The sequence below is a fragment of the Cryptomeria japonica genome, chromosome 9 (genome assembly GCF_030272615.1).
Source record: "Cryptomeria japonica chromosome 9, Sugi_1.0, whole genome shotgun sequence".
Taxonomy (NCBI): domain Eukaryota; kingdom Viridiplantae; phylum Streptophyta; class Pinopsida; order Cupressales; family Cupressaceae; genus Cryptomeria; species Cryptomeria japonica.
The window spans coordinates 395,056,718-395,200,896 of NC_081413.1; the positions used below are offsets into that span (position 1 = coordinate 395,056,718).

General features: G+C 37.9%; 1 protein-coding gene across 6 annotated transcripts; it reads left to right on the top strand.

Annotated features, from left to right (window-relative positions):
• The first annotated feature begins 40,202 nt into the window (after positions 1-40,202).
• On the top strand, positions 40,203-103,291 carry LOC131072991 (malate dehydrogenase, chloroplastic). Of its 6 annotated transcripts, none has more exons than XM_058009327.2 (3): positions 40,203-40,390; positions 52,118-53,392; positions 99,354-99,599. In XM_058009327.2, exons 2-3 carry the CDS (start codon positions 52,186-52,188, stop codon positions 99,518-99,520), a joined length of 1,374 nt encoding a protein of 457 aa, XP_057865310.2. In that variant the 5' UTR covers positions 40,203-40,390; positions 52,118-52,185; the 3' UTR covers positions 99,521-99,599. The 6 variants fall into 6 exon arrangements, with proteins under 6 accessions (XP_057865310.2, XP_057865321.2, XP_059066957.1 ...); XM_058009338.2 differs by having other exon boundaries at positions 99,364-99,590; XM_059210974.1 differs by lacking the exon at positions 99,354-99,599 and adding an exon at positions 86,744-87,147.
• The last annotated feature ends 40,888 nt before the right edge of the window (positions 103,292-144,179 follow it).

Sequence of the window (144,179 nt, forward strand, 5' to 3'; positions counted from 1 at the left end):
ATAGATCGATAACAAGCCATGATGGGAATGGGTACGTTTATTATGAACAAATAGATTGTGAGTGTGTGCAAAGTGAGTGTGTGCAAAGTGAAGGATGAAAGTGAATCCTGAAGGAGGGAGGAGCAATGTCTCTATGCATGGCACCGATAGCCTGGTTTTCACCATGGTACTTGCCTAGGGCGCACCAAAGTGGTTTTCACCATTGGACGAAATTATTTCTCTTTACTTTTTTCGATTTTTTCAATGTTTTTTGTGTCACAAGGCGCCTGTTTGCCAGGTTTACACCAAGTAATGATTTTTTTATTTTATGATTTTTTTTTTTGTATTTTTGAATTGGGATACTCTAAAGAGCTATGTGTAAAACCTGCGAAGGTGCATGTTGTTGATAGGATCCTCCAAAGGTTCGCCATCTAGAGTTGAAAGTTGATATGCACCAAATCCATATGTTGTTGTGATGATGTAAGGACCAAGCCAATTTGGTTTGAACTTGCCCTTCTTCTCTTTGTCTTGCTGATTTTTTGGATTTTCTTTGAGAACTAAGTCACCCACCTCAAATATACGAGGCTTTACCTTATGATTGTAGCTGCATTGTTCCTTGATTGAATGATGTGTAGCTCGAGTGACTGTCTTCCTTGATAAAGGAATTGAGATAGAATTACTAGTGTTTGGACTACATTTTCCCATATGCGTGTCACCTAAAGAAGTTTGGGCATCCCTGATAACAAAGTCCCTTGAGGAAGCTCCATTAAAGGTCCATGATGTATCGCCAAAAGGGGATTGATGTGTGGAACAAGTGGATGAGTTATGAAGGCTTGTGACTGTGAAAAGAAGTGAAAGTATCATAGCATGATGGAGACTTAGGATCAACAAGTATCTCTTTGGCTTGAAATTGTAGAACTTTTGCCCCCAGTTATTTTGGTATTAGGGGAGATCAACTCTTGTTCTTTTTTCTTCATATTATTTTTATCCTTGACTTTGATTTTTGCAGAGTCCAATAGCTTTTGATTTTGATTTGGACTAAAGGACTTTTCTTTAATTTTGACTTTTAGATTTTTCTTTTCAAAGCTTGATTTTTTATCCCCAATGAGTAAGGGCTTTTGTAATTCTTGTTGATCCAAGTCTAGGAGAGGAGTGGAAATGGAATGAGTGGATGATATGGTAAAGCTATGTGAGTTATCAAGAGGGCTAGCGATATGCTCAATGGATTCTTTGTTAGAACCACTCTTAGGACTATTGATATCAAGATTTGCATTTAGACTTAGTAGCCACAACACTAGGCGGTTCATACCCAATTCCTTGGCATTGAAAATTGTTTATATATTGTTCCTTTCGACTCAATCTCTTAGGAGATAGTGGGAGTTGATCAACATGAAAGATATACTCACCACATCCCATGTCTTTAATCTTGAATTTTTCTTTGATCTCTGATTGTTTTGATGTAGAAGCTTTCGACGATTCTAGATCAACATATGCTAATGAAGGAATAGCTTCTCGATTACTTGGAATGATGGTCTTAGTTTTTGATCTCAAGTTATTGCAATATATGAATGGATTAGGATCACCATTAACTGTTATTTCAATTCCATTATGGGGAAACTTAATGCATTGGTGATATGTAGATGGGACTGCCCTCATTTCATGAATCCAAGGACGTCCTAGCAATATGTTGTATGTGAGCTCCAGGTCTAGGACTTGACAAACCACATCCTTTGTAACTGGCCCAACTCTAAGAGGTAAGGTGACTGTGCCTTTGGATGAACGCTCTTCATCATCATATGCCTTGATGGTAATTTTGTTTGTAGCATTCACAGCTTTATCAAAATATCCCAATTGTTTAATAGTGCTCAATGTACAAATGTTTAGACCTGCTTCTCCATCTATCAGGACTCGTTTTATGCGATGCTTGTGTATGAAGGCTTCAATGTGTAATGGTGCATTATGTGGTTGACTTACGGAGGCGTCATCAGCTTTTGTGAATGTAAGAGAGTGTGGAATGGAAAGGTATCCCACCATGGCTTGAAACTGGTCCGCGTTCAGATCAGTAGGGACGGCAGTGTCTCTCAAGATTTTGTCAAGAATAGCTTTATGTGTGAGGGATATGCATAAAAGCTCAAGGATGGAAATAAGTGTGGGTGTTTTCCCTAACTATTCTACAAGGTCATACTCAGGTTTGGTTGACGAGGAAGCAATGTTTTTAGCCGGAGCACCTTGCAAAGTCAATTTTCCTCGACGAGTTGTAACATTGCATTCAGAGATAGGTTCGGAAGAAGATCCAATGCCTTTTAGGACAATCTTAGGTCTTTGGGTAGGATTCTCAAACGTTTTGTCCTTGATGATAATGGTAGAGACATGATTGTCCATCGAAATGTGATTGATAGTTGAATCATAGTTATAAGATGCTCTGGTATAGTTGGTTTGATCATCTGTGGCTTTAGCTTTTCCCTTGTCATGCTTTGGGAATTGGAATGCTCTTGTCAAATGGATAAGGACATATGTCTCTCATTGTGTATGTTGGCTTCGGTGTATTTATGTCTTCCATTTTCTTTTGTAAGTCCCTGATTTGTTGTTCCAAATTGCTCTTAGGTGGAGATTGACTTCTTAGACCATACCCCATGCTTGAGGCACCAATTGGAGGAGAAGCATGTTGCATATATGGATGATATCGATCATACACATGTTCATATGGAGGAGGTCTATAATGATGTTGCGTATATGGACCACTTGGTATAGAGTCATCGTGAGGAATGGAATATCTGCTTTGTCCATGTATACCATACTTTATAGGAATGTCATGAGTTTGTTCTAGTGTGTTGTCCCCAAATTTGACGTGGGGTTTCCTTGTGTCCAAATTTTGAGCATGCCTTTGAATATCCAATTGCCTTGGTGGTTGATCCTTAGCATTGGTATGTGATTGAGCATATTTTTCTGCATAAGACTTCCATAATGGTCTACGAAGGTGATTATCATATGCTTGACCATGTGTGTATGGGACCTCTGGTTTTTTAAATAAAGATTATGGTGATTCAGGCACCCTATGTGGTCCTCTATCGCCTCCACTATTTGGCCTCCTTTGATCCATGTTTGAATGAGTTTGTTACAAAGGTTGATTTTCTATTATTTGAGACATGTCAAAATCATGACGTATCTTGGCTCCACTTTGTGCCATCATTTGTAAGAAGTATTGTCTATCCCTCCTCATTATTTCCTCAACCAATCGATTGAAACAGGGATCCATAATGGATTCTTCCACATCTGCTGAATGTACAAAGAAGTTGTCCATATTGTCATTGTGTGTATCATTGTTGTTTGTAGTGTCCATGTTCTCAACATTTGGAATGTTTCTATAGGCATCCATGTCAGGTAATGTAGTATGATCAGAATTGAAAAAGATATCATTGTCATACTCATAGGAGCTCATGTTTGCAGACTCTTGAGCCTCTTTAGTTTCTCTCCTAGATTTTTGGGAACAAGTTTCAACCATGAACTAGGTATTGACCAAGATGTGTGAGACTAGATGAAAATGGAAAGAGTATGGAAGACTAAGAGTTTGGATGGAATGTAAATGAATCTGAGGTGTACTTGCAATGTCCAAAGTGTAAGACCAAGCATGTATGTAGTAGAGTAGGTGTGGCTTCCAAAGAGAGGATAGTTTCTCTTGATGAGGTAAGTTGACCTTGACTCTAAGTAAGACCAAATGAGACCCAAAGGTGATAGACCTTGATGAGGGACCACTTAGTAAAATGTTGTTGTATGTAGTGTGTTGACAAAGCAAGATGAAGACAAGCAAGTGACCTTTTGACTCAAGTTTAGACAAATGTGAATGTAATGTAAGGTGTAAAGCAATGATGGACTTTGTGAGACCCAAAGATAGGTTGAATGCTAGGTGAAAACCTGAAGAGATAACCTAGGAAGCTCAAGAATTCCGAAACTGACTGTGTTTGTTTGCTGGACTGTAAAAAATTTTCAATACTGAACACAGACGTGCCTGTATACTACACAAACACGATTTCCTGACACAGACATGGTTCTGCTTAACCCAAACGCGATTCTGAGACTTTGTAAATGTAATGCTAATTCTGGGAACACAAACACATTTTTGCCCTTCATAGACGTGGTTATACAACACAGACACGGTTATATCAGACACAGACGCGTTTCTACAAAATTTGTGCAATTTTTTTTAGTCTGTGAAGATATTTTGTGACCAAATCTGAATGTTTGACTGTTTTTCGTGACAAGAGGACACAGTGTTGATGAGGACTCAATGTTTGTAAGTGTCTAGACAAAATGACTCAAAGAAAACTATGTTGTTTGATGTAAAAATGTTTTGCATACACTTGAAGACACAAAAGACACAATGTTTTGTTGTTTGGTCTTGAATGTTTTGAATGTTTAAAATAAGTCAAGCACAATTCTTATGGCTGGCCAAGACAATAGTTGTTGATCCCACATGGGGTTTTACCCCCGAGGCTACGCTATTCAGAGCGGATACTTAGATGCTTGACCTCACTGGCTCCACCCTCGGCACTCACTTCTCGGGTTAGCCAAGCATCAGCCCCCACGAAAACTCTTCGTGGTGAACTTTGTATCTCTACTAAGAACCATATGTGTGTGGGCCTCTACCAGAGGTCCGACCTCCTGCCCCAACAACTAGAAGGATTTTGGCTTCTAAACAAAAAGGTGCTAGTAAGGGCATCTACTCGTGTGGCCATACATGCGGCACTTTCAGCTCTGTAAATACAGAAGGCTCCTAGCCGGTAGGGGTTACGCCCTACAAATGATCAAATAAATTTGATCAAACGGGTTTATGGGGAGACATAGTGTCGGTATGAACTAATCAGCACACGTTATTCATAGTTTTCACCATGAATACAGTTATTTATAGTGGTTTGGAAGAAGATGGCTTTTCTTTTGCTACCACTTGGGTCATTCTCTCCTCACTAGTAGTCCTAATGACCACACGGGGAGACAGGCCCTCTAAAGATGAAACAAAAAGAGCCTATTGCTCAAGACACAAAAGACAATGATTCAATTTTAGTGCACCAATTGAAGTGTTTGCTAGTCTATGAAAACAAGGCACACCATAAAAAAAAATCCAAAAAACCCTTGCCAAGGTCCTGCAACAAAGATTTGTTAGTAGTTTGGATTGTTTGAAATAATCACCCCTTCCTGCAAGCACACAAGTTAGGTAAATTTTAGATCCAAAAGACTTTGTGAAAATAGGGGCCTTCAACAAAATGATTTTTGCTTTCAAGGCAAGCTGCACCAATTTCATTAGCTAGATCTGCAAATGTTAGCTCAAAATAAACCAGATCTAAAAATAAAACCGAATGACTAAAAACTTGAATCAATAAAAATTGGAAATACAAATAAGTATACACAAACGCGGTTACCCCAAACACAGACGCGGCTCTCTGACGCAGACGCGCTTCTGTGAAACATAGACCCGGTTTCAGAACGCAGACGTGGCTCCTGGACATAGACTCGCCTAAAAACACCATAGACACGACTAAAGAACACAAACGCTATTTTCGGAATCTGCAAAAATAAAATACTATCGAGGATGTAGACGCGATCCAAGATATCGCAAACATGGCAGAAAATCATAAACGCGATCTGAAAGTACGTAGACGCGAAAATACCAAAATGTCGTCGAAAATGTCAGATCTGCAACTTCAAAATACAATATCTGCAACAAGGATGTTAAATACAAAAGGGACAAGAGTCCCATCGGGCGTGCCAAAATGTTTACGGTGAAAATGGATACAACAATAACAATGTTGAAAGACTAAATGGATTCAACCACAAAAACCCTAGCCTAACAACAATAAAGATCCACCATAACATATGAAGATTACCTAAGACAATGCAAATCAAATGAAATCACAAAGATTATACCATCACATGTCCAATAGGGTTTGGATCTCCATTCTTCCTATCTCCATTGATCTTGCTTGATATATTTGCTCTCAGATTTTGTGTGCACAAGAGCTCAACAAAGAACAAAATGTGGTTGCAAATAGGATCTCATATGCCAAGTAGTAGTTAGCTTGAATCATTAGCTGGGTAGTTAGGGTTTTAATAATGAAGGAAGCATCTCCTTATATAGAAGACACAATATGAAATGAAGGGATAAGATTGAGAGGTGTAAAAGGAGGTCGACTATGATTAGAGGGTAGGTAGAGGAAATAATAAAATAATGAAAGGGGGTAGGCAATGTATGAATTAAGAGATGAATGACATGTGTCATGGGTAGAAAAGGCTAATGAATTAATTAAATAAATAAAGATTTATTTAATTAATAGAAGAAGTGGGATCAATTAAATAAATAAGATATTTATTTAATTTAGGAAAAGGATAATTTAAATAAATAAATGTATTTATTTAAATGAGAAATAAGGCTAGAAGAGGATAAATGAATTAATTAAATAAATAAAGATTTATTTAATTAATAGAAGAATTAGGCTTAGATAATTAAATAAATAAAATATTTATTTAATTAGACATGACAATTTTAGGTGTCTACAGTAACCATAATAATAAACAACAAGGGGGAAATAGGATCCCCTTGCCTCAATCTTCTGGAGTAAGAAATAATTTGGAGGGGGAGCCATTGACAATACTAGAACATTTAGGAGTAGAGATCAGTTGCTCAACAATTTGATCTACTTTACTACCAAAACCAAAAGCCTTAAGAAACTTGAGAAGAAAGACCCAATTCACTCTATCATAGGCCTTCATGAGATCCAAATTCAAAAGAAACCCAACTCTTTTATTCATCGAGAGAGAATATATATTTTCATGGAGTGTCAAAATAGAGTTGAGAATTTGGCATCTAGATAAAAAATTATTTTGTTGCTCAGAGATGATAAAAGCAAGAAACTTCTTAAGCTCGAGCACCAGTACTTCAGAAAAAATCTTATAAATAGAATTGCAAAGGTTGATGGGCTATAAGTCACAAAAAGACCGCACTCTAACTTTCTTTGGGAACAAGACAATGAAAGTAGTATTGAGCTCCTTAAGTAAACTTTTTCTCCCAAAATATTTCTTAGAAGCATCCAAAATGTCCTTTGCCAATATGTCCCCAAAATATAAGAAGAAAAACATTGAGAAGCCATCAGACCTAGGTGCTTTGTTCCTCTCAAAGGAGAAGACAAGCAAGGGCTCTATTCATCTCATTGAAAATCAAATTGGGAATAAAATTGAGAAACTGCTCCTGACCATCAAGGTCTACATCCTAAATAGCATTAAGAAACTTCCTCCATAGACAAAACACAAGAAAGGACTCTATTCATCTCATAAAAAATCAAATTGGGAATAACATTAAGAAACTACTCCTGACCATCAAGGTCTACATCCTGATCAACAACCATAAGAGAAACAAAGAAGTCTAAAGCAACCCACATGATGTCTTCCTCCTTATCTAGGATACTCCCATTATAAGAGAGACTTAATATGATTGAAATCTTGATGTTTCAAGGTGGACAAATGAAAGAATTTAGTATTACAATCACCATTATAGAGCCAAAGATCTTTGGATCTCCACTTCCAAAATTCTTCTTCCTTAGAGATGATATCATGGAGCTGGGAGAGAAGAGAAAATTATTGATCCCGAAGAAGAGGATTAGCCATATTTAGATGGATCATCTTTTGAATCCTATCAAGATCATCTTTGATTTGTGTCTTACTTTGGAATAAATGTCCAAAAGTAGACTTGTTCCACCTTTGAATATTTGTTTTAATAGAAGCATTCTATTTAGAAACATAGAACATCGTCAAGCCATCCACATTGATATTCCACCAATCCCAAATTCTAGGATTGATATGTAATGCAACCGCATCTTCTCAAATCTAAAAGGAAACGATTTCCTATGCCCCCCAACTTCCACAAAAAGGGCAATAGGAAAGTGATCCAATCCAAATCTGGTGAGAGGAAATAGGAAACAAGAATAAGAGAGCAACCAATCTGATGAAATAAGGACCCGATCAAGCTTAACCTAAATAAGGGCCTCACTAGCATGTCTATTGGACCAAGTAAAAAGACACCCCCTACAGATGTAGATCAATCAACCCCTAAAAGTTTAGAAAATTAAGAAAGTTCAGACGACTACCATTAGAGGTATGGGGTCCACCCTTTTTCTTCTCCTCCTTTAAAAAAGTATTAAAAGCTCCCATAACTAATTGTCTGTCACTATGGAAGTGAGCTTAAAAGATGAAAGAGACCACCAAAGTATTTTTCTAGTTGATTTATTATTTGGGTCATAAATTTTTGATATGATCCAAGTAGTATCATCTTGATATTGGGAAAATGAATAGCAAGATGATTTGAATTAGCATGTAATTTCAGACCTTTGATAATTCTAGGGTTCCAAAAGGTAGCAATACCTCCAGAGCCCTGTCGACATTACAACTATGAAGACCACAATCCTTCAACATGTGGAGCTTAATCTTATTCAATTTATCACTTTACATCTTGGTCTCTTGAATAAGAAAGATATCAGGCTTGTGATGTCTAACTAGGCTAGCTAAGAGATCATGTTTGTGAGGGTTATTTAACCCTCTCATATTCCAAGATATAATATTCATTATAATTTTTGAGGAGTTTTCTGTTCAAGTTCATCTCAAATAGGGTTTTTTGGGTTCCTTATGCTATGTCCATTTTGCTTGTCTTTTCTATGCTTTGTTGGGACATAGGTCTACCTTGTCCTCTGGAGTGCAAGCTATAGTTCCGTTTTTGCCTATTTCTAGTCATCATACCTTGAATAGAAATATGTAACAAAGGCTTTCTCCTACTCATCAATTTGACCACTATAAAAGGGGTTCCTCTAAAACAATCAAAGAACTCAAGACCAAGCTTTCCTAGAAATTAGAAGTTAGGTTACACCAACCTCAAGGAGAACTTTAGTCCATTGATCCTTGTCACACTTTGAGGCCTCAACATCCTTATTGGATCCATTCTTCTGACCACCTACCTTACAAGACTCGTGAGGTCCCAAAATTGTATCGGTACCAATGTTGGGAACAAATTGTGCATCTCCACCATTAGTGGTGGATACCAGAGCTTGATCACCACAAATAACATCTTGAGCTATCCCATTAATTCCCAAAATGGTCTCGGAAGCCTTAAATCCTTCTTCACTAGGGACATCCTTAACAACTACATCCACACCCAACTTAGAGACATATTGGTTATAGTCCTCCTTTTGATGGGCATCCAAATGGAGGCCCCCCAAATTGTAGCCTTCCAAATGTAAGACCCCGCCTTTGAAGGTTTTTTATGCTAGATTTTCTAGGGAGGTTTTGTAAATATTGCTAATCCAAGACTAGGCCCAATGACCAACTTTCTTATAGTGAAAGTAGGCAAAGAGAACGGAGGTGACTCTTAGTAGCTGACAGTGCATTAAAAGTAAGAATCTCTCCAAAGAAAGTTGCAATACCCCTGAAAATATCCTCATCCCAAGATTCCAAGGGCAAACTCAAGAGTGAGACCTAGATAGGGTTTGTGTTAAAGAACCAATTGCTAGGGTTAAAACTTGACTGCCACTTCTTCAAAGCTAGATAAGCTCTACTTAAGACCTAGGGCCCCCTAGTCAATGCAGAAATGAGGTCCCCATTATAGGTGAAAGAGAAGGAGAAAAAATGCTTAGCCATAGCAACCACACCAACTTGTATTTTAGAACGTTATTTTTGGGATGCCATAGCTCGAACTAGATCAATGTTTGGACGTGGGCCAATCAATTTCCCAACTAAGGACATTTCCATATTGGAAATGCTTTTATCAATAAGGGTGTTTGACACAGTAATGTAATACTCTCCAACAAAAGGATTAGTGAAGTGACTAACCGACGTAGAAGAGCTTTTTCCTTTAAGGCAACCATTAAAAAGTTCATACCATAAGGAGTTATGAGCCACCACATTATTACTTTTCTGGCCACTACCCAATACAATAGACATGGAAGGGGGGACCTCACAAGACTTACCTGGCAAGATGCCTTTAGAGGTATGAATATTACCTACTATAATTGTCCTAGAACCCTTAGAAATTGTAGAACCTCTAGCCAACCCATCATTCTTCAGACCATTAGCCAACCTTGTCACATTAGTAGTCCCACCAAGTACCTCACTCCACCAAAACCCCCAACTTTCTTGCCTTTGGGTCATTAAAAATTTTAAAACCTTTTGGGAAGCAAATATCATCCACACTCAACCTAATATTCTTGGGAGCTACAAGACCATAAGCACTAGATAAAGGAATTGAAACACCTATCAACCCTGTCCCATCCACAAACCCACCATCTACCTTGCAACTTTACTCTAGAAGATATCCCGCCTTCTGCACATTTAATTTGTTGAAAATATTCAGGACTAACCAAGTTACTGAGAGGGGAGGGGTGAATCAGTAACACTTAAACCTTTTAACTCATTTCTGCACTAGTATATATTAAACCATTCATTCATTTAATCTACTGTATGCATGAAAGTATAATCATTCATAACACTTAACACAAAGATTTGGTGACCCAGAAACCTTCCAAATAGAAAGTAAAACTGGGGTGGGGATGGTACCCACAAAACTTTGGTACTGCAGTAAAAGTTGGCCGGTTAAGGCTTACAATGATCACTTCTGATGATCTGCCCTGTTAGAAGCAAATTTGGACTGCTAGGTCCACCTTGTTAGAGGATTTACAAACATACAATGAAGTACGCACTCGGTTAAGAGATTTACAAAAGACTGTTAAGTCTACCCGGTAAAAGGATTTACAAACTGATTCAACTGTTAGGATGAAACAGTAGATCTTGACTTACAACTTTATTGCTGATAAGATCCTTTGAGTATTGATCTCCTTCTGAGATAGATATGTCGATTCTGCTCCTTTACTGACTCTACGAAAGTGTTCTGGTCTGCTGCCTTAATGCAGTTTCTGCTCTGCTCTTTCTAATTTAGCATATTCATACATCTTACATACATTTTTACCTTCCGGATTACAGATGGTATAATACATCACATATATATACCGTCCATAATTACATTTACATTTCATAAAGTCGGCCTCATACAAATTAATAACATAAACTCATTCTTAAGTTGGCCTTACATAGGTGAACAAAATATTACTGAGTCGGTAGATACTCGGTTCCTCAAGCTGGCTCGGTGATCTTCTGATACACGGTGTCCACTACAGTACTCGGCATCGTCATGCTCTTGGTAAGAGTAGAAGCTCGGTCCATACTAGTCCCGAAATGTAGCTTGGAACTCGGTAGCTGCGGTGACTCGGTAGATATAGTGTCACTCGGTAACCACTGGTAACTCGGTAAGAACTGACTTCTCGGTTACTGCTGTTTGTCTCATATGCTCGGTAATAGTCTTACTGCTCGGTATGAACTGTTTAATCGGTAAGCTTTGCCGAATGCTCGGTATAGGCTGTGGACTGAATGATGAGCTCGGTAAGCATTCAAAATCGAATAAGTGTTTTCGCTAAATGACAAATATATCATTATTCCAACAATCTCCCCCTTTGGCATTAGTGACAAAAACACTTATGAGACAAAAATGAATCTATCATGTTGACTTGATTCTTCAAAATTGATACCAATTGTAGATTGCTGTATATACCTGTATATGTCATTGTACATAACTCCCCCATAGAATATACACATGATTCTATACTTATCTCTATACCAATTGTTATTTACATTCTCCCCTTGTCTCTAATAATATGTTCCATATTCTCCCCCTTTTTGACAATAATGCCAAAGAATAGATAACTCAAATAGAGATATTAAAGCGTGAGATAAACTCTGAGTGTACCTGTTTGATATGAGCCAAGGTATTATCCCAATTTCCTTGCAAAATTGTGCAAATAGACAATGCAACTTGAACTTTGGCTGATAGTTCAATTACATGCTCTGCAACTGAAAAACTGTTATCATGGATCAATGTTTTAGAATGTGTAATGTGTTTCTGCATTGTATCCATGTTAGGGAGGATCATATTCTGAATATCTAACAATGTAGACCAGATCCTTGCATCTTCCCTAAGCAATTCTGATTACTTATCTGATAGGAGTCTGATTTTTGAATGGTGAGTTGAGCTTGAGCTGGGGTCAAGCTGCAACTGTTGTGCACTTGCTTTCAGATCATCATCAACTTTCTTCAGTTGATCTCTGATTCCTTTTGTGAACTCGGTGACATCACATAACTTTGCAAAGAATGAAGTTACATTATTAAAAGAATTTTTTAACTTGGCCAAACTAGTGGTCAATTCAACTTGTTTTATTGCTATCTGCTGAGCAATGTGCTCAAGCACCTTGTTATCAAATTTCTTCTCGGTTCATTCTATCAGTTTCTCTTCTCCTGATGAGTCCTCATTGAATCTATTCATAGCCTCTTCGAGTTGTAGCAAAATGTGTTGAGAGGGATCAACTTTTATGCCTAAGGCATCTGTAAGAATGGTCTTTGCACCATTTATGATGTTGAATTCCCTGTCTCTCTCACTTCTTAATTGTTTTTGTTTTGCTTTCTGTTCTAACATCTGGCTGATCAATCTCATTTCATCAATTGATGCAGTATTGAGGTCTATTTGTGGTATGACAATCTCTTTATCCAGATCTATATCTTCCTCTATAGCCTTGCCGGTAAGCAGAAGTTTTAAAGGTGTCTTTTGTATTACTTCTGTGCTTACTACCTTATCTTTTGATGTAGTTATAATGGTTGATAAGGTTGGACTAGCTGTTATAACTGGAATAGGAAGACTCATGGATGTACCGACTGTTTCCAAAATTGATGTACATGCAGGAGTGCTGATAGGTGCAAAAGAATGTGTCAAAACTGGAGAGGTTGCAAAACTTACTATACATGCTGCAGGAGAAGTTGTGATCTCGGTGACTGAAGAAATCACTTGTTGCTCGGTAGAAGCAACACTCTGCATCCCGATAGATAATGACATGCTCTGCAGCTCGGTGGATGAGGTAACTATTGGAGTCTGGAGCTGAGAGGTGATTGGCAAGGATTGAGCAATAGATGTAGCTACTGTGCTCACAATCCTACTGGCTGAAGGTGATGATGCAACGCCTTTCTGCGGTGAGTGAGGAAGAGATGCAATGACTTTTGCTGCTACCTGTTCAGGATCATCTTCTTCATCACCTACTATCACCGTGTCACCTTCTTCTTCTTCACTTATGATTACCGTGTCTCCTTCTTCCTCAGCTGCTTCTTCTTCTTCCTTCTCCTCTTCATCCTCTTCATCCTCTTCTTTTTCACCCTCAGTTGTTACCGTGGGGTCAGATGGCATTGGCAGATTATATATCCTTTTCCACACAATTGTGGCATTATTTACTATTGCTTCTATCTGCTTGGAGAGAACTAAGAAGGTATGAAACCTAAGTGTCATTTGGTGTTCATTCTTCTTTAATGCCTCTTTAACTTCTTTGTATGTCAGGTTTGGTAACAACTGTTTTAAGGTTTGTGCATAAATGTCTTTGACAGTTTGCACTACTGAAGTCCATCTTGGTCTAATCCTGTCTAGAAGCTCATTTGGAATTTGAGGATTGATATCATCTGGGGTATATTTCCATTTACCCATTTTGTTCAGTAAAATCTCCTCGATCTGCATCTTTTCTGCATCTGATCTGTTTTCATACCTCAGTGCCTTGAAGTTAGACATGCCAAATCCTTGTTCCAACTGCTTCAATTTTTCTTCGAAGGAAGGAGGGGGTCTCCAGAATAGAATTTCACTTTCTTTTTGCCCTTTTCTGGTTTTCCTTGTGAACACTGCAGTTTTAGGTTTGGGCTTTGTGATTACTACTTTGCCTTTCTTCTTTGATGTTTCTGTTTCCTCCTCTGATTCCTCTTCTGTTTCTTCTGTTTTAGCTGCCTTTCTCTTGGTACTGGAGGTGGCCTTTAGAAGCTTGTTTTCAAGCTCAATTCTGGCTTTAGCCTCATCATAAGTGCCAAATGCAGGGGTGTTGGGAATGGCTAGTTCATTTATCAGGGCTTCTATTATATCCCTTGCTTCATCTATGTTAATTTCATAGGGTAATGGTTTTACCCATGCCACTCGGGGTATGGCTGCCTGGATGTAAACTTTATCATAGTCTACCATGAAGCATATATCATCCTTGTAATCTTTTACCAGCTTAGGAGGAATCCTGAACCTGTTGTTCATTTTGTCCTTAAATTCTTCAAAATAATTATCCATTACTGTCTCAAAATTCTGACCTATTTCTGCTATAAACTCATTTATCTGATACAAAATTGGAGTATCCTTCCTCCATACTACCGTGCCTTTAGAAGGGAAAAAGTTTTGTACATAGAAAAATATACAAATCAACAAAGAACCAAATTTGCATGGATTATTCTTTGATGTCCTTATACTGTCCATGTTCTTGTTGAATTGTGTTAGTAAAACCTCTGCTAGGTCAAAATCCATGTTCTTCTTTACTACCTTGTAGGCAAGGTCTACCGCCTCACATGCCACACTATTTAGCCTGCTGGAACTATACAACTTATATGCAATGATAATAATACCAAATTTAAGTTCAACATTAGATACATTGTTAATTTTCATTCCTCTGCCATCCCACTCGGCTTGAGTTAACTCCTGCAGTTCGTCCCGACCTAGGGTTTTGGTGGATTTTGCTCTGTCTGACATCGGTAATCCTATGATTCTATGAATCATCTTCTTTGTTATTAAGATAGGTTGATCTAACCAAAGTTGCCCATCATGTACACGGCTCAATACATACCTAATCCATTTTACTTGAAAGTTTCTTGGTAGGTGTGGGATATGGGTCAAGCCTTTGATTTCCAAATGTCTATGCACGGGTTTCAGAGTTTTGTCAACACATAGCTGATCTAGGGCATTGTCCATTTCCAAAGTCCCTAACTCCTGAATAGTGCATTTGAAATGAATACGAATGTCATTGATGAGAAGTACCTTGGAAGGAATTCTGGACTGTGCTCCACTTGGGTCGAGTGATTCTGCGATCGCTGGAACGAGTTTGAAGTTCGGCGCTGTCCATTTAACTCCTTTCACTAACATATTGGAAGTCTTCTTCACCTTGCTCCTGCTGGTTGTGCTAGTAGAAGTCATTGCTGAATAACCTGAGTTCCTTTTAGATTCTTCGCTGCAAATTCGTCTTAAATCTCCTTAAGCACTTTGAAAACCTAAGCTCTTCGAATGTTGAATAACGCGGTGAAGAATGAAGTCGATTTTGCCCTTTTTATTAAAATTCTGTCATTAATGCTTGATAAGTGGGTAGGTGAGATGACTTAATGACTTTAGCGATTGCTCGGTAAGACTGACCTAACTCGGTGTTCATATTTCTGACCTAACTTGGTAAGGTCTGTAGTTTTACCATGCTCGGTAACATTCAACTCGGTAAGTGACTTTTCTGTATGTATCGGAAATACTGATTTCATCGATTATGCTTTTGTATTTTGGAACTGCTTATGGTAAGGTTTTGAAGATGCAGTTCCTTATCTTCTTTAATGGATCTAATTTGTAATGGTGGGGTCACCCAATTCTTGAGTGACAGGACCATTGCTTGAATTATCCTGCTCGGTAGGTTTAGGAACCCACTGTTGTCTCATCTGTTTCCGAATGTTGTCAGTTTTAGCTTTCTTTTCATCTTCAATCTTCTTTGTGTTCATGCAGTTCTTGGCTATATGTCCGAGTTCAGTGCATGTATAACATCTTATGGTTGTATCTTTCTTCCTTAGATGATGCCTTGTACAATTCAACCCAATGTGTCCATATTCTCCACAATAATGACATCTGCACCAGGTATTGTAATCCCAACCAAATATTGCCTTGACAATTTGTTCTGCTAGAGTGAATATCTTTGTTCTACATTCTGATGCTTTGTGACCTTGTTTCTTGCATTTGTGACATTTGCCTTCAAATTTTGGTTTCTCCTTGCATTCACTAGCCTTGTGACCATGCTGATTACAGTTGTAGCATTTGCCTTTGAATCTTGTCTTTCCATTGCTCCAACATTTGTTTGATGTGTGACCTGTCTTACCACAGTAATTGCATGTAGGTCTTTGATTTCTTTGGCTACCTTGCTCGGAAGATTCACCTTCTTCATTGTAACCAAGACCAGCTTTACCCTTTTGTTTGTGAAGATTTTGCTCATTTAATTGATCCAAGTCTGTTTGAGTTTTCATCATCCTTTCATTTGCTTGCTTTTGAATATCTAGCTCATTTTTCAAACTTTCATTCTGTTCTTTGAGAATTCTGATCTCTTCATTTGCATTGGAGAGTTGCTCGGTGAGATCTTCATGCTGTACAATTTCATTGCTTCTTCCTTCTATTTCATTTTGCATTTTATTCCTTTGTTCCAGGATTTCACAAAATCTTGCAGACTGAATTTCCTGTTCTCTTCTTAGCATCCTTACTTCTTTTTGCAGTAATCCATTCTTTTCTAGGAGTTCTTTGATTGCATTGTTTGCTTCATCTACTTCTTTTGAACTACTTGTAGGAAAGAGATCTTCAATTTTTGTTTCAACATACTCATGATCATTTATTTCTTTTGCTAGTTCCTTCCTTCTTTTTAGGGATTGGGAAAGATGTTCTCTTGCTTCTTTGAGTTGAGCAATGGCCATTTCCAGATCTAGCTTTTCATTCTCAATAGCTTTGTCAAGTCTGAATATCTCCATTGTCTTGACCTTTTCTCAAGCTATCAAACTTTTACTCTGAGAACCACAATGCTCTGATACCAATTGTTGAAAATATTCAGGACTAACCAAGTTACTGAGAGGGGAGGGGTGAATCAGTAACACTTAAACCTTTTAACTCATTTCTGCACTAGTATATATTAAACCATTCATTCATTTAATCTACTGTATGCATGAAAGTATAATCATTCATAACACTTAACACAAAGATTTGGTGACCCAGAAACCTTCCAAATAGAAAGTAAAACTGGGGTGGGGATGGTACCCACAAAACTTTGGTACTGCAGTAAAAGTTGGCCGGTTAAGGCTTACAATGATCACTTCTGATGATCTGCCCTGTTAGAAGCGAATTTGGACTGCTAGGTCCACCTTGTTAGAGGATTTACAAACATACAATGAAGTACGCACTCGGTTAAGAGATTTACAAAAGACTGTTAAGTCTACCCGGTAAAAGGATTTACAAACTGATTCAACTATTAGGATGAAACAGTAGATCTTGACTTACAACTTTATTGCTGATAAGATCCTTTGAGTATTGATCTCCTTCTGAGATAGATATGTCGATTCTGCTCCTTTACTGACTCTGCGAAAGTGTTCTGGTCTACTGCCTTAATGCAGTTTCTGCTCTGCTCTTTCTAATTTAGCATATTCATACATCTTACATACATTTTTACCTTCCGGATTACAGATGGTATAATACATCACATATATATACCGTCCATAATTACATTTACATTTCATAAAGTCGGCCTCATACAAATTAATAACATAAACTCATTCTTAAGTCGGCCTTACATAGGTGAACAAAATATTACTGAGTCGGTAGATACTCGGTTCCTCAAGCTGGCTCGGTGATCTTCTAATACATGGCATCCACTACAGTACTCGGCATCGTCATGCTCTCAGTAAGAGTAGAAGCTCGGTCCATACTAGTCCCGAAGTGTAGCTTGGAACTCGGTAGCTGCGGTGACTCGGTAGATATAGTGTCACTCGGTAACCACTGGTAACTCGGTAAGAACTGACTTCTCGGTTACTGTTGTTTGTCTCATATGCTCGGTAATAGTCTTACTGCTCGGTATGAACTGTTTAATCGGTAAGCTTTGCCGAATGCTCGGTATAGGCTGTGGACTGAATGATGAGCTCGGTAAGCATTCAAAATCGAATAAGTGTTTTCGCTAAATGACAAATATATCATTATTCCAACACAATTTTTCTTCACCACCTTAAGACAACTCCATTCATTAAGTCATATAGCTTTCTTAATGTTATTTTTTATGAGAATTGACATATTTTGACATCGTTGTGATCATTTTACTTTGGATATATATTTAGAATAAGCAAGTACATATTTTTCACTAAAGGAAACATTATAATCAAGTATCTTTTTGACATTACACAATAAGTTTTCATGAATGATATGTTAACATGAGAAGATAATTTAGATTTACTTGATGTTGAAGTAAGGAGTTATTACACAAGATCTAATATCTTACCTAGAAATGTAGTATATGTCAAAATGATAGACATTATTAATATGTTTTGAGAATCTTAATCAATAGGGAATTTGAGTTAGGAAAATAATTTTGAGATATCTCATTCCCATGATGATAAAATGTCTACTATTCATATGCTTATGGTAAGATCTTGACCCAATCCCTTTTGCTTCATGAATATATAATAGTTCATGGTGTATTGTGTGACAAATGTATTCTTGATCACAAGTATAAATGTATAGTGCATTCTCGTGTCATAATTTTCAATTGCATTTATGTCAAAAATGTAGGATTGTGTGCACGGTTGACTTATGTATGAGATTGACAAATGGATATTGCATGGATTGATGCTTTGTTTGTTTATGTATGCAAATTGCACTCTCGTGTTTTATTTGAGACACAATCATGTTATGTATACCTCTTTGTAGTAATTGTGGTGGAACTAAGATCTCGAAATGATTCTTCATAGTTAAGCAAGGATTGTTGTTTCTGTCTACATATGTATGTTATATGCATCTTGTGTGCCCATGATATCATCACATCGGTGTTAGAATGTGGACATATCATGTCACATGAATTCCATTACTCTTGTCAATATCGCATTGCTAGTCTTCCTCATACTGGGTTGGGTATTCTTCATGTCAGGAAGAATTATAGAAAAGTGTAACTACTTCATGGTAGGGTGGAAACACAATTCAACAATGTTTTCACCCGTAGCGTGCTCAAGGGAGATAGATGTCTAGAGTTCCTATCATGGTGGTATTAACGATATGTTCTTCATGTATTCATTGTATTTGATAATGTGGTATATTGTAAGGTATATGTTTCCTTATGTTTATCCTTTTTGTTGGCTTGTGTACTCTAACTTTAAGTTGAATTCCATGTCTTTGATCTTCTATATATGTGAAACACGTGGCATTGATTTATGCTTGATTATGTGTATTTTGTGAATTATGATAATTTGATATTATGATAGACCCTACAATAGTTCAATCCTATTTGATGACAATTTCAACATTCTTGTCATCTCTATATCAATGCCTTCCAAGGTTGTTCTCCAAGTATGTTCATTGTTGTTTGGATTTATTTCAGTTGATTTGACATATTTTGGTTCAAACATGTGGAAATTTGAGCACCCTTCCATGGCACACAGCTTGAGACCTTTCCTACCATTTTCTTTCATGGATTTGCTTCTATCTTTCCCATTGGATTTGTTTCTTCCTAAGGGGAGGAACACACTTTGTTTCTCTTGGCTCATCATCAACATTCATATTCAAACATTCACCTTTGGCATTGAGATTCTTTCTTATGGGGGGATATATTGTCTCTTTATTTTTCTTCTATGGGGGGATATTGATTTTACTTATGTGACTGATTGAATACTTGGGGAGACATATTGAGTACTTCATTCTTAGTCACATGTACTCTTTTATATTTATTTATTTTCTCTTTTGGAGAGGAGTTTTTTCCCATGAGGTTTCCTCCTTTTCTTCAATTGTGAAAAATTACATTGGTTTGTACATGGGTACCTAATCAGGGCTTGTCGTCGAGACCCATTCATTCTTGCATTCATGCTATCATCATCATCGTTTTAGCTTCTCTAAGTCAATGTTAAGGGGCGTGTTAGATAAATTTGGATAATCACCTAATTAATTATCTAATTAGGTTCTGAACTAAGGGAAAGGTCTTGATTGCAAGGTTAAATTGAATCAAACCACAAAAGACATAAAACATTCAAATAACAAAATATGAAAAGCAAATCTTTATACCTTGCCAAGAGAGTTCTCTTGTTCCTCCGATTTGGACTCTTGTTGAAGCCAAGAACGCGCCTCTTCCTAGCTTGATCTGATTGGTCCGATAAGAATGATGTAGTTGGCTATCCAATATTGTGCACGATGGATAGAGGATGGATGGATGAGGAAGGATGGATTGATGATCAAGGTATGAAATGGCTAAGTATGGATGAGTGCAAATTTTGGTATAATAAGGGTATGAGGATGATTTCTTGGTCACAAAATAGCAGCATGGATTTACTAAACTTGGAGATGAGATATAAGGGGATGGAGTCCTCAATTTATAGGAGGAGAAGAGGAGAAATGGAGGGCTAGGATCGACCCAAGATGAAGGGTCGGGATCTCTTGTGAGCCCACACAAGGCCCAAGAGGAGGTGAGAAGACAAGTGTGGAGACCAAGAGATATGCCTTAAAGGGATTTCTTCTCTCCACACTCCTCAAGGCTCATTGGGAAGACTTTCCAATGTGCCTAGGGAAGAGAAAGGAATAAAATATTCCTTGAGGGATGGAGATGAAGAATTAAAAATTCTTCAAAAAGGATGATCATGGGGATTGGAGGAATAAGGAGGAATTAAAAATTCCTTGGAGGATGGGATGCCTAGAGGAATGTGAGATTTTTAAAATCTCACATTCACCTAGGAAAAGAGCATTTAAGGAAGGTGGTTGGATGGAAGGGAAAAGGAGTTGACTTTGTGGCTAACCATGATGATTAGCCACTAGCAACTCATTAGGAGAGGGATTAGAAGAATGATTAGGTGGGATTAGGGTAGATAAGATTTGTAGGAGGATTTGACTAGGAGAGAGAATGAGTGGAGGGAATTAAAAATTAGAAGAATAATGCTAAGTGAGTTTAGGGAGCTTCTAGAAGAATTCATTAGGTTAATGATGGATTAGGAAAAAGGTGATTTGTAGGAATCGCCTATATTAATTAATTAATTGAAATTAATTAATTAAAAGAAGGAAATTTGACGAGACTTAATATTAGGGATTTTTAGAAGAATAAAGGTGGATCAACAGACTATTGTGACAATATTAATTATATTTAATTAATATTGTGGAATATGAATTGGCACAATTAATAAATTAATTATGCAAAGAACTTAAAATAATTAAAATAATTATTTTTAAGTGCCTACATTTTGCCCCTCTTTTATGCAACGACAAATTTGGCAGTGGGTAAAAGATAGAAGAAAAAAAGGAAATAGATGTCTCAGTGTAACGCGTGGGTGGTGTATGCCCCCTCAAGAATTTTTTTGAAAACATTTTTTTTTTTTTGTAAAAAAAATGACGAAAATTTCTCGAAATGAAGGAGGAAGAATTTGGGTGGAAGAGATGAACAAAAAAGAAAGAGAGTATATGAAGAAAAATAGAAGAGGAAATAGAAGGAGGGAGACCACGAAGGGAATGGGCCCATAAGAGGATCCATATAAGCCACAAAGGGCCCAATGAGGAGTCATTGTTACACATAAGCCTTGGAGCCAATCAGAGCCTAGAAGGAGAGAAGGAGAGATGGATCGCATTCCCACACGTGAGCATCATGCTGAGAGGATCCGACGGTACGAGAGACCCATAAGCTATGGACCACCGATACGTAGGACAATCCTCCTTTGTAAAATTTTAGGTTTAGGGTAGAATCAAGGCTTAGTTTAGGGCCAAATTTTAGCGACACAGACGCACTGATCGTCGTTTCGATGCACTCGCCTATAGGGTAGCGCTAGCAAGAGAGGAAGGCAAAAAGAAAGGGTTTTGGGGGAGTCACTAGTGTTTAGTGCATGCACTCGCGCAACTATGCAGACGCTCAAGCTACTATGTGGGTGCTCACGCTACTGCGCGGGTGCTCGTGATGGAGGAGTTTTAGGGTTAGGGTTAGGAAAAGGTCTTCCAGCGCGAGTGATCGCGCTAGGGTAGGTTAAGGTATGGTCAGATGGGGGAAAAGGTCATCTAGCGCTAGTGGTCACGCTATTCTACCCAAGGTCTCTAAGGGGGTCTGCTAGTGTGTGCGCCTGCAGAGTGGTGCGAGCACCATGGTTTTGGCGTGAGCGCTGAGTGAATCAGCGTGTGTGCTAGGGAAAGGAAGAATTAGAAATAGAGTTTAGAATTTTCGGGGTAGACGAAGGTATGGGTGTACCTGAGGGTGGAATGACGCATTGGATTGTTGGATGCAGGCTGAGTTGGGGTCGTTGGCATCGAGGGAGCATTGGCCCGCTACCATGAGATTATATTGACGGTTGCAGTCGGATAAGTTGGAGATCTTAGCTGCAGTAGGGCTGCATTTTGTGGGCAGGTGGCTGAGGATTCAAGCTCATACCATGATGATGACAACTTAAGTTGAGAGGTGGGATAGTAGATATAACACCTTCTGTCTACTTACTGGCGAGGTGATGGTGACTCTTTTAGATGTATGGAGGATCTTGAAGATCCCCATTCGCGGCGTCATCCCAGAGTACCATTTAGATGCAACATATTTTTACCTACAAGAGGTTTGCGAGTATGAGGCCCTTCCGATGCTGGATAGGAGCAGGATGCATTTGGGTAGGGCGATGGGTATTTGGCATATTCCTCGTGTGGTACTTGTGATTTGGAGATTTTTGAGCGGTCAGATTATACCGGATCTCAGAGGGCATGGGTTTCCTGTTGGATGGAGCAGGTGCCTTTATTTTATGGTACATGATGGCACGCAATATGCTTGGGGAGCCACAATGTTGGCTCAGTTATATCACGATATGCATTTAGTGGTGTATAGGGAGTATGCTATCTTATCTGCGGGAGGGACACTTCTCCATATCTGGGCTTGGGAGCATATTGCGGTTACTCGACCACTAGGTGTACAGGACAGGCGGGGTCGTCGGCCATATATAGACAGGTAGAGGGGCCTGCTACATTATACCCGGATAGGATCTATATGGTTTCGGTGTTGCATCTTTGATGAGCTTATGCAGTTTACATGGCGTCCATTTTTGGGTTGTGAGACATGGAGGGGGGATTGGCAGCTACACTGGGCTGGAGTGGAGATGTGGATAATCGACAAGTCAGTATATATCATGGAGTATTATGCACCATATAGAGTAGCGAGAGAGCTCGACCTATTTCAGGACATAGTGGGAGACATACCATTATATCCTCGGATTACACGAGAGGTGAGATCTTGGGGCCTGACAGTGGGTCCTTTGGAGGGCAGGACCAATTTTCAGATAGTGTCATACTTGGTCTGGGATGAGTTGCTAGGGGCAGGAGACGATCCAGGGATGATAGGAGGATACAGGAGTTGGTGGGACGGACACTTTCCAGTGTGTCTTACCATTCTTGGGGTTTTGGAGGAGGATGAGCTACAGTGGGCAGTAGACCAGATAGTCGACGGAGAGGTTGATGGACCGGGTGAGAGAATTGTGGTTGTAGCAGGGCGGGGTGTTGGTGGACAACAAAGGAGGGTTAGGGTGTTATGGAGGAGGGATCCCGAGGTGGGAGAGGGGGAGGTAGGAGCAGTACCAGCAAGAGAGGCCATAGAGGGAGAGGTTGGTGGGGGAGAGGATGCTATACCCATGGATATTCCTGAGGCACAGGTGGAGGGCAGGGCAGAAGTATCACAGACTGATCTTGACAGAGTGCAGCGTGAGAGAGATGCAACCTGGGTGAGGTTTCACTCCCTTGAGGATGAGATATAGATAGAGAGAGTTGGGAGGGAGAGCTTGGAGGCAGAGATGGAGCGGTTGCGATGGGAGATAGCATATTTGAAAGAGAGCCTCCATACAACGAGGACAAAAGTAGATGCTTTGAGAGAGGAGAGGGAGGAGTATAAGAGGATGATAGAGGAGGCACAAATAGGGATGACCATTAAGGCCTTACATGATTCTCTCCATCGGTAGGATGATGAGTTAGAGGAGTTATGGGGCTGAGCACAGAGGGGAGAGGCATATGTGACACGATTGTAGAGGAGAGGGATGCGGCCTATCAGATGTTGGTTCCTGCAAGGCTTGGGCATATGTACTCTGACATGATGCAGTAGAGGGATAGGGCAGAGAGGGTAGTTCAGGAGGCAAACTACTATAGGGGGATATACCACAGAGCAGTACTTGCGGCGCATTGATCAGCCTTGTACAGTGAGAGTGTATGATCCCACAGGACACAAAGCCAGCAAATCGGTGGATCGGTGGGTTTTAGGCCACCTAGAGGAGGGGGAGCAAGAGGATTAGGTGGAGGAGGTGCGAAGGAGGGGGCTGAAGAAATAGGAGGGAGAGCTAGCTCCATTTTGTCTTGTGTATCATATTTTGACCCTTCGGGGTGATCATTGTATTATGACATACATATTCATCTTTTTGAGCTTATATACATATATATGATTTGCAGCGATGGATGATGTGTGTACTTTATTATGATGGACTCTATTTATTATTTTGTGATGTGATGCATGGATGATGTTGTGCTGACCTATTTGTGATGCAGTGTGGATGCTTATATATGTATGCTTATGATATGTTGCTGACATGTTTATGGATGCAGGATGAGTGGTCATGCTTTCAATGTTTATATATGTCATATATGTAGATGTATGATGGATATGCAATGTTATAGTAGATGTAGATGTAAATGATTTATGATGAATGATTAATTAGCGTAGATGTAATCTATATGAGGAATGAATGTAATCTTATACAAATATTGCAATGTAAATCATCAATGCTATGCAAGTGATGTGATTTGTAATGTAATATAATCTAAGTGAATGAATTAATGTCATCTACTATGAATGGATAATGAAATATAAATGCAATCTATGTGGTAAATGTTTGTGAAAAATGAGAATCTGAATGAGTAGTGTAATGAAATGAATAGGTAATGTAACCTAGATGGATAGACAATGAAATGTATATGAATAATGCCACCTAAGTGGATAAAATGAATGAATAATGAAAAGAGGGAATATGCTAATAGTAATAAAATAATCTTAAATAGAAAATAGAAGAATATGGAATAGTAGCGGGGGGATTGAGGACTCCATGGGGTTATTAGATTAGGACTTTATGGAATGATGGTGAGAGTTGTGCACAAAAATGTGGAGAGCCAACCTAGTTTGATATTGCCCTAGGTAACCTGCACCATTGATTATAGGAATCAGGATGCTATGAGAAACCCAAGGCGTGGATTGGCTCACAGTCAAATGTGAATTCCTTACACAGCTATGCAAGTGTTGAGGAACACTAATACAAAGTTGTGGGTACGTGCAAGGAAACCCTCAAACACACTGATACCTCTTATACACGAGAAGGTAAGTGTTGATAAACACTAGTACCAGGTCGTCGGTTCATACAAGAGAGATCCAAAACACACCATGCTATGAAAATATGCCCCAGTATGCACTTATTTTAAACATACCTGGATATGGAAAATCTGGGCAGTCATAGATAGATGCAGTCGTAGGGCAAAATATGCAAGTCTAAATGAAAAATCCAAGAAATCAAACAAGTCACTCATTCATGACCAACTGACACCTCTTGCCAAGAGTAGGATTAGGATGGATGATTAAACTGTCAGGTGAGAGAAGGATTCATCCCTAGGGAAAAGGATAGAGTGGGTGGATTTTTGGATTAGGCAAGTGATCAGATGACCTTGAAGATTAACTTGTGGACTTGGGACTGACCTCAAGACTTGATGGAGCTCACACAAAGGCACAAACACTCAATTTGATGGGACACTCTTTATTCAAGATTTAGTTGAAGATTCATCATCATACACGTGATTTATTCCAAGGTGGGAGGGGTGGGGTGATGTCACGATGGGTGAATTGGATAGTGAGGGGGATGGAGTACCGACCTGATAGACAATGGATCTAGATTATTTACATTGGCGCCTACATGTAGGTTTTTACCAAGGTACTTGCCCATAGCACCACAAAGTGGTTTTCACTAGTAGACGAATTTATTTATTTATTTATTTTGGGTGTCACAAGGCGCTTGTTTACCAGGTTTTCACCATAGTGACGATATTTTTTTAGGATCTTTTTCTCATTTTTATGTGTTTTTCATGATTTTTTTTATTTTTTGACAATTGATGACTTTCTGAGGACTAGGCATAGAATCTTTTTAGGTGCATGATGTTCATTGGATCATCCAAAGGATCTCCTTTAGGAGTAGCCTACTGATAGGGCCCTGATCCATATTTTGATGTGATTACATATGGTCCAAGCCAATTAGGCTCAAACTTGCCTTTCTTTTCTATTCCTTGAAGGTTTTTTTGATTCTCCATGAGGACAAGATCACCAATTTCAAATTCTCAGGTTCTGACCTTCTTGTGGTAACTCATGCGTAGGTGATTTTGATATACCCGGAGATAGTTCAAGGCCTTGAGGTGCCTTTCATCCAACAGTTCTAGTTTTTATAGTCTGTCAATTTTGTATTCTTCGTCTGGTAGGATATTCTGCAATGACACCCTTAGAGAGGGGATCTCGATCTCAAGCGGGAGAACAACTTCAAAGCCAAAGACAAGGGAATAGGGGGTGGCACCTATGGGTGTGGGGATAGAAGTGCGGTAGGCCCACAAAGCAGGGTGGAGTTGGAGGTGTCAATCACAACCAACTTCATTGATTGTCTTTTTGAGGATTTTGATTAGGGTTTTGTTAGAAGCCTCAGCTCGAATGTTACCTTGTGGGTAATATGGGGTGGAGAAGCGATGTTGGATGTCGAATTTCTGGCAAAGTTCTTTAACATCCTGGTTTTTGAATTGTCTATCATTATCTGTAATGATAACTTTTTGGATCCCATATCGACAGATCAAGTAGTTCAAGATGAATTTGGATATCTGCTTACCAGTGGTGAAGGTAAGAGGGATGACCTCTTCCCACTTGGTGAAATACTCGGTAGCGGTGATAATGAATTTATGCATGTTAGAGGATGTAGGGTGGATTTTCCCAATGAGATCGAGCCCCCACTATGAGAAGGGCTAGAGTGTAATGAACGACTGCAATTCTTGTGATGGTGCATGGATCTTGTCACCATGTTGCTAGCAAGGGATTCATTTCTTCACATAGTTATATGCATCTACTTCCATTTTAGGCTAGTAATATCCTGTTCTCAGGAGCTTTTTAGCCAAGGTGAGCCCACTTGAGTGTGCCCCACAGATGCCTTTGTGTACTTCACGTAGTGCCCATTAAGCCTCTTGTTTATCAAAACACCTTAGGAGGGAACCATCGAAATGCCTCTTGAATAAGGTGTCTCCAAGGATAATGTAACGAGCACATCGACAAATGAAGGTCTGTTGTTGGGTTTTGGTAAGGTGTTGGGGAATGGTATTGTCTCTTAGGAAAGAAAAGGTCTCTTGATACCAGGGGGATTTGGGACCAATGAGTACACACACCATTTCAAATTCTAGTAGATCATATGTCGATATGAATAATTTCTTGACCAAGAACTCACACTTCTGACTATGTGCTGGCATTTGAAGGAGGGAGCCAATGGTGGCCATTGCATTTATAGATCTGTTGTTTGTTCGTGGGACTTGATCAAACTTGATTGTTGTGAAATGTTGCTTAAGATCTTCAACCATGCTACGATAGGGGAGAAGTTTGTCATCCTTTGTTTGGTATTTGTCATTGACTTGTTTTATGACAAGTTGGGAATCACCATAGACTTGTAATTCCCTTATCTTCCATTGGATAGCCAAGCGTAGTCCGGTAATGAGTGCCTCATATTTTGCGATGTTGTTGGTACATGCAAAAGCTATCTTGTATGACTTTGGGATGCAATCTCCCTGAGGTGTGATCAATAATATTTCTGCCTTCGATCCATTTTGGGTGCAAGAGCCATCAAAGCACAACTACCATGTGGAGGATGTGGTGACAGTCATTATGAATTCATATGGCAATTCTGTAAGGATCAGATGGTCACCTGGAAGTAGAGCGTTAGCCAGTTGGTCTACGATAACCTGTCCCTTGATTGCTTTTCTATCTACATATTCAATGTCGAACTCGCTTAACAACATGACCCATTTAGCAGTTTTTGCCAGTGAGGGCAACTTTTGACAAGAGATATTTAAGAGGGTCAATCTTAGCAAGTAGTTTTGTTTTGTTGTTTAGCATGTAATGTTGGAGTTTCTGTGTACAAAATACCAATGCCAAGCATTCTCTTTCAATGGGGGTATAATTGAGTTCATACCTCACTGGTGTTCGACTGATGTAGTATATGGTATGTTCTTTCCTCTGATCATCGGTTTGTGCCAATAATGCCCCCAATGCCACTATAGTAGCACATATGTACACAATAAGAGGCTTTCTAGGAGTAGGAGGCATAAGAACTGGAGGTGACGCCATATATTCTTTGAGTTTTTCAAAGGCCTTTTGACACAAGTAGTCCCATTTGAATTTGTGTCTTTGAGCAACAGGTGTGCAAATGGATGGCATTTATCTGCAAGCTACGAAATAAAATACCAAATAGATTGGAGTTTCCCTTGGAGGCTGTGCAATTGTCTGAGGGTCTTTGGGGGAGGCATTTCCATGATGGCTTTCACCTTTGTAGGATCGACCTCGATGCCTCTGTGAGAAACAATGAAACCTAGTAGTTTTCCCGATGTGACACCAAAAACACACTTCTTAGGATTGAGGCGTTGTTTGTATTTTTCCAATCTTTCAAAGATTTGCCTTAAGATAGGGATGTGCTCATGTCTTGTCTTTGATTTTCCTAGAAGATCTTCCACATAATCCTCCATAATTTTGTGCAAGAGGTCATGAAAAATTATTGTCACGGCACGCTGGTATGTGGCTCTGACATTTTTGAGGCCAAAAGGCATGACCCAGTAACAGAAAGTCCCCCATGGTGTTGTGAACATAGTTTTGTGTTGATCTTCTTCTACAATCTTGATTTGATTATATCTAGAAAATCCATCCATAAGTGATAGCATCTCATGTCCCGTTGTAAGGTCCACAATCATATCTATGTTGGGGAGTGGGAAATCATCTTTAGGGCAGGCCTTGTTTAGATCTCGGAAATTAGTACAGATGCAGATGCCCCCAACAGGTTTGTCGATAGGTACAATGTTGGATACTCATTCAGCGTAGTCTATTGGTTTGATGAATTCCACATCCAACATCTTTTGGAGTTCTACTTTGACCAGGAGTGCAATATGTGGATGCATTTTGCACAACTTCTATTTTACAGGTTTTGCATCTGGGTGGACAACAAGATTATGAACCACCAAGTTAGGATCTAGACCTGGCATGTCAGCATAGGACCATGCGAAGTTGATTTTTGTCTCTGTGAGGAAATTGATGAAGTCTTGCTTCTCTTGATCCGTGAGGGACTTGGCAATGAGCATGTTTTTTGGAATGTCTTCGGTGCCCATATTGATACTGTCTATTTTCCTCTATTAACAAATTTGACATGTCCTGTGGAAGATGACCAATGGTAGGGAGGTCAAGTCCCTCATCCTCAAGTGCATTTTCTAGGTTTTCACTTTTGAATATGCCCTTTGTTTTTACTTTTTTCTCATCCAAAGGTGCTTTGGAGAGGTTTTCACCTAGGGAATCATGTTTTTTCTTTTTATTATCCTTTTTATGGCTAAGGGCATTGACCTGACTACCAAAGTATCTCTTTTCATGTAGTTGAATCTCGTGTACTCTGTTACAATCTTCCAAATTTTGCATAGTCAGGAGAGTAATAAGAGCGTTATCATCGATGCAGATATCTAAAGTGGGTTTTTCTCATTGGCCCCATTCTATGAGTTTGGGATGGACAAGATGTAGCTCATGTGAAATGGGAGGGATTATGGGAGTGATGGTGTTGACGTGAGTGTCAAAGAAGATATTTTTTTTGTATTCATAAGGCATTTCATGGAGCTCCTCTTCATCAGAGTTTTTGATATCCAAAGAAGGATTTGAAGGGGCACCAGTGATAGTGATCTCAGGCATTGGAGTGTGCCCCAAGCCTCTATTGTACTTGTAGGAGATAGGATTTATGGGTGCTTTTCTTCTTTCTCCTCTGGTCCCAAGCTGTGTCCTTTATAACCCATTTTTTTGACTATAGCCGATGCTTTTTGATACATTTTTTTAGGTATTTTTGCTAGGTCTTCATCTTCTTCCCGGTACAACCATGAAGAGACATCTGTGTCGAGGCTCTCCTCATCAAGTGGGACCCATTGCTGAAAGGTGGTATCTTTGCATTCTGTAACCAGTTTTTGATCTTTTTTGAGTTCTTTTGGTTTGCCAAATGACTTGGGAGATAAGGGGAGGTTGCCTATTAATAAGACATCCTCCAATTTGTATTCTCCACAACCATTATCTAGGACCTTGATTTGTGGGTCTGCTTGGGATGAGGTGGAGGCAACATTTGATGTGTCAAATGGAGGAGTTGGTGAGGGTCTATTTAGTGGGAAATGATATGGATGCTTCCCTTCTAAGAGCTTGCAATATTGAAAAGGTTGTGGATCACCTTTGATAGTGATCTCTCTTCCATTGAAGGAGAATTTGATGCATTGATGATAAGTGGAGGGTACAGCCTACAAGGAGTGAATCCATGGGTGACCGAGAAGGATATTGTAGGGGAGATCAAGATCTAGGACTTGCCAAGGGGTTTCAATTGTGATAGGGCCCACTTGAAGAGGTAAGGTGATCATGCCTTTAGAAACTCTTTCTGCATCATCATATGCTTTTATTGTGATTCTTCCTGATTTACTACCAGGTCCTCAGAAAGTCCCAATTGTTTTATTAACTTGTATGTACACAAATTGAGTCTAGATCCATCATCTATCAGGATGCGTTTGACCTTGTGTTTCTGGATAAGGGCTTTGATGTGCAAAGGTTTATTATGGTCTTCATTTGCAGGAGCATCATTGGAAGTGAACACAAGGTTTTGTTGGGCGGCAAGGTTTCCAATGAGAGCTTGAAATTGGGTAGCATTAATATTATCGGGAACATGAGACTCAAGGAGGGCTTGTTCCAAAATTTCTTTATGGACAGGGGAAGTCTTGAGAAGTTTTAGGATGGAGATCTGTGCGGGGGTCTTCCCAAGTTGGTCAAGGAGGTCATATCGGCAGGTGGAAGACATGGGGGGAGGGTTTGGTGGAGGAGGGGATCCTTGAAAACTGACTCTGCCTCGGCAGGGTGGTTACATTGTAGTCATTCTAAGAGTGGGAAGCGGAAGACGTAGCACCTTGAATGACTATCCTAGCAAGGTTAGGTCTGCTTTGGGAAGGGGGAGAGTTAGCTCCTTGGATAGTTATGATGTTGACATGGTTGTCTGCAGGCTCAATGCGACCTACTAAAGAGTCAAAGCTTGTTATATGATTAGTGTAGTCATAGTTCACAGTGTTAGATGATGAGCCTTTTCCTTTATCATGTTTTGGGAAGGGTTCCTGGTACATTTTGAGTTTGTCATTGCTATTACCAAGTTTTGAATTTTCTACCTCAATCTCACCCCTATCAATGAGATCTTGTATGTAGATTTTAAGCTTCATGCACTTTTGTGTATCATGCCCCTTGCTACGATGATACTCACAATATTCATTCGCATTATACCACCTAGGTTTGGGTTGATTGGGATCGAATGGACGAGTAATCGGGAGACCACTACGCCCGCTTGAACAAGATTTTGAAACACCACTTCAATGGGCTCAACAAGAGGAGTGAAATCTCTTGGAGTCCTGTTATTGGATCAGGGTGGTCGCCCCTGGATTGAGACATTGTTATGAGGCTTTTGAGATTGATTTTGATTATTTTGATTGTTGAATTGGTGATTGGCGGTAGTGGACTTTGGAGGAGCGGCCACAGTCTGGACCCGTTTTGCATCAGTCACACCATCATTGACTACGTTCTTGTTTTTGGACCAGAATTTTGGTTTATCATTATGATAAGAGGAAGAATTTTGACTTGATTTCTGGTAATGTTTCAAGGTTCCTTCCTCTAACAAGACACGTTCGAGGGCTAGGCCCTTATCAGTCAATTTTTGGAAAGATTTAATACATTGAGATGTTAGAGGCCTTGATAGTTTGGGCACCAGATTCTTTTGAAATAATTCAATTTGGTGTTGTTCTAGCATGTCCCATTGGAATTTCTTGATGAGATGATGCCATCTTTGAAAGAAGTTAGCAAATATCTCTCTAGACCTTTGCTTCGTGTTACAAAGGTCCATCATGGAAACATCATTAGCCATGTTGTAGGCATAGTGAGCCACAAACTTCTCTGCTAAGTCCGGGAAGAAGGTAATGGAGCCTCGAGGTAAGGACAAGAACCATGCAAGAGCATCTCCCGTGAGACACTTAGGGAAGAGTCTTCGAAGGTATATGTTGCTATAGGAGACTTCTTGACAGAGGATGTGAAATTCACGAACATGGTCTCGGGGGTCCCCTTTTCCCTCATACTTCGTGAACTTAGGGATCTCAAACCCTAGTGGGTATGGTGCAACTAATATAGACGAGTCATAAGGACAAGGGCAAAATTCCTCAAACAAGTAAGGTTTCCTTTTGTTAGTCCCTTCCTTCACGTCTTTGATGATGTTTTTCATGTTCTGAATTTCTTTAACGAGGTCTTATTGTGGATTTTGGACATGATGAATTGTGTTTGCCCCTAGAATCATATGAGTCATGGAAGGTCCACCACCACTAATGTATTGATACGATGAAGAAGCGGGGATGTGAGATATGATGACTGATGTCACAGGGACCTGAGTGACAGTCGGTTGCGACCCGCAAATTATTGTGACAAGAGGAAGTGAGGCTCGAATGAAGTTAGCGACATTGTTGATAGGAATGGAGGATTGTGGAATATAAACGTATGGTCGGGTAGAAGAAGATGGTATAGAGGCATGTTGGAGAATATACGAGATTGGATTTGATAATGACATACATGCTAAGAAGATGGAATGGAGACCACAGGGACAGATGGCGCAGGCACTATTGATTGGGGTTGAATGATTGGTGGGGGCGCAATTGATTGAGTTTGAATAATAGATGCGACAATATGAGTAGGAGTGAGGTCTCCTTATGGTTGTTGACCAAGAGTGGATCTATCAAAATCAGGTGGGAGTTGAGCTCCATTTTCAAGGAGAGTCTTTAGAAGAGCACTAGGATTATGTTGGATAAATTTCTCTAACATTTCTTGATTATAAGAGTCTTCTAAGAAAGTTCACACTTCCAGAGAGAGTTCATCTTGGTCAACCATATTAGGATCTTGAGGTTGATTTTGAATGCTAGGTTGCACACTTTGTGTAGGATCTTGTGTAGGGTCTTCATATAGGACACTAATGTCCGACATACCATACTGTTGTTCGACCATCTTTTTCTTTTGAGATCAAGTTGTGACCATACAAGAATAACCTTAGAAAAGATTGATTGGAGAAGGAATAAATTTTGATGAAAGGACTTAACAAGGCTCTTGGATTTTAGGATTTGAATTTGATGAAAATGGATTTTGTTGGTTGATAGTGTCCTTGGATCAGGACACAAATTTGATTAGGATTGCACCTTAGTCCTTGGATGAGGATTTTAGGTAGGAAATGTTAATGAAACCGCAAGCGAGGTAATGACCAAGTTGGGTAAAATTTAGACCTTGGAATGATGATCAAAAGCCTTTCTTCCACTAAGGGTTGACTAATGACCCTGAGTAAAATAAAGACGTGAGATAAGAGTCTTGATTGACTCAAAGGATAAGGCAAAGGTACTTGGAGAAGATTCTTCTTCAAGCACAAAACCAAGTGATTGATTGATTAAGGATGAGGTCTAAATGAAACTTCACAAGGCATACAACCTTAACATGGGGTTAAATTGGATTAAAGGATGATTTGATTAGGATTTGAGAATTGATTTGATAATTGAAGGTGATTGATTTTGTGATCAATTGATGTGCTAAGTCTTTAGGAAAAGATTGAGGATGATTGATTAAAGAGGGATGATAATGATGATTAGAAGAATTTTGATGACTAGGGTATCCTTGGCATGAACATGACTCAATAGATGATTGGTTTGGATGGAAAGTTGTACGAAGGGATACGACCACCCTGATTTTGGTGATAGTTGGTGTTAAAAGATAAACCTGAACCTTGATGGAGGGCATAGACTCTTAATTCATCACTAGCATCAAACTCATTGCTATGACCATGGACGTAATCGTGGTAATGATGCAAGAAGGTCTTATGTTTAAGCAAGAGTTTGCGGTTTGTGTACCAAAACTTCCGACGTCTAATGAGTTGTGCTTGTGTGAGCTTCTTCTTCTTGATAGTTCAGTGGATTGACTTCTTTGGATGCTTATACAACTTGGGTTTATGAAACATGAGACAGATGAAGTTTTGACGCAATTGGGATTTTGTGTGGAAGATGACTAGGATGTGACTTGGGTATGACTATGATTGGAATTGTGACTAGGACTTTGACTTGGATGATTGTTTGTTGTTAGACAAGTGTTTTTGCAAAGTGTTTGAGGATAATGATGTGTTTAATATACTCTTGGCAAGTAAGTATTAAGCAAAGCAAACACAATAATCAAATGAATTTTAACTCAAAGACAATCATGCTCATGTACAACATTCTTAAGGCTAGCAAGGACAATAGTCATTGGATCCCAATTGGTTTCCCAGCTATGCTTACCCAAAGTGGATACTTATATGCTTGACTCCACTAGCTCCCCTCCATGAAACTCACTTCTCTAGGGCATCCAAGCATCAATTCCCATGAAAAATCCTCATGGCAAACTTTGTGTCTCTGCTAAGGGCCATAAAAATATGGGCGACTTCAGAGGTCCGACCTCCTGCACCAATGACTAGAAGGTTTTTGGCCACCATGCACAAGGTGTTTAATAGGGCTTCCCATTAGGAGCTACCCTTAGCGGTTGCACAAGCGCAATTGAGGCCTATAGCCCAACGAAGCACCAAGAACTTAGTAGTCACGCAAGTGTGATTGAGATCTCTAGGATCCTACTAAGCACCCAATGCGAGAGTGAACTCTCATATAGCTCCAACCATTGATTCTTTCGATCTTAATGGCCTATTTATTATAGTGAGTTGGGAACCCCAGGTCCAGGTGTACTCACTTGGGTCGTTCTCCTCTCACTGGCTCTAAGAGCAACTCGGGAGGACAGGCCCACTAAGGGTAAACATGCAATAAAACCTAGAAAAGACCAAAGGGGTCTAGATTTCTGATTGCCTAGATAGGCAAGAGCACACTCTTCTACCCTTTGACTCTTCAAGACAAGGAAAACACAATATTATTTTACCCCCTAATTAGATCTAAGCGCCTAATAAAAGAAACACAATGTTTGTTTGAAACTCCTAGGCAACCTGCAAAACCACTTGATTAGTAGTTTTATATTTTCAGGTCTTGGACAATCGAAAAAGCTACAAAACTCACAAAAATGCAATTAGTAGACACGGGCCCATAGAAACAGTGCACACGCTGATCTCTAGTCAACCACGTTGAAGGACCTGTGCAGATGCTGAAACGCCTGCATACGCGCTAAAGTGGGCCGAAAGCAAAAAAATAAATAAATGCATAACATAAAACAAAAGAGAATTGTTGATTTATACTTGGCTGTTGCTCTGTTATGATTAAGTCGTGCTGAAGCGCTTGTGCTCGTGCTAAAACATAAAAACTTCGAAACAAGTTAGCGATTAGACAAAAAAGTTTGAATTTTTAATTTTTAAAGCTGGGCGGGATTTTGAGAAATGGCCGCACCAATACCGATGCGCCCATGCTGAAGCGCGAGCGTATGTGCTGAATGAGGTCAATACAGTTAACATGATTCTAAAATTCAAAAATTTAAATTTAGGTGGGGACCCAGTAGAGCGCCCGCGCTATTTGCAGGTCGCTCGTGCTGAATTGGGTCTATTGAAAAGAAAATGCTAGTTAAGAAAGACTAACTAATTTTTTTTTTCTTTTTCTGGATTTTTAAATTTTTTTAGTGTTTTTAGATGTTGATAATAAGATAAAAGATAGAATAAGAAACAAACAACATTTTTAGATTAAGTAGAAAACTTCTTAGAGCAGACGCGCTATTCCCGAAGCATTCGCGCTAATTTGCAGACCTGCAGGGGAGCGACAAAATAGATTTGAAAACACAACGCTCATGCTGAAAGTCTTGTCGCTCGCGGTGAACTCGAGTCGGTCGCGTAGATGTTTAGACGCTTGCGCTGTTCTGGTACCTGTGATAAAAAACTTACAAAAAACTCAAAAAATATTAAATTTTTAGGGACATGGGTCCCACCGGGCGTGCCAAAATGAACCAAGGGAAAGGTATTGATTGCAAGGTTAGATTGTATCAAAGCACAAAAGACAAAACATTCAAATAACAAAATATGAAAATCAAATCTTTATACCTTGCCAAGAGAGTTCTATTGTTCCTCCAATTTGAACTCTTGTTGAAGCCAAGAACGCGCCTCTTCCTAGCTTAATCTAATTGGTCCAATAGGAATGATGTGGTTTTCTCTCCAATATTGTGCACAATGGATAGAGAATGGATGGATGAGGAAGGATGGATTGATGATCAAGGTATGAAATGGCTAAGTCTGGATGAGTGCAAATTTTGGTATAATAAGGGTATGAGGATGATTTCTTGGGCACAAAATAGCAGCATGGATTTACCAAACTTGGAGATGAGATATAAGAGGATGGAGTCCTCAATTTATAGGAGGAGAAGAGGAGAAATGAAGGGCTAGGATTGACCTAAGATGAAGGGTCTGGATTTCTTGTGAGCCCACACAAGGCCCAAGAGGAGGTGAGAAGACAAGTGTGGAGACCAAGAGATATGCCTTAAAGGCATTTCTTGTCTCCACACTCCTCAAGGCTCGTTGGGAAGACTTCCCAATGTTCCTAGGGAAGAGAAATGAATAAAATATTCCTTGAGGGATGGGGATGAAGAATTAAAAATTCTTCAAAAAGGATGATCATGGGGATTGGAGGAATAAGGAGGAATTAAAAATTCCTTGGAGGATGGGATGCCTAGAGGAATGTGAGATTTTGAAAATCTCACATTCACCTAGGAAAAGAGCATTCAAGGAAGATGGTTGGATGGAAGGGACAAGGAGTTGACTTAGTGGCTAATCATGATGATTAGCCTCTAGCAACTCATTAGGAGAGGGATTAGAAGAATGATTAGGTGGGATTAGGGTAGATAAGATTTGTAGGAGGATTTGTCTAGGAGAGAGAATGAGTGGAGGGAATTAAAAATTAGAAGAATAATGCTAAGTGAGTTTAGGGAGCTTCTAGAAGAATTAATTAGGTTAATGATGGATTAGGAAAAAGGTGATTTGTAGGAATCACCTAGATTAATTAATTAATTAAAAAAAGGAAATTTGAGGAGACTTAATATTAGGGATTTTTAGAAGAATAAAGGTGGATCAACATACTATTGTGACAATATTAATTATATTTAATTAATATTGAGGAAGAATATGTGATGAATAATGATAAACAACAAATACCCTGACTGGTACTGAGAGGGGGGGGGGTGTGAATCAACACATACAAAAACTTCTCCACAACTTATCAAGTTAAAACAATGCTAACGGTTGTCTTCATCACTGAACTTAACCATGGCAATGCCATTAAACATAGTAAGACTTAAGACAACTTAAACCGGTAAAACTGAATACTTCAAATATCATTCAACACTTGATAACTACTTCACCCATATACATATGCATGTGTTGTATCAGTAATACCATAACCATTAACTTTGCATGCATAATCACTTAAACAAGAATACTGAATCATCACATGAAAAATGCACAACTCATAACACACAGTTTTTTCACGTGGAAACCCAAATGGGAAAAACCACGGTGGGGATGAATACCCACAAGCTTGTTTTGAACTATTTTGAAGCTCACTCTGTTAGGAGCCTAGTCCGGTTAAAGACTTTACAATAAGGTTCTGCTAGGAACCGATCCTATTAAAGATCACCCGGTTAAGGGATGGCCATATACCCTGTTAAAGGTTGAAACCCTGTTAAAGGTTACCTCGCTAGAGGATTTAAAGAACTTAATGAACTTGAGTCACTTGGTTAGAGGATTTACAACAAGCCTATTAAAGCTACCCGGTCAAGGGTTTTTCCTTCTATTGAAATGATTAGAAGTCAACAAGTAAAGCTTTGATTTGATAACAACACTACTTGCTAAGGCAGATCCTTTTCAGCTCCTCTCCTCTGCAATCACACTCTGCAGGTTTCACACTCTGGTTTGGCAATAATCTCAAGACGCAGACACAAAAACAACATTTGCCAACAACAACAATATCAAAACTCATCGACCTTATAGACAAGAATTAGGTCGGTAACATAAACCCTAAATCCTAAGTATTTTAGGTTTATAATTACAAGCGGTCCAATCCTGACTGTCCAAACACTTTGCATAGAATAAAACAATCTTAAACAGATCACAAGTCACTCTGCATTGTCCGATCTTCACCGCATCTGGAGAACGGTAACCCATCACGCGCTCTTCATACACCGCTTAGAAAATCGCACATTCCCTAGGTAGGCATTCAATGCATTCGATCTCCACACGCAAAATCCTCAAGGAAATCCTTCACGTCCACACAACTGACGTGGCATCCCGATCCTTATTCTTAACATTCACAAAACACCATCGGTTGCACTGCACAGATCATACCGGAAACCCTAAAACTGAACAGAGACTACCAATCGGTAGTAATACTTAGTGAGCCCCGACACCGGTCCACTCCATCCCGGTTGACCAAAACCGCTTCCAATCTTCATACCGGTGCATACCAGTGTACCTGCTTGAGCACATATTGACATCAATGACAACATACTTTGTCACCGCTTCATCATATGCCAACAATATGAATTGGCACAATTAATGAATTAATTATGCAAAGAACTTAAAATAATTAAAATAATTATTTTTAAGTGCCTACATTTTGCCCCTCTTTTATGCAGTGGCAAATTTGGCGATGGGTAAAAGATAGAAGAAAAAAAAGAAATAGATGCCCCAGCGTAACGCGTGGGTGGTGTATGCCCCCTCAAGATTTTTTTCGAAAATATATATATATTTTTTTTGTAAAAAAAATGATGAAAAAATTCTTGAAATGAAGGAGGAAGAATTTGGGTGGAAGAGATGAACGAAAAAGAAAGAGAGAGTATATGAAGAAAAATAGAAGAGGAAATAGAAGGAGGGAGACCACAAAGGGAATGGGCCCACAAGTTGGTCCATATAAGCCACAAAGGGCCCAATGAGGAGTCATTGTTACACATAAGCCTTGGAGCCAATCAGAGCCTAGAAGGAGAGATGGATCACATTTCCACATGTGAGCATTCTGCCGAGAGGATTCGACGGTACAAGAGACCCACAGGCTATGGACCACCGATACGTAGGACTATCCTCCTTTGTGAATTTTTAGGTTTAGGGTAGAATCGAGGCTTAGTTTAGGGCAAAATTTTGGCGAGGTAGACGCGCTGATCACTGTTTTGGCGTGCTCGCCTATAGGGTAGCGCAAGCGCTAGTGAGTAGCACGAGAGGAAGGCGAAAAGCAAGGGTTTTTTGGGGAGTCACTGGTGTTTAGCGTGTGCACTCGCGCAACTACGCGGGCGCTCAAGCTACTGCGTGGGCGCTCACACTACTGCGCGGGCGCTCGTGATGGAGGAGTTTTAGGGTTAGGGTTAGGAAAAGGAAAAGGTCTTCCAGCGCGAGCGATCACGCTAGGGTAGGTTAAGGTATGGTCGGACGGGGGAAAAGGTCGTCTAGCATTATAAACTTTGTGTCTAACATTAATCATAATATTTCAAACATCAAAATGAAATTTAAATAATTTTATTTTAATTCATTAAATTAATACAACAGTTTTAATATTTTTTTTTAATGTCAATTGTCACTTCTCTAACTATAAGTTTATTGTTGTTTTAATTATTTTTCCTAAGTGATAATTATGTTGAAAGTATTTATCATCATCATCATCATCATTATCATATGGATGGTTTAATATCAAACCCGAATTTGTTTACCTTTTAGATACATGAGCACAAAATAGACTTGACCTCTTCAACTAAGAACCACAAATTGAAAGGTATCCATTCTCATATCATAAAACATTTATTTTCATCACAAAACTTTTTCTTTTTATATTTTTTATATCCTTCGCCCCACTCTAATGAGATGTTTGTATTATACTATAGTAAAAATAAAAAAAATCGAATGACAAGTTGAAGATTGCTAACTAAGTAATATAAATTGTGTTAAAAACAATTATTTTCATTAAAAAAAACTTTTTTTTTTCAATTAATATTCTTCACCCTACTTTAGTGAGAAGTCACTAGTACACTACACAGCAGAAAATGAGAGGCACACTGTAGCCAGTTTGCAACATGAGGATTGCCAACAGGCATTGTAACATCGAACTGGGTTCTGCCACGTAAGACTGTGTTGGATCTATATATTTTATCGGATTTACTATTCAGATAAATTTCAGAAGCCATCGTCGTTCACATTTTCTTCAAAACAAGAGGTGAGATAATGGGGTATTTTTTGTAACTTGAATGGTTTATCGCTCCACCTCTGGTTTGGATGATATTTTTGTGTTACAAGATTCTCGATAGGGGAGCAAGAGTGCACCGCTACAAATTTTCTTTATTAGTCTAAAACTCTTTTCTTTCTACCCCTTCTCTCGAAACTGGCTCATTCTTTTGCTGACATTATACTTTTCTTTATGCCAATTGAAGGGTTTTTAGGGTTTTGCTGATTTATAGATTTTGTAGAAAGTATTGCATTATTCTTGACATGATAGAAATGTTCTATATATTTGCAGATTAATGTTCCCACAGGAAGAATAAACAAATCTGGATTTTTAATAGGAAATCCTATAATTTTTTTTCATTTATAAATGTATTAACATTATATCAGCGATTTCCCCAAATCGTAACTCAAGTTTCTGCTGCATTAGTCGTAGAACTTTCCGTAAACACATTGCTATATGTTTTAACACCTACTATTTAGAGTGATGGCATGGATTTTTCTACTTTTAATTGTTATCCTTCAACTATTTGTAGAGCTCAGTAGCTCTCTTTGATTAAGCCTGTGTGCAGCATTTGCGCTGTTATCTCCTTTAAGGTCTATGATGCTATCTTTGCTCTAAATAGTACTCACCAGTATTACAGGCCTCTTAACGGTTTGGTGATTATTAACAGGACATTCATATTTCATGTTCATTGAATACTTAAGACTAATTCTCAGGACTTAGCACAGGATACTATTCTAGTGGACACTAAACCAGGAGACTGTAAGGCTCAAAAGCTCCATCCAAAGGGTATTTATTCTTATAAATTTGCCTGGGGTTTGCAATTAACTTTGTTTGTTTTTTAGTCTCGACCTGCACAACTATGGCCACTAGCAGGACGCATAACGCAGATTGTGTTTAAAATACTTACATTATTCATTACACTCTTTATGTATCTATACATAGAGACGTACCTCTGTATTTTTTTTTATTTAAATATCTTTGGATCCCTAAATAATATAGAGCAAATATAGGGAGTGCTCTCCAATTTCAAAATCTGGTAGTAGAGCAAGGTTGTAGCATTCATCGCAGAAACTATTGCTAAATCTAAAAGGTCTATATGTCTCTGTATTTTTTCTATTTAAATGATCTTTGGAACCCTAAATAATATAGAGCAAGTATAGTGAGTGCTCTCCAATTTCAAAATTTGGTAATAGAGCAAGGTTGTAGCATTGATTGCAGAAACTGTTGTTAAATCTAAAAGGTCTATGTGCCTCTCTATTTTTTCTATTTAAACGATCTTTGGATCACTGAATAATATAGACAAAATATAGGGAGTGCTCTCCAATTTCAAATTTTGGTAATAGAGCAAGGTTGTAGCATTGCTTGCAGAAACTGTTGCTAAATCTAAAAGGTTTTGAAAATTTTTATTGCACATTTTGTATTTAAGCCAGAAGTATTAATATAAACTTGTAATTGAAAGCAATTAATTCATGATGCTGAATAAAATAGAGGTTACGAGTTCAAAGATAAAGTTTTGGTGTTAATAAATATTAAAACAAGGAGTCACAAGGAAAAAGTACAAGGTCCACAAATTAAATACATTGATGAATACACGATAAAATTTTGCCTGCTTTTTGAAACTGAAGGCTTCACCATACTTATGCCAATATTATTATCAAGGCAAGGCCTTAATATGATATAGAGCTGAGTATAATTTTTGGTGGACTAGCACTTCTGTTATAAGAAGTTTTTCAAAAGTGCAAATAATACATTGGGTTCTATTTCCATAAAGTTGACTAATATTGATAACTTTGGAGAATATTATCATTAGATGAAAATCATTTATCTCTTGTCAAACCTGACCTCCAATGCCGATGAACTAGTACAACAAGACATCCCAAAGATGCTTTTTTATAATACAAATTTTACAAGAAACCATACCAAATACTATCCTTGACAAACTTGCCTATTATTGGTATAATGAACTTTTTTGTGCTAGAAATCTAAAATATATTATTGAATTGGTTGAAAAGAAGGCATCTAAGGGCGAATGTATGTTGTGCCTTCTCAAAGCGGGAACAATTATAGAAAATGCGTGGAATGCATCCACGCCAAAGGAAGCTTGTCTATCGTATATGGTCTTCCACCCATCACTACAGTGAAGTATTTTTGTGAAGCTTGTGTTGTGGGGAAATGACATAGAGAAAAGCTTGATTCTGGAAAAAGCATAGAGAGCCTTGAAGAAGTTGGAGTTAGTTCATTTGGATCATTGTGGACCGATGAAGACAATTTCCATAGGGAAATCTCAGAATTTCATGACATTCATTGGCAACTTCATTTGAAAGGCATTGATTTACTTTCTGAAGAATATGTTTGAGGCATTTGATGTTTTCAAGGATTTTGTAGAGCAAGTTGAGAATGAATGTGATAAAAGGATTAAAATGCTAAGATTAGATAATGGGGAGGACTATAGCGCAACAAATTTGTCAATTTTTGCAAACAATAGGGAATTAAGAAGCAACATTAAGCTCCACATACTCCACAACAAAAATGGAGTAGTGAAAGAATGAATATGATACTCAAAGAGAAAACTAAGTCAATGCTGAAGGCTTGTAACTTGGAGATAATTTATGGGGAGAACTAGTTCTTACAATGGCTGGCTTGATCGATTAGAGCTAACTAAAGGATTGGAAAACATCTCTCTAGAAGAAGCATGGTTAGGTAGGGAAGCATTGGTTGGGTATTTGACAATCTTTGGGAGCATTACCTATAGACATGTTTTGAAAGAGAAGAGAAAAAAGTTTGACAATAAGAGTAAAAAATGCATTCTTGTTAGATATGATGAGTGTAGCAAATTTTACCAATTATATGATCCCAAAGTGAACAAAATTCACATCACTAGAGATGTCATTTTTAAGTAAGAGTGTTGCCTTCCAAGTGTTCACAATGTTGATTTGCTAGAAGAGAAAGATGAAAATGATACATAATCATATTCACCCAAGAAGGTTGAGCTAGAATTAGAAAGCACTATTGGATAAATAGAAGAAAGAGAAAGTGTTGATGAGCCAAATTCAAGCTCATTATCCACTTTACAATCCAATATTGTTCTAAGGAGATTAGAAAGATTACGGAGAATGCCCCCATTAGAGGCATTGATGACAATTGCTATAAGTACTAATGAATCAAGCACTTTTGAGGAAGTTGTAAAAGAATAATAATTGCAATGTGCTTTGAAGTAGTAAATGGATTCAATTTGTTAGAACTAGACATAGGAGTTGGTACTTTTACCTATTGGTAAAGAAGCCATTGATTGTGAATGGGTGTTGAAAACCAAGTTCAAATTTGATGGGCCAATTGACAAATACAAAACAAGATTGGTAGCTAAAGGCTACAAACAAATTGAAGTTGTTCATTATGAGGAAAATTTTGATCTATTCGCAAAGATGATCACAATTAGAATGTTGGTAGCGCTTGTTTTCCAACACAAATGAACAATCCACCAAATGGATGTGAAAAGTGGATTCCAGAATGGAGGTTTGTCAAGGTAGGTATGTGCAATGTTCCACGGCCGTTGGGGACAGGGAAACGAGGGACAAAGGGAAAAAGTTTTGGGGATGGGTTTCGGGGACGGGAGACTTGGGCCTAGAGGGGGGAAACGCGTTTCCGTGGAACACTAGGTATATGCGACACAATTTCCTAGTTTTGTTGAAAAAGGAAAGAAACATATGTTATGTCACAGGAAAAAAGTACTATATGTTTTGAAATAGCCTCCTCAAGTTTAGTATTCAACTATTGATAAGTACTTTGTTTAGAGGGGATTTCAAAAATCTAATTCTGATCCAAAATTGTACATTAAGATTTTTTATCACAAGTTGCTCTTCATTGTGTTGTACATTGATAGTTTTCTCATCACTAGGAGTTGTTGGTATGTGGTGACTGGTCATGCTATTGGGCTTAAATTTTGGTGACTTTGATAGCTGTGACTGGTCAAGTTTCAAATTGTTGTTGTAGATGGGACTCAAGTAACATTCTAAGGGTCAAAACAAGAAAAAGAATTTGGGGGGTTTATTCCCCTGATGGGGGCTTGGGGGCAATGCCCACAGTGGGGTTCTTGGGGTAGTGCCCTCCAAGAAAAAATTACCCATTATGTAATAAAGGAGTCGGTATGTAAACCGACTATGTAAACTGCCAAAAATGGCTTGATAAATGAGTGTTTGTGGAATGTGAAAGACAAAGTGTTTTTAGATAGTGTGAGTGCATTGATATAGTGCACAACATTGGGTGAACCACGCTAAATTTGTGCTGTTGAATTGTTTTTTTTTTCCTTTTTTAATCTGCATTATTGTTGATATTGGTTGATTGCTCTAGTTTGCTTGAATCCGAAGAGGAATGATTAATGACCAATAAATAAAGTAGAAGAAGATATGAAGACCGATTTCGAGAAGTCCAATCTTGGATTATGTGATTACTTTCTTGGAGTTGAAGTGTGGCAAACACCTGGAAAATATATTCCTCTTTCAAATGAAGCACTCGAAAGAAATTCTCATAGTTCATAATGCAAGACTGCAAAGCTTGACCAACATCAATGGAGATAGGAACTAAGTTGAATGGAGGCCTAGATAGTAAAGCAATCAATGAAACACTATAGAGGAGTTTGGTAGGAAATTTTATTTTCTTGACAACAACTCATCTAGACCTATCTTTTGTAGTTGGAACCTTGCCTGGATTAATGACTCATTTAAAGTAGTCATTGTTTAGTTGCAAAGTGAGTTTTGAGATACCTTCAAAGAGCACAAAACTTCAGATTAGAGTATTTGAAGAATGAAGACTTCAAACTTGTTCATTTTTCCTATTTCGATTGGGTAAGTTACAAAGATTCTAGGAAATCAACTTTTGGTTATTGCTTTTGATCTATAAACTTCTAAATTTAGAATCTATAGAATAAAAAAATTGTGTTATTATACATAATTAGAAAATTAAATGATAGTTGTTAGAGAGGAATAGGAGAATTAAAACTCATTAATCTTGGAAATCTTTTAAAGAGAGAAAAACCAGATTGTGGTAGTGGTAATCCCGTACTATCTATATTATGTAGTACATTGGCATATGCAATAATAATTGGTAGTCTTTGTGTTTTTTTAAAACTTTTAAGCATTGTCAAACACTTGTCCATAAAAATTCATGTCTTTATATTAGAATTTTCATGATTTATTTGGATCATACCTCCCTTATTAAAGGATTGCTTGGTCCCACAAAAAGTTACATGCAAGATGGGAAAATTTCCTCCCCCTTTGTAAAATCTCTATGTGTATTTACTCCAATAGCTACCCTCTTGCAATGCTCAAAGCATGTTACATTGGATGCTATGGGTCAAATATAATTTAAAATTTCTTCCTATTTGCTACACCGAAGTGGTGCAAATGAATTGAATTGCCATGCAAGAAATCATGCTATGACACTTGGCTGTAATGTTGTACATGCTCCCACACAATTTTCTTGCTTTCTTGAGGTGGTATTCACATTTGTAAACATTACCAAATTTATAGAAATGTTTGGAGTACTAATCAAATAGCCATATAAGTAATAAAAACTCACCTTTCTATCCCTTTTGGAAATCCAATAGTGTCCTTTTTGCAAATCCAATAGTATCCTTTTTGCAACTCCACAAACCCAAGGGTTCACAATTTACTTTTATACCAAATTGATCTGACATAAATATAGAGATTTTAGAATCAAGAATTGAATTGTTCTACTTGATTAGAAAACTAAATGGTAGTTGTTAGAGAGGAAGAGGAGAATAAAAACATTATTTTTATCTTGGAAACCTTTAAAGAGAGAAAAACTAGACTTTGGTAGTGGCAATTGCCTACTACCTATATTGTGTAGGAATTTGGCATATACAATGAGCTATGCAATAATAAAATGGATAAAAACTACACCTTGTTCCATTTGATCAAGACCTTGCTTATGGATATAATTTGTCCCTTGCTCCATTAGCTACATATCTTTCTTGTTTACGTAAGCTTCTATGATCCCGTTCCTTTTACCTCTCGTCTCTCATGGAAATACAACATATGATTGTTCTCTTTAATTATGGAAGAAGATACAACATAACATACATTTGCCCTCATATGCCTTTTTAAAACCAATTCAATAATATTTTTTAGATTCCTATGCAGAGCAAAGTTCACTTGGACCCAGTCAACAAAGGAGCCAAAATGATGATTGTTTGGTACAAATTCCAAGTTCTTGTATCTATATTGTCACTGGATGCTTCTATAAATGTGGTCCTATCCAAGACACTTGCAATTATGGTGCAGTTCCTATGTTTTTCGTAACACTGCAATATTGTTGAACACTTGTCCATGAAAACCCATGTTTTTAAAGTCTTAGTTCCACCATTGTTTCATGGAGTTGTATGAAGCAACACAATTTGCATCTAAAGCAAAGTACAAGGTAGTTGTTGCAAGCAACATGTGAAGTAATATGGCGCAGACAACTCCTTGGGAATCTTTGACACCCACAACCTAATGCCATGATTATGTATTGTGATAATCGAAGTGTGTTAAAGATGTCAAAGAATTCACCATTCTATGCTTGCCCAAAGCATATTGAAATATATTGTAATAACTACCCTTGTTGCTACTAATTCTTTTCATCATATTAATTGTAGTTTAATTATCAAAGTGTAACGCATCACATATCTTGGTAATCTATCTTCTTAATGGAACATGAATACCATATGATCAACCATTTAATATGCTCTAGTTCTTGAGTCTTGACCTTTCAATTGATGTTGGTCCACTTTAAATTGTGGCACCAACGAGTATATTTTTAATTTATTTCAATTTAGAAGTGCTAACATTGAATTTTACCAAATATAGCAATGGTAGAACGAGTATATTTTTAATTTATTTCAATTTAGAAGTGCTAACCTTGAATTTTACCAAATATAGCAATGGCAGTAACTCTCTACCACTACTTGCAATCATGCATCATATAGGACAAGCTCCGTATAACCCTAGCCCTAGGTTTATTCTTTGGGGGTTTGCTTGAAATTATCTTGCCTATGGCTTTCAGTGATTTAAAGATTCCACAGTTTGTGCCATAAACTTCCATCCCTTTCATTCAGAATGTATTCACACAAAATGAAGTAAGGTCAACAGGTCAAGTAAACAAATAATTGTTCTTTCATCTCAAGGACATAGTCTAAAAGAGACTATAACCCATGCCCAAAGACAAAGTGTTCAATAACAAGCAGCAATTCCAATTTCTTGGAAGGACTGTCAATGGTTATAGTTGGTAATATACCAGCTTAAATGGCTTATCAATGAAGAATTACCAACCTAAATCAAGAAATAGCGGAAGTATTAAAAAATAAGGTATGATGACACTAAAATTGTCATCATTGAGTATTCATAGGGTAAATGCAACAGAATATCGATCAACCCACAATTCCATAAAAGTACCTACCACTCCCCATTATCTGTTCAAAATGTGTGAGCTTGATGAGATAATCTCATCACAGCTGTAAGTATTAGCTTTTGATACCTTTAGACACTTCCATAACACATATATTACCTACTAAATCCTCACTATGTTATCATATAACTATGTCATATGATTTGTATTCAATTTGCATGATATAATCCTATTGTAACATGCCGCAGTCAGTAACTGACTACTAGCATCAACCTTAAAAGACATTTTCTGATGGTATTGAACAACCAGCCACACTCAAAGTCCAGTGTACTCTCTGCTACTAATGGGAACACCTCCTCTATGTTGGGTATAATGCAGGATTTGGACATTACTTTACCACACTCTCTTGAGCTAATCATATTTTCAAGACATCAAAACATCTCAGCCGACGATAATAGGAACAATAATCCAAAAACCACTTCATTCCATTACCCATCATAATAATTTATTAACTAAATACAAAGAGCCCAAGTTGTACATGAGTGTCGGGTTACCTAGTACATAAGCTTTCCTCAGAAGTTAATCATCACCTTCTAATAGTTGTATGCCAAGGTAATTAGCAGACCCTACCATGGTCTTGGAGCATCACTGTCAAACCCCGAGCAAGCTGTTTAGGTTCTTAAAGCTAGTTCTATCAGTTGATACAGATAGAACTCATGTGCCAAGCTCAAGCAATATGTGTTGAATATTCAGTTCATCGATCTCCTCATAATTCCTTACCATAGATATGAATTCAACATCTCTAAAAAAGACCTTTCTTACCCTTTAGCATTGTGCTATTGGGCTCAACAGCTAAGAAGGATCTATCCATTTACCCTTATCTCCATTGTTACAACTTTTCAACCAAGTTCCCACAACTTAAGAATATATTTCCTTAGATATTCCATGTTATCTTGAATACTCTGAAATTCGTAGGGGATACAAGGATTATCATGCCATACTGCATTGTGATAACACAAATTGTTATCATCATACCATATAACACCATATTCAATATTGAGCTAAACAGTTTGTGAACAATCTTTGCTAACAACTTTTCAAAGTTATTTATTAGGGTTAAGACAACTAGATCAAATGACTAAAAGTTGAACCCCCAAAGATTCCAGTCAGGCAATAATTCTAAAGTTTGGTGATCATTCATTTACATTTGGGATCAAATCTTTGCTTTCTAGAGTGGTATGATAATTAAAGCACAACAGGCTAGCTTCTTCTAAGGTTCAGCTTTAGAGGCAGCCCGAGCTAAAGTATAAAAATTTCAAAAACCAGAACTTGGAAGACATCTTATTGGAAAACAAATAGTCATTTACCATTCTTTCATTCAGCGAAGAGGAAAAGCAAATCAAACAAGAAAACCAAAACTCCATTTAAAGTTTGTATAATTCCACCACCACTAACCATGGTCCTCGAGTGCTAGCTGAAAACTGCTCAAGGCAATATTAATGAATTGAGGGTTGTCACAATGATAAGGAGGATGGAAACAATTGGAGAAGAAGATATATTTTGTGGGTATCAGTTAGAAACATCACCTCCAAATTCCCTGAACTCAATTTAAGCTAATCTAATAAGATGCATACGCATACGCATAAGCATAAAGATTCAGATTAATTGTTTTCAGCTACAGGAGTGAACTTCTTAGAATTAAATGCTATTTTAGGAATGTAATGGTGAAGGAGGTGTGGACTTAGCCACAGGAATGATGTTGAAGATATTTCTGATGTAGGGCCTAATATCTGCCTTGCTCCAAGAATGATGTTGAAGATATTTCTGATGTAGGCCCTCAAATCTGCCTTGCTCCAAGAATGATGTTGAAGATATTACTGATGTGGGCCCTAAAATCTGCCTTGTACCAAGAATGATGTTGAAGACATTTCTGATGTTGGTGCCAAAATCTGCCTTGCTCCAAGAATGATGTTGAAGATATTTCTGACGCAGGTGCTAATATTTATTCATTTCCCAAGCTCCTCCCTGTTGCCTCTCATTTATTCCCTTTTATGAATTGTTTTCTCCTGACTTATTCTGGTCCTCACCTAACACTCCCCCAAAGCACAACAACAAATATATCAGAGGGGAGTTTCATAGCTGGAAATTTTCTGAGAAGCAAGGAAAACAATGAATAGAAATTATCCAACGTGTTCCACATTAACTCTAAATTGTAGTAGTCAACAATCCTGCACAAGCAAAACGCGCATAGGCTTCTTTTTCTTTGGGCATGGAGAATAGACCTGCTATGCATTCCAAACACAAGAGCTGCCTCCCCAAAATATTGCTCTCTATTTCTTCTTGCTAGTCCAATAAGGTTTCTGTGCTCCCTTCTTGATTGCCTGTCTCCCCTGCTTATCCATTTCCTTTTTTTATTTAGAATGACAACCAAACCTTACCGAAATTCTTTCAAATTATTTAAATTCTCATTAAAAGACTTTGCTGCCCCCATGTTTCCTGTACTTCCACTTTCAAACATGAAGGATGAAGATTCATTTTGGACAGCTTGGGGCGCAAGCACACGGTCCCATGGAATGTTTCTGACAAGAAGTTCCAGCTACTCTAGTTCATTCCTGTCTCTTTTTATTTTATTTTAGTTTAGTTTTTCTAAAAGCTAATGCAATTAGGGTAGGTTAGACTACTTTTTTCCTTTTTCTTATATTAGTTTGTTCCCAAACTGAACTGCAGAACATGCATCATCTTGTACCTTACCATCGGTGGATCAATAAATGTACCTGCCAACAACTATATAATTGGATGCCATCTGGGATGTGGCATACATCATCACTTCATTTGTGACCATGTCCTCAACAATGAAATTGAGCTAGTCTATACACCAACCATTGAGCAGCTTCCAGATGTCTTCAGCAAGCCTTCTAGCACAAATGAGTCTGTATGCTTTTTAAGAAGGCATTGGTGTCAAATGTTTTTCATTTTTAAATGGATAGCTAATAAACCTATTTGTTATAGGTGGTCCCATCATCTAGTTGTTTTGTGTGATGAAATAAAGTTTATGAGTGAGTGTTGAAAATATAAACTTTACTCATCACAATCCTTATGTGTCTACACATGCATTTCTATGTCTTTTTCCTATTTAAAGGATCTTTGTATCCCTAAATAAAATAGAACAAAAATAGACAGTGCTATATGATTTTAAGTTTAACAGCTTGACCTTGGCTCATCATCTTTGTCCATCATAAGAGTAGATTATGGTAGGTGGTATCTAACTAGACATTAATACTAATATCAATTAAAGACTCACAGTGTCCATAATGCCTAGAAGAAACCTATGTTTCACTAAGCCCTTTAGGAGAAGGAATGGCTAGGGGAGACTGGAGAAGAGGGAGAAAGTGATGGTCAAATGCAGGAAAGTAGAAAGGAGATACATATAATTACCCCTAGAATCCTGGAACTGATATTGTAATGGAAAAACAGCATGGGAACAGCGATGAGAGGCTGAGGGAGTGAAGAGTTCCTTTAAAATAAGAGGAAAGAGTTTCTTGAAAACACTATTGTATTGATGCCAATTTAAATTTCAGTGCTATCTTACAATGGCAAATATATTATGTACCAAATTTTACTGTCATTTGTTTGTGTGAGATCTTTTGAAATGTAGTTTTGGTTTACCCTGAGATGATATCTTGGCTCTTCTTAGAGTGGCAGACATGTGCTTCCAAATTTTGTTGAAATAGGATTTAATTTATCACAATTGGTGGATAATATTGCATCTGGCTTATTAGTTATCTTAATGCTGTGTACATTAGTGAATTATGCTTCAGGCCCATATTCTTGTTCTAATTCAATAATTGACATGTGCATGTGGCCATGATGTTTTTGGATGAGCTCATCTGCTATTTTTGTTTATGGAGGTTATATAAGTTGGATTTATACAGCTAGATATTCCTTTTTCCTAGTGTTTGTGAAGGCATGGTCATAGAGATGAGGTAACCAAGGTGTCTAGTTATCAAACAAAAGCATTTTTTGGAGTGGTGTTTTGATTCTCTCCCGGGTTTATTTATATCTAGATATGTGTCATTACATCTTCATCTCTGGTATGCCAGTGTTGAATATGACATCAATCTGTTTTAACAAATCAGTTTTGTCTCTAGATTGTGATCCATTCTGTACAAAATAATCCACGGTGGTTAATTGTGTGGACCTTACTGTCTTTGTTCTTTTGACTGATGTCTCACTGGCTACTCATCCTGGTCCAGTTAAAATGTTTTTATTAATTACATATCTATGGGTTAAAAAGATCTTTTTGGATCCTTGCAGGTTTCACACTCAAGAAACTTAGTAATTTTGTTGAGCTTAGTGTTCAGTTGTTTGTAGTGACAATTGCAATGGCTGCTGCTACTTTGCCAATGAATGTGGTGTCTAAATCTCAACGTCAGTCAAATGCAAGGCAAAATCACTTTTCAGTCACAGGATTACCATCACATCTACCTGCACAGAGCCTCTCAGTGAGAAATACCTTCAAGGGTTTTAGTGGCCTTATAGCTAGTAATTTGCAAACAACTTTCTTTGGCGAGGAGATAAATGGGGCATTTCAAGTGTCTTTTGGTAATTCAAGGATGGGAAAGAAGAGACATGCTACAGTGAGGTCTGTGCAGGTTCGGGCATCACTATTCAAGGTTGCTATTCTTGGAGCAGCAGGAGGGATTGGTCAACCTCTCTCCTTGCTGATTAAAATGTCACCTTTGGTCTCTGAATTGAATCTTTATGATATTGCAAATGTTAAGGGGGTTGTTGCAGACCTTAGTCACTGCAATACCCCTGCTCAGGTGTTGGCTTTCACTGGAACTGCTGAACTGGGAGATTCTCTGAAGGGTGTTGATGTAGTTGTAATCCCTGCAGGTGTTCCAAGGAAACCAGGCATGACCCGTGATGATCTTTTCAACATTAATGCTGGTATTGTCAAAATTTTAATAGAGGCTGTTGCAGATAACTGTCCAAATGCTTTTGTCCACATCATCAGCAACCCTGTAAATTCTACTGTGCCCATTGCAGCAGAGGTACTCAGGCAAAAAGGAGTTTACAACCCCAAGAAATTGTTTGGGGTGACCACCTTGGATGTGGTTAGGGCTAACACTTTTGTAGCACGGAAAAAGAATTTGAGGCTCATCGATGTGGATGTACCAGTTATTGGTGGCCACGCGGGGATAACCATCCTTCCATTATTATCTAAAACTAGGCCTTCGGTGACATTCACCCAGGATGAGGTTGAAGAGCTTACACTAAGAATTCAGAATGCTGGGACTGAGGTTGTGGAGGCCAAAGCTGGTGCAGGGTCTGCAACTCTGTCTATGGCATATGCTGCTGCCAGATTTATTGAATCTTCTCTCAGAGCATTGGATGGTGATCCAGATGTATTTGATTGTTCATATGTGCAGTCTGAATTGACAGAGTTGCCATTCTTTGCATCAAGGGTTAAGCTTGGAAAACAAGGTATTGAAGGGTTTGTTGTTTCTGATGCGGAGGGATTAACTGAGTACGAACAGAAAGCCCTTCAGGCCCTTAAACCTGAACTGAAAGCAAGCATTGAGAAAGGTATTACTTTTGCACAGAAGCAAGCAGCCACAACTTCCTGATTGCATTGAGTCTGACTTGCGGGGCAAGTAAATTGTAAAACCCTTCATTTTTGTAGTTTAGATATTAATCCATGTCATTGCGAGGAACAGTTTCATTTCGCATCCTGAAATAAAGTTTTCAGTTCTCATGCAATCTACAACAAGCTTTACAATCCAAATATTAATATATTTGAGAATTTTTTAACCTTGTAAGAAATATTGCATCTCTGCTCTTGTTATGGCACCTTTGTACAAAATATATATAGACTAAATAAACAAAATTTACCATAATAGAAATGTTATATATTCTCATGGGTTTAAACTCTATATTATCTGTTAAAAAAAGGAATATTTTAAATGGTCTTAGTCAGATTCAATAACTTTGTGAATATATCATCATATTGCTCTTATTTGAGAGTATCCAAATCATCAACTGGCTCATTAGAACCAGATGCAATCGGACAATAAGCAGGTTAGTTGTGTTTCTTTTTATGTTTTTTTTTCGTGTTTTTAGTTTTTTCATCTGTCATGTCATACCCACACTAGGACTGTTTTTTAATTGGGTTTTTATTATGACAATCGGGCAACCAAAATAATATAAGAAGTCAGGAGGTACCTGAACCAGTACAATACCAGAAAAGTATATGTACGAGCTAAGTCACTAGGTTCGAATTCAAATTCGAAGTTCGACAACTTTGAAATTCGAATGAAGTTCAATGAGGGAAAAATTCGAAATGTATAAAATTCGAATTAAATTCGTCATATGTAATTTTTAAATTGTTTTAATAAATATATGTAATATATCTATAAAATTGCCTAAATAGTTTAACATTGATAAATAGATTTGAAATCATTACAAAAAGATGACATATTTATAAAATATAAACCATAGGAAACATATGCTAGGGCATGAACGACAGGCAAAAATTGCAGGCGAACTTCTCTTGCAGGCTGCGACTATCATGGGTCCACGACTATTTCTCCTGCAGGCCGCGACTCACGGCAAATTTCAACGAATTTTTTATTTTTTTTGAAGTTCGGCGAATTTCGAACTTCAAGGATGAATTTCGGCCGAACCTGGTGACTTAGTGTACGAGTATGGGGGCCTTATAGACATTCAACTACTCAATATTTCAAGTACAGATTCTAGACCATTTACACTGGTTTTCTGCTTTAAACATACTAATAAACAATTGCAAGATTCAAGAATGAATCTGTCAAATACAAGCTTTGTCACAAGATTGACAGCAATCCATTTTCTTTATCATACTATTAAAGCCATGCACATAGTATATGCTGTTCCTATCTCTACGTTGTAAGATTTGTCAACTAGTTAGGCCTATTCAATTTTTCTTGGCTAATCTAACAAATTCATAGGTTAAATAGTTTAAGTTATGATTTTAAATTAAAAATAGCCAAGGTTCCAAATAAGCTCGAGCACCAACACTGTCAGGAGATTACTGAATAGAGTCAGATGGAAGAGAAAGACACGACGGTGATTATGCCTGGAACCTGACACATTTCTGGTACGTACAATCGAAATCTTTCTCCCCACCCCTTTCCCTCTAGATCTACCACCCCACGAACCGGAATGCGATCGAGTCTCTCCCCACGTTCAGCCGTATAAAATATAATTATGATTTGTGTTAATCAATACAGGACATGAATTGAAAGGTGTTTGGCCTCAGGGATGAAAGTCAATTAAACCTGGACTGTCATTCTCTTCCTTTGAATCATATAATATTCCCTAAAATCTAGAGACACTAATTGTAATCAAGAGATTGGAAAAGAAGAAGAAAATTGAAGGGAGCTGTGATAGATGGTTGAGGGTTTGTAATATCTGTTGCTTGCCATAACATCCTTGACATGGATTATCGACAGAATAATGAGCTTTATCAAGTTTCCAGCAAGTTTATTTTAGCTTTAAAGGCAACTATTGAAAAATTCAAAAAGCTATTTGCTCTGCCAACTTGCTAGAAACCATATGCCAAGTGGGCAGTATAATAGACTTTTGGTGCTAAAAAAGAAGTGGTGACGGTCAAATAATAAGTATGATTTTTTTTTATTATCACTTTTGTTTTTGCAATTTTGGCAAAACTTGGTTGTGACTGTTTTTAGAAATTTGAGTTCAGCCATTTGCCCTTGGAAACAAAATCTATATTTGTATAACAAAAAGCATCATTTTAGCAATCTGAGCAGAATGCTAAAAGGAGAAAAATTCAGCACTTCATTATAGCATTCAGTTTTTTGGGGGAAACAAGTAAGAATGATAAATATCTAAGTTGCTGGTTCGGGTTCGGGCACGGGTTCGGGTTCGAAGAACACGGTATGCCGGTACGGCAAAATTTTGAAAAGGGGTTTGGGTTCATTTGGGTTCGTTAGTACAAAAACATGTAATTTTTTTTTATATATATATATATTTTGATATTTGTGAAGCCTATAAGCATGAATTAAAATTTGCATGTCACATAGCATCATATAAACAACAAAACAAACATAAACTTGTAATCATAGCATCATGATCATACCATAATAGCATCATATACATCAAGTTTAATATCAAAATGACAAAATATTCAAGTATCATTGTTTCAACTTTCAACAATATAAACTTAAAGTTTAATCATCAAATGGATCATCTAATTCCTCCTCCTCCTCCTCCTCCTCATCATCATCATTGACATTGACATTGACATTAGATGAGCCAATGCCACTTGCACTTGCACTATAAGTTGGCTCAATATCCGAGTCATCAAGTGTCAATGCAAGAAGCTGAGAGGCAGGAGCATCCAAATCAGTATGCTCTGGCTCTATATCCCACATCTTTGTTTCCCCTTGTGTGTAGTCATGTTGTTTGTGTGAAAGAAGACGTAGGTTGGAATGCACATATACTAAATTCTCCGCTCTTTTTGATAGCAGCCTATTGCGCTTTATAGAGTGGATGAAAGAGTATGTGCTCCAATTTCTTTCTGAAGCAGATGAACTAGCAACCTATGAAGACAAAGTAAACAATTAAAGTTATAAATTAATATTAATAAAAATAAAATTACTAGCAACCTATGAAGACAAAGTAAACTATAAATAAACTAAAACTTGTAAATTTAAAATTTTAATTAATTAAACTTACTTGTGATAAAACTTTTATAGCGAGGGGTTGTAGGTGTTGGAAGCATGTGCCATGGAAGTACCACCAGCTATGAGCATCCTTCTTGGATCTATGATGAAGTGCATCAACACTTAGACCATTCCCATTTGCGAATTCTATGAACTCATTTGTAACAACATCTCGCAAATCATCATCGGGATATAGTCTAAGAAATGCTGCCTTGTACCCATCAGATACTTCTAGATCTCTCCATGGTGGAATCCTTCCTGGTTTATCAAAAAACTGATTGCTATAGTACTTAGGTGTCAAGGCATAGGCAAGAAGGTGCAAAGGAGTGGTCATCTTATTCCACCTTTCTACAATAATTACTTCCAGTTCTTTGAAGAATTTCTCCTGAGGATCATTCTCTTTTTCATTCATAGTGACCTTTATTTTTTCAAGCATTGAGTCAATGCCATCATAAATCTCACCTATGCAAGGCCTATCCATGTCTGTATAGCGAATCATGCTGATGATGGGCTCAGTGATACTTAGGAGATATGTAACAAGATCCCACCATTTCTCACTCAATATTCTTGTTGTGACGTTTTCACACATCGCCCCATTGCAAATGGGGACCCCCTTCTTTTTAGGCCCTCCCGGTTTTTTGGCTTGCGTTTTTGTGGTCTTTTCGCAGCAATCTTGTCAATCTCTCTGCTTTGCAAGTGTTTGGGGGTCATATTGATTAAATCTGCTTTTTGTTTGAGCGAATTCGGCTAAGTCTAGGACTCGTTTTGTGAATTTTACGGTTTTTGCCTTTTGTCCTAGATTTTAGGGGTTTATGTTAGGGTTTTGGAAAAACTGAACATACAAATGGAATTAGGACCCTTCAAGGGACCTCCCAGTAAAATTTGAGCCCAAACGGAGCAACTTTCTATTTTTAGAAAGTCCCTATTTTTTAGGGATTTTTCCGAGTCCCGGAATGTCGCCATTTTGCCAAAAATCAAACTTACTATTTTTAGTAAGTTTCTATTTATAGTAAGTCATTCCTGCGTCCTGTTTTAGGCTCTAACTCTGACATTTTGGAAAGTTTCTATTTCGGGAAAGTCTATTTGTGGTAGGATCAGGCTAGCAGACAGCGAAGAATCAACATGCACAATCACTTCTAAATCTGGAAAGTTGAAAGCAGACAGGCAAAGGTCTAAAATGGCTAAGTATGAGAATCATCCCTGAAGTGGAAGGCACAAAATTGTTCTAAGTCTGGAAAATCCACCTTCAAAATCCCAAAGTGGCATCTCAGCACAGACAGTGGTCAAAATTTGGCTAAGTTTGGATCTCCTATTCCAGAAGAGGAAAGCAAGCATGATCATCCAAGTCCAGAAATTCACATCAATCCACCAATGTCATCCTGATCCAAAATGGCCTGAAATTTGACTAAGTCTGGAAATTTGGAAGATCTTCCAAAATCCAGAATTTGCATTATGATTCCTATGGACCTGAAACCACTCTCAAACATCCTGACAATATATATGAAATATAACTTGAAGTATAAGAACTTATACTTAAATGTTATATTTCATATATATATCCTGACGAAGAGCCTGAAATGATGGAAAAATCCATGAATCCATGAACGTGGCCAAAATGCGCCCAAGACTGGGCTGGGGCGCTGAATTGAAGATGCCATTCACAAGTGCAATAATCCACCTCTCCATGGACAGAGCCAAAATGCGCCCAAGTCAGGGTTGGGGCGCTAAAACCAAGAATGAATTCACAAGCGCAATAATCCACCTCTCCATGGACAGAGCCAAAATGCGCCCAAGTTAGGGCTGGGGCGCTAAAACCAAGAATGAGTTCACAAGTGCAATAATCCACCTCTCCATGGACAGAGCCAAAATGCGCCCAGGTCTGGGCTGGGGCGTTGAATCCAAGAAGTCATTCACAGAGAGAAAATTCATGAATCCTTGGCATGGTAAAAAAAATTTCGTCCAAGCAAAGAATTTAAAATTTTGCCTAAGGCACGGAATCCAAGGAGTCAAGGAGGAATAAAAAGAAGAATTCTCCTCGGGCGAATTTTCAGTTATGCTATTTTTAGACATCAAATCCCGGGCAAATATGGAAATTTTGATAGATTGAGAATCGGGGTGAAATTCTTCATCCAATCAACCTGGCTCCTAAATTTTAGGAGGATCCCTAAAAATAGGGATGTTGAAAAGGAGACGTGAAAATTTGGCTAAGTGATGGAAATTCCTTCCTTCAGGACATAATTCCAGGAAAGGTGAAAAATTGACTAAGTGTTGGAAATTCCTTCCTTCATGATAGAGTTCCTGAAAAAGGTGAAAATTTGGCTAAGTGTTGGAAATTCCTTCCTTCACGACGAAATTCTTGGAAATGTGAAAATTGGGCTAAGTATTGGAAATTCCTTCCTTCAAGACAGAATTCCAGGAAAGATGAAAATTTGGCTAAGTATTGGAAATTCCTTCCTTCGGGACAAAATTCCAAGCAAGGAAGAAATACACCCAAGGATGAGTTGAACATAAAATTTCTAAGGCAAGGAAGGAATCAGGGATGAACTGAACAAGAAATTTCCCCTCCAGGGAAAAAATTGAAAAATCCATTCTCGGGCATCAAATCACATCCAAATTTCAAAAGTTTTACAGATTTGGATTCATAGGAGGATTTTCTCTCTCCTAGACCGTGGAACCCTAATTTGGAAATTTTCCTAAAAATAGGAAATGTTCAGAATTGATGAAAAACCTTCTTCAAGCAAGGAAAGTTGAGGAGACTTCAAGAAAATTCTTCCTGAATCGAATTTTCCCTCTCCAACAATTCCAGATGTGCAGGAGCGGATATACAACGGCGGGGTCCACTTGCATGGCGAGGATCTATTGAACACGTGGCAGTAAAGTGGCACATTCATTACCGGAATATTTGACGAAATGGCGACCCGGTCATTGCATGTTGAATTTATGACAGATTCCTTTTGCATGCAATCGCCGCATGTGGAAATGATGGATCATTTATGACATAGTGGGGTGATTTTTGCATGGATGAATATTCAACGCATGTTGGGCGAATTTGAAGGAGGTGGTGCATTTAATGCGCAGTGGATGCTATTTTGGGTACTTTTGAATTAATTGTATATGGGCATGATGGGTTATTAATTGGAGATTCCCACCTTGTTGCATCATGTGTGGAGAATCTTTTGGGCAAACCCTAATTAGGGTTTTGCATGTAGCCAGGGCTTGAAGCCTATATGAGGGGGTGACCCCCTCATTTGTAGAGGGGGGAGCTTTGTATGAAATTGTTGCGATAAGTTTTTGAGAAAATAATAGTGAAACATTGTTCTTTGATGGTGTACACTTCAATTATTTTTTCAAAGCTTGCATGGTTTCACCTTCCTCGCTTAGTAGTATAGTGCTTTGATTTCAATGGAGAATGTAATGGTGTTTGATGAATTTCCATGGTTCATACTTTTTGCATCTTGCTGATTGTAAGTTGCAGTGTAAAGTTAGCTTGAGCCACTAAACTTGTGCTAAGTTCGGTTGTGGACAGTCGTTTGGATTGCGCCGTTTTGGGTATTCAAATGCACTTTCTCAAAATGAAAATTCTTCAATATCCTCAGAAGATTGCACCGGTTCTTTCGGAGTTGTAGTTGATCTTGGCGAAGTAGAGCTTGGTTTGTTTGGAATTTGTCCACCAAAGCACTATTCATTGTTATCATTGCCCTTAGGAGTAGATTTAGATCCTTCTGAACCCTTTCCCTTTTCTTTCAGTTCATTTTAGTCCGTTCGCAGCAGCAGCATCACAAAATTGCCATATCCGATGATGGAGTTCCAGCCACAGCAAAGAAGTGAAAGAATTATGCAAACGTAAGGCCCCTTGGATTACCAGCAATCACATCAGCCAACTGAGTCACGTCCGTAGCATAAAGGAACCTTGGAGTCGATTGTTTGAACTTCTTGCAATCTTAGCATGCAATCGTACTTTTATCAAGAGAGAGTGAAGTGACCGTTAGGCAACTTTATTCTGTGTTCGACGCTGTCATAAAAAACACGTCAACAGAATTGGCGCTGGGAGGAGGGCTGATCGTGAAATTGAATTTGGCTGGAACTAGCATGAGCTTTGAAGTGCAGAATCAGAGATATGTTAGATCTCTTATATGCCAGAAAATCCAAAAAAATTGAAAAATCCCAAAAAATCAGAAAATTGAAAATTAAAAAAAAAGATTTCTCAATGGAGCAAGAAGTTGATATCCTTCAACTTTGGTGGAGATTGAATGCACAGTTATATCCGCGGAGTTTGTCTGAATTTGCATCAAGGAATTGTTGTAGAATTCATAACACTGGCGGACACAATGAGATGCATTGTTTAACATTTTTGTCAAGGATGGAATTAGCCTTGCAAGGGAGAGTTTCCATTTCAGAAGTACATGAGCCCGTTGTACCGATGAAAGTGGAACCCAAAGCTTCAATTGTTGAAAATGAATTTTTCATGAGGTTCAAGGAGATGGTTAAGAAAGGATTAAGTATTGAGAAAGACTTGTGCATAGAAGGCATCTTGCTCCCGTGTTGGTGTAGGATCCACAATACCACTCATTCCGACGTCACATGTCCATCATGCAGGGAAGCTATTCACCAAGCTAAGATGCAGGCAGAGTTGGAAGAATCGGCAAAGATGTACACTATAGAAAAGTGGTGGAATGCTCACCTTCAACCAATTGACTTAGCATCAAATGAAGAAGGTATTAATACGGCATCTTGTAGTAAAGAAAGCACGATTGAGCAGGACAATCAACACAATCCAGTCAAGAGAAAATTTGCGTACCTCATACCAAGGAAAGGAACACTGGTTGAAGTGGAGGTTGACAAAGAAATGGAAGATGTTCAAACAAATGCAAGCAATGTTTGCACAGTCAAGCAAGAAGAGATGCTCCTTGATGAAGAAGTCTGTTCGTGCATGCTCCAGATGGAAGATATGATAAGCAGCTCAAGGCGGGAAGGAATATGTGATAGTCAGTGGGCCGTTGAGATGGAAGTAGAGTACGAAATGTAGGTCGGGTGGATGCTTGAACCTCTACTCAAGATCCAAGAAGAATTGTTAAAAGAAATTGAGATACGTGAGATGCCGATTGAGGAACAAGTTGTCCTGGTGAAGAATGAAGAGCAATTCAAGTTGGGGCTCAACTCGTTATCAAAGATTCAAAAGAAGCTAGCGGTTGAAATATTCCATGTTTCCAAGTTTCCATTTGAGTCCAAATTTCGCCACCGCATGCCTACTGAAGACTGGAATTCTGAGCTGCATATGGCGGATGCCAATGGAATGATACACCACCAACTTCGACCTCCTAATGAAGTAGTCAATGATATGCGAGAATTCTCGCCCACGCATGAAAACCACCAGGTTGTCTCTTTCCTTGCTCCTGAATTTGAAAGTTATGGATTTGATTATGGAAATCTAGGAAGAAGAACTTGTTTATGGATTGATCATGGTCCCGACGAGTTGCCACAATTGATAATATTTCTTGAAGTCTTGCTTGAGTTTGAGATTTGTATTGTGAAAGATTACTTTTCTGAGTTTAAAGATGAATTTGCTAGGCTTCGAACCATGACTAATGCCATGTTACTCCTACACATCTTGATAAATCATGTTAGGAGTTGTATATATTCAGGTCTTGTGAGTATTGTTCGTTCGAAATTTTGTTCTTATTAGAGTAGGTCTCCTTTCCGTTTGCTTTGTTTGTTTTCCCGTTGGTTTACGGGGTTTTGGCTTGTTTTGTTTTGTTTTTCTTGTTTGTTTCCCCGTCGGTTTTGTTTCGGTTTTGGTTTTCGGCCTTTGGTGCTGGTTTCCCTTGAGCTTGTCCACTCAAGTGGTTTTGCTTAGGTTTAGGGTTTTGGAGTGGCCTAAATTGTTTGGAGTTCCTGTTTGCGGGTAGAATTGAGGATGTTGTATTCCACTTATGTTATCAATTGCTCTAAGTCATTCAGATCTCTTAGGAGAAGTTATGGTTGGTGAAAACTTTGCATCTTGCTTCAGCACCACTGGAATCTCCAAACCCATAGTAGGCTTCATTGCTTACGAGCCAGAGGAATTGACGGAAATGAAATGAAATATCAAAGGAAAAGAAAAAATGAAAAATGAAAAGAATTATCAAATTATTGGCTTTGGGAGCATACGGATAACTCCACCGGGGCTATGGACGCCCGATTGGCAGTGGAGCAGTACTCATGGGAATTCCAGAGACAACCTCTTCGGAGCTATAGACGCTTGACTGACAGCGAGGCAATGTCCCGGATGCTTTTGAAGTATAGATACCTATAGCTTGCCATGACTAATTCTAGAAGTTTGGATGGTCTTGTGAGATGCAATTAATGCATATGTACACACTTAAGCAAGTGTGCTTTAATTTGGATTCCAGCCCTAAGTGCTTTTCAACACTTTCCCTGTGGATTGCACTTTATCTTTGAAAACTTGAAATGTTCAGGAACATTTATTCGGGTGGGGGCTAGATGTTGTGACGTTTTCACACATCGCCCCATTGCAAATGGGGACCCCCTTCTTTTTAGGCCCTCCCGGTTTTTTGGCTTGCGCTTTTGTGGTCTTTTCGCAACAGTCTTGTCAATCTCTCTGCTTTGCACTTGTTTGGGGGTCATATTGATTAAATCTGCTTTTTGTTTGCGCGAATTCGGCTAAGTCTAGGACTCGTTTTGTGAATTTTAGGGTTTTTGCCTTCTGTCCTAGATTTTAGGGATTTATGTTAGGGTTTTGGAAAAACTGAACATACAAATGGAATTAGGACCCTTCAAGGGACCTCACAGTAAAATTTGAGCCCAAACGGAGCAACTTTCTATTTTTAGAAAGTCTCTATTTTATAGGGATTTTTCCGAGTCCCAGAATGTCGCCATTTTGCCAAAAATCAAACTTACTATTTTTAGTAATTTCTATTTTTAGTAAGTTTCTATTTATAGTAAGTCATTCCTGCGTCCTGTTTTAGGCTCTAACTCTGACATTTTGGAAAGTTTCTATTTCGGGAAAGTCTATTTGTGGCAGGATCAGGCTAGCAGACAGCGAAGAATCAACATGCACAATCACTTCTAAATCTGGAAAGTTGCAAGTAGACAGGCAGAGGTCTAAAATGGCTAAGTATGAGAATCATCCCTGAAGTGGAAGGCACAAAATTGTTCTAAGTCTAGAAAATCCACCTTCAAAATCCCAAAGTGGCATCTCAGCACAGACAGTGGTCAAAATTTGGCTGTTTGGATCTCCTATTCCAGAAGAGGAAAGCAAGCATGATCATCCAAGTCCAGAAATTCACATCAATCCACCAATGTCATCCTGATCCGAAAATGCCCTGAAATTTGACTAAGTTTGGAAATTTGGAAGATCTTCCAAAATCCAGAATTTGCATTATGATTCCTATGGACCTAAAACCACTCTCAAACATCCTGACAATATATATGAAATATAACTTGAAGTATAAGTTCTTATACTTAAATGTTATATTTCATATATATATATCCTGACGAAGAGCCTGAAATGATGGAAAAATCCATGAATCCATGAACGTGGTGAAAATGCGCCCAAGACTGGGCTAGGGCGTTGAATTGAAGATGCCATTCACAAGTGCAATAATCCACCTCTCCATGGACAGAGCCAAAATGCGCCCAAGTCAGGGTTGGGGCACTAAAACCAAGAATGAATTCACAAGTGCAATAATCCACCTCTCCATGGACAGAGCCAAAATGCGCCCAAGTCAGGGCTGGGGCGCTAAAACCAAGAATGAATTCTCAAGTGCAATAATCCACCTCTCCATGGACAGAGCCAAAATGCACCCAGGTTTGGGCTGGGGCACTGAATCCAAGAAGTCATTCACAGAGAGAAAATTCATGAATCCTTGGCGTGGTAAAAAAAAGTTTCGTCCAAGCAAAGAATTTAAAATTTTGCCTAAGGCACGGAATCCAAGGAGTCAAGGAGGAATAAAAAGAAGAATTCCCCTCGGGCGAATTTTCAGTTATGCTATTTTTAGACATCAAATCCCGACCAAATATGGAAATTTTTATAGATTGAGAATCGGGGTAAAATTCTTCATCCAATCAACCTGGCTCCTAAATTTTAGGAGGATCCCTAAAAATAGGGATGTTGAAAAGGAGACATGTGAAAATTTGGCTAAGTGATGGAAATTCCTTCCTTCAGGACATAATTCCAGGAAAGGTGAAAAATTGACTAAGTGTTGGAAATTCCTTCCTTCATGACAAAGTTCCTGAAAAAGGTGAAAATTTGGTTAAGTGTTGGAAATTCCTTCCTTCACGATGGAATTCTTGGAAATGTGAAAATTTGGCTAAGTATTGGAAATTCCTTCCTTCAAGACAAAATTCCAGGAAAGATGAAAATTTGGCTAAGTATTGGAAATTCCTTCCTTCGGGACAAAATTCCAAGCAAGGAAGAAATACACCCAAGGATGAATTGAACATAAAATTTCTAAGGCAAGGAAGGAATCAGGGATGAACTGAACAAGAAATTTCCCCTCCAGGGAAAAAATTGAAAAATCCATTCTCGAGCATCAAATCACATCCAAATTTCAAAAGTTTTACAGATTTGGATTCGTAGGAGGATTTTCTCTCTCCTGGACCGTGGAACCCTAATTTGGAAATTTTCCTAAAAATAGGAAATGTTCAGAATTGATGAAAAACCTTCTTCAAGCAAGGAAAGTTGAGGAGACTTCAAGAAAATTCTTCTTGAATCAAATTTTCCCTCTCCAACAATTCTTGATGTGCAGGAGCGGATATACAACGACGGGGTCCACTTGCATGGAGAGGATCTATTGAACACGTGGAAGTAGAGTGGCGCATTCATTACTGGAATATTTGACCAAATGGCGACCCGGTCATTGCATGTTGAATTTATGACAGATTCCTTTTGCATGTAGCCGCCGCATGTGGAAATGATGGATCATTTGTGACATAGTGGGGTGATTTTTGCATGGATGAATATTCAACGTATGTTGGGCGAATTTGAAGGAGGTGGTGCATTTAATGCGCAGTGGATGCTATTTTGAGTACTTTTGAATTAATTGTATATGGGCAGGATGGGTTATTAATTGGAGATTCCCACCTTGTTGCATCATGTGTGGAGAATCTTTTGGGAAAACCCTAATTAGGGTTTTGCATGTAGCCAGGGCTTGAAGCCTATATAAGGGGGTGACCCCCTCATTTGTAGAGGGGGGAGCTTTGTATGAAATTGTTGCGATAAGTTTTTGAGAAAATAATAGTGAAACATTGTTCTTTGATGGTGTCCACTTCAATTATTTTTTCAAAGCTTGCATGGTTTCACCTTCCTCACTTAGAGTAGAAGTAGTATAGTGCTTTGATTTCAATGGAGAATGTAATGGTGTTTGATGAATTTCCATGGTTCATACTTTTTGCATCTTGTTGATTGTAAGTTGCAGTGTAAAGTTAGCCTGAGCCACTAAACTTGTGCTAAGTTCGGTTGTGGACAGTCGTTTGGATTGCGCCGTTTTGGGTATTTAAATGCACTTTCTCAAAATGAAAATTCTTCAAACATCCTCAGAAGATTGCACTGGTTCTTGCGAAGTTGTAGTTGATCTTGGCGAAGCAGAGCTTGGTTTGTTTGGAATTTGTCCACCAAAGCACTATTCATTGTTATCACTGCCCTTAGGAGTAGATTTAGATCCTTCTGAACCCTTTCCCTTTTCTTTCAGTTCATTTTAGTCCGTTTGCAGCAGCAGCATCACAAAATTGCCATATCCGATGATGGAGTTCTAGCCACAGCAAAGAAGTGAAAGAATTATGCAAACGTAAGGCCCCTTGGATTACCAATAATCACATCAGCCAACTGAGTCACGTCCGTAGCATAAAGGAACCTTGGAGTCGATTGTTTGAACTTCTTGCAATCTTAGCATGCAATCGTACTTTGATCAAGAGAGAGTGAAGTGACCGTTAGGCAACTTTATTCTGCGTTCGACGTTGTCATAAAAAACACGTCAACAATTCTATCCCTAATTTTTTCTGCCCTCTCAGTGCTACTTTGCTTCCATACAGTCCAATTGGTGCTGATCACCATATTGCATAGTGCCACTCTAACTTTCACAAGTCGTCTTAAGACGATTGTGTTTGATGCAAAACGGGTCTTAGCAACCTATAACACAAATAAATGCCAAATGATTAAAAAATAAAGCCAAACTTTAAAGAAGAATACACAATATAGCTTACACACTGATATTATGAACATTGAAAATTACAAAAAATCAGAAAATGTAAAATTAAATTACTATTTCACTTACCTTCAATAGCTCCAAATTCGAATAGGTTCTATAAATCCCTTGAGACGTGGTGGTTTGTGATGAACATCTGGATGTCCTCAGCCTCTGCATTCACATCTCTGATCCATTTTATTTTTTGCCCAATCCTTTGTAGCATAAGATTGAGTGAATGTACCGCACAAGGTGTCCAAAAGATGTGATCATAGCATTGCTCAACCAACAAACCACCAGCTCTACATTTTTTTGCATTGTTCGTTATGACTTGGACAACATTGCGGGATCCCACAGACTCAATGGCAGAGATGAGAATTTCTGCAATAAATTGGCCATCTTTTATTTGGCCCTCACAATCCACAGCTCTCAAAAACATTCCCCTTTAGGGGACACCGCTATGACATTGATCAAGGGACGGTTTTTAGTATCTTTCCACCCATCTGAAACAATTGTTACACCTGTCTCAACCCATGAATCCCTTATGGGTTTCAATGCATCTTCAACCCTCTTCACCTCTTTCTCCAATAATGTTCCATGTACCTTCTCATAACGGAGGCCCTTATACCCTTTTGGAGCCTCATTAACACTTTTTATCATTTGCTTCCAATATGGGGAGCGAACAACATTGAATGACAACCCATTTGCATAAATGCACCTTACGATATCTTCGTTAGCATTGTCTCTACTCTCATTTTGGAATGCGGTTTCTAAAGGCCCCTTTGTTCTTTTACGTGTCAAGGGTGGCTCACTTTGAGGTTCATTTGTGGCAAAGAAGGGGTGGTCTTCTACTACAATAGTGGGATTAGAAGGGCCTTGCATTCCCTTTGTTTTCTTTGATGCGGTTTGGTTCAATCTACAGGCTTCCCTCACTTTTGCCGCCTCATGCTCCCTAATATATTTCATCACTGTCTCATTTGGTATAGGTTTACCATTTTTTCCAAGGCATTTTTTGATGCCTCTTCCTTTTATTCCACACAAATGGCCTACCACCGATAATATGAACTATTACGTTCAATATCACATCCATGGCATTTCCAACGGAATCCCCCACCTCTCGGAAGTTGTTTTATAATGTCCACATATTTCCATGAGGGAGAATTTCGATCATTTCTTTGTTTTGCAATTATTTGTTCATTGCCGATGGAGGAAGATGTAGATGCCATTTTAGTTCCTATGGCAAGAAATAATATAAACATATTCAAAAACAAAAACTAAATAATGAAAAAAAATTCAAGTTTCATGTTTGACAATTTGTGAAACAAAAATAATTGGAAAAAAATGTTTAAAAACCTACCTCTTGCAGCCAATGGAAGCTTGAAAATGTATGGAAATGATGCTGCAACACTTGTTGAAGCTTCAAAAATCAGTCTTCAACTCCTCCTCTTTGATCTTGGAAGCCAAATTTTGTTCACCCTTTCTTCAACCTGCTCTCATAAAACTTTTGTTTGCAACACAAATGAGGTGAAATGAGTCAATAAAATGTTTTAGAAGTCAATTTTAGGTTATAACTTTCACTTTTTACAAGGCGGAATTGAAAAAAATTAAATTTGCATTGTTTTTTTGACTTTACGGGCCGCCCGAGTTCGACTGGGTCCGCCCGGGTTCGACCAGGGTCGAACCCACTCTGGGTTTTTCGAACCCAGGTCGAACCGGACCCATACCACGGACCCGGTCGAACCCGTACCCATACCAGGGGGGCTCAGAGGCGAACTCGGTAACCTAGATATCAACTGAAGTATATCAGTTGTAAAATGGGAGTGAACTTCAGCTCAAACAACACATCACGCAACACCAAAATGTTTCTAAAAAAACCGATCAGCATAGAAAAATAAAAAGAAAACGCCTTTTTCAAACTTACATCCGAAGACGTTGTAGAGAGCAAAAAAAGAAAACCTTATCTTAACACTATTGAAAATCTCCCACACGGCACTACCAATCAATAAACGACTTGTAACTTCCAAGTTCATAGAGCGATAAGCACACTCATCGCACGCACTCAGCAAACCGTTACTCCACTGACTTCCATTACACACACCCAATCAAGGAATGAAGAGTTCCAAAAACGCCTCTGTACAAGGTGATATCCACCTGACCACGCACATGAAATGTGTCCAATAGACACAACATATATCATATCTGCAACAAAAACGTCTGCACAAATCGACTTCTAACACATGGCCAACTGTCAATGTCTGGGAAGGTGTTGCAAGACGTGGAGAAGCAAACAGTCATCAGGAATCAGTAACGCCTTCTTTTGTAACCAGCATGTAAACACTTAATGCCACTTAAAACCCAATGTAGCACAAGAAAAAGAATATCTCTGCAAATTCTTCCGAAAAAGCCACACAGGTGGCACAAACTAAACAACAAGTTGACAAAGCACAAAGAGATCAACAACTTACAGATGTTGCTAATGGGACCAAGGAAATCAATCAGCTAACATCGAGCATATCGACATCAATGACTAAATTCAACAATCTCCCCCCATCATTGATGGTAATCAAAACTGAACCAAATAAGCAAATATGAGACTCCCCCTTTGACATCAATGATTGAAACAAAGTTGCTTTACTGAAAACAACCAGATTACCTGATCCGAGGCAAGAAATAGAACAATAAATTCTCCCCCTAAGACCAATCTGCAAATTAATAGGGAAGTGAGACCACTCCCAACTTCTATCTCATAAATTCAAAAGTCTCCTTTGGTAGAGATTTAGTAAACACATCAGCCACCTGTTCTTGAGAGGTCACATATTCCAACTTAATAACTTGATTAGTAACTTGTTCTTTCAAAAAATGATACCTAATCGGAATATGTTTAGTTCAAGAGTGCAAAACTAGATTTTTCAAAATACTGATAGCACTTGTATTGTCACAAAAAGTAGAAATAAGATCAACATACTCAACCTTGAAGTCCTGCAAAGTATGTTTCATACAAATAATCAGTGTATAGCAGGATACAGCTGCAATGTACTCTGTTTCAGCTGTAGATAATGAAATAGAAACTCGTTTTTTGCTTAACCAAAAAACAAGACAGCCACCAAGAAAGAAAGCACCACCCCTCGTGCTCTTTTTGTCATCTACTGAACCTCCCCAATCTGCATCAGTATAGGCTGTTAGTGTAAAATTTGAACATCTAGGATACCATAAGCCAAAATTCAATGTACCCTTTGTTGGCAAGAGACACTGCATTGATGATCAGATGTTGTCATTGATGGCAACTTGAGTCAGATATCCAATCTGCAGTTCATGATTCATTCATACCGGAAGATTGATTGAAGTCCGGTGAGGTCCGATGAGAAGAGTAGGTCATCCGACAGAGTGTACAGTGTTTTGGTTGGTGATTCATTCGTGTTGAGTATTTTGTGGTGCGGATTTCAAAGATGCATTGTGGACGTGTAATATTGCCTTATTCCAAATTTGTGGCCTCCGGTGTTGTGAGTGAATTGGGGGATCTGGTAGAGAAGTTTCTGATTAGAACAGTGTTTATCAACAATAAAGTGTGAAGATTCGTTGTGTGGATCGTGCAGAGTGATTTTGGTGATTGGTTGTGTGTTTGAGGTTAATGAGCCAACATGTGGGAAGCGTACAATTTGTTTTGGTCCACATGATGGTTTTGGATCGGATTGAGACAGCTTTGGGTAACACGTTTCATTTGCATGTTATGCGTTTTTGGGCCGACATGGAATTGATCTAATTTGATGTTGTGGATATATAAGAGCGATTGATTTGATCATTTTTTATATCGATGATGATGTGGGAAGTGTGTATGGGCGATTGTGCGCAATTTCACGCGCGCGGTTGAAAGATTTGTGCTCCGGTATAATGCAAATTATCAGAACAAAGCAGAGTAAGAATATGTGTTTTGTGCTTAATCGGAACTAAACTCGGGCATTTGTTGATGCTATTAAATAGTTCAAACCTTCTTGTACCTCTTGTAATCATTTTGTAAGACAATGAGCCTTTCGAGTTGTAGCCCTTTTGTAAATTTTGAGCAGTGAGCTCGAGGTAGTGTACTTGAATGCATGTGCATTCCAATTGTAATATTTCACTTACTCCTAATAGGGTATTATCTCATTGTGGGTATGTTCCCACCATGGTTTTTCCCTTAACCGGGTTTTCCACATATAAATCTGGTGTTGTGGTGTTGTGGATGCTTGCCTTATGTGTTTGCATTTTTCTTTTGTTGATTTGCATTAGTTGGTTGAAGAATCAAATTAATAATGTTAAAGATTGCAGAACATTGATTCACAACCCCCCCCCCCCCCCCCTTAGTGTTCCTTGATTCCAACACCCCTTCAAATACTTAAAAATCCTTTTTATTGCTTCCACATGAGTATCTTTAGGTGTAGCCTGAAATCTTACAACATACCCAACTGCCTGCATAATGTTAGGTCTAGTAGTTGTAACATAAAGCAAACTGCCCACCATAGACCTGTAATATGTCTGATTGACACTAGGAGATTCATCATCCTTACTAAGTTTACATCTTGTTACCATAGGACTACTTACAAGATGACAATCTTCCATTCAGAATCTTTTTAGCATCTCTCTTATATACTTGGTTTGAGAGATAAAGATACCTTTTTCAATTTGATGTATTTGCAATCCCAAAAAGAAAGACAACTCTCCTAGCATAGACATTTCAAACTCTTTCTTCATATTAGCTGCAAATTCTTTGCACATACCTACACAATCACAGCCAAAGATTAGATCATCCACGTAAACCACAACAATAAACATGTGTTTACTTTCCTCTTTCACAAAAAGGTTGTTGTCCGCTACTCCTTTTCTAAAGCCCTGCTGCTGCAAGTACTTATCAACCTGTCATACCATGCACGAGGAGCCTATTTAAGGACATACAAAGCCTTTTTCATCTTGCATACATAGCCGTGTTTGTTAGATAAAATAAATCCATCTGGCTGTTCAACATAAACATCTTCATTCAAATGTCCATTAAGAAAGGCAAATTTTACATCCATTTGAAACACATTAAATCCTTTATAAGATGCAAAGGCAAGAAAAAGTCTAATTGCTTCAAGACGTGCAACAGGAGCAAAAGTCTCATCATAATCTATACCTTCAACTTGAGCATATCCTTTACATACCAGGTGTGCTTTGTTTCTTACCACTTGACCTTCCTCATTCAGTTTATTTTTGTAGACCCATTTCGTGCCTATGGCATTCTTGTCTTTGGGTCTAGGCACAGTTCCCATGTTTCGCTCTTTTAAATCTACTTAAGCTCTTCTTTCATGGCTGCTATCCAATGCTCATCTTCAGCTGCTTCTTCAAAACACTTAAGTTCAAACATAGAAAACAAGGAAACCTCTTCATCTTCAAAGTAATTAACATTCCTTCTAGTAGCTCTAGTTCTAGTTTCAGGCAATATCTAATCCATGAGATGATTTCTTTGCACAAACTTAGAAGGAGTCTTATAAATAGTTTTACCATAATCATTTTCTGATTCATTTTCGGAATGAGTACCTATTGTTCCAAACTGCAAACTAGAAGGAGAGGCATCAGTTTCTCCAGATTGAGTATTCTTAGGACTGCTTTGTGCATGGCTACTTGCTGTCTTAGCCTGTGGGTGTGAAGATGAAGACTGAACAGCACCTCCTTGTTTCCTCATTTTGAACACTGCTATCACCATTTCCATTCTTAGCACTAGTGTTAGTAAGCTCATGAACTTTAACATTAACACTTTCCACAATCTTATGCAATCTTTTATTAAAGCATCTATAAGCTTTACTTTTAGATGAATAGCCCAAAAAGATACCTTCATCTGATCTAGGATCAAATTTACCTAGATTATCATCATCTCTTTTTATAAAATAGGGGCTACCAAAAATTTTAAAGTACCTTACAGTTGTCGGTTTACCTTTCCATAGCTCATAGGGAGTTTTATTATGCTTTGCTCTCAACAAACCTCTGTTTTGAATATAGACTGTTGTATGAACAGCTTCTCTCCAAAAAGCATCACTAACTTTGGCCTCATTTATCATGCTACGAGCCATTTCTTGAACTATTCTATTTTTCCTCTCAACAACACCATTTTGTTGAGGTGTTCTAGGTGCTGAAACCTATCTTCTAATTCCATTTTTCTCACAGAAACTGACAAACTCATTAGAAGTGAATTCACCACCTTTGTCAGAACGTAAACACTTTATTTTCAAATCTTTTTCATTCTCAACTAAAACCTTAAAAGCTTTAAATTTTTCTAAAGCTTCATATTTCTCTTTCAAAAAAGTAACCCAAGTCATTCAAGAAAAATCATCTATCAACAGCATAAAATATTTTTCATCTTGTAAGCTTGTTGTCCTGGTAGGTCCACATAAGTCAGTATGAACTATTTCAGGTGGTATAGTACTGGATAAGTCTTTAGATTTAAAACTTGTTCTAGCTTGCTTACCCATTTGACAATCTTTGCAAACAATGTCTGTTGTTTTTTCAAGCTTTGGCAAATCTCTAACAACCTCTTTCTTGCTAATTTGAATCAAATTATCAAAACTCATATGCTCAAGTCTTTTGTGCCACAACCAAGTTTCATCTAGCTGACTCAAACAACACTTTTCATCATTAGAATCATAAAGAATATATAAATTATTTGCTGCTCTAGTTGCATTTGCAATATGCTTCCCACTTTTACTAGTAACACAACAGTTTGAATTAAAAACAAGATCATATCCTTGATCACATAACTGACTGACACTCAACAAATTGTGCTTCAGCTTTCAACCCTTTAACATACAAGACATTCTCAACTTTTGTTTCTCCATTTAAAACAAGAGTACCAATACCCACAACTCTTGCAAAAGAGTTACCTCCAAATCTGACTTTACCTCCGTTTATTTTCCTAAGAGTCAGAAATTTGCTCAACACCAGTCATATGCCTGGAACAACCACTATCAACGTACCAAATGTCTTTCTCATTTTGAGCTAAGAAAGCAGTCTGCACTACTAAAGAGATTTTTGAACTTGGCTTCTCCTTTTTCCTCCAATTTTTGACATTCCCCTTAGTTTTTCCTTTTGCATCCATCCTTTTAGATGAATCTGTCAAAACACTCTTACAAAACTTTACAGGATGACCAATGTTATTGCACTTATAACAAACGATATTGTAATTCCTTAGAGGAGCAAAAGGATTTTGACTCACAAAATTGAAATATATTCTAGGAAATAATCTACAATTTACAGTCTTATGACCAAAATAGTTGCAAAAAAAACAGTAACCATAAAAATAAGCATTGTTATATCCAATCATATGAGTTTGTCCAGCATTAGAAAATTTGTTTAAGTTACCAATTCTGTTTTTAGGAATAAAACCAGCATTGGGCTTCCGTTGTTCACCTCCAGAGGATTTAGAACATTGACCCTCATCATGGCCAACTCCACTCTTGTCAAGGGACTGCTTTTGAGAGCTTAGCAGACCATCCAAAGTCATAGTACTATTCTGAAAAGTATTCTCATTACTAAACTATTGTGAGGATTTTTCAAACTTTCTCAAAGAGACAACTTCACTTTCAAGTTTTTCACAAACAAGCTCCTTGTCCATGAGTTGTTTCCTAAGATCTTCAAGCTTTTTGGCTTCTTCAATCTACACTTTAAGATCTTCAATTTGTTTTCCAACAACCTCTAATGCAATCACTTTTTCAGAGACCTTGTTACCTTCCTCTTGTAGCAGCACTTTTAGACTTTGTTTCTTCTTTCTCAGCTTCTTAATTTCATTAAGAGCAGAAATAAGTTCTTGCTCCAAATCAACTTCAACCTCTTCATCATTTTCAGACAAAGTTTCTTCTACAGCCATGAATAAGACTTCATCATTTAGTGATTCTCCTTCACTAGCTTCTAACGAGCTGCTTTCTTCTTTCAAATAGAGACTTCTTTTGGAAAAGCAAGACTTTTTGCCTTTCTTCAAGAGTTTCTTCTTGCTGTTTTTGTGTTCATTTTCATAACAGTTGTCCTCCTCTTTCTCATAAGGGCATTTTGATGCAAAATGTCCTTTCTTTCCGTAGTTAAAACAAGTTAAAGACAACTTGCCTTTAAACTTACTAGAACTCTTCCTAGATTTCCTTGCAAAATGAGCTTCTTCACCATCACTTTCTTCCTTTGAATTGTTACTAGATGCAGGACTTTTCTCTTTACTCTTCTTCGATACTTTGAAGGCAGTCTCTCTTTTTGAATAAGCTTCAGCATTCGTCCTCATTTTATAAGCCGTTAGGATTCCTTGCAACTTATCAACTGTAAGCTTATCAAGTTCAGTCATCTCTTCAATCGTTGAAACTTTGGCATCAAATCTTAAGGGCAGCGATCTTAAGATTATTGGAACCACAACTTTATCATCCAGTTTCTCTTCCAAGCCTTCCAAGGAATTTACTACTTCATCTACTCTTAAGAAATATGCTGCTATGTTCTCGTCTTCTCACATTTTGAGACCTTCAAACAGCATTCTATGCGTTTGAAGTTTTGCATTTTTAACCTTCTCGTCCCCCTCATAAGCATTCTACAATTTTCCCCACATAGCTTGGGCTGACTCACGATGCATGACCTTAACAAACTCGTCACATAAAATTGTATTCATTGCCTTGGCATTGTTTCAAAAGCCTTTTTCCATCAGCATCAATGGGTGGATTAGGAGTGTAACCATAACAAGACTCATCCAGACATCAAAACCTAGAGACATGATATAAGTTTCCATATGAACACTCCAGAATGCATAGTTTGTCCCATCAAACAAGGGAGCTCTATTGGTTGCTAGACCTTCTAGGGCACTCATATTTAACAATTAGGATCAAATCTTCAGGCTTTCGAGCTTTGACAGAAGATGACCCGCTTTGATACCAATTGAAATACAAAACAAAATTACTGAGGGGGGATGAATCAGTAGTTCAATAATTTTTAAAATAAATTTAACCATAACAAAATTGAAATCCATATCATGCTGAGAGGACACAAGAATTATCTCGTGGAAAACCCTTTCGGGTAAAAAACCACGGCACTGAAAAACATCTATTCAAATAAGATGGGCACCAACCTTGTTACAAAAGTGAGCTACAATTCACACTATGAGAACCGACTCAATACAAAGGCTACAACCTTAATGAGCACCTACCTAACCACACAAAGTACAAGTTCAGAAATTTGAATGTACAGCAAGCTCTATGTTTTACTCAGAAATGAGTAAACTCCTTAAAATCTGTGTAATGTTATACAAAATGATATCGTGACTCTGCACCTTTCAATCCCCAAAAAAATTCTCTAGATGCATTGATTGAAGAAACTACAAGTCATTGAAGTTTGTTACACTGCACAAAATAACCAGACTTTCAATTCGATCTTCAAATATTTTCCTCCTCTGCCAAAATATAAAACCTCCACACTTTTAAACTAAGACAATGTTCACTGTCTGAGACAACTGTAAAAACCACTGCAGCAATACATGTTCCTCATTGTCACACCATTCAAACTCAGCACAAAGGACATATATGTTTCAGCATCATTGTAGACTTCATGATTTTCTTCAACCTTTCACTACGTAAGAGAACTTCATCAAAAGTTCGATTGATATTTACCACACTATATTCATCAGTCCAAAATTACACAATTGCACAACACAAACATCACTCTCAAGGAAGACTATATTCATATATTTTTTCACACTATATACTTCAACCCAAGAAGATCAGCATACACGATATATCATCTGAAGTATATCACTTGTAAAATGGCAGTGAACTTCAGCTCAAACAACACATCACGCAACACCAAATTTTTTCTACAAAAACCGATCAGTACAGAAAAATAAAAAGAAAACGCCTTTTTCAGACTTACATCTGAAGACATTGCAGAGAGCAGAAAAAGAAAACGTTATCTTAACACTCCCGAAAAAATCTCCCACACAGCGCCACCAATCAATAAACAACTTGTAACTTCCAAGTTCATAGAGCGATAAGCACACTCATCACACACACTCAGCAAACCATTACTCCACTGACTTCTGTTACTCACACCCAATCAAGGAATGAAGAGTCCAAAAACGCTTCTGTACAACGCGATATCCACCTGACTACGCACAAGAAATGTGTTCAATAGACACAGCATATATCATATCTACAACAAAAACATCTGCACAAAGCGACTTCTAACACATGGCCAACTATCAACGTCTGGGAAGGTGTTGCAAGAGACGCAGAGAAGCAAACAGTCATCAGGAATCAGTAACGCATCTTCGTTTTTAACTGGCATGTAAACATTTAATGCCACTTAACACCCAACGCAACACAAGAAAAAGAATATCTCTGCAAATTCTTCCAAAAAAGTCACACAGGTGGCACAAACTGAGCAGCAAGTTGACAAAGCACAAAGAGATCAACAACTTACATATGTCGCTAACAGAACCAAGGAAATCAATCAGCTGACACTGAGCATATTGACATCATTGACTAAATTCAACAACTCTCATACTTGAGAATTTAAGCTCTTAGAAGAATCCCTTTCAAATTGCAAGGTAGATTTTCAAAGTGAATTTCAAGTGCAAGAAGAAATCAGGCCAAGTTGGAAGTGATTCTTTTAAAGAATTTCTTCAATATTTTCAGGTTGATAAACCTTTCTAAGGCAGATTTCCAGAATTCCCATCTCATTCCCACTTCAAATTTCATTTTCTTAGTCTGACATTCTGATTCTCAGACTTGCACATAGATTTCCATGTTAAATTCATCGAATTTCATCGAAGAACCATGTTACTTTTTGGTGATTTTTCAATCTTGAAGTCAAAAATTTCATAAATCAGACTTAATTTCACAAATTTCCAGAATTTTTCCAAGTCTGATTTTAGTTTCCAGAATTTTTCCAAGTCTAATTTTTATTCCTAAATTCATAATCATACTCGATTTCATGATTTCCAAAGTTTTACTAACTTTGATTTTCATTTTTCAAACTTATTTTCAGTCTGATTTTAAAAATTTAATGAGAAAAATCAGAGTTATCCTTCGAAATTCCTTAAGTGAATATCAAACTCCCTCGTTCTAACTTAGGAATTTACCATATTTTTCAGGTAGTAGATGTCAACCCAAGGAGGAATTTCTCGAAAAAGTACAGATGAAGTTAAACAACAAAGGAACCAGTTGGAAAGATGATTCCACAACACATGGAAGGACAACATTCATGCTTCAAGATGGAATCCAAAGATGAATGGAACAAAGAAGAAGAACTTACACTTCATTCCACACCAAGGAGCTGTTAAATTTTAGGATCAGACAGATAACAGTACACAGAAAATCAAACAATGAACATGCATAACACAGCAGTACCCTGGGAAAACCTCCCTCTTAGAGGTGAAAAACCCAGCAACAAAGTCTAAACTTATATTAACTCAGAAATCATTATGAATATTACAACTTCATTTCACACATGAAGTGATATGATCAGCAGAAAACCCAAATTAGGGCACACAGCAGACTGAACAGCACATAGAACAGACTTATCTGATTGATTCTCAATCTGATGTAGACAAAATACTTGATCTGAAAGTGATACACAGCATATAGAGAAAGTTTGCTGCCCTAGGAGCAGTTCACTGTCCTTGAGGATGAATTCGCGAGCCCTAGAGAAGTTCGCTGATCTTAGTCTTGAAGCCACTGCCCTAAATGAAGCCCTGAACAAATTCGCTGCTGTTTGGAATGCAGATTTGCAGAGATGACTTTGCTGATCATAAGCAGATGATTCGCTAATTGTGTGTTGAATGATTACAAATGACTTGGTTTATATATGTGGCAAGCTTTGCTAATAAGCCTTGGGTCGGCCCTTCCAACTTGGTGCCAAAAATAGGATCAGCCCTATTTAATTTACAAGTTGCATTAGGGCCCAAATGAAGCCACCCACTTAGGGCCAGATTGAATGATTAGGGCCAGATTGAATGATTAATACATTAAATTTTGCCAATCTTGTGGCTAAGGCCGACAGGCCACTTAGCCATCAAACGTGCTAGGACGGCCCTAGAAGGATCCGACCTAGCTACACATCAACAGGAGCAATAAGTTCAAGATGTTCTAATCATCTTGAATTTCCTTTGGAAATCCAAGAGTAAGGTATCAACACTTCTTCATAATAGTGAATCAAATCTGCAAGGCAAGTTTGAGGTGGCATCCCAGTCATCATTCAACCAATCCAAGGGTTCCAAGTCAAACATGTCCAGATGTAATGAACTAGACTCAACAAGTGGAAGATATTAAATGGCTCCTATTTTCTCATTGGTTATCCAAAATATTGTAATTTTCTCATTGGCCAAAAGGAGGTTTTTTTGCAATTAACCCTAATTAGGGTTTTATCTGTTAATCTTGGCCGTTGATCTTGGATCAATCTTGGCCATTGCTTTGTAATGGGGTGCCTACATAAACCCTCCTCCTCTCATTTGTAAAGGGAGAGACTTCAGAGAAACTGTTGTAGTGATACTTCTTAAATGCTAAGACATAATGCATTGATCAATTGTTGGTGAATCTTGTATACTTTTGCAAGTTAACATGTTTTCTTTGCTCTCATTAGAATAGGTTTTATTTTCAAGTTATCAGATTGAATGAAGGATTTGATGAAATTGCTCAATGTGGAATGATGTGTTCATACTTTTAATAATTGGATGATTTTTCAGTTATCATGCAAAGTTAGCTTGAACCAATTAAAGAAATTCCGTAGAAGATTGCACCATTCTTGTGTAGTTGTTGAATTTGGCGAAGCAAAGATTGGTTTTGATTTCGCATTTGCAATTTATGTCTCCCAAGTTCGTAGGATTGGCTTAGGATTAGAATTATCTTCCTAAACCCCCCCTTTTTACCTTTTTTTCCAAGTCTTAGTAGAAATAGGATTGAAAAGAACTTATTGCAAAATCAAATTACAAGTGTTGGCAATCAACAGAACCCTTTGATTGATTCGCTCCTCAAACAATTGTGTAAGTCCCACTTGAAATTACTAGCATATCACAACGAACCAACTGAGACTATCTGCATGAATCTAGAACCTTGGAGTCATATTTGTGATCACACAATCCATCTATTTAGCACATAGAAGATTTTGATCGAGAGAGAATAGGAAATCTCTGGGTATTTTATTCTGAGTTGCACATGCATAAAAAACACACCAACAGGACTTTGGCTACAAACACATGGCAGCATCCAACATACTTGGGCCACTGTGATACATGTCCAATAAAAATATTTATTTTAAGCTGCTCTTTTTAATTTCCTCCGGAGCAGAGATCAAGATCACGAATTGGTAAAGAGAGTTTAATTTATCTGAAAGAAGAGTGGGCAGTCAATACTTGTTTTGTAACTTATTTCTCCATGTGCACCAAGAATATCTCTAGCCTTTTTTAAATGAAAGGAATGGAGTAAACAGACTGGTAGTTTTGAAATTAATAAATTATATATAAAAAATTAATAGTCCCCCTGCCCCTGCCTAGCTCTCCCCAAAATTTAGAAAGAAATTTACTGTTCCAAAACACTGTCCTGGCATCCCCAAATCCCATAAACTTGGAGATAGGAATGAATCATTGTAACCACATTAGTTCAACCCACGCTGTGTGAAAAATCTTTTTTTTATTTTTCTATAGTATCACATCATGACACATGAAACATAGGAATAACTTGGAAAAAAAAAATGAGTTGAATTTTGTCTAATTTTATTGGTTGATAACGATCGCATTCTTTAACTGCCACGCTACAGTTCTATTTTTTAGACTGTTAGATGTCAGTTTGTCTTAGATTAGTTTTTGATCTGTCAGTTGTAATGTTGGTGAATAATCCAAAGAACATGCAAAATACGATCTCTATTATTAGCAGAGTTAACTGTAGCTACCTTATGAGACTATGAGCTGTTTCTAAGAGACTGTGCATCAACTGTATGCATGTAATATTCTCTATAATAGCTGCCTCACTATTGTTTTAGGGAGCAAGAAGATGCAAGTCTGAGAAAGACCTCTGAGATGTAATCAATTCTGAAAGATTGATTAAAAGTTTTGTGTTTAAGCAATACTCTGCTTTATGTATTTGCCTCTGTTTATCCCCTGTTTTCAGAATTCATATTAAGTTTATATGTGCTGTAGCAGCATTGTCTGTGTTTTAAAATCGACAAAATCTTCAGTAGACATATTCACCGACAAATGTCAGTCAAATTCAAACTATGAATACCTATGGCTATCTTCCCCCAGTTACTAAACTAAACCAACTTTCTGCTGCATGAACCACCTTTGCCTTTCCCTGACTAGAATATAGAGAAACATTGGAAATGTGCAAAAAAGTACCCGTACTCAATAGAAGATGTTATTTTACTCCGTTTACAGTTGCAACAAATAAAATCATTATGTATATTATGCTACTTGCTGACACTTCCGAAGCAGAATAGGAAGGAAAACTGTTGCCAAAAAAAGACCACTTGGCTTAGGTGGATGATCTTATGAGTTACAACCGTATCAAGTTAGGTGGGCATAGAATGAATATAATTGGCACTGTGTTAACCATTTATACAGTCCATTCACAGTGCTAGCATAAGGTGCATGGCAGATTTAATTTCAGTTTGTCAATTATAGTAATGATATTTCTATAGTCCATAATAGTACTTGAATTGCTTCTGGATGTAACTATGCATAGTTTTAATTGACATCTTATCATTCAAGATGGGGAAACCATGTTGATAGCACCATAACATTTGCTTTTTGCTAATTTCTTGTTTACTGTGCCTTCTGGTCCTGTAAATGAGAAGCAAAGCTGGAAATACTAGTAATCAGAAATCAAATTGATGGCAGTGAAGTTTATATCTATTTGAAAGTCATTGTCATAGAAGACAAACTGTTGGTATTTGATCTATAATCAGCATGGATGTTCCATTGCCAATTTATAAATACAAGTCTTACTGATGCAGAGAAAGGACTAACATCAATCAACATACAAGATATACTTAAATAAATTCAAGGTGCATTCCAATTACACCACTTGGATACATTGCTTCTTTGGTCTATCTCACACATGTCATCTAAACTTTAGAAAGGACATACAATGTTGGCCTGATCATGGCCTCTCACTATGGATTTTGATGGCATACAAGTCATCATTACATCAAACAATCCAATAATGTATTATTTTGTTGAACTCTTATGACAATATTTACTATGAAAAGGCACACAAAAACATCCATATCTTTCCAAAATGATCAGATAATCCAAATTACTTTGTAGGAGCCTTGTACAGCAATGTAAAGAAGACTCTCAAAAAGTTTGAGCCCTTTGTGATGATGCAATACAAAGATATAGTTTTGCTAATGCTTGTTGGAAACCCTTGTTTTATCACAGACCTGCTCTCACCAAAAATGTCATAACTCGTTCAAAACTTAAAGAAATTGGGTCAGATAAAAAAGAAATGAAACTAGACTCATTTCTCCACCTTTTCCCATTGGTTTCAGACCGTTATTGTATCTTACCAATGTTCATTGTAACTAGAGTATAGGGGTTCGGATTGCCTTAAGGCAACATCTGAACTCCTTTAGGACCGGGTCCTACCCTAATGTGGCCCCATCCTAAATTCACGCTAAAAACACATCAATTAAATATTGCACCAAATAACATTAGCGCCTAAAATATAAGGAGGCCGACTTCAAGAAAGGGCCGACCTTAATAAAGTAAAGAGGCATATAAATAAAGATCATTTTGCAAGTCAACATCATCAAGTTAAAATTAAATCAGAGTGCAAATTAGCTCTACTGTGCGAACCTAAGGAAGAGGGCGAATTATTCAGTTTGGTGTAATATTGTTCAAGGGGACATAGCATATCTTGAGGCAAGTCATTGAAGCATACAAGGACAGATTTGATATGTCAAGATCAGATTCGAGCTAAGTATTGTACTATTATTTAGAGGAGAATATATAATCTGACCTGTGGGTCTTTCATGCTGGGTTTTTCCTCCTTGGAGGTTTTCCCAGGGTATGCTTGTTTGTCTTCTATCATATTTCTGATTTATGTTGTCTTACTAAGTTCTGCAAATCTGATTACAATCTAGGGCACAATTTAATGCATGTTGGTTCACTAAACTATTGTAAATCTAATACAAACCAGGGCATAATTTAATAAGATAAATCTGATTATCATACCTAGGGTTTAAATTAACAACCAATCCATACCATACGTGTCTTTCAGACTGTTACAGAAAAATCAGTCATTCAGGACAGTCTGTACCAAAAATGGCATAACTTTTACAAATCCCCATGAAAATTGACGAGACCAATTGCAAATGGAAGTAGGTTCACATAACTAACTTCTCCGACCAGTTTTAGATCATTACATGAAAACCAAGAGAACATTCTGCAACATGAGAAAAAATTCAAAAATAATGCACTATAAGGGTTTCTTCTTCTTCACAATCTCCGATCCTCTCCAACCATGAAATTCGACCTTACAAAGCCTTTTTAAGGTATTTACAGCAAATTGCCAACTAATTTTTAACTTCCAACCAATTCAACTTTCCCTAATGTACAACCTAGGACTCTTCACATTCCATGTTTTTCAACTTGCTTACAATATTTGCAAAATGACCCAATTTTAATTCCTATGACCCAAACTAGATATGAAATGGTCATTGAGGACCTTATTACATGTAATAACATAAAACAAAATAAAATCCCAACTTTATACTCTTTGAAACCTAATAAACCTAGGGTGCTCCTGCACCACTTACATTCATTACTCTGTTGCTCATTAGTTCTATGCTTTGGTTAAGCAACAAGAAATCCAAAGAATGAAATGCTTAAGCATATCACACTATGACTAAGTCTTCACATTTTCTATATCTGATAGTATAAGTTGTTAACAACTTACAAGAATATAGCATGAGCAAGTAAATGAGAACAATAAACACAAATAAAAAAGATTTACCCTAGAGAAACCCAATTTAAAAGAATATTCCAGTAAAATCCACCATCAAAACCAATAGTACAAGCTTGCTGCTTTCATGAGATCCACTAAGAACAACACTCAGGCATCCTCACACTGGCACCGAATTTGTTGAACTCTAAAGGCTAGACAATCCCGAAAAATCAAGGCAAAGGACTTCTACCTTTAATTGCCAATAACCCTACAAAAAGTATGACTGGAATGTAATATTCAAGTGAACTCTCTCTCCATTCCTTCCTTTTCTTTTTCAATAAAGGAATTAGCTAGCATGTACCTTAATGGGTGTATTTATATTCTAAGTTACCGGTTTGGGTTCGGGCATTGGTTCGGGTTCGAAGAACCCGGTACGCCTGTACGGCAAAATTTTGAAAAGGGGTTGGGTTCGTTAGTACAAAAACATGTAAAATATATATATATGCAGCCTATAAGCATGAATTAAGATTAGCATGTCACATAGCATCATATAAACAACAAAACCAACATAAACTTGTAATCATAGCATCATGATCATACCATAACAGCATCATATACATCAAGTTTAATATCAAAATGATAAAATATTCAAGTATCATTGTTTCAACTTTCAACAATATAAAGTTTGATCATCAAATGGATTCTCTAATGGGGGTTTGGGGCAACGCCCTGTTGTGACGTTTTCACACATCGCCCCATTGCAAACGGGGACCCTTGTTTTTTTTTTTGCTCGTTTTGCTCGTTTTCGCTTTGCTTTTTCTAGGGTTTTGTTAGTTTGTTAGTTGTCTGGATTTAGGGTCAAGCCTTAGGGTTCTAATTACCGTCTTTTCGGACCAAAATCCAGTCAGTTTTGGGAGCTTTTTGAATTTCCTTTTCTAGAATGCAAATTTTGAATGCAATGAATTTGCCAGAATGGTCTAATTTTCAATTGGAATGTTGATGCAGAGCTTAAATTTGTCTAAGTGTTGAAGATGAAATGTGAATTTTTGTCCAATTGAATATTTTTGACCAAATTTTGACTTTTTTGATATTTGATCCTGGGCATTGGAAATGATTTGTTTTTGCCTTGTGAAGTGATTAAATGTGTAAAATCATGTTATTTTGGCCTGTAGGAGCAAAATCGCTCCTGTCCCTCAGTGAAGGACGGGAGCTCGTTTTCAAATATCTTACTATTCCTGCAGGGTCAAGATGAATTACGAATTGGAAGTGATGGAGAAAGGCGAGATCTTTCCATTGAATATAAATTGAAGATTTTCATGAGCACAGAAATGCCTCCAGGAGCAAAATCGCTCCTGTCCCTCAGTGAAGGACCGGAGCTTAAAATCAAATATTGCTTTGTCCTTGCAGGATTTTAACGTCTTGACGATGTGAAAAGGTCCAAAGAGGTACATTTTATCAAATGAATATAACTTGAAGTGCTGTCGGGGAGATCACATGGATAAGCAAGTCCGGCTTGAGTGAGGTCCTGATCCTGAAATTTGGCTAAGTCTGGAATGTCCTGACCCTGAAATTTGACTAAGTCTGGAAACTGAAAAAACCTCCAAAAACTAGATTTTGCAATATAACTCCTGGAGGTCTGAAACCACTCTCAAACATCCTGAAAGTATATATGGAATATAACTTAAAGTATAAGAAAGAAGAAACATAGAAGGAAATGTCACTTATACTTTCGCTCGTGTCCCTCACCAAGGGTCCAGAGCGAAAATGCTTAGTTGAGCCATTCCTGACCTTGTTTGGACGAATCGAGACATCAAAGGCATGGTGAAGGATGAAATGAGCATGATAGAACATCCAGACTTGATCAAAAACAATGAAATGATGAAGTTTTGCCTAGAGGGTCAAATTCGCTCCTGTCCCTCACTGAAGGACCAGAGCGAAGTTCTTCATAAGGTACGTCCTGAACAAAGACCAAGCAAATTTTATGTTCGAAGGCAAGAAAGGAGGTCAATCGAACCCGTTGAAGACAAATTGAAGATTATCAAACGTCAACAAAGGACCAAAATGCTTAAGTTCGCTCCTGTCCCTCAGGAAGGGACCAGAGCGATTTTTGTTGTAGATGATTTTCTCACCAAATTTCAACCGATCTCAAGGCATGATTGAATGAAAGGAGGCATTGCGAATCCGTTGAATATTATTTTCGAAGGTGATGAAGTGAAATGAGGCCCATAAGAGCAAAATCGCTCCTGTCCCTCTCCAAGGGACCAGGGCGATGAGGTACGTCCACTTCATTTTCATATTTTTGGCGCCAAATAAACATTTCAAATTTTCCTTAAATGCCAAAATCGATAAATTTTGAAAATCCTATTAAATTAGCATTTAATATAGCATTGATCATTTATTAATTATTTTGCCTTTATTAAAAATCGAAATTTTACAAATTAAAAAAACGTTGGCAAATAATTAATTAAGTTTTTTAATAAAAATTGAGTGGAGCGCTTGATATTTATTTGTTTATTTTACCAAAAGTCGGCCTTTTACTTTATTTTAAATTCGCTTTTAATTACAAAGTCGGCCTAGTAGTAATTAAGGTGTGAGCGCTATAAAGGGAGGGTGAAAGATTTCATTTTTACATCACCTTTTTATCATTCAAATGCGATCAAAGGGAGAAGTGCGAAGTTGTATTCAAAGGGGCGAATTTTATTTCAAAGCAAGGTGGTGCGAACTTGAAGTTTCCATTTGAGCGAAGTTGCCTAGGACGTCAAAGACATATCAAAGATGGCGAAATTGCTAACTTGAAGAGGAGATCACGTCCAAGACTTGAAGGGTGGCGAAGTTGATAAGAGGAACGTTCTTTTGAAGATCACATCAAGACCATCTTATTTCAAATTTTGCCTAGGCGATTTTATTCATTTTGCATTTTAGAGTTAAGCTCTCAAGTAAGGTATGGCAAGATCTCTTGTTTTAATTTCGAATTTTGATTGTCATTGCCTTAATTTTGAAATTTTGTTTTTCCTTAGCTCAGTCTTTTTTAGGAAATGATTAATAAAGGACTTATCATTAAGTTTCCTAAAATTTGCTCTCTAATTTATGTTATGTATTGCAAAATCATGTTACTAATTTTGAAATGTTGTGTAGGCATCAAATGGAGGTCTCTTCAAGGAAAATCAAGCCGGATCAAGGACGGTCTTCGCCAGGACGATCAAGCCAGGACATGGACGACCTTCTTTGGACTAACATCATCAAGGGCAATCCAGCGTTCCAAGGCGAGGTACATCATCTTCCTGCACATCAAGGACGCAAGGAGTTAGAACAAGGGCTCGTTGAAGAAGCAAAATAGATCCAGAGGAATTAATTAAAGCAAGTTTCTCAACAATATCAAGATGAATATCTACCAAGTTACAAGTGTTAGATGAGGTGGCGTCCTAGTCATCATTTCTCCAGTCAGTGTGTTCCACCTCAGCATGACCAGATTCAATGTACTTAACTCATGGAAGGTGGCACAAACTCCGATGTACCTACCCTGGCTATCCATTGGTCAATTTTTCTAAAAGGGACATGTGTCCAAGCAACACAATTTTATCATTGGTCAAACATTAAATGTTATGTAATGGTTGTAACAAACCCTAATTAGGGTTTTCATTGTTGAATCTTGGCCATTGATCTTGAATTGATCTAAGCCATCAGATTGTATTGTGGGCACTATATAAGCCCAAACATTTCATTTGTAAAAGAGAATTTAGAGTTAGAGAGATTAGAGGATTAGAGATAGTATAGAAATAGTTGAAAGTAGTTAGAGAGTAGAATAGGAGGACAAGGCAAGAAATTGTTGCCATTGATTGTAAACAAACTCCATTTTCATTGAAGTAATGGTGAAATATGTCGTTTTCTTGCAATTTGCATGGTTTCTTGTTGAAGTCTTCAATCTTAGATGGTAGATGATTAGATGAATGGAGGAAATGTGATTAATTGATGATGGAATTCGTATATCCATACTACTAGCAGTTTGTTGATTGCAGACTTGCCTTGTGTAGTCAACTGGAATCGTTCAGCTCAAGCTCAATTTCAATTTGTCGCTTCTTCATTGATATGCATCAACTTGGATGGTATCTATGCCTGCGGTGATGATTTGAACATCATAAAGCTTCCTTAGAAGATCGCACTAGCCTTGTGTAGATGTTCCATTGATGTCAAAACAAGACCTAGTTAGAGTTTCATCAAAAATCAAATCATTGCTCCTACATTCTTAGTATTAGGATTAGATCCTCTCTTCGCCCTTATCCTTTTTCCATTTTTTTAATCTAAGTTAGTAAGAGCCTGTGTCCAGCAGAGCAGATCGGAAGTTCAATGTAAGTCCCCTTGTGATTCCAGCAAATCACATCATACCACTGGAGCTTGTCCACACGTGGAGACCCCACTAAAAGAACCTTGGAGTCTACCTAACTGATCCTTTACGCGAATCTTCAGCAGTTAGAGACTATTTTCTCAAGAGAGGATAAGATGCCTTTAGGTATTTTATTCTGTGTATGATTGTGTACAAAATACACGTCAACACGCCCCCAACGGGGTTTGGGGGTAGCGCCCCCAGCGGGGTCAAGGGGCAGAGCCCCTTGCGGGGTCGAGGGGCAACGCCCCCGCCGCCAACACCAAATTACAACCTTCAAACCTACATGGAACTCTATGGCGTGCATCAATTTTCTGCTTTTTTAAGACGTCAGGAACAAGGCCAAAAAAGTCAAAATTCTGATCAAGGTGCATTCTCCTGTACGGGAATTGTGTTTTCAGACTTGTGCTTCTCTCTTGGTTGTACGATGCATAGGTGTGTGGCTTGAGACATAGGGTCATTTTAATTTTTTATGTGGTGGAATTCAAAAAAAAAAAAAATTCAAAAAAAAAAATCCATTTTTGGGCTGTCAGACCCCTGGGTTCGAGTTGGGTCCTCTTGGGTTTGCCCTGGTTCGAACCAGGCCTGTGAACCACGAACCCCGTCCGAACCACAGGCGAACCGGACCTGAACCCCGAACTAGGACCATACCGAACCAGTACCAGGGGTCTAGGGGGCCGAACCCGGTAACTCAGCTTGAATCATTAAGATGCAAAACATAGAACAGAGACTAGATGCAATGATATAATGCTATTGCAAAGTATCCAAATGCAGAAAACCTGCTGTCAAAATTTGTTTCTAGATGCAATATATAATCTGCTAATGCATATTATAAAAAATTCATCACACCTAGTTTTGGAAATTTATTTAGCAATGCACCCACAACACTTACATTTCTTGTACAAACTATGTCTTGGCGACATTGATTTGACATATATAATGCAATGCCATTATGCAAGTGCAGCATCCATTATTGGATATGATGCCTAATTCTTAAGTTGGTGTGTGTTTTCTACCCATGTCTTTCCCATAAGATATGCGTCGATCATTTTGCCACAAACTGTTGCTTCACTTCTGATACACATGCTTTGTACACATATAGACCAGATAGTGTCAGTTCTCGCTGATAATCATGATCATCAAAAGACATGGATATATATATATATATATATATATATATATATATATACAATTGTTTTAAAATGTTATCTACCATCATCATTGAAAGGAAATGCTGTACTTTTAGACTATCAAACACAATAAAATGTAGCTTATGATCTCGCCAAGGATCATAATTGTGTGACATTCCTTTTACATAGTTGTCAAATCAATCAATGCCAACATTTGATAATTTTCATTTTGTTGATAGGATGCCATTGCTCCTCTCACATTGCATGATTTTGAGCATTTGACCCAAAGAATTAGTGTTAGCATTTATATTCCTCCTAATCAAAAGTCTTTATTACTTTCTAGGACTTATATTTTACTAGATAATTCAATTTAGAATCTTAGATTTCTTAAGCTCTACAACTGGTTGAGGGACCTAGCCATTTTGGTAAGGTATCCTGATGATTATAGGTAGTTGTAACTTCTACCTATTTGTGCCCTTTTATTAATGATATCGAGCAGTTCTTGTGGAGTCATTTTACTCCTTTGTTGTTTGTTTGTTAGTATAGTATGGCTATATTGATCCATATTTACTCTAGTTTAAACCAGAAAATTTGTGTTAGTATGCTACTCGAAAAGCTCAAATGATAGTTAATTAGAGGGATGGAATTCTGTTTAGATCTGAAAATAAGAATAAAAAACAAAGAAAGTTTGCAACACAACACAAGGTTCTTATCCTAGGAAACTCTGGGATGGGGAAAAACCAGTTCCTAGCACCAGTTGTTTATCTACTTGATTGTTATTGCTCAAAAGTCAAAACAAACAAGTACAGAGATAAGAGAGACAAATTTCAGTTCTTCCTAACAGTCAAGTGTGCTGCTTCACCTTTCAGATGAAATTCTTCTTCTCCTATTCAGTTCAACACTCAAACTTGCCTCCCCTGCCCAAACTCACTTCTCTACATGTTTTTAAATAGATCTCCCTGCCTTCGGAAATGGAGATGTCATGTGTGGGCATTTTATCTTCTCTTGGGAAAAGAAAAGACAAGTGGGACATTCCATTGCTTATTGGATTGTTATGGATCATATATGATCCTATATAGGTATCAGAACTGAAAAAGTGATAACTACCAATCCAGCTATTGTCTTCCCCTGCCTCTCGATATGAGAGTTAAATGTGAATGAAGAAATATCTCAGAATAAAGCTATCTGATCAGGTTAATCAATAGTCTAAAGGGGAGTGAAGATGTGCCTTGTGAACAAGAAACCATATTGGAGAAAAAGCCACCATGATGAAGACATCATACTGGAATGAGCTCAAAGAAGACAATTACAACAACGAGCAAGAAAGACATTTTCTGACAACTGTATATGTTTTAGGTTCATTGTATTAATGTATATACTTCATATAAAGATATACACGTAAGCTTCTAGGACTTCTACAAAATAGAAATACTACACGCGACTTTTAAAATATATTTAAAACCCTAAAGGCACTCTTGACATACTTTGGAAGGATGTCCAAAGTGATACTATGTAAAAGATGGACAATGAAGTAAAGTTTTTGTTAATGTGCTTGCAATCGGTGAATACTCATTTAGAAAGTCCTTTTTATGAGTTTCTTCTTTAAATTGTCATCTAGAGTGTAGCATTATTTTTGAGGCAACATTTTTGAGCAGCTTTTAATTTCATTTCACATCTTTATAGTTTTCATGCTTTAGATGTTGGTGTAACTTTGCACAGATTGTCCAATTCTCTAACAATATGTCAATATCCCAAACTGATGTGAAGCATTCATATCTGGAGGAGGAAGCTTGCATGATGCATCAGTTGCAAAGTTCATAAGAAATTATAGATTGCATTATAGGCAGAGGGATGTATGCATGATGATTTAGAGACAAAAAACATAGAGCATCTTTTTATTTCCGTATTTTTATTTCTTATGAGAATGATAGTGATAGTTATTGTTCTTGTTGTGACCTTTTCACACATCGCCCCATTGCAAACAAGGACCCCCTCTTTTGCTTTCCACGTCTTGTTAGTTTAGGGTTTTGGCAGTGTGTCTGGCAATTTTGAGTTTTGAGTGTCCGAGTATCGAGTTAGAAATGTGATCATGCCTAATTGCTATTAGGGTTTTGAAATTTTGTATAGGATCAGGTGCGTAAAGTGTTAGATGTTAAAGTGATCCTAATTTTGTCTAAGTGTAGACCTTTTGAGCATAGCCGTGTTTTAAACATTCAAGTCGGTGATATTTTAGTGCCCAAGTGTTTTTTTAAGGTCCTTTAGGGGTTGTTTTCTCGCTCCTAGGAGATTATTCAAGTTAGGTTTGCACTTTATCACGATGAAATTCCTTTTGTCTCGCTCAAATTTTGATGAATTTGGTTAAGTCCCGATGCATTTTATTGAAAATTTGAAGTGCTTAGTTGATTTTGAGTGGAAAAATCATTAAATTCCTCATGAAAATCCATGTTCTAGTGGTCAAAAGTCAAAATTCCTGATGGGAGGTGCTTTTCCTCCCACATTTCCGATGACCCATGTTATTTTAAACCCTAGGTATATTAATCAGATTTATATAATTGATTGTGCCCTAGGTTGTAATCAGATTTGCAGTATTTTAGTAAATCAACTTAGATTAATTATGCCCTAGATTGTAGTCAGATTTGCAGTGTTTAATAAGCCAACATAAATCAGAAATAAAATAGTAGACAAACAAGCATACCCTGGGAAAACCTCAAAGGAGGAAAAACCCAGCATGAAAGACCCACAGGTCAGATTATATATTCTCCTCTAAATATAAGTACAATACTTAGCTTGAATCTGATCTTCACATATCAGATCTGTCCCTTGTATGCTTCAAAGCCTTGCACAAAACCACTATGTCCTCTTGGACAATTTCGCACCAATCTGAAATACAATTTCGCACCAATCTGAAATAGTTTGCACTCTTCCTTGAATTCGCACAGCAGAGCTAAATTGCCTTTGTATGTGAACTTGATGATTGTTTATTGACTTACAAATTGTCTTTTATTTATGTGCATCTTTTGCACTTTGAAATGTAAGTCGGCCTCCTTGGTTTTGGCGCCAATAATTAAATGGCATGTATTTTAGCATAGTGTGGCAATGTGAATGAGAAAGGGTCACGTTACCTTAGGATAGGACCCGGTCCTAAAGGGGGGTTCGGATGTTGCCTTAAGGTAATCCGAACCCCTATAAGCCTAGTTACAATCAACACTCCCTCTTAACTAGGGAGGAGGAGAATACATAATTTGAACCTTTAAGTTCCATCTAGCACACAAGCATAGAATGGATCTAGCACACAAGCATAGATTTACATCTTCCACCTAGCACACAAGCATAGGATGGTTCTAGCACACAAGCATAGAAAGTGTAATACACCAGTGGGTCTTTACATTATTACAATTATCCATCTAGCACACAAGCATAGATTGGATGTAGTTCATTCTTGCACACAAGCAAAGAATGATTCAAAGTGCTACCAATAGTCACTGAGATTGAAGCTCCCTCTCAATCAGGTTTCCGTTTTCCATGACACCAAGTCTATCTCTGAAGTACTCAAACTTCACTCTGGATAAAGGTTTGGTGAGGATGTCAGCAATCTGTTCATCTGTGCTAATGTACTTTAGATGAATGGCGCCTCTTTGCACCATATCCCGAATGTAATGATAGTGAGTTTCCACATGTTTGGACCGATCATGAAATACAGGATTTACTGACATCTTTATACAGCTTTGATTATCACAATGAATGGTGGTAGGATCATTGACTTGACCAAATAATCCAACAAGGAGCTTACGAAGCCACACTGCTTCTCTGGATGCAACAGATGCGGCAATGTACTCAGCTTCTGCAGTGCTTAATGCTACCGAAGATTGCTTTCTGCATGCCCAAGAGATCACTGCGGAGCCCAAGTTGAAGCAGATGCGTGAAGTGCTTTTCCTGTCCTTGACACTTCCTGCCCAATCTGAATCTGAGAAGCCTTTCAAGAGGATTGGGGTATTAAGTGAATACTTCAACCCATAACCAATCGTGCCACGTAAGTATCTTAGAATGTGCTTGGCAGCAACCAGGTGAACATGTTTAGGTGAGCTCATGAACTGACTGAGAGCATTCATAGCATAACAGATATCTGGCCTAGTATTGACTAAGTACATCAGGGAGCCAATCAACTGCTTGTACTCAGAAGGATCTGCAAAATCCGAGTTAGTTGCAGAAACACTTAACTTCTTTAAGTTAGATTCCATAGGAGTACGCATAGGTTTACAATCTATCATTCTAAATCTTTTCAAAATATCAATAGTGTATTTTCCCTGACTTAGAAAGATTTCATTAGCTCTTTGCCATACTTCTAACCCTAGGAAGTAGTGCATTAGACCTAAATCCCTCATTTCAAATTCTGAGGCTAATTCCTTTTTACATCTTATGATTAATTTATTTTCACCCGTGAGAAATAAATCTACATACAAAACTAAAATAAGCATCTCATCATTATAAATTTTCAAGTAAATGTTAGCATCAACATCATTCTTGGAAAACCCTAAACTTAGTAAGTACTTATCAATTCTTTCATACCAAGCGCGAGGGGCCTGTTTGAGCCCATATAAAGCTTTCTTCAACCTGGAAACATGAGAATCTCTTTTATGGATTACATAACCTTTTGGTTGCTCAATATAGACTTCCTCCTCAATGACACCATTAAGGAAGGCTGTCTTAAAGTCCATTTGATGCAGCTCCCAACCTTTGGCTGCAGCAATAGCTATTAGACCTAATAGAGGTATATCTAGTAACAGGGGCAAAGGTTTCTTCATAATCTATTCCTTCCTTCTGAGAAAAACCACGAGCTACAAACCTAGCTTTATATTTTTCAATACTACCATCAGCATTATGTTTAATTTTAAACAACCATTTAGAGGAAATGACAGACTTACATTTGGGTCTGGGTGCAATGTCCCAGACATCATTCTTGATGATAGACCCATACTCTTCATCCATGGCTAATTTCCAAGCATGATGGGACATAGCTTCTCCGATATTGTGGGGTTCAGACTCAATTATATTGCACATCACAGAAATGTAGTTGGCGTGATTTTGGACACTCTTGCTATTTCTGAAGGTTCCTCTGGGAGCAACAAACCCTTCAGCATCTTGAATTGTATTTCTAACCCAAAGTGGTCTCTTCTTGCAGACCACAATATCCTGAGGTATATCGGTAGATTGCATGGGTTCTGATGAGTCATTCTGAACTTCCTGATCTGGAAGATCAGTAGACTCCTCCTGTAACTTAGGGTTAGCATCAACAATTGAATCTTGTTTTTCCATCATCATATCATCATTGTTGATTAATGAACCTTTATATCTTTTGAAAGCAATATCTTCTTCAAAAGTTACATCTCTACTTACCTCAACATACCTTTGACCTGAAATGTAGATCCTGAAGGCTTTGGAAGATTCATTGTATCCTACTAGGATGCCCTTCTTTCCATATGGATCCAGCTTGGTTTGTTTTTCTTTAGGCACATGAACATACACAGGGCTTCCGAATATCCTTAGGTGACTAATGTCTAGTTTGATTCCTGAAAAGGCTTCTTCAGGTGTCACATCCTTTAGGACTCGATGAGGACATCTATTTTGAATATAAACTGCGGTTTTGGATGCTTCTGCCCATAGAAAAGGTTGCAAGTCCTGATCATATATCATGGCTCTTGCAGCTTCAACAATGGTCCTGTTCTTTCTTTCAGCAACTCCATTTTGCTGAGGGTTGTAGGGAACACAAAACTCCCTCTTAATTCTTGCTTTAACACAAAAGTCATAGAAGCTACCTGAGGTGTATTCACCTCCATTGTCAGACCTCAAACATTTAATTCGATTTCCTGTAGTATTTTCAACTAAGGCTTTGAATTCTTTAAATTTGTTTAGGACTTCTTCAGACTCTTTAGTTTTAAGAAAATAGATCCATGTTTTCCTAGAGAAATCATCTATGAAGATAACATAATATAGGAAACCGCTAGGAGATGCTACTGACATAGGACCACATAAATTTGAATGAATAAGTTCTAACCTTTCTTTAGCCCTACTATCGTTTTTATGAAAGGAATTCTTTACATTCTTACCCATTGCACAACCTTTACAAGCATCATCATGAGATAAACTGAGATTAGGCATACCTTTGACCATTTTACCGAGAGTGGGAAGAGCTTGAAAGTGAAGATGACCCAATCTTCTATGCCATAGCTCGCATGATTCAGGGGTCTCATGAATGAGAGCTTGAATTGGATTAGCTGCAAGCTTATATAAACTATCACATCTATTTCCAATAATACGAGCAGATTTGAAGTTAGGTTTCTTAGACCAAGCGAGTACTTTCCCTTCAAAAAATGCTATTTGCAAACCCTTATCTTCTAAAGCCGAAATGGAAATAAGATTTCTTTTAATACCAGGTATAAATAGAATATCACAGAGTTGTAAGGAAATACCAGAATCTAGTTTTAAAGAGGTAGTGTCAGAACCTTTTACCGAGTATCGAGCATCATCACTGATTACTACATGAAGATTTGTGTCTTTTTCAATCAGATCTAAGAGATGCTCACAAAATCTTGAGATGTGTCTGGAGGCACCACTGTCAAGTATCCACGTATTGCTGTCCGTAGGAACATTGCTGGAAAGAGCAGAGATAAGAAGGTAGTCTTCACTTTGTTCGGCAACTTCATTTAAGTTAGCTTCCCTTTCCTTTGGGTCATTCTGACAATCTCTGGCATAGTGACCATACTTATCACATCTGAAGCAACGAATGTGAGAGGAATCTCTTGACTTTTTCCTTGGATCATAGGAGGAGGATCTAAAATCTTTGCTTCTCTTTTCTTTCTTCCAATGACCACCTTTCCTAGATTTAGATAAGAGAACATGATTATCTTTGAGAGAGTTCTTGAGTTTTCCTCTTACGTCAATTCGAGATTCCTCTTCGATGCAATCAGATTGAAGACGCTCAAAGTTGGGACGATCGGCTCTTCCACCAATGCTACGAATGAATGGTTCCCATTCATCTGGTAGACCATTTAATGCAATCATAACAAGGTCTTTATCTGAGATTTGGCAATCAAGAGTGCTTAGCTTGTCCTTTAGTTCATTGATCTTCATGAAGTAGGCAATGATTGAGTCTTCTTCTTTCATTTTCATGTGTAGAAGTTGTTGTCTTAGGGCAAGAGCCCTGCTGAGATTGTTGACTTCATAGATCCCTTCCAAGTGTTTGATCATTTCTCTGGCAGATGTAAACTTTGATATGACAATCACAAGATGATTCTTGACGGACTCAATTATTATCCTTCTAGCCTTGAGGGAATCTTTCTTGAATAGTTTCAGCTCTTCAACATCTTTTGGAGGAGACAACCTTTCTTCTTCTACAAATTTCAGTAGGTCATTTTCTTCAAGGATCAACAGAATACGAACTTTCCAAGCAGCAAAATCAATGGCTCCCTCAAGCCTATCTTCAGCCTTCAAACCTGACATCTTTAATTTGAACACAAACAACAGCTATATGCAACAATCGATCTGCTAAAATCAAAAGTTAATGACACCTATAGCTCTGATACCATGTTATTTTAAACCCTAGGTATATTAATCAGATTTATATAATTGATTGTGCCCTAGGTTGTAATCAGATTTGCAGTATTTTAGTAAATCAACTTAGATTAATTATGCCCTAGATTGTAATCAGATTTGCAGTATTTAATAAGCCAACATAAATCAGAAATAAAATAGTAGACAAACAAGCATACCCTGGGAAAACCTCCAAGGAGGAAAAACCTAGCATGAAAGACCCACAGGTCAGATTATATATTCTCCTCTAAATATAAGAACAATAGTTAGCTTGAATCTGATCTTCACATATCAGATCTGTCCCTTGTATGCTTCAAAGCCTTGCACAAAACCACTATGTCCTCTTGGACAATTTCGCACCAATCTGAAATAGTTTGCACTCTTCCTTGAATTCGCACAACAGAGCTAAATCGCCTTTGTATGTGAACTTGATGATTGTTTATTGACTTACAAATTATCTTTTATTTATATGCATCTTTTGCACTTTTAAATGTAAGTCGGCCTCCTTGGTTTTGGTGCCAATAATTAAATGGCATGTATTTTAGCATAGCGTGGCAATGTGAATGAGAAAGGGTCACGTTACCCTAGGATAGGACCCGGTCCTAAAGGGGGGTTCGGATGTTGCCTTAAGGCAATCCGAACCCCTATAAGCCTAGTTACAATCAACAACCCATGATTTTCCCCCGCCCAAAATCCTGATGGCATATGAATTTCCACCAGATTTTTGAGTCTTGATGGAGGGCGATTTTCCACTAGGGAAGATAAAATTTGACTAAGTGTTGGGAAATCCTCCCGATGACCCACATTTTTCCCTTGGGAGTGCAGAAGGCTTTTAGGTGGATGAAATTCATGTTCCTAATGATGATTGATTTTCCACCAGAGCTATTCATGATCAAATTTTAAGGATCTTTGTGCGGATAATGATTCCTAATGGAGAGCGAATTTCCACTAGTGCAACTATTGATGAAATTTTGTTTGGATGATTATCCAGATAGGGGTCAATTTTCCCCAGGATGATTTTTGAGACTTAAGTGATGAAAATAAGTTGGAATTTTGATTCCAGATTGATAGCAATTTTCCCCTAGAGGCATTTTTGTGCAAATGTGATGGATTTTCATTGGGGTTTTTATCCCAATAGGGGGCGATTTTCCCCAAGAGCATATTTTGACATATTTTAATAAATTTTATTTGGATTTTTTAATCCAAATGTGGGGCGATTTTCCCCCAAGGGGTTTAAAATGAATTAAATTTAGAAAATTTTAATAAATGGGCCCCAAATTTAATTGGTTTGCAATTGTCGACAATTATTTAAAAATTAAATAACAATTAATTAATGATTTGCAATGGTCATTTAATGATTAGACACTTCTAGAAGCAAATCGATTTTTCCCAGGCAAGTATAAAAAGCAAAGTTTTATCCCACATTGCTTGTGTGTGAAAACTCAAGGTGAAAGCAAGAATAAAAGGAGGCTGGCCAACAATAAAATAATATTATCTTTGCTGATGGTGATTGCTAAGTGGCTGATTTGGGCAATTTTCTCCAGCTAGGTGATTTTTTTGTGAAGCGTCCTTTGACATCGTTGGAGCTGCAGATTGTTTTGAAGACCATTTTCTGCCAGTCAGACTTGGGCGATATTTTTTGAAGGCTATTGGAGCAAGCTTGAGGGGCGAAATTTCTGCCTTGGGCGATTTTTTGAGGTGGTGCCATTATTGGAGTAGGGCAATTTTGGTTTGGAGGTTGAATTCCTCCATTTTTGGTTGGCTTCCATTGTTGTCGTTTGCTGCAATTACTCTCAGATCTGCAAATTTCACCATTGCTGGGCGCTACTTGGACTCCATTGTTGGCTGGGAACACACTTTTCAGACTTATATGTCATTCCTAGCTCATTCTTACCTAAGGCGATTTTGTTGAAGACCATTTTGGAGGACATTTTGAGGCATTTTCAGAGGTTACTATCGCTGTTGCAGGCCTGAGACACCATTGTTGCAGGCTGTCCTCAGACTTAATTCCATTTCCAGCCACCTTCCAAGTTGGGTGATTTCATTGGGACGACATTTTTATGACATTTTGTGGTTATTTTCTGGTTTATTCATCATTGTTTGAGGTGTTGGTAAGTCTGAAACTTTGATTTTTCAGACTTGTCTTCAAACTAATTTTCTTTTACCAGCCCTCCATTCATGCCCATATTTGATTGTTTTAACCTTGGGAAGGTTGTTTTCATCATGCATTTGCATTCTACATGGCTGCAACATTGCTTAAGTGACTGATTTTAAGTGTTGCAGGTTGTCTTCAGACTTATTGGCAGCCATTGGTGAGTTTGGAAATGTGTCTTCAGACATTTTTTTGAGTGAAAATCAGACTTTTCACACCTTTCTTAGCACATTTCCAAATTTCGTATATTCCTATGACCTAGATTTTCGATGAATTTTCTGAGTATACTAATGTCTTCAGACTTAGTAAGTCTGAAATTGATGATTTTTGACCCTATCCTTACCATACTTACGTTCTATTTTCAGAATTTGTTAGAAATGTAGATGAAATTCCTGATTCCCATACCTAAAAGTATCTCAATAATTAGAAATCAGAACTAGTCTAAATTCTGAAAATAGCTACCAGGATGAATTTTCCTAAGTTATCGACTTCCAGCTTCATGCAGGTACCATGTCAAAATCTGGGATTGGAGTTCGGAAGGAGCAATTGGAGACTGTCCAAGAGGGATTCTATCCGGAATCCAAGTTGTCATCCAGATGGGAGATCACAGATATGAACATGCACTTCCTGAATATGGGGTAGATGCGGCAAAGGATGAGTGAAAATCAGACTTTTCACATCTTTCTTAGCACATTTCCAAATTTCGTATATTCCTATGACCTAGATTTTCGATAAAATTTCTGAGCATACTAATGTCTTTAGACTTAGTAAGTCTGAAATTGATGATTTTTAGAGGGTTTTGACCCCATCCTTATCATACTTACGTTCTATTTTCAGAATTTGTTAGAAATGTAGTTGAAATCCCTATTTCCCATTCCTAAAAGTATCTCAATAATTAGAAATCAGAACTAGTCTAAATTCTGAATATAGCTACAAGATGAATTTTCCTAAGTTATCGACTTCTAGCTTCATGCAGGTACCATGTCAAAATCTGGGATTGGAGTTCGGAAGGAGCAATTGAAGACTGTCCAAGAGGGATTCTATCCAGAACCCAAGTTGTCATCCAGATGGAAGGAGATCACAGATATGAACATGCACTTCCTGAATATGGGGTAGATGCGGCAAAGGATGTTCGGGACAAAGAACCAAATTCCCTCTCCTACCTATGCAAACATCATGAAGAGTGGTATCTATCATGCCACTGGATTTCCACAATCCATACAATGCAACAAGTTGATCCTGGAGTGTGCAAGACATTACGATCCTCTCTCTAGAATGATCAAGACTCCCAAGGGCATGACCATTGCCTACCTTGCTGAGGATGCCATTGCCAAAGTGTTTGGAATTCCCCGCAGTGCAGACATGAAAGATAGGACGAAGGATGAGTATGAGGCGAAGTATAAAGCAAAGGCAGATGCATGCAAAACTATAGTTAACAAAGAGTGGATGATTGAGCGTAGGCCTCATCAGTCCAAGGCACCCAAGACACTCGTGTTCACAGATTTGAAAGAGGAATATAGTGATTTGGTATTCCTATTGAACCGAGTGATGGGGATGTCACAAGGTGCATTATATGATGGATGGATTTTTTTATTTTATCCAGGGTTGGTCTGAGAGGAACAATGATCAATTGGTCGAAAATCATCAGCGACAATTTGGATTTCTAGTTGAGAAATGTGGAGAGGTCCAAGGTATTCGCCATGACTTCTTACCTTGTGTATATACTTGCATGATTTGTCACATACAAAGGACTGATATGTAGAGGTGAAGTCGGGAATGGACAAGGGCAATACAAAAGTTATGAATGCTATCCACAATTGAGCATGTATAGAATTGAAGATTACAGGATGGTGAATGATGCATTCACCATGTATATTATGAGGATGTTGCAAGGCGGAATCCACAGGAGCTTGTCCAAAGAGGCAATGAAATTAATTGAACAATATGGATCATGGTACAAACAATTTCCCACTTTCACATACCTAAGGATTCATGGATTTCAGTTTGAACCATACAAGCTTCGTAGGTATCCTACAAACAGATTGATCCTATTGGAAGTGGTGAGACAACTTTTGGAATATGATTTCATCCAGAAGGAGAAGCATAGAACTGGGACGACTTTTCCTATTTCCATCGGAAAAACATTGGAGGGGAATATGATTTCATCTAGAAGGAGAAGCATAGAACTGGGATGACTTTTCCTATTTCCATCGGAAAAACATTGGAGGTGTGCCAATCCGCTATTGCAACTAGTACAGTTATTGAAGAGATTGCATTTTATCGCCTTGGGACATACAAGAAAAGAGAAAGATTTGATCTGCACAAAAAGGTTGGAAGGATCAGAGGAGATGATTCATACACAAGTATGACATTGAAGATTATCGGGCCAAATAGATGGACAAGAAAGCAGTGAAGAGAAGAATGTGGTCTAGGATGTCTGTGGATTTCATGAGAAAGTATTGGATGACAAAGATCATACTCATCCATGATATGAAAGTGAAATGAAGAGGTCTATCCTATTGCCTAGTTGGTTTGAGCTAGAAGTGACAGATTTGAATGAATTGATGAGTGAATAGATTAGTAGATATGGGTGTTACCTTCACATGTGAGAAGATGAAACATGAGGATTCTTCTTCCGAAGATGATTAGAGAACAATTAGTGACATAAGAATTCATGTAGATGAAGAGAGTCAAGCTCCAAAGCGAAGGAAGAATACACCAGGAGAAACTAAGGCTAAGGGGAAGAAGATTGAAGAAGTAAAGAAGAAGAAGCAAAGGTCAAGTGTTCCATTGTCTCCCCTTAGTTTCTCACCAATCAAAGAGATTGATATGCCAAAATAGGATAGAGAATTTGAACAATGCTCCAACACAGTGATTATACCAGATAATACTCAGGAGTTGCACACCACAACCACATCCGCACCACCTAATGAAGATGATGAACAACCGGGGTCTCCCACTGTCCTTTTGGAGGTTATGCCAAATTGGAAAAACACTTTAGATACTTGTTCCGATTGATGTGCAACAGGATGTTTTGCCTAGCATTTCCATGGAGGAGTTAGATTCTGTATTGGCTAGATTCTTGGAATATGCTATGAGAGAAAGAGATGCAGGCCATAATCCTCTAGAAGATTCCCTACTTGATGATTAGGCATTATTTCATTGGGCCATATGTCGGTGGCTCCATTTTTGATGTAAACCCTAATTAGGGCAACTTTAGGGTTTTGTTGGTATGATCTTGGCCCTTGATTTTAAATGAATCTTGGCCATTCATTTCTTTTGAGACTCTATATAAACCCCATTGCCTCTCATTCGTAAGAGAGAGATTTTTGAGAATTGTTAGTATATGTTGCAGATTTGAATACAAATCATTGTTCGACTTGATTGTGATTTTGTTTAAGTTTTGCATTGCATTTGTGGTTCTCATTGTCTCCAAATTAGATTAGAATTTTCTTTCAAATATTGTTAGATTGAATGAAAGAATTTGTTGAATACATTTGTGTGGAATCCATTTTATCCATACCACTAGCCTCTTGCTGATTGTAAGTGCGCCTTGTGTGGTCAACTAGAATTTTTATGTGCACTTAAACTTCAATTGTTATACCTCCATTGCTATGCATTAACTTTAATGGTATCAATGTTTGATGGTAATGATTTGAAAATCTTTGAAATACACCTTAGATGATTGCACTAAGCTTGTGTCAAACTGTTCGACTTGATGATGAGACCTTGCCTTGTAGGATTCCAGTGAATCATTCACCCCTTTTCTTGCATTCTAGGTTTTAAAATAGAATTCCTAAACCCTATTCCCTTTTGCCCTTTTTTAGAAATCTTTGTTAGATTAGAGTTGAGAGCTTCATTGCAAAAATCCTAAGTCATCAACATTCATATTCCAAATCTGATTCATGAAAAGTCTCCATATTGAACAATTACATAAGTCCCCAAGTGAAAACAATAAGTCACATCGACCATTGAGTTACCCACATGTCAAGATCTGACCGTAGAAACCTTGGAATCATCATATGAACTTCTAGTTATCTTAGCATACAAGGTGATTTTGTTCAAGAGGGGGTAAAATACTTTGGTATTTTATTCTATGTTCGTATGTGCGTAAAATACACATCAACAATTCTCATATAATATTTTTGGATTAATGCATACTAATTTTTATTTAAAAAGAAATAAATTTTGTGGAGACAACCCCCATGTTCCAGGTTGTTGTTTGTAGTCAACATAAGCACCTAGAGGAAGTCAAGTCATAATTTTCAAGGTCACTAGTAATAACCATGATATTCTTGGTTTTTTAATTTTTTTTAATTTTTTGTTTTTACTTTTCAGCTTTTATAACAATCATATTTTCTTTTTATGTAGAGCATACATCTATTTCCATATTAAAATCAAGTGTCCCAAGATTTTGATCCAAGCAAAAGTGCTATATCAGTCTTAACAAACCTCTTTTGAAGATCTGCCTGCTATAGAGAACAAATGCAATGGAATTGTCATCTTGTGAAGAATTATGGAACCTGAATGATTCAGAATTAATAAAACATGACGTCTTCTGTGACATATGCAGTTTCTTAACAATTTATATCAAGATTTGTATAGTTAAATCTTCTAGGGAAAAAGGGAAATCTGAAGAGCTTTTGATGTCCATTTTTGGTTGACAGAACAGTTTTAGACCTTATTATGATGTGTTAAGAAAATCCCTTTTGTGTTGCTGAAATGTATTTTGGGAGGAGTGTCATATGAAGACACAACTGATATGAACTTTTGTGGCTGATACAAATTCTAGCTTTTTAAAAGGTTCTAAATAATACTTGAAAAGAGAGACCTTTCTTTTTGATCTATTAAGAACTAAAACCCCAACAAACTATTAAGTACAAAAGATTATGGAGAATTTATGGTGGGCATTACTCATGGTGGGGGACAAAGGGAAAATGCACTTTTTCTTGAATAGAAGATATCAAGATATCTTAGAAATAAAATCTCAAGATCTTTGTACTTCTATTTTTGGAGAATAAATATTTGAATTTTTAAAAATAAATCTTAAAGATAAATTAAATGAACTGTCAATTAGAGTGCTATTAAGGGACAAGACATAAGCAAATCAGTTCATATTGTTGTCTAAAAGAGATATATATTTTGGTCGAAGAAGGGTGCTTGTGTTATAACAACTATAAAGTGTTATTTGTTTTGTTCCTAGTTGTCATTGTTTTTTTTGGTGGGGGAGAGGGGGAGAGGGTGGGTTGGGGTGCGTTACATTAGAGCTTGTATGTCAATGTTATAAGCCATCTTGTTTTATTGTTTGTGGCTTGAAGGATTTTAATAATTGATTGGTAAGAGGACACAATGAATTTCCTTGGCCAAGTCACTATTTCCTTGTTATCTATGGTTCTTATTTGTTAGAAGCTGCATCATTGTGACAAGTATCTTGTTCCTAAGCTTGTTTTGTTTCCTATTTCCTTGTTATCTATGGTTCTTATTTGTTAGAAGCTGCATCATTGTGACAAGTATCTTGTTCCTAAGCTTGTTTTGTTTTCTAGGAGATTGGGTTTTATCATGGATACACAAGAATATTGATGAAAGCCTTACAAACAGAAAACAAATAGATAAAACTAAGATGGAAACAAATGTAATCTTTCAAGGGTACACATTATCTGAAGTATTGGTATATCTAAATATGTTAGCTGAAAAAAAATGATAGTTTGCAATTGCAAACCAAGGAGCTGCACGATTGAGCTGAATTACGTGGAGGTTGAGATCATACATAGGAAATTCCTTTTTTTTTGCATGGACTAACTTTGATGAACCAGCTTTCCAATAAGTTTATCACAATTTATGAGGAGAGTTGATTTAAATAAAGTATGAGTGGTTTAGAATATGAGAATGATTTGACTTCTGATATTCTAGATTATTCATAACCGCTTCAGTTTGTTAAAGGTGGATACATTGAAAATATTGCAAATGGAGTTTCTCAGGTTGATTAATCTCCTATCGAAGATGGGTGTTAGCATTGTGGTTGAAGTGGTCATATTGAGAGTCTTTGTTTCATCTTCAATCCTTAACTTTATTGTAGGAAGACAAACCATACATTTGATTTGATGCCTTAGCTCTCATCCGACCCAAGGAATGTGGTGTGGTTAGCTTTTGATATGTCATGTCCCTTTTTCTAATTAAATTAATTAGGGACCTATTTCTTCATTTCTCGTAGGCTAAGGGATAATTTGAGGAAATGATAAATAATAATATCTTAAGTTGGGCTCAATAATTTTATCTAATAAGGTCAACTTTAATATTTTCATTTTAGTAAAATGACTGTCTAAATGGGACATTATGTGGTCTCATGTAATATTTAATTTAAAAAGTGTTTTTAAGTACTCTTGGAGGGAATTTTAGGAGGTAAAAGGAAATTCAAATTTAAGGGGGCTTAAAAGGAATTTTATAAGAGGGCAAATGGATCAAAGGGATCCTCCATGTTTTTTGTAGTCAAATCCTTTTCCGAGATTGAGCACTTGTGTTCATCTTCTTATCTAAGAACGAAAACCCTTGGTGTGTGGGAATTCGGAGAATGGAAACCCTTTTGGTTTCATTTGGGATTGGAGGACAAAATTTTTCTTATCCAAGTGAGGTGACTCCATCTGGAGATCACATTGGTGTTGAATATTGCAATTTAAATCCAATGTCAGGCGATTAGAAGCATTTTTGGAGGACTTTATTTGTGTTGAAGATCGCGATCAAGTTCCATCATTGGTGTTGGTTTTAGCGTTAATAATTCCAGTGCATTTGTTGCTGTCAATTTGATCACTGCTATTCCTTTGTGGACTGTTATACATCTTAGGAGGCTGCTGTACTGCCTATAACACATGTTCACCTAATTTCCTATTGTGCCCAACATTCACAACAGTTTGCAACTCTTTCCTTGCTGCTGTGGCGTGCTTCTGTAGCTGCACCATTTTGCAGGCCACTATACCCTTAGGTGATTCCAGGCCGAACGCCCTTAACTGTCGCCACTAGACACTATCGGACAACATAGTGACAACAAGGTTGTGAACTTGTTAGTATCAATCATGCTTACAACAGTTTGTAATAACAGTTAATTGTAATAAATACATGTATATTTCAATGAAGTATTTGCATATGCACATGTGCTGTAATCATAAGATTATAACTTTGAATGTTTCCAACATTATGAAATAAGGTTATACTTATATTACATATTCTTGCATTTTTATGTGTTCCAATCAATAAATATATGAAAAGTGGTGTGATAAGGTTATAATACACATTCTTGCACTTTTTTATGTGGCACAATCAATAAATATGTTAGCATTGGTGCTAGGGTTATGAGTATTGCAAAAGTTTTTTATACATGCATTTATGATAGCAGTTTGCACGCATTCTTATGCTGCCATGATTAGTGGTGGAATTCTATGTTAAGTGGTTAATTAGTTGTTGCATAATTCCACTTCTGTTTGCATTAGAAATTTCATAACGAGTAGTATTCTAGGATCAACCTCTTGTTGTAATTAGATTGGGTAAACATTCTGCTGTCATATTCTGGAAGTTACATAAGTCAATACCTTGTACCTGTTTATTGTATGCTCTCGCCTCACCCTCATGGTATCTTGGTGAATAAGAAAGTGGCATGTCCTTGATCCTAACCTGGCCAAGAACCTCAAAATTTGTAGGGTTTTTTAAAATATTAAAGGGGACACTACAATGGTATTAGAGCTTTGATCTTGCTAGCTTGTAGGGTTAGATCTAACTTTTAATGCAACCCAGTGAAAGGGAAATCAGATTTTATTAGAAAGAATGGAGAAAGTTACAGGATTATGGTGAAGAAATAGAAGTCTTGGGGGATATAGAAAGAAGAATATGTACAGATCAAATGAATTTTTGGCATGAAACCATCAATCAAGGTCAGAGAATTGACATGGTCAATTCAAGGACAATGAGATATTCCATAATGGAGCTAGTATAAGCCTCGTAGAATATGAACTAGAAAAGGCTAACCAAGGAGAAAGAATCTCTTAAGTTAACAACTGGACTACAATCAATCCCCCTTCCAAGACCTTCTACACAAAAGTTTTATAGAGAGAGGAGGCGTGCAAATAAGTGCTTTGGCCCTAGGTGCCCAACCAACAAGCTACTTAGAGGATCTAATTATTTTTCCTAAGATTGAACATAGATTACAAAGAACACCCTGATGAGCACATATTTGCCCATACTGTTGCATGTAATGTTGTTTGTGCAACATGAAACTCTGGTAGTGAGGTTATTTGCTGAAACATTACGTGATGGCGCAACTGAGTTGTGTTCACCTTTCACAATGTTCTAGAACCAATTTGTCTCATATAAAGAGGAAGTTCAAAGAAAGATTTAAATCAACAAAAAATGGACATTTCCTCTTGGTGTAGATCACACAAATGAAAAAAGAAATGCACAAGCCAGTTTGGGAATTCATTGTTAAGTTTAACAAGTTGATAAATAAACTACTTGTAATTGCTAGGCCAATTGCAAAATAAAAAAACACTTCTTTATGAAAGTACAACCATCTGATGTGAGTTTCTTTCTGAGTAGAAACCTAGTTGTAAATTTAGAAGATGCACAAATCCCAGCTTTTGAAATAGACGATGATCTCATTACAACAGGGAAATTATTAAAAATTAAACTTAACCTTCTAAAAACCATCAAAACTATTTAAAACACTAAAAAAAGAAATGTAGACAAATAGGCATATCACATTCATCACATGCCTATGTAAAGCATAGGCATGTGATTAACTTGATGACTAATTGATGGAACATAATAAGCTTGATTCAAAGACATGGAGGAACAAAAAAACACATAAAATTGTATTTAGAGGTGACCACTATTAACTCTACCTCTTGACCCACAACATCCAAACTAGCCACAACCAACCATGCGATAAGCTAATTTCTATTGTCTTATTTGTGGCTTCCTCTAGTTCATCCTAGAGAATCCACACATTATAATTTTTTATTTTTTTTACATAATTGGTGAAATCTAACATGATTTTTTTTTTTCCATTAACTTTTTCCCCATCCAACTTTTCTTTTCCTATTTTTTATTTAAATGATTCTTTTCCTCCACAAACATGGCCAATGTAGAGAGATCTCACCCAAGACCAAGAGATAATAATTTAACAAAGATGACATTTTATGTGTCGTAAAAATAATTACAACACTACGAAGAAATTTAGCATTTTCAAGAATAACACAGATAAAATTTGAATGCTAACACATATCATGTTGTACATTAAGTGACTATTGATGTGTCATAAACTAGTTAAATGTGTTTTATCACACACTAAATAAAGGAATTCCATATAAAGTGATAAAATAATAAAATACATGAAAATATGGACAAATGGAAAAATTTATCATGTCATTATACATTGTGAAGGTATATAAGGAGAAGATTGATGCAACACAACACAATGAGATAATAAAAAGTAATATTATCATGAGGCATATGAAGAAGACAAAGCATGCGTGAGGGACATAGACAAAATATATGTGAGAGGAGATAAATAAAAGAGACAATGGATGGGAATATGTACTTGAATACTATAATATATTATTAGATGAATGAGTGAATATAAAATAGGGTTACATCTATATGTTTTCTTGCATAGAAGGAACATGAATTAGGATTTGAAATTTAAGTGCACCTTTGATAAGACTTCCCTTTAAAGATGCCATTGGAGTGCTAGTGCACAAGATTTTGATGTTTGATGTTTGATGTTTGATGAAATGATCAAAGTACTTAAAAAAGGATTTGTAAGAGTCATTTGATTCTATTATTGGGATCTAATGTTTGTCTTTATTATGGATAAGTAGAATCTATATATTGGAATCTAATGGTAATATAAAAAATAATAGTCAATAAGAGAGGGCTAGCAAGTACCTAGTTCCTTGGGGTTATAAACCAAAGGGATGACAAAGAAAAATGTCACATCTTATATTTATCTTTTATTCTAAAAAAACAATAATATTATTTGATTGATATTTTTACATAGGTTAGTCTTATTAAATTATGTATTATATACTCGCAATACAATTTAAGGTAAGAATCATGGTTTATTTTAGTAAGGAAACATTGATCTTTATTTGTAGTATTATGTATAATGAAGTATTGTCTATTGGCTTGATGTCAATGCAAGATGAGTATTCTAACCCTCACAATTGTTATAGGGAAAGTATCATATGGGAGAGGAAGGTAGACCATGATAATATATGGAGGTTAAACATACTAAGGACCATCACAAATAAACCAAGTTTACATGTCAACACTCTATTCCAATGAGTCTTTAAGTATGATACAGTTGTTAGGCGCATTTGAAGTATGGAAAATAAACAATGAATGAATTAATTAGTCAAGATAAGTAATATTTGTATACATCGAAAAAATTACCTACACATACTGACATCATTTTTCACCATTATTCCTTCTAAATAAATGAAATAGTTTTATTATTTCATTAAGATAACTTCATTCCTCCATTCAAATTTAAAATTTAAACTTCCCTCCAATTCGCTTTAATTAAATAATATTTTATTATTCAATGATCACATTTCTTCTTTTTTGTTTTTTAAGAATAAGTTCTACCAAAGGGAATATCTCCCTTGCATTAAATTAAAATAAAAGTTAAATGAACTACAAGAGTCTTAGTAATTATTATGATAGAAAAAGCAATCAACTCCTACAACAATGTTCACCATCCTATCTATTTTCTCTTAGGTCAATAGACCTTCATTTTCATTCATGGAAGTTTTAAATGGGTGTGCATTGTTTTTCATTTCCACTCCCTTTTTTTAACAAATTCCAAGCTTTGCTATGTTGTGAAGAAGACATAACTATGTTGATGCCTACCGCCTATGCTCGCTTGGGTGTTTTGGCTGGGCCGGTGGATCACCCTACTCGTGCACCCTCGACCGCAGTTGTTGTTGAGGGATCTACCCTCCCGACTGGTGGGCTTGCTTCCCCCTCTGTTGTGGCCACAACTAACCCCCCGCTTTGGTTCATGGTGTGTCTGCTTCTGTTGGCAAGGTTACTTCTGATGCTGCCCTGTCCATGCCTCTGCCTGTTGATAGGCAGAGCTTTGCTCGAGTGGTGAAATCTATAGCCTCCAAGGGTGTTCGTCCTCTCCCCTGTGCCAAGTCATCCCCAGTGGTTGTCTGTGGGCTGGATGTTGTGGACAACATAGGATTCTATCAATGTTGTGCCTTGGTGTGCAGATTCTCTGGACTCTGGCCCTCCCTTTCAGACCTTCATCGCTGGGTAAGTAACTCTTGGAAACCCTTGGTTGCTAACAATATTGAGCTATTTCTGTGTGCTAAAGGTCTTTTTATTGCCTCCTTTACCTCCTCAGTTGATCGAGATTTGATTTTGGGAAAGTTGTGGGCTTGGGACACCTACCCTCTCTCCGTTAAACCGTGGACCACTGCCTTCAACCCCCTCACAGAGCTAGTCAATGTTCACGCTGTGTGGGCCCGTCTCGAATCTTCCCCTGCACTTTTGGGAATAGTCCTTCTATGAGGCTATTGGGAACTCCATTGGTTGCTTTCTGATGGTGGATGATGACACCTCCTCGATGGGCCACTCCACCTTCGCCCACATTTTGGTCGACATTGATATTGCTTCTCCTCTCCCTGCTGATGTGGTGCTCATGGTTGGGGATAGGCCATGGACACAACCGTTAATCTTTAAGGGTCTCCCCTTTCGTTGTCTGAGGTGCTTCTCTATCGGTCTTGGCTTTAGACTGCTCTACTTCACGATGCAAAGGAGTTGCGACCTAGTGGAAGGATGCTACACTTGATCATTTAACTATTTATGCTTTGAAGGAGCTTTTAGAGGGAATGGGGGAGGAGTCACCTACCGACCCTTATGGAATTCCTTCAGATTCTGAGACCAAACATCCTGGCTCTATAGCCCCTCGGTGAACTGCTACTGCTCCTCTGCAACCTCATGCTGCTCCTACTTTGGAACAGGTTCATTCTACTACGACTCTCCTATTGCCTATTGAGGGTGATCTTACTGGTCCTTTTCTTAAGGACCCCTCTCTGACCGATCCCCCCCTTGTTGATCTTGGGGACAACATTGCTTGGACTGTTGTATGCTGTAGGCGGAAGGGGAGGTCTCTCCCTCCCTTTCCCCTTCCCTCCCCAATTAAGGTGTGGATGTTCCTTCTCCTCCTTGATTCGGGTGGTTGTGTCTAATTTGGTATGTGTTTTTTGGATGTGGATAGTCTCTGACTATGTTAAAGAGTCGACACCCTAGTCAACATTGCTTTGTAATAAAAAACAAACTCCAAGCTTTCTACACCTTTGTCTTTTTCAAATCTATGTTCAAGTCCTTTAAATCTGGTACCCATTGCAGATTGTTAACATCACAAACTATTAATTAAATAAAAGAGCAGAATAACATTAAACAAAAAAAAATTAAAGAACAAGATACATGACGTTAATATGTGGGTTCTTGAGCTCAAGTTGACTCCCAGCCACACTCTGTAATACTGTTGATTGATCAGCCACATTGCTAACATGAGCACCTTGAGACTGATCCTTATCAAAGAATTCATTCTCAAGAATGCAATTGAGCATTTCTTCAATGCTCCCTTCTTTGCCGCTAGGGAAAAATGTCGATGCCATTGCAAACGACTCCCTTATTTCCTTGTCCAAATTCTCTACCCCTTCTCCCTTCACGGTTTCTTTGTTTTCCCGTTGGTGAAATTCATCAAACGTCGGTACAAATTCTCTGTTTTCTCTACGTTAGCAGACACAATTCATTCATCATAGTTGGTATTATCTTCATCGCATGTATTATTCACACATTGTTTCTTAGATCTACTCCTTGTGTAAGGCGCACCTCCATAACTGGCTGTTGCATTAGGACCATCAAATGTCCCCTACGAACCTTCCATAATGTCTATGACAATGAACTCAAATCTGCCTACGTTTTAGAATTGTCCACCCCTATATTCGTATGTGACATACCAAATGTGGTACTAGTTGCACGATATAAATATAACACATATTAATATCTCTAGCCTTCGAATTCGTAACATCGTCATTAGGTGGTGAAGCCACATTCAACGCTTCCTCCAATCCACCCTCTTTGTTGAGGTTGGGGTCAAGCTCGACTTTGCCCTTTCCACACTTTTGAATGCTCACCGTCAGATGCTTCTGTAACTTAATCACCCTCATGGGGTTCTCGAGTTTAAATTTTGAGGCCATCTTTCGAATCTCCTATCATCGGCAAGACTCAAAGACATAATCCCCTTTTCAGATACATGTGCTGCATGTTCTGAGAAAACTTCTTCGAGGGACTTCAACTTCTGCTCCACCTTTGTATACTTAGTGGATTATTCCTTTGAGACATTCTGTCAATTGTTCCTCCACATTTTGTAGCTTGACCTAAAGCTCATATTCTCTCATTGCTAAGGAATCCTCCATAAAAAATAGTAAATATGTGAGAAACAAATTCTCCTCCTTTAGCTTTACAATTTTGTCCTCTTTTTAGTTTTCAACATCATATGCCTCATCTTCTTCAAGTTCATCTTCACTCGCTTCAACATCTTCTTCTTCAATCGAATCCTCCTCATTTTTCCAGCCATCGCAACAATGCACATGGTGTTTCATTTTAGCTTTCACATGCATAAAACCACTCTCTAAATTGCCAAGAAATTCTTCGATGCCTAAATCAGTTTCATTATCTTCTTCCATTTCTGCTCAATAACTTCACCAAGCTACTCCTATTTGGAACACTTCGAATGGCTTCTCCCGCCGAGCGAACTGCTTCTCCCATCGTGCGAACTTCTCCTGCTGCATGCTCTGGTCCTCCCGTGGCTATGGTTCCCGACCACTCTGTGCGTTCTTTCCTATCTGTGACATCTGCAGTGGGTGGTGAGGGCTTTGCTCACCCATCCCTGGATGCATCGTTTTTGGTGCAGGAGCACCTAGTTGAGTAAAACTCTCATTTTTGAGTATTTAATGCTTTTATGTTTGTAAAGTCTTGTGTTAGGTTGATTATGTTGTTTTAGGTTGTTTTGTGTCATGTTTAGTGGTTTTGATCTCTTTTTGGGCTTTAGAGATCTAGTTTTGCCCTTCAGGTTTTGAGTTGACAATTTTTGGTAAAAATATGCAAAATTGCCAAAAAGGTCTTCTAATGCCTTCAAGAGCATTGAAACATGTTTGTTAGGTGTTTTTAGGCATGTCTAAGTTGTTTAGACAAGTTGATAAGGCTAGATTGTCAAAAATGCCTTTTTGAGCAAGGAAAGTTGTCATTTGGCTTGAAAAGTTGTCAAAGTTGTCATTTTTAGGTTTTTCTTGCAAAATGTAGTTGGGAAAGCTTCCTGTCCATACTAGGCTTGATAACTACTTTGTCACACTATAAAAATACCTTCCTTTGCCTTGGACAAGGTTGGAAATTGTAATGACAAAGATTTGCTAATGAGAAAAGAACAAAAATCTGGTTTTTACCTTGTTTTTCCTTCCTTTTGAATAATAGTCCGTACTGTAGCTGTGCAAATCCGTACTGTACCTTCATGGAAGTGGAAATGTTGACATTTTAAAGCTTCCCATGTAATTGTTTCATTGGTTTTTCATTTGCAAGGTGGTTGTATAAAATAGTTTCCTTTCTATGTAGTTGCTGTCCTGACAAGGATTTTGGGGTTTTAAAATGCATCAATTTGGTTGATCCAAGTCTGGGATCCCTCCAATGGATTTTGCCAAGTTGAATTGCTTGTATATAGTGTACTTGTATTTCATTTTGTGCTAGAGAAGTGTTTTGAAGATGCATTTGAGTGAGAACTAGGCAAGTTGGAGCAACTTGGCTAGTTCATGGTTAAAACTCAAAATTTGCACCCAAAAACAATGGGAATGAGCAAAAAGAGTGTGGCAGAGGTATGGTTATGTTCCCAAGGGAGTTGAGAGTCGCCTTGGTGTATTTGAGCAGTTTGTACTTATTAGATATTTTCAGTTTGCAACCAAAATAGCGAGTTCATTGTTTTTGGGAATTATACTTGTAACATGCTCATGGAATGCTTTAAAAGCATAATCCAAGCCTTGTATTGAAGAAGGCAATGTAATAGGGAAGCTGATTAGTGTTTTTCAGATCTCCTTGAGGTATAATTGCAGTTCAAACACCTTGTGATGCAGGCCCAAAGATGGAGCAACAAATATGATTGGTAAAGAGACAGTTTTGACTGTCATAGTGACTATTTGACTGAGTTTTCACTTGTTTGCCAAGTGTTTGGCAAAATTATTGCAAGGCAGAGGTAGGGGTAACATTTTGAAGACATTTCCAAGGTCTTGTGAAGATCTAGGAACTTGTAGAAGAGCATAAGAATGCAAACCCAAAGACTACATCTCAAAACCCTCCAAAACCCTACTTTTAAGCCCAATTTTGTGGACAATCCTCATATCGCCATGACAAAGGCCTAAACCATGAAAATATGTTAGAAAATACCTCTAAACCATCGACCAAGTCAAATTTGTGGAAGGTTTTACCCATCGTTTAGCAGAATAAGCAAAAAAGTGCCAATTAGGCTTCTACAGGCTAGTAGCCCTTTTTGGTTGCATAACACACAAATGACAGTTTTGGTCAAAATGCTCAAACTCAATTGTAAGGAGGAGTTGGGGGTTTGTGAAACCTTAGGAGAACATTCCTAAACAGTGAGACAAATACCAAATGGAACCTTGGACAATGTGTAGCCCCTTTAGAGGTTTTGGATCCTTGGTTGCCTAACTGAGTAAGCCAAGGTTATGTGCCTTAAACTAAAATTTGAGCATCAAAACTGGAACAAAACCTTACTGCCCTTACTTGTCCATGCAAAAGACTCCTAAAGCACTCTGAAACAGAGGGTTGAATGCCAAAGATCAGAGATTGAGGGTGTGTAGATGGGTGGAGTGAGTAATGTGAATAGATTTGAGCATGGGAGTGAGCCTTCACCAAAAGGGGAGTGTGTTAGGGAAGTGATACATGAGATGCTTGGTACTATAACCACAAGAAGGACTTTATAAACACATATAGCAAACTCAAACAAGTTTTTGGGTAACAAATTGAACCTCTTGAGTAATTTGGCCTTTTGAGCACTTTCTTAGCAATCTCCCTATCATAGTGGTATCAGAGCCAACAAAAGATTCAGGAGGAACGAAACATTAGGCAAACATGGTGACTAATGTCGAATTGGCCAAGAAGGTTGAAGACCAAGAAGAGGAAATAGGGCACTCAGAGAGAGATTAGATCAACTAGCAATGAAACTAGCTGAAGTAGAAGTCAAAACTGAAGAAGTCCATGATAAGGCTGGAGATCAGGGTAAAATGGTAGCCATAGAAGATGAGGTTCCAATACCTGACCCTGTCATTGAGCAAGAACCATTCTTGAAAGCCTTGAGAGCTATGAGTGGTAAGACCTTAGAAGGAGTGGTCCTTTTCAGTGGGAAGATGGATCCAGATGCTCTAATAGAGTGGATTGAAGGGTTAGAAAACCATTTTGAATGTGATGGAGTGATTGAAGCACAAAAGGTTAAGGTGGCAAAATCAAGGCTGAGAGGGGCAGCCTTAACTTGGTGGAAGTTCATCCCAGAGGAAAGGGTGAAAGAAGGTAAGCAACCACTAGCCACCTGGAAAGCAATGGTAGCCAAAATCAAAGAAACCTACCTGCCTGAAGACTATGAAATACAACTTCACCGGAAAAGACAAAATTTGAGACAAAAAGACCTAGATGTCAGTAACTACACTGAAGAGTTTCAAAAATTGTGCATGAGATCCAGAGTAGTGGAGGATGAGAGCATAAAAGTGGCAAGGTACTTGAATGGGTTAAGATGGAACATCCAGGAAGAGATGAGCTTGTTATGCCCACAAACAATACACAAGTGCTATCAATTGGCACTTAAGGTGGAAGAGAAAGGTAGGAGAAAGAAAGAACAAAACAATAGAGGAAGAGGTAGGGGAAGAGATGGTAGAGGCCATAGAAGTAGTTTTGGGGGAAGGAGCATAGATCAACGATCTTAGGGAGAGTCTAAACTTATTGAGCAAAGTGGGGATTCTTAGGGCAAACCCAACTATAGGGGTAGGGGATCAAGCAACCCGAGTAGGGGCAGATCTAATGGACTAGGGAGAGGGTCCTACTTCTCAACCATGAAGTGCTATAACTGCCAAAAGTTGGGCCAACCTGCCTATAGATGCCTAGAGAAGCCTAGTTCATCCTATGGTGGTGAAAAGAGGGTAAATTATGTTAAGGAAGATGGAGGTAATACTAGAACTTCAACATTGAACCACCTAGCTTCAGAAGATGGTGAGAGTTTGATGATCAAAAGAGTGTAATGAAGAAGCCACACAGTACAAAGGTCTCATAGAGAAGAGTATTGTTCAAGATTAAGTGTAAAATCATGGGAAAGGTGTGTAAGGTGATCATAGATTTAGGATCCACATATAACATCATATTAGAAGAAGCAGTAAGCAACTTGAAACTACCTAGGATACAACACAAGGTGCCATACAAGGTCACATGGTTGAATAAGGGACAACATGTGTTAGTAAATGAGCAAGCTTGGGTAGATTTCCACATAGGTGGATATGTAGATAGGATCCTATGTGACATCCTTCCTATGGATGCTTGCCACCTATTGTTGGGTAGACCATGGCAGTTTGACTGAAAAGCACAACATGATGGGTAAAGAAACTCCTATTCATTTAAGAAAGATGGAGTACTATCAGATTCAATCCCTCATTGAAGAAGGAGAGAGCAGCAACAAAGTACTTAACATCTTGTTAGTGAATGAGAAAGAGTTCATAAAAACACTAGAAGAGGGTGAAGGAGTGGGATTTGCACTCATAGTGAAACCCAAGGAAGAAAAGGTAGAAAAGAAAGTTGAGATACCATATGAGGTGCAACAAATCCTTGATAACTTCAAACAAATAACCAGTGATGGTACACCTGCAACCTTACCACCTCCTAGAGCCATTAGCCATCAGATTGACTTCATACCTGGAGCCTCTTTGCCCAATAAGGCAGCCTACAAGATGATCCCTGAACAAAACAAAGAGGTAGCAAGACAAATACAAGAACTCTTAGACCAAGGGCTGATTAGGAAAAATATTAGTCCTTGTGCAGTACCTACAGTGTTGGCACCTAAGAAGGGTGGAACATGGCGGCTTTGTACAGATTCCAGAGCCGTAAACAAGATCACCATCAGATACAGATTCCCCATACCCATGATAGAGGACTTGATGGATTGTTTTGGGGTGCACAATACTTCAGTAAGATTGACTTGAAGAGTGGTTACCATCAGATAAGAATCAAAGAGGGGGATGAGTGGAAGACAACTTTCAAAACAAATGAGGGTCTCTATGAGAGGCTTGTCATGCCTTTTGGACTCTCTAATGCTCCCAACACATTCATGAGACTCATGAATGAAGTTTTACATGATTTCATTGACAAATTTGTTGTAGTGTATTTAGATGATATTCTTATTTTCAGCAAGATTAAGGAAGAACACTTACATCATTTAGCTATTGTTTTGAGACAATTATCTGATGAACAACTAACCATTAATCTTGAAAAATGTGATTTTATGAAGCAAGAATTGGTCTATCTTGGTTTTGTTGTATCAGGAGGCAATCTGAAAATGGATCAATCTAAAGTTGCAGCAATAACCAGTTGGCCAACTCCTAAGACAGTCAGTGATGTCAACAGCTTCCATGGTTTGACACAGTTTTACAAAAAATTCATCCGGGGATTCAGTGAGATTTGTGCTCCAATGTTAGACACCATCAAAGGGGGTGTAAAGGTAAAATTTCAGTGGACAAGTGCAACAAATAAGGGGTTTGAATTATTGAAAACTAAAGTAGCTACTCAACCAGTGCTCATTTTGCCTAGTTTTGATAAGCTTTTTACTATTGAATGTGATGCTAGTAATATTGTTGTAGGAGTTGTTTTAAGTCAAGAAAATAGACCAGTTGCATTCTTTAGTGAGAAGTTGAATGATGCAAAGAAAAAGTACTCTTCCTATGATTTAGAACTTTATGCATTAGTATAATCACTTAGGAAATGGAGACACTATCTTCTTCCTAAGGAGTTTGTTGTATACACAGACAATCAGGCACTAAGTTTCTTGAACTCACAAGATAAACTGAATCATAGGCATGTTAAATGGGTAGAATACTTGCAAGCTTATACTTTTACTCTTAAGCGTAAGAAGGGTCAGTTGAATAAAGTAGCAAATGCTTTGAGTGGAAGATTGTTAACTGTTCATGAGATTTAAGTTCAGAGCATTGGTATTGATAGTTTCAAAGACATGTATCCTACTGATGATGATTTTGCTGAAGCTTATAAAGTTTGTCAAGATTTTGAGAATAACTTCCATGGTGCATATGCTGATTTCACTTTGCAGGATGGTTTGTTATTTAGGGGTGGACAATTGTGTGTTCCAAAGGGTTATATGAGAGAGAACCTCATTCAAGAGAAGCACAATTGGTGCTTAAGTGGACATTTCGGTCTCAACAAGACCTTAGAGTTGGTTCAAAGGTTCTATTATTGGCCTAAGATGCAGAAAGACATTAGGAGGTATGTTGAGAAGTGCTTGGTATGTCAGAAAGCAAAAGGTAATTCCTCTAATGTTGGTTTATATTAGCCTCTTCCCATTCTACATAGGCCTTGGGATTGCATTAGTATGGATTTTGTGGTAGGATTACCTAGAACTCAAGCAAGATTTGATAGCATCTTTGTAGTAGTTGACAGATTTAGCAAAATGGCTCACTTTATTCCTTGTAAGACAACACATGATGGAAGTCATATTGCTTATTTATTTTTCAAAGAAGTTGTTAGAATTCATGGTTTGCCTACTAGCATTGTTTCAGATAGGGATGTTAAGTTTCTTGGTTATTTCTGGAAGACCTTGTGGAAGAGATTGGGTACTAATCTCTCTTTTGGTTCAGCTTATCATCCATAAACTGATGGCCAAACCGAAGTTGTGAACAGGTCTCTTGGAAACATGCTTAAGTGCTTGACAAAGGAATATGGGTAGAGTCGGGATCAACTCATTCATAAAGCAGAATATGCCTACAATGACAGTGTTAACCGGTCTACAAGTAAAAGTTCATTTGAAGTTGTTTATGGTATGCATCCAAGGGGTATAATGGAGTTGAGGGATATCACTAACTTTCAGCATAAGAGTGGAACAACAGATGACATGTCTCAGTCCATGAAGGAGGTTCATGAGCAAGTGAGACAAGCTCTCCAAGATACCTCTCAAAAAGTCAAGGCAAGAGTGGATGCTACAAAGAGAGATGTTCAATTTTCCATAGGTAATTATGTGATGGTTCATTTGCATAAGGCAAGACTACAAAAGGGAGTTCTAAGCAAACTTCATATGAGGAGGATAGGCCCTTGCAAGATCTTGGCTAAGTATGGGTCTAATGCTTACAAAGTTGATTTGCCTACTAATGTTTCTTTGTCCCCCATTTTTAATGTTGCAGATTTGATTGCTTTCAAAGAGAAGCCACCTCAAGAGATTCAAAGAGTTTTAGATGTTTCCAAATCCCTTTCTAATCTATCTCTCCCTTCTCTTTCTTTTCCCCAAGCAAAACAGGTTCTAGACTCCAGAATTCTCAAAAAGACAAGGAATCACACCTACATGGAGCATCTCATCAAATGGAAGGATCAACCTATCTCAAAGGCCACATGGATACCTGAAGCTGACTTTTAGAAAGTTGGCATACCTTCTTCTTTGCTGCCTCAAGGAGTCATATGACTTCTTTGTTTTTGGGGGAGTATGGTGTAGGAGCACCTAGTTGAGTAAAACTCCCATTTTTGAGTATTTAATGCTTTTATGTTTGTAAAGTCTTGTGTTAGGTTGATTATTTTGTTTTAGGTTGTTTTGTGTCATGTTTAGTGGTTTTAATCTCTTTTTGGGCTCTAGAGATCAAGTTTTGCCCTTCAGGCTTTGAGTTGACAATTTTTGGCAAAAATGTGCAAAATTGCCAAAAAAGTCTTCTAATGCCTTCAAGAGCATTGAAACAAGTTTGTTAAGTGTTTTTAGGCATTTCTAAGTTGTTTAGACAAGTTGATAAGGCTAGATTGTCAAAAATGCTTTTTTGAGCAAGGAAAGTTGTCATTTGGCTTGAAAAGTTGTCCAAGTTGTCATTTTTGGGTTTTTCTTGCAAAATGTAGTTGGGAAAGCCTCCTGTCCATACTGGGCTTGATAACTAATTTTTCATAGTATAAAAATACCTTCCTTTGACTTGGACAAGGTTGGAAATTGTAATGACAAAGATTTGCTAATGAGAAAAGAACAAAAATCTGGTTTTTACCTTGTTTTTCCTTCCTTTTGAATAACAGTTCGTACTGCAGCTGTGCAAATCCATACTGTACCTTCATAGAAGTGGAAATGTTGATATTTTAAAGCTTCCCATGTAATTGTTTCATTGGTTTTTCATTTGCAAGGTGGTTGTGTAAAATAGTTTCCTTTCTGTGTAGTTGTTGTCTTGACAAGGATTTTGGGGTTTTAAAATGCATCAACTTGGTTGATCCAGGTCTGGGATCCCTCCAATGGATTTTGCCAAGTTGAATTGCTTGTATATAGTGTACTTGTATTTCATTTTGTGCCAAAGAAGTGTTTTGAAGATGCATTTGAGTGAGAACTAGGCAAGTTGGAGCAACTCGACTAGTTCATGGTTAAAACTCAAAATTTGCACCCAAAAACAATAGGAATGAGCAAAAAGAGTGTGGCAGAGGCATGGTTATGTTCCCAAGGGAGTTGAGAGTCACCTTGGTGTATTTGAGCAGTTTGTACTTATTAGATATTTTCAATTTGCAACCAAAACAGTGAGTTCACTGTTTTTGGGAATTGTACTTGTAACATGCTCATGGAATGCTTTAAAAGCATAATCCAAGCCTTGTATTGAAGAAGGCAATGCAATAGGGAAGTTGACTAGTGTTTTTCAGACCTCCTTGAGGTATAATTGCAGTTCAAACACCTTGTGATGCAGGCCCAAAGATGGAGCAACATATATGACTGGTAAAGAGACAGTTTTGACTGTCATAGTGACTATTTGACTGAGTTTTCACTTGTTTGCCAAGTGTTTGGCAAAATTCTTGCAAGGAAGAGGCAGGGGTAACATTTTGAAGACATTTCCAAGGTCTTGTGAAGATCTAGGCACTTGTAGAAGAGCATAAGAATGCAAACCCAAAGACTACATCTCAAAACCCTCCAAAACCCTACTTTTAAGCCCAATTTTGTGGACAATCCTCATATCGCCATGAAAAAGGCCTAAACCATGAAAATATGTTAGAAAATATCTCTAAACCATCGACCAAGTCAACTTTGTGGAAGGTTTTACCCATTGTTTAGCAGAATAAGCAAAAAAGTGCCAATTAGGCCTCTACGGGCTAGTAGCCCTTTTTGGTTGCATAACGCACAAATGACAGTTTTGGTCAAAATGCTCAAACCCGATTGTAAGGAGGAGTTGGGGGTTTGTGAAACCTTAGGAGAACAATCCTAAATAGTGAGACAAATGCCAAATGGAACCTTGGACAGTGTGTAGCCCTTTTGGAGGTTTTGGATCCTTGGTTGCCTAGCTGAGTAAGCCAAGTATGTGCCTTAAACTAAAATTTGAGCATCAAAACTAGAACAAAACCTTACTGCCCTTACTTGTCCATGTATAAGACTCCTAAAGCACTCTGAAACAGAGGGTTGAATGCCAAAGATCAGAGATTGAGGGTGTGTAGATGGGTGGAGTGAGTAATGTGAATAGATTTGAGCATGGGAGTGAGCCTTCACCAAAAGGGGAGTGTGTTAGGGAAGTGATACATGAGATGCTTGGTACTATAACCACAAAAAGGACTTTATAAACACATACAACAGATTCAAACAAGTTTTTGGGTAACAAATTGAACTTCTTGAGCAATTTGGCCTTTTGAGCACTTTCCTAGCAATCTCCCTATCAGTTTTCCTCTTTGGTTGTGAATGTGACGACTAGGGTTTATGGCTCTGGGGTTGCGGCAGGGACCTCGAGGGCCCTTCATCTGGTCTTAAGAAGGTGGCTAAGCGGCATTTTGGTGACAAAGGGTTTATCCCTATCTCTTGTGCTATTTCAGTAAAGGTGAATAAGGAGACTCAGCTGGAGATAGAACATAATGTGTTTTTCTTTTTTATCATTGTGTTATTTGTCAGTTTATGGGTTTATGGCATAGCCTCCCTGAGCTACATGATTAGATCTCCCATTATTGGGAACCTTTTATTTCTGGTACTATTCATATTTACCCTATGGCTAAAGGATTTTTTATTGCAAAATTTGAGAATGTTGAGGATAGAAAGAAAATCTTGTGTGATAATTATTTTTGTTGGAAGGATAAATTCCCTTTAATGGTTAAACCCTGGCACTCTGATTTCAATAATTTTTTTGAAACGTTTAATAAGGTTTCGATTTGGGTTCGGATTCCTTATCTTCCTCTTCATTTGTGGGCTAATTCTCTTTTTGAAGAAGTTGGTAATGCTCTTGGGGATTTTCTGCTGGTGGATAATGATTCGTATAACATTCTACACTCAACCTTTGCTCGTATTTTGGTTGAGCTAGATGTTTCAAAAGGTCTGCCTGATGAGATTGTTATCAACTCTTCTAAGGGCAGCTGGGTTCAAACCTTGGACTATGAAGAGATTGTTAGCAACAACCAAGAAGGAAGACTGAGAAGGGGGGGGAGGTGAATCAGTCTTCACCGAAATATAAAGTTTTAACCACAACAACAATAGGTCTAACAAACCGCAGTAATAAACAGATAAGAAAATTAACAACACAACACACAACACCAAGATTTTTGATGTGGAAAACCCGGTTAAGGGAAAAACCAAGGTGGGAACCTACCTATAGTAAGATGATACTCTGCAGTAGTATGTGAAAATATTACAATGGGGAATGCACATGCATTCAGGAACATTGCCTAGATCTCACTGCTCAAACCGGGAATACCATGCTTTGGGGACCTGCTTCAAACTATACATGGCTTTCTTCAACCGGCACACAAAAGTTTCATCATCGTGTAACTGAAACCCTTCCAGTTGCTCCATGTACACTTCTTCTTCCAAGTTTCCATTTAAGAATGCAGATTTTACATCCATTTGATAGACCTTATATCCCTTGTAAGAAAACAAAGCAAGAAACATTCTAATAGCCTCAAGCCTAGCAACCGGTGCAAATGTTTTTTCAAAATCTATTCCTTCTACTTGGGAATACTCTTTGCATACTAGTCTGGCCTTACGCCTAACAATCTCACCTTCTTCATTCATCTTGTTTCGGTAGACCCACTTGGTACCTATGACATTCTTGTCTGCTAGTCTAGGAACGAGTTCCCAAGTCTGATTTTTCTCAATTTGTTTCAGATCTTTTTTCATAGCATCTACCCACTTCTCACTTTTGCTAGCCTCATCAAAAGTTTTGGGTTCCATCTCTGTCATGAGGCAAAAATTGACCTGCTCACTGTTCCGAGCTAGTCTCCTCCTTGTTTGCATGTCATCATCTTTATTTCCTATGATCTGGACCTCTGGATGATTCTTCTGCACATACCAGTTTGGTGTCTTGCTTGGTGCTTCTTCTTTCGGTTCATTCTCGGGCTGTCTTTCATATTCATCAGCCGAGACTTCACTGTAAGGTGTCGGTAATTGATTTCCCTTGAATGAATCCTCATCCACCTTGACATTCACACTTTCAACTACTTTTCTTAGCCTCTTGTTATAGCATTTATAGGCCTTGCTATGAGTTGAGTAGCCTAAAAAGATACTTTCATCACTTGGGGACTCAAATCCACCTAAATCTTGTTCATCCCTTTTTATGAAACACTTCTTGCCAAACACCATGAAGTGCTTTAATGATGATTTCTTGTCACACCATAGCTCATACGGTGTCATGTTACTATTTATTCTCAACTGCATCCAGTTCAATGTGTATACTGCATTATGAATTGCTTCCTTCCAATACCTATCCGGTAGGTTGGATTCATTCAACATAGTCCTAGCCATCTCGTTTATTGTCTGGTTCTTCCTCTCTGCAACACCATTTTGTTGTGGTGTCCTTGCTGCTGAGTATTGCCTCTTGATTCCATGCCTTTCACAATAATCCACAAATTTATTTGAAGTGTATTCTCCACCCCGGTTAGATCTTAAACACTTTAACTGATAACCACAATCATTTTCTACCATCTTCCTGAAAATCTTGAATCTCTAAAATTCTTGTGACTTGTCATGTAGGAAGGTTACCCAAGTCATTCTTGAGTAATCATCTATGAATAACATGAAATATCTCTCACCGGCCAATCCTCTTGTCTGTGTTGACCAACACAAATCTCTATGTACTAACTCCAAAGGTCTTGAGGTGTTATGTTCCTTTGTTTTGAAGCTGACCTTTGCTTGCTTGCCTTTGACACATTCATCACAAAATGTGCTTGCCGATTTTATGATCAGAGGTATGTGTCTCACATACTGGTTTTTGCTTATCTTCACGAGATTGTCAAAGTTCACATGGCCCAACCTTTTGTGCCATAACCAACTTTCATCTACTTGTCCCATCATACATTGAGACTCAAAGCATTCCTTCAGATTGTATACATTACCATCTGTCCTATTTGCTTCTGCTACAACCTGACTGATACTATTCTTCCTTATCTAACAACCGGTAGAGTCAAAAGTGAATTTGTATCCTTTGTCACGCATTTGACTCACACTCAACAAGTTATGTTTTAGTCCTTCTACATAATAAACATCACGTGCCTTCAGTTTGCCATCTATGTTCAGAGTACCTTTTTCTTTTATCTTGATGGAGGAATTATCTCCAAATCTCACTGAGCTTCCATTCCAATCTTCAATCTTGATAAATTTCTTCTTGTCTTCGGTCATGTGATTGGAACATCCACTGTCCACTACCCATAAATTCCTTCTTTTTGCGTGTAGGGCAATCTGCACAATCAGACTTGATTCGGATTTGTTCTTGCCTTTCTCAATCCGAACTGATTTTTCTTCTTTCTTCTTCTCACTTGCAACATTTTGTTTCAGTTTTGTTTTTGCCTTCTGATTTGGTACTTCCTTCTTTTGCTTGTTAGTCCTCAGTTTACAATGCTTTGCTATGCACCATTTCACGTTAGCATTAAAAGATGTATTCAAAACATTCTTGTAGGGTATCTACAAGTTTCTCCTACACTCATAACTCTTATGAGCAAACTCATTGCAATTATAACATGTGACATTTGTACTTTGTAATGCAAAAAATGAGTTTCTACTCTCAAAACTAGGGGTTAAATTCATCATCCTACATTCTGCCACTCTATGACCAAACTTATTACATCGGTGATGATAACCATATAATTCAGGTACATACTGGTTTTGTCTCCTAGGAGCAACATGATTCTGTCTTATCATATATTTGTTCCTCAACTGATGAACTCTTGTAAACCCTTGATCATCAACATTCTTCATGGCTTTGTATCTAACATACCGGTTTGTATGTTGACCCTTCTGGCTCACAACAACATTCTGGTTTACGGATTGATTCCTTGTAGCATCAACATATGTCCTCTTCCTCTCAGGCTTGCTGACAGTAAACACATGTTTGTCCTTGCTATCTTTTGATGTTGTGAATTGTATTTCTTTACCATTTGAATCCTTGCTCCTAGAACTTTGTCCTTCTTCAAACCCAAGTCTACCGGTATCCTTTGATTGCTTCTAATTGCTCAACATTTTGTCTATGGCCTCTGTGCTTCTTTCATACTTGCTTCTCATCACAAATTATATTTTTCTCTTCTCTAATTCCTTCTAGAGCTTAACAATTTCTTCTTGCAAATTTTGATGCTCCTTCTCCTTTTCACTCAAACCGGTACTAGTAGCTTCACAAATCCTCTTGGCCTCTTCCAATTGAAGTTTTAGATCTGCAATTGTTTTCTTGGATTCAATAAGAGATTGCTCCAACATTTCTTTTTCTTCAGCTGCAACCTTTTTCACCTTCTTCAGATCGCTTCTTATTTTCTTTAGCTCTTTCAAGGCACTGATGAGCTACTTCAAGATCCACTTCACCTTCTCCTTCTATTCTTCATCTGCTTCCTATACCGGGACACCTTGGGCCATAAAGAGGGTTGATTTGACTTTTCCTTCACTGCAACAGTCGTCTGAGACACTCTCCTCATCTGTGGCATCATCCTCATGAGTGTAAAGGCTACTCTACTTCTAGTTGCCTCTTCTTTCTTGTCGGTAGACCTTCTTCTTTTTATCTTTACCAGATGACCTACTAACAATTTGTTAATCATTTGCATCCTTATCATTACAACGACATTTGGCAGCAAAATGTCCTATCTTTCCACAATTGAAACATTTCAAGGGCATCTTGCCTTTGTATTTGTCGGAACCCCTCTTGAGTCTTCTGACAAAGTTAGCCATGATATCATCAGAATCTTCACCGGTTCCATCTTGAGAAAAATCTCTTATTTTCCTTTCCTTGATGTGTTGAGTGCAACTTCTTTCTTCACAATCTCAGTACTAGCAGTCCTCATCTCATAAGTAGTTAGGGAACCATATAGCTCGTCCATTGTAAAGGTTTTCAGATATTTTGCTTCTTCTATTGCTGAAACCTTTCTATCATACTTAGATGTGAGATATCTAACTACTTTCTTCACTACCACCTCATCTTTCACTTCTTCTCCAAGCCCTCTAATGGTGTTTGTTGTTTCATCAATCCTTTGGAGATAGTCATCAATCTTCTCTTCATCTCTCATCTTCAAACCCTCAAACTGTGCTCTCAATGTCTGTAACTTGGCTTCCTTGACTTTAACATCATCTTCAAATATTTTTTGTAACTTATCCCAAGTTTCTTTGGCAGATGAGCAGTGCATAACCTTAACAACTCATTATCAGATAACCCACTAAGAATGACATTTTTTTCTTTAGCATTTTTCTCATATTCTTTCTTAGTATCTCGATCAGTAGGGGGAACATTTGGGACTGTGTACCCATTCTTAACCGACATCCAAACATCAAAATCTTGAGAAGACAAATGGGTTTACATTCTTCTACTCCAAAAGGCATAGTTGACACATAAAACATAGGAGCTTTTGAGGAGGCAAATATAGTTTTTGCCATTGTGTACACTTGACAGGATCTACCCAAGCTAGAGAACACTTTGACAAAACAGGGCACCTATGCTTTGATGCCAATTGTTGGACACAATGGATCACTGAGAGGGGGGTGAATCAATGATTTAAACTCTTTCTTGCCTCAGGGATATACCGGTAGCATATAGAACAACCAATGGGCAGACCGGTTAACGAAACAATACAAACTAAGTGTGAAGGATGAATAGTTACTGGATCAATAGTACACACATAAAAAATGTGTCACATAACACCAGATATACGAGGAAAACCTTATGTGGGAAAAACCTCCGTGAGAATAGCTACGGGAGATCTTCTACTCCAATCCAACCTCACAATGAAAATGATCTGATTACAATTTTAGTGCACCAACTCAAGGAGCACCAACCCCTGATTTATGAGCACCAATTCAAAAGAGCTACAACTCTTGCACTAAGCACCAACTTAGTGATCAAACTGATAGATTTCAAATACAGTGATAAATCATTGTTACAAATAAATTTTTGTAACTCTTATGTACTCTATTCTACCGATATCAACTTTACTGGTCACTTTTACAATCTCTTCTTCCTTGGATCGATCACCTGCATCGAGGAAATAAATCTATACACGTTTTCCATTTGTCCAATGCATGTATGCTAAAAAATAGTAAACCTAACCCTACTCTTTTGCTCTGATTTTTGTCAACCACATTTAAGTTCTAGCCGTTTCTTGTTCGGGGTCATCCTATAACTTGGTTCCATGCTTTGATCATGACGCCAACAACTCTCTGATCTTCTTTTGTCATTCATTCTTCATCGAGCCGCAAAACTTCTGATTTTCAGTCCTCAAATCAAAGGGGAACTTCATCAAATGCTTACATGTCCCTGCAACTAACTTGCCTCGATGATGCAAACACACTGACATCTCCCTTCTTGGCACCTGGCATCCACATGATAGACACGTCGGCACACGTCCCACTCACCGACATAGGGTCGTTTCATACTTGTTCATCTGACACATCCTTCTACCGGTACATACCCTTACTGGTATGTCCAACACACTGAACATTTTCTCTCACCGACAACACAACACATCGATAACTCACCTTATCCTCCGGTATACTGCTTCATTGTGATCTTATTAACATTCTACCTCTTCATCACAAACTGGCAGCCAACCTTCATACATACCGGTTTCATGCCTTGTCGGTATTTACTTAACATCCCAACACACTTCTTGATATCATCTCTTACCGGTGATAACTGATGCTTACACCATATCGGTTGACATCAATCTCTAATACCAACAAACTCCTACTCACCGGTTGACATCAATGGAAACTCAATGCCAACAATCTCCCCCTTTGGCATTGATGTCAACACACATTACATCTCTTTCTCCCCCTTTGACAACAATGGAAAAGGGAGCCTTAGTCTTACACAACTCATGCTTGAAACTGATAGGATACATTCTCCCCCTGTGTCCATGCTTCATGATTCAAGGATCTTGAAATTATAGAAATTGTTGACTCTCCCTGAACTATACATCTCTCCTACACATTTAGTGTTGTAAGATAGTGGGACAACTCCCAACATTTCTCTCAAGTACTCAAATATGCTCAAAGGAAGTGGCTTTGTAAATATGTCAGCAATCTGCTCACCGGTTGGAACATATTCTACTATTAACTCTTTGTCTGCTACTTTCTCCCTCAAGAAGTGATACTTGATTGCAATGTGTTTTGTTCTTGAGTGCATTACCAGATTCTTTGAGATGTTGAATTCACTTGAGTTGTCACACCGGGTTGGAATAGGATCCGGTATTTCCACCTGTATGTCTTTCAATGTCTACTTCATCTACAACACCTGTGAACAACATGTAGCATCAGCTATATACTCAGCCTCAGCAGTGGATAATGAAACCGAATCTTTCTTCTTGTTGTGCCGTGACACTAGCAGGTCTCCTAAGTTGAATGCACCTCAACTTGTGCTCTTCCTGTCATCAACACAACCAACCCAATCTGCATCAGTATATGCTTGCAAAGTGAAGTCTCCTTTCTTTAGATACCACAGGCCATAACTGATTGTTCCTTGCAGATACCTGAAGATTCTCCTAACTGCATTTAAGTGAGACTCTTTTGGGGCAGCTTGGAATCTTGCAACCATGCACACCGCATGTACTATATCCGGTCCAAATGTTTTTAGATATAATAGACTACCAATCATAGACCTATACAACGTCTTCTGTACATCCAGTGACTCATCATTCCCACTTAATTTGCAACCGGTCATCATGGGAGTACTTACCGATTTGCTATCCTCCATTTGAAACTTTTTTAACATTTCCTTGGCATACTTGGTTTGGGAGATGAATATGCCTTTCTTCTATTGTGAAATTTGCAAACTAAGAAAGTAAGACAACTCACCTAGCATGGACATCTCAAATTCTGTCTTCATCTGATCTGAAAAATCCTTGCACATGATGTCCTTGTCTCCACCAAATATGATGGCATCCACATACACAAAAACTATAATCATATAATCTCCATTTACCTTGATGTATAAGTTGTTGTCAGCATTCCCTTTCGAGAATCCTTGCACCTTCAAGTATTTGTCTAACCGGGAATACCATGCTCTGGGGGGCCGCTTCAAACCATACATGGCTTTCTTCAACCGACACACAAAAGTTTCATCATCATGTATCTGATACCCTTCCGATTGCTCCATGTACACTTATTCTTCCAAGTTTCCATTTAAGAATGCAGATTTTACATCCATTTGATAGACCTTATATCTCTTGTAAGATGGGAAAGCAAGAAACATTCTAATAGCCTCAAGCCTAGCAACTGGTGCAAATGTTTCTTCAAAATCTATTCCTTCTACTTGAGAATACCCTTTGCATACTAGTCTAGCCTTATGCCTAACAATCTTAACTTCTTCATTCATCTTGTTCCGGTAGACCCACTTGGTACGTATGACATTCTTGTCAGCTAGTCTAGGAACAAGTTCCCAAGTTTGATTTTTCTCAATTTGTTTCAGCTCTTCATCTATAGCATCTACCCACTTCTCACTTTTGCTGGCCTCATCAAAAGTTTTGGGTTCCATCTCCGTCATGAGGTAGAAATTAATCTACTCACTGTTCCAAGCTAGTCTCCTCCTTGTCTGCATGCCATCATCTTTATTTCCTATGATTTGGACCTCCTAATGATTCTTCTGCACATATCGGTTTGGTGTCTTGCTAGGTACTTCTTCTTCTAGTTCATTCTCAGGCTGTCTTTCATATTCATCATCTGAGACTTCACTGTAAGGTGTCGGTAATTGATTTCCCTTGAAGGAATCCTCATCCACCTTGACATTCACACTTTCAACTACTTTTCTTAGCCTCTTGTTATAGTATTTATAGGCTTTTCTATGAGTTGAGTAGCCTAAAAAGATACCTTCATCACTCCGGGACTCAAATCCACCTAAATCTTGTTCATCCCTTTTTATGAAGCACTTGTTGCCAAACACCTTGAAATGTTTTAATGATGGTTTTCTATCATACCATAGCTCATACAGTGTCATGCTACTATTTATTCTCAACTGCACCTGGTTCAATGTGTATACTGCAGTATGAACTACTTCCTTCCAATACCTATCCGATAGGTTGGTTTCATTCAACATAGTCGTAGCCATCTCCTTTACTGTTCGATTCTTCCTCTCTGCAACACCATTTTGTTGTGGTATCTTTGATGTTGAGTATTGCCTCCTGATTCCATGCCTTTCACAATAATCCACAAATTCATTTGAAGTGTATTCTCCACCCCGGTCAGATCTTAAACACTTTAAACAATAACCATAGTCATTTTCTACCATCTTCCTGAAAATCTTGAATCTCTCAAATGCTTGTGACTTTTCATGCAGGAAGGTTACCCAAGTCATTCTTTAGTAATCATCTATGAATAACATTAAATATTTCTCACCGACCAATCCTCTTGTCCGTGTTGGCCCACACAAATTTGTATGTACTAACTCCAAAGGTCTTGAGGTGTTATATTCCTTTGTTTTGAAGCTGACCTTTGCTTGCTTGCCTTTGACACATTCATCACAAAATGTTCTTGCCGATTTTATGATCAGAGGTATGTGTCTCACATACTGGTTTTTGCTTATCTTCACGAGATTGTCAAAGTTCACATGGCCCAACCTTCTATGCCATAACCAACTTTCATCTACTTGTCCCATCATACATTGAGACTCAAAGCATTCCTTCAGATTGTATACATTACCATCTGTCCTATTTGCTTCTGCTACAACCTGACTGATACTATTCTTCCTTATCTAACAACCGGTAGAGTCAAAAGTGAATTTGTATCCTTTGTCACACATTTGACTCACACTCAACAAGTTATGTTTTAGTCCTTCTACATAATAAACATCATGTGCCTTCAATTTGCCATCTATGTTCAGAGTACCTTTTCCTTTTATCTTGATGGAGGAATTATCTCCAAATCTCACTGAGCCTCCATTCCAATCTTAAAGGTTGATAAATTTCTTCTTGTCTTCGGTCATGTTATTGGAACCTCCACTATCCACTAACCATAAATTCTTTTTTTCTGGTAGGACAGTCTGCACAATCAGACTTGATTCAGATTTGTTCTTGTCTTTCTCAATCCAAACCGGATTCTCTTCTTTCTTCTTCTCAGTTGCAACATTTTGTTTCGGTTTTGTTTCTGCCTTATGATCCGTTACTTCCTTCTTCTGCTTGTTAGGCCTTAGTTTACAATGCTTTTCTATGTGAGCAAAGTTTTGACACTTATAACATTTCACATTAGCATTAAAAGATGTATTCAAAACATTCTTGTAGGGCATCTGCAAGTTTCTCGTACACTCATAACTCTTATGACCAAAATCATTCCAATTATAACATGTGACATTTGTACTTTGTAATGCAGCAAATAAGTTCTTGCTCTCAAAACTAGGGGTTAAATTGATCATCCTACATTCTGCCACTCTATGACCAAACTTATTACATCGGTGACAATAACCATAGAATTCAAGTACATACCAGTTTTGTCTCCTAGGAGCAGCATGATTCTGTCTTACCGGATATTTGTTCCTCAACTAATGAACTCTTGTAAACCCTTAATCATCAACATTCTTCATGCCTTTGTATCTATCATATCAGTTTGTATGTTGATCCTTCTAGCCCACAACAACACTCTGGTTTACAGATTGATTCCTTGTAGCAACAGCATATATCCTCTTCCTCTCAGGCTTGCTGACAGTAAACACATGTTTGTCCTTGCTCTCTTATGATGTTGTGAATTGTATTTCTTTACCGGTTGAGTCCTTGCTCCCATAATTTTGTCCTTCTTCAAATCCAAGTCCACCGGTATCCTTTGATTGCTTCTGATTGCTCAACATTTTGTCTAGGGCCTCTGTGCTGCTTTCATACTTTCTTCTCATCACCAATTCTTTTTTGCTCTTTTCTAATTCCTTCCAGAGCTTAACAATTTCTTCTTCCAAATTTTGATGCTCCTTCTCCTTTTCACTCAAACTGGTACCAATAGCTTCACAAATCCTCTTGGCCTCTTCCAATTGAAGTTTTAGATCTACAACTGTTTTCTTGTATTCCAACATCTCTTGTTCTTCAGCTGCAACCTATTTCACCTTCTTCTGATCTCTTCTTATTTTCTTCAGAGCTTCCAAGGCACTGATGAGCTCTGCTTCAAGATCCACTTCACCTTCTCCTTATTCTTCTTCATCTTCTTCCTGTACCAAGATACCTTGAGCCATAAAGACACTCGCTTTGACTTCTCCTTCACTGCAATAGTCGTCTAAGACACTCATCATCTGTGGCATCATCTTTGTGAGTGTAAAGGCTACTTTGCTTCTGATTGCCTCTTCTTTCTTGCTGGTAGACATTCTTCCTTTTATCTTTACCGAATGATCTACTAACAATTTGTTGATCATTCACATCCTTATCATTATAGCGACATTTGGCAGCAAAATGACCTATCTTTCCACAATTGAAACATTTCAAGGGGAGCTTGCCTTTGTATTTGCCGGAACCCCTCTTGAGTCTTCTAAAAAAGTTAGCCATGATATCATCATAATCTTCATCGGTTCCATCTTGAGCAAAATCTTCTTTTCTTTTCCTTGATGTGTTGAATGCAACTTCTTTCTTCATAGTCTCAGTACTAGCAGTCCTCATCTCATAAGTAGTTAGGGAACCATATAGCTCATCCACTGTAAAAGTTTTCAGATCTTTTGCTTCTTCTATTGCTGAAACCTTTGTATGATACTTAGATGTGAGAGATCTAAGTACTTTCTTCACTACCACCTCAACTTTCACTTCTTCTCCAAGCCCTCTAATGGTGTTTGTTGTTTCATCAATCCTTTGCAGATAGTCAACAACCTCCTCTTCATCTCTCATCTTCAAACCCTCAAACTGTGCTCAATGTCTGTAACTTGGTTTCCTTGACTTTAGCATCACCTTCAAATATTTACTACAACTTATTCCAAGTTTCTTTGGCAAATGAGCAGTGCATAACCTTAACAAACTCATTATCAGACAACCCACTAAGAATGACATTTTTTCTTTAGCATTGTTCTCATATTCTTTTTTAGCATTTGGATCTGTAGGGGGAACATTTGGGACTGTGTACCCATTCTTAATCGACATCCAATCATCAAAACCTAGAGAGGACAAATAGGTTTCCATTCTTCTACTCCAAAAGGCATAGTTGACACTATAAAACATAGGAGATTTTGAGGAGACAGATTCATTTCTTGCCATTGTGTACACTTGACGAGATCTACCCAAGCTAGAGAACGCTTTGAGAAAACATGACACCTATGCTCTGATGCCAATTGTTGGACATAATGGATCACTGAGAGAGGTGTGAATCAGTGATTTAAACACTTTCCTGCCTCAGGGATATAGCAGTAGTATATAGAACAACCAATAGGCAGACTGGTTAACCAAACAATACAAACTGAGTGTGAAGGATGAATAGTTACTGGATCAATAATACACACATAAAAAATGCATCACATAACACCAGATATACGAGGAAAACCTTGTGGGAAAAACCTCAGTGAGAATGGCTGCTGGAGATATTCTGCTCCAATCCAACCTCACAATGAAAATGACCTGGTTACAATTTTAGGGCACCAACCCAAGGAGCACCAACCCCTGATTTATGAGCACCAACTCAAAGGATCTATAACCCCTGCACTAAGCACCAACTTAGTTATAAAACTGATAGATTTCAAATACAGTGATAAATCCTTGTGACAAATAATTTTTTGTAACTCTTATGTACTCTGTTCTACCGGTATCAACTTTACCGGTCACTTTCACAATCTCTTCCGCTGCTCTCCCTCTCTACCGAATCGTACACTCTGCTTAATCCTTTCTTTTTCTATTGAATCACACCTAACCTCTGCAACATATCCACTGGTTCTAACTCTGCAGGTATTCTTTCCCTATGTATTCTTTACACACTCTACTGGTATGAACACCTCTATCAGTTTCCTTCCTATGCTCCAGTATCACCTACACATAGAGTCACTCAGAATTTTCTTTCCAATTGTTTTGAGTGTACACTAATCACCCTTCTTCGCACTTTCTCATCACAAATCAAAGTCTGAAGTTGGCATATTTAAACTTGAGCCTTCCTGCCAAAAACCAATTAAAACGTAGGGTGGTTAGGATTTCTTCTCTGCGACGAAAATCTATCTTCAATCCGATCCAATTTTCGTTGGATCGATCAACTGCATTGAGGAAATAAATCTGTACATGTTTTCCATTTTTCCAATGCATGTATGCTAAAAATAACAAACCTAACCCTTCTCTTCTGCTTTGATTTTTGTCGACCACATTTAAGATCTAGTTGTTTCTTGTCTGAGGTCACCCTGTAATTTGGTTTGCATGCTTTGATCATGATGCCAACAACTCTCTGATCTTCTTATGTCGTTCATTCTTCATCAAGCTGCAAAACTTTTGATTTTCAATCCGCAAATCAAAGGGGGGCTTCATTAAATTCTTACATGTCCCTGCAACTACCTTGCCTCGACAATGCAAACACACAACCATCTCCCTTCTTGCCACCTGGCATCCACATCACAGACACGTCGGCACATGACCCACTCACAGACACAGGGTCGGTTCATACTTGTTCGTCCGACAAATCCTTCTACCATTACATACCCTTACCGGTATGTCCAACACACTGAACATTTGCTCTTATTTGACAACACAACACATCGACAACTCACCTTATTCTCCGATATACTGTTTCATTGTGATCTTGTTAACATTCTGCCTCTTCATCACAAATTGACAGCTAGCCTTCATACATACCGGTTTCATGTCTTGTCGATATTTACTTAACATGGCAACACACTTCTTGATATCAACTCTTACCAGTGATAACTCATGCTTATACCATACGGGTTGACATCAATCTCTACTGCCAACAAACTCCTACTCACTGGTTAACATCAATGGCAACTCAATGCTAACAATGGTCATATGATGTGAGCAACCAATGTCAATCACCCATTCATCCTTTTCTTCCACCTTAGCAGCTAAATCTTTCTCCTCAACATAACAACTAGTGGAATCAATATGTACAGGTCTATCTTCTTTAATGACAATAAACACAACTTCATCTCCTTCTGATTCATCATCTATAACACCTTCATCTGCAACATAATAATAGTTTTTCGGGTTCCTAAACTTCCGGCTAGACTTATAAGACTTATCATACTTCTCATGCTTCTCATATCTATCATTCCTATCATGCTTATCAAACTTATCATACTTGTCATACTTGGCCATTCTCTCTGGGCATCTAAAAGAAAAATGTCCTATCTTATTACAAGAGAAACATTTCAAAGGAAACTTTCCATCATACTTATCGACACCTTTAGGCAATATCCGGGCAATCAGTGCTTCAAGCTCATCAATCTCTCTTTCTTTCTCTTCAATATCTTTTCTCTTTGTCTCATATCTGGATATTCTGCACTCATCAAGATCATACTTCTATTTACCAGATAGCGATGCAGATGCTCTAAATGATGTCTCAGATTTTCCATGTGATTCTCCAAACTCACTCAGCTCAAATGCAACAAGCTTTCCAACCAGCACATCTCTTGTCACTGTAGTCACACTCCGGATCTCATCAATAGCAACAACCTTATGTTTATAAGTAGGAGGCAAAGAGCTCAGTACCTTAGCAACAATTTCATCTTCCTTAATGCTTCCACCGACACATCTGATACCTAGGACAAGGTCATTCACCTTAGCCATAAAAGAATGTACGTTCTCATCATCTCCCATCTTCAATGTCTCATATTTTCCTTTCAAACTCTGCAACTTAGCAATTTTCACTTGTTTATCTCGTTCATACAAGATCTCAAGCTTCTCCCAAATATCATGTGCGATCTGAAGTCCCATAAACATTTGTCATCTCTGAATCAATCAGGGCACTAAGAAATGCTTCCTTCGCTCTTATATTGTAGTTTGCTTCCTTAACTTCATTAGAAATAGATGGTCTATTCTAAGGAACAACATAGGGATTATTTGTAATCTTCCAGTAATCTTCTCCAAGACATTTCGAGTGCATCTCTATCCAGTTCTTCCATAAAGTATAGTTTCTTCCATCAAACCTCAGACTGTCCTTCTTAAAGAGAATATCTTGAGTTGCCATCCCAGATCTCCTCAAGTGATCAAGCTTTTACCAGAGGATTTGGCTCTGATACCAATTTTTAGCAGCAACTAAGAAGGAAGATTGAGAGGGGGAGGGGGGGGGGGTGAATCAATCTTCATTGGAATATAAAACTTTAACCACAACAACAACAAATCTAACAAACTGCAAAATAAATAAATAAGCAAATTAATAGCACAACACACAACAACAAGATTTTTGACGTGAAAAACCCAGTTAAGGGAAAAACCACGGTGGGAACCTACCCACAGTAAGATGAGACTATGCAGTAATATGCAAAAATATTACAATGGGGAATGCACATTCATTCATGCACACTGCCTAGAGCTCAGTGTTCAAAATATTTTTGCCTAGAAGGCTACAACCCTCAAGGAAGTCTCACTAACTTACAATAAGATTCAAACTACAATTCGGAAGAAGTGAACTGAAAGAATAACATCTCCAAATGCCTGATTACAGTTCCGGTTAAGCACAAATGTTTGTCGTGCAATGCCAATCTCACCTCAAACTCAACACCAAATGATAAATCAGTTGTTCACACAGAAATCTCTCTCTAATAATGCATACATAACATCGACACCCAAACTACAAGAATAACTCACTTATATATACAATTAATCAACCTTGATAACAAGGTCGAGTAAACCCTAACCCTCAACTCACAATTACAAAATTACATCATACGATACAAAGATCAACCACCGGAAATCATGCCAAGATCAACCGCAACACACTACACCACGAGAAATACCGCATAACACGTAAATCAATACCGGTTACTAAAAACCACCAAGAAATCACACAACGATCAATGCAGATCACCAAAAAAAAATAGCACACGACTAGGAAACACCAACAAGCATATTAGAATCATTAGGGACATCTGTACCAACACCACTTTTCAAATTTTCATCTGTCAAAGTCTAGAAGCTCAAGAACAGAACCAATCAACAACTGTCATGAAGAAAGACAACTTGTCAAGCACCAAATCACGAACCGTATGAAATGAAGATACACAAGACCAACCAAAACAATATCCCAAAGTCTTAGCACCAGATCTAATCACACTAGAATATACCAGAGTAAGTACCAGACTTTGCAAAATAGTAATCAACAAAACCAAACTACAAAACCAGATCATAAAATATTCCCAATCACACTGGAATAAATCACATGAATATGTTCACATCAATGAGAACAACATATCCTAGCAGAATCAATGAACAACCATATCCAACAAGGATTCCCTTTAAGTGTCGAAGATGTTTCAAAACAGGTCATGCGGCTGAGCGTTGTGGGCTTGAAAAGAAGACTTTGTCGGCCTCATGGTGGAAGGGTGCTTCTAATGAGCATTACTTGGTTGAGAAGAAAGCTGAAACTCATAAAGTTTCTCATAAGGTGGCTCAAGATATTGCGGCCTCTTCTTCAACTTTTCTGGATTCTGGTGGAGAGGCTGGTATGCAGTCTCATGCCCCTCCTGCTGATTCCTCGAGTGGATTTGTGTCTTCGCCTGGTGATTGTGTTGTGGTTGCTAATTTTGGAATTGTTAAAGCTGATGATTTTCCTATTGGGAGTTATTGCGGTTCTGAGAAGGGGGGTGTTGCTGGTGCTCTTTCTCATAATCTTGATGGACTAGCGTTGGGTTCATCAGATTGGTTTGATGAGGCTGCTAAGGTGGAAGAGGGATATATTACTATTAAGGGAAAGAAATATAAGACGTTTACGCCCTCTTTTGACATGACTCTTCGTTCCCACAAGGGTAGTACTAAAGGAACATCTTGAGGGTCCCTGTTTGTGGATGTTTGGATTGTTACTGATGCTCTGCGAAATGGACAAGTGTTAGATTAAAGCATGTGGTCGTATAACACACAAAAACAGAAGAAATTGTTACTGTTAATAAACCAAAAACTAATCTAAGCAGGCATATCAAAAGAGACACTAAAAACATGATAAAATATTTAACTATGGAAGTAAATACAACAAGGCATCTCCAAATGCCTTTTAACATGCTCTTAGCTCCTTCTCCTTTGTTCCTCTCCTCTCCAAGTTCCAAATTAGTGTAGCTCTCAGCAACTTTTTGCACTATGGATGCTTATGGAGGTTCAAGATTGAAAATGCTTATAACTTATGTTATGCAAGTGTGAATAAAAGCTGAAATGAGATTTATCTAATTAAATAATTGATTTTAAAACCAAAAGAGTGAATATGATGCTAAATGCTCTTTAGAAATGCCTATAGATTAAATGCATACAAGTTTTCAGGATCTGGATTATGAAGAAATGGGCTCTATTTATAAGAAAAATGGAGCAATGAATGGCTGAGATTGAGTAATCTCAACAAGGGTCAGGACTGAATGATATTCAATCCATGTGATGGATTTCAACCCAATCCCAGGATGACAAGTGTCAATATGAGATAGGTTGAGAGGAGAGGGAATAAGCATTAAATGCTTGACATGACCTGGAGTTTAACTTGGGAGTTAAGGTCAAGGTTGGGTTGAGTGAATAAGTTCTTTATTCAAAGAATAAAGCTTTTATCCAATGGATAAACTCTTGTGCAAAGGTAAAAGGGATAACCATGGTCAAAGCAATAAATTCTTGAGGAGACACATGAGTCACATGAGGGTTGAGTTAGGGGTTAACCATAAATGGTCATGTACGAGCCATAAGTGGTTTAGAAGACTTTGAAGGTTAAATTGTTGAACACACAAAGCATTAAATGCTTTTCAAAGACTTTGAAGTCTTTGAGAAGTGACTCCAAGTTGCTTAGGAATGTGATAATAATTAGGGGATAGATTAGGTTAATTAGGAAGGGTTTAGAAGAATCTAGAAGGGGGTTTAGGAGTGCAAGTGAATTTGGTGGGTGAGGGAAAATAGGATTTTAATTATTGTGAATTTGTTTTAATGAATTAATTAAAATAAATTGAATAATTTATTTAATTAATAGAAGAATGTTTGAAGATGAATTAATTAAATATTAATTTAATTGACTGACCGCTAGAGGATATTTAATGAAATAAATACGAAATATTCATTTAATTAAAATGGACAGATTTATGTGACTACATTTGCCCCTCTTTGAGATGGTGCGGTTTATCGCGTCGTTTCAAAGAAAGAAACATAGGGGTGAAGAAATACCCTATAAAATGTTAGTTTAATGGGTGGTATGCCCCCTCGAGAGATGGGCCGAAAAATTTCAAAAAATCGGGCGATCTCTCGAAAAAGAATGAAAATTGGTAGGGTGGTAGAAGAGAAGAAGTTAGCAATACTGGTGAAAAATAGAAGAAATCGGAGACAAAATGGAGAAACAACAAGCCAGTGAGTACCTTTAGGTCATGCAAGAGATATATAGCAGATGTAGTGTGTGGTTTGGATTGATGCTATACAATTGATCAAAATTAGTTGGACAATCTGGTGCAATCGGTTTAATTGCCTCGGTCGAGTCAAAGCGCGATTGTTGATGTCAGTTGGTCGCTTGGATAGGATAAAGTCTGAGTAAGTGAATCAAAGTGACCTGATGTAACTTAGACAATTGATGTAATTTCCCAATGAAGTCAAGGTATATGAAGCAAAATACTCGTTGAGATGTAGACAATTGATGTAATTGTCTGTTAGATTGTGTTTGATTGGTTGATCAATTGATAGTGTGGGCGTGGGATGGATGGTTTTGAAGAATCATGGTAGCCCCGTTGAGACTAGGTCATTATGATAAAGGCCTAATGTAGTCTAGGATTACCATGATTGATTACCTGTTGAGACCTGAAGATACTTGATCAGAGTATCTGTTGAGAGTCTAGGTGTGTGTGAGTCGATGTACTTGTGCAGACAGAGTAACTTGCTTGGCTTATAGGATGACTTAGGATAGGAAACACAACCCCTCCTATTAGAGATGGATGGTGATGAATGTGGCTTGATTGATTTGATGGGACATGATGTAGGGTATGTGATGTTGATTATCGAGATGGGGAGGGTGGGGGAGGGTTCGATGTTAGATAGAAGAAATGGAGGACCTATGACTCATTCCTATGGAAGAAGAGGAAAGTAGAGTATGCATTGTTATGACTATGTATGCATGATATGCAGCTATTATGAATGTATGGATGGTGGAATGCAATATATACAGATGAGATGAAATGATGATCCATAGTGCTTTATTTTTCATCATTGAGCTTTAAAATGTTGTAAGAAAATACAAGCAACTTGACATAATGATTCAAGATGACCTGAGTATTCCTTACATGGATTTTTATATAGCAAGTTAATACAAGCAACTTGATATAATGGATCAAGTTGACCTGAGTATTGCTTGCGGAACAGACAAGGATGATCTCCTTTCATGCATGACTTGGAACATTCTCCTTGATCTTTTGCCAATCATATCCTAAGACAACTTCATACCGTAATCAAAGATAAACCATTATCGAGTTTGGATGAGGTAGTAGGAACCAAGGATGGAGCATCGTATCTGTAGGCAAACAACATATATAAAGAATAAAAGAATAAGGACCCTCGATAATGGTTCATGCTCATATGGTCGAGGTATACACTGTAGTCAACAAATCGTAGTGATCTGTGACTGTATTTTGCATAAGATCATGTAGCTTAGTGAACTTCCCACGTAGACTCCATTAGGACATGCCCCAGTACTTCATCGGAATAATTCATAGAAGATACACAAACAATGCTGTAGGAACCTGATATGAATAAATAACCCACAAATCAAGCAAGTATTTGATAGCTTAAACAAAATTTTCTTGTCAAAGAAAATGTCATTTTGTTTTTGTTTTTGGTAAGGAAGGATGCATCCTTGTTTAGATAGTTTGCATGTTTGATGTTGATTGTTTGGTTGATCAGATAAGTGGTCATCGTTGGAGTATTTCACAATGTTTGTTTGGTATCTGCTTTGAAAAATGTATGTACAGGGTGTTGCCATGTTTTTGGATTTTGATTGGTTTCCAATGTTTTTGGTATTTTGTGAGACAGTTTTGAATGTTTTTGGATTTTGCAAGATAGTTTTCAATGTAGAACTCAGTGAATCACAAAACAATGTAGTATCCACTTCCATCAAACTAGATTAAGGGTATTTCCCCCAGTTTAGACATGACTATGAAAAAGAAGGATGCGAGATGCGTGAAGTACTATCCTTGATTGCAAATCAATAACAAGCCATGGTTTGGACAGATGGATGAGTGGATGAATGTGAATGTGATTGCAACAAGTTTGAAAGACAATGGAGCCATAGCTGCTACGAGTGGCGCCTGTTTGCTAGATTTTCACCATTGCACTTACCCAAGGTGCCACCGGAGTGGTTGTTCACAGTTTGGATGCATGATTTTTCTTTACTATTTTGATGTTTTTGTATTTTCTTCAGGTCATTTATCTGAATGTTTTTGGTGTTTTGCAAGTATGTATGGGAGCCTAATGCTCTATGCAACTTATGTATAAAACCGTTTGAGGTGCATGTTGTTGATCGGATCTGCTAGTGGTTCTCCTTCTAAAGTAGCCAACTGATATGCCCCGGACCCAAATACAACAGTGATAATATATGGACCCAGCCAGTTTGATTCAAACTTTCCCTGATGTTCTCAGTTCGGTTGGTTATGAGGGTTTTCTTGAAGAACAAGATCATCTACCTCAAATGTACGAGGTCTAACCCGATGATTATAGCTTCTGCTCATGCGCTGCTGATAGGCTTTGAGGTGATTGTATGCAGCTTGTCATTTTTCATCAAGTAACTCTAAGTCCTGAAGACATGATACTCTGTAGGCTCTGTTATCTATAAGATTATGCAAGGAAACTCGTAGAGATGGTATCTCGACCTCAATAGGAAGGATAACTTCTACACCATAGACTAGTGAGTAGGGAGTTGCGCCTGTAAGGGTTCTAATGCTAGTTCGATATGCCCATAGTGCTGGATTCAATTAAACGTGCCAATCACGACCGACATCATTGACTGTCTTCTTGAGGATTCTTAATATGTTCTTGTTTGATGCTTCGGCCTGACCATTTCCTTGTGGGTAATATGAAGTGGAAAAGTGGTGTTGGATGTGAAATTTTTCACAGAGCTCACAGACATCTTGATTTTTGAAAGGAAGACCGTTATCTGTGATGATGGACATGGGTACACCATACCGACGGATGATGTAATTAAGGATGAATGAGGCGATCTTCTTGTCGGTGACTTGGGTAAGTGGAACAGCTTCAACCCACTTTGTGAAGTATTCGGTAGCGGTAATGATGAATTTATGGCCGTTGGATGAAGATGGATGAATTTTACCCACAAGGTCAAGGCCCCATTGACAAAAAGGCCATGGTGTTGTGATCGGTTGCAATTCCTGTGCTGGTGCATGTATCAGGTCTCCATGAACTTGGCATTTCTTGCATTTTCGAACAAAGTAATATGAGTCTTTTTCCATAGATGGCCAATAGTATCCAGTGCGCAGGAGTTTCTTGGCTAGTGAAGGACCGCTTGCATGAGTTCCACAAATTCCTTCATGTAATTCTTCCAAGGCCTTTGTCATCTCATCCTGCTCCAGACATCGAAGGAGAGTACCATCAAGACTGTGTCGGTATAGGGTTTCAATAATAATGGTATATCGAGCAGTTTGGCGAATGAAAGTTTTACGTTGGTTATTCGATTGGTTAAGAGGAGGTATATGATCGCGTAGGTAGGTATAGAACTCATCGTACCATGGGGATTAGGAACTGATAAGGCGACATATCATCTCAGACTCAGGGATATCATAAGCGCGAATCCAAAGCTGTTCAACCAAGAACTCGTAGTGTGTTGAATTCTATAGAAGATCTAGGAGAGATACAATGGTAGCCATAGCATCAGCAGCTCGATTCTAATCTCTGGGTATCTACTCAAAGGTGATAGTAGTAAATGATGCCTTTAATTTGTCCACCATTTGTTTGTACAACATGAGTTTGTCATCCTTGGTCTGATATTCAGTTGTTGCTTGTTGAATGACCAGTTGGGAGTCGACATATACTTGTATTTATTATAACTTCCATTGTATGGCTAGTCTGAGTCCTGTGATCAAGGCCTCATATTCAGCTATGTTGTTTGTGCATGGAAATGTGAGCCTGAAAGACTTCGAGATGCTGTCACCTTGAGGTGTGATAAACAGAATGCCTGCCTTCGAGCCATGCCTAGTGTATGAACCATCAAAGTATAGTTTCCATGGTTGTGCTATTGTGATCATGAATATCTCTTCATCTGGAAAATTGGAAATGAGGGGATGATCATCTATGAGTGGTGCTTCGGCCAACTAATCTACAATAAATTGTCCTTTGATAGCCTTACGGTCCACATACTCGATGTCAAATTCACTTAGAATCATCACCCATTTGGCCAAGCAGCTTGTCAGTGCTGCTTTACTAAGTAAGTATTTGAGTGGATCAATCTTTGCAATTAGCTGTACTTTATGTGTCAATAGATAGTGCCTCAATTTAGTAGCTGCCAATATTACT

Excerpts from the sequence above, each read along its gene's own strand:
- LOC131072991 (XM_059210974.1), top strand. The coding sequence starts at position 52,186 with ATGGCTGCTGCTACTTTGCCAATGAATGTGGTGTCTAAATCTCAACGT. Across the intron at positions 53,393-86,743 it reads GAAAGCAAGCATTGAGAAAG|GCATCAAATGGAGGTCTCTT; the intron begins GTATTACTTTTG and ends AATGTTGTGTAG.